This window comes from Maylandia zebra, unplaced genomic scaffold (genome assembly GCF_041146795.1).
Source record: "Maylandia zebra isolate NMK-2024a unplaced genomic scaffold, Mzebra_GT3a scaffold01, whole genome shotgun sequence".
Lineage (NCBI taxonomy): Eukaryota > Metazoa > Chordata > Actinopteri > Cichliformes > Cichlidae > Maylandia > Maylandia zebra.
The window spans coordinates 325,558-469,063 of record NW_027490031.1 but is presented as its reverse complement, the minus strand read 5'-3'; the positions used below and the strand labels follow the sequence as shown (position 1 = coordinate 469,063).

Genomic DNA, 143,506 nt, shown 5'->3' with positions numbered 1-143,506 from the left:
GTTTAATGACCTGTTGGACAAAAGGAGTTGAAAAGAGCAAAAACACTCACAGAGCCGGTGAGTGTGTGTAGGTGTGTGTGTGTATGCATGTGTGTGTTGAATCATGTAGATTTGAAGAACATCTGTTCGACACATGTAATACTTGAAGACAGAGAGATGTTAAAAATCAGTTTAGCTGCTTTCACTGACTCAGCCTAACTCCACCCCTTATCTAAGGGATCCAAAAGAAGGAGGGGCCAAAGTCAAACCACCTACAAATCTGTCGGTGCTAGACTTTTTTGTTTTTGTGAATGGCTTTGGGTCACATTGAGGATGAAATGCGGGCAGCAGGAAACTGTTAGAGTGCAACTGTTTGCTAACGGTCTGTGTTTGCTGAAGCAAAATGCTAGTGCTAGAAGGCAATCTGGAGGGGCTGCGTATGGGGCTCAAACAATCAGCTGCACATTCAGTAGACACGTTAGCCTTCTGCCACAAAGACTGCTAAGTGATCCTAATTTATGGTCATCCATGAACTGAAAGCTTACACAAGGGGAGTTTTATGCTGTCCTGTCATTATCTTGGCTTATCCAAAGTCAGGTCATGGTGGCAGTAAGCTAAGCAGGATATCCTTCTCGATGACATCCTTCCCGGCTACACTTTCCAGTTCCTCCTGGTGGGATCTTGAGGCACTCTTGGGCCAAAGAAGAAATACAGTCTCTCCATCATGTTCTGGGTCTATGCTGGGGTTTCTTCCCAGTTGGGTGTGCTTGGAGCACCTCTAGGGAAGCAGGAACCAGAAGGAACCAAATACCTGAACCGTTTCAACTGAAATGGTCCGTATAAAAGATGTGAAGTGCCATAAAACTGTGTTCTTTATAATGGCCACTGGGGGGCAAAAAGAGTGTGTCTAGATCTATGGATTGGTCTCAGTCACTAGTTTGAAAAGCATAAAACAGAGAGTGATATTTAGAAATTGTGGTCCTATGAGGGTTATTTTGGATGTGCCAACTGGCCAATGAGCAGTGCAGTGATGCTGGCTACATCACTCTTTGTGACGGAGCCAAAGCTTACAGTCAGTGAATGGAGAGCATATTAAACAGAGCCATAAAGTGGTTTGAGGTGAGCAGAGACAAAGTTCTGTAGCACCACCAATATCGGTGAGAGATGCTACAAGACAAAACCCTGCAGCCACACAACGTTCACCCTGCTGCATCTACCAAAGAGACCAACGCATCCAAGAAGAAAAGAACCTCAACAGTCCAAACTGGGACCTTTAAAATGTTATCCGAAGGTTCCCAGGGCGTGTGTGCAGTGTTGTGTGCATAAATAACTGCTAATATACTCAAATCTGTCTTTAGTGCACTGCTGTTTGCTTCATACGTAGAGACTTGTTTACTTTACAATCACAGACTTGTAAATCATGATATTGTCCACTTCTGCCTTTCCTGTATTTGAAACTTTACACTGACTCTGTGGAGTGATAAAGCGCCGAGTATATTTGATGTGAGAGCAGACTTTCTTTCCTGGCTCAGAATGTTAAACATTTACAAACATGCTGCTTATACAGAAATGAAGGATGTGTTTCTTCTTCTAAATCAAACTCTTGTGCAGCCAGCTCTCGGCTCGGTGCTCGTAAACTCTCTATCACAGTGCTGTGAAAAGGTTTGTGGGCTTCATTAAAGAGCATCCACCTCATGTTATCCTGTCCTAAGCCTCAATACTTCTTCACATCTTCCCTCTTAGTTAAATCTGATAACTACATTCACAGTTCAGTGAGAGTCTGCTGTCAGGTTTCCCCTCTGACCCTGGTAGCTCTGGTTTCAGGTTCTGCACATGCTTCAAATGAATACATTCACATAGCCTCCTTCCTGCAGATGACTGTGACCTGTATTAACTGATTTGTGTTTCTGAAACTGTTTGTAATGATTCCTGGTGTTTGTGTTGCTCTGTTGCCTCCTCGTGTTGATCGTCCACCTTTAAGCTTTCTTTGCTCTCAGCTCTTTAACCTTTCAGTGCTCCTTGTTTGGGTTTTGAAGTATCAGCTTATAATTAGGTCATCGAAAAATGAGGTTTGTGAAGTGTCACATAAACAAAGCATTGACTTACTTCCTACTTCCCCGCTGTGCTGGCTGTCAATCAGGCAGACATGTTTTATTTAAACAAATGAACACAATAAATTGTGGCTCTAGAGTTGGGAGTTCGCCTTGTAATCGGAAGGTGTTTTACTTGCATCTATTTGAAAGACTGAGTGTAAACACAAAAAAATATTTTATGTGCTGGAATGTGCAGAAAATAGGTTTAAATGTTAAACTAATTTCTTCCAGTCAGAGAATGTTGCATATAATTACATTTTTGCTTGATGCATAAAGTTAAAAGATTAAAACTAATAAAACAAGTTAAAAAAAGAGACTTTTCCATTTGATTACATTTTGTATGATGGATTATGCAGAAAAAGTAGAATTGGGCTGAAAGATCTATCGCTTTATCACCTCTTCAGGTTGTAAATCGTGTTTTTAAAAAGTAACTAAGTAACTAAGTAATTAATTACTTTTCAAAATAAGTAACGGGATTACTTTTTGGGGGAAGTAATCAGTAATTAGTTACTGATTACTTTTTTCAAGTAACTTGACCAACACTGATAGGGACTAGAAAAGCACTTTACAAATACAGGCCATTTACCATTTAAAGGCAGTTCTGATCTCTTTATACTTTTTATTGACCATGTGTGAGACGGGTTTATCCAAATTTCCCAGCTGCAGTTGTCTTCAATAAGTCAGAAACTGAAGGGCTGAAGGGTTTATAAAGAGATGATCCTGAGTAACCACCATGGTTAGGGTTACCCCTTTGGATGATTTGCTGTTGGTGGACATCAACTGTCACGGCGGGGTACGACGGTGTGTTTTAGGTGCAGACCGAAAAGCAGACAGAGAGGGAGATGAAACTGAGTTGCAAACAAACGAGCCTTTAATGTGGCTGATAACATGAATACAACTCAAACGAAGGCAAACGGGGGCGAGAGCTACAGTGGGGCAAAAAAGTATTTAGTCAGCCACCGATTGTGCAAGTTCCCCCACTTAAAATGATGACAGAGGTCAGTAATTTGCACCAGAGGTACACTTCAACTGTGAGAGACAGAATGTGAAAAAAAAATCCATGAATTCACATGGTAGGATTTGTAAAGAATTTATTCGTAAATCAGGGTGGAAAATAAGTATTTGGTCACCTCAAACAAGGAAAATCTCTGGCTCTCACAGACCTGTAACGTCTTCTGTAAGAAGCTTTTCTGTCCCCCACTCGTTACCTGTATGAATGGCACCTGTTTGAACTCATCATCTGTATAAAAGACACCTGTCCATAGCCTCAAACAGTCAGACTCCAAACTCCGCCATGGCCAAGACCAAAGAGCTTTCGAAGGACACCAGGAAAAGCATTGTAGACCTGCACCAGACTGGGAAGAGTGAATCTACAATAGGCAAGCAGCTTGGTGTGAAAAAATCAACTGTGGGAGCAATCATCAGAAAATGGAAGACATACAAGACCACTGATAATCTCCCACGATCTGGGGCTCCACGCAAGATCTCATCCCGTGGGGTCAAAATGATCATGAGAACGGTGAGCAAAGATCCCAGAACCACACGGGGGGACCTGGTGAATGACCTGCAGAGAGCTGGGACCAAAGTAACAAAGGTCACCATCAGTAACACACTACAACGGCAGGGAATCAAATCCCGCAGTGCCAGACGTGTTCCGCTGCTGAAGCCAGTGCATGTCCAGGCCCGTCTGAAGTTTGCCAGAGAGCACATGGATGATACAGCAGAGGATTGGGAGAATGTCATGTGGTCAGATGAAACCAAAGTAGAACTTTTTGGTATAAACTCAACTCGTCGTGTTTGGAGGACGAAGAATACTGAGTTGCATCCCAAGAACACCATACCTACTGTGAAGCATGGGGGTGGAAACATCATGCTATGGGGCTGTTTTTCTGCCAAGGGGACAGGACGACTGATCCGTGTTAAGGACAGAATGAATGGGGCCATGTATCGTGAGATTTTGAGCCAAAACCTCCTTCCATCAGTGAGAACTTTGAAGATGAAACGAGGCTGGGTCTTCCAACATGACAATGATCCAAAACACACCGCCCGGGCAACAAAGGAGTGGCTCCGTAAGAAGCATTTGAAAGTCCTGGAGTGGCCTAGCCAGTCTCCAGACCTCAACCCCATAGAAAATCTGTGGCGGGAGTTGGAAGTCCATGTTGCTCGGCGACAGCCCCAAAACATCACTGCTCTCGAGAAGATCTGCATGGAGGAATGGGCCAAAATACCAGCTACTGTGTGTGCAAACCTGGTAAAGACCTATAGTAAACGTTTGACCTCTGTTATTGCCAACAAAGGTTATGTTACAAAGTATTGAGTTGTATTTTTGTTATTGACCAAATACTTATTTTCCACCCTAATTTACGAATAAATTCTTTACAAATCCTACCATGTGAATTCATGGATTTTTTTTTCACATTCTGTCTCTCACAGTTGAAGTGTACCTCTGGTGCAAATTACTGACCTCTGTCATCATTTTAGGTGGGGGAACTTGCACAATCGGTGGCTGACTAAATTCTTTTTTGCCCCACTGTAACTGAAAACCTAAACTGGGAAAACTAAAACAACTGAGACAACAAGACTGAAGAACTATGAAATGAATATGACAACTCTGACTATGAATGTGAACATGGAGGGAGGCAACACAGACTATTCGACAAAGACTGAAAGAAAACACACAGACTAGATACACACAGGAGGTGATCAGGGGAAGTGGAGACACATGGGGAAGCAGCTGACCCAAATAAACATAATGGCACCACAGAGGAAATTAGCACTAAGCATGATTATCATAGAAACAAGACTTTCAACATTAAAGATGAAACAGAACAACACGAACTTAACATGACACATGTACAGAGGGTGAAGACACAAAAAATGAGCAACATAAGAGCTAATAACTAAATGAACTTAACATAAACAATGAATTTACAACTCAAATCTAACTGATAATAGCAACAACCAGAGCTTAACATATCTTCAATAATAATATAAGAAGTCACCAAATCAACCAAATGCAGACAGAAGTCTCTGCAGTCTCAGAAAGTCGTGGTGACGTCAGCATAAATGTCATCATAGTCTTCATTGCATCCCTCTTCATTCCCTCTTTCAAGCGTCGCCATATCCATGCAAATGGCCAGTGAGCGTTCTGTCGGTGTAATGGGAACCAGTGAAAATGACAGTAAAGACCCCAGCAGGTCATGTGACTCAGCTGAGACGTTTCAGTAGCACTTTATAATACAGCGTAGGATCCTCTAATTAAATGGAGCAGCAATGTAGTTTATTAGAATCACAATGTAATTATATTCACTTACAGATCCTTAAAGTAGGTACACTGCAAATACTAACATGTCAGGTTTTACAGGAAACAATAATAATAAATAATAAAACTAAAAAAAACTTAAACACTGTGTAAGTGATTTAAATTATGCATAAGAAGTGCTTAAGTAAAAAAGGACAATCTATTATCAGAAAAACCATCATGCGTGTCAACATCATAAATATTAAATAATGATGTAAAAGTTAAGCGACTTAATAATACGACATGGGCCCAAAGTGCAGCATACTTATGATGTAAGATGGAAAACATTGTTTGATTTTTGCATTACCAGAATATGAGGCAGTACTTTAACTTACGCACTAATTAAAGGTAGTTAGAATATAACGATTTCTTTGCTTGCTGTAAAACCTGATTTTAAGTGTTTGTGTGTTTTGGAATTTCGAATGAAATTCATTTAAATTCTATTAATTACAGGACAATTACAGCCCAGGCTGTGCTACACAGCGTCACGGAGATTATACCTGGCAGGACTGCTTTGTAGATCGACACCATCAGGTAGGTGGAGACAAAGTACGGAATGATGACCACTAAGTGGAGGAAAGCCTGTAACGGCAGGAATGGAGGCAGGCAGGCGAGGACTGGAAGAGGTAAGGCACACACACACACACACACACACACACACACACACACACAGACACAGACACACACACACACACGCACACACACACACACAGACACACTCACACACAGACACACACACACACACGCACACACACACACACACACACAGACACACGCACACACACACACACACACACACAGACACACACACACACGCGCGCACACACACACACACACACACACACACACACACACACACACAGACACACACACACACACACAGACACAGACACACAGACACACACACACACACACACACACACACACAGTAAGTGTACTTGTGTTCTTGTAGGAGTCTTACTGATTGTTTTCACTTCCATCAACTCACCTGCAGAAACAGTCGCAGAAACAGTCAGTGCAGACAGCAGCAGCACACACGCACCTGCAACAGGAGGTCAGAGGTCACTGAAGGTCAGAGGTCACTGAAGGAAGTTTGTACAATGTTTTGCATGCATTGTATTGGAAATGACTAAACATCGCCCAGAGCACATCTGAGGCCTGTGCTGTGGGGTCCTGATACGCCCCACTGTACGCAGCCCACGCTAAACAGAGAGGGGTCCACAGTGGGACCCACTGTCGGCCTGCAGCACATCCACAGTGGTGCCACAGGTGTGGGCTGCCCTGCTGAGTGTCCTTCAGATCCCGGGTCCTTGGTGACATAGCTTAAATCTCCTTTACAGTCCTGTCTCTCACAAACTGCACACTCATGTTTGCTGATCAGCAGTTTTCAGCTATTCCAGACTGCTGATTGGCTCGTGCTGCTGGCTGGGCGTTCCGTATCTCTGGAGTCATTTCCCTCTTCCCATCAGTTTGTCTTCCTCACCCACAGTCTTCAAATCCCAGCTGGAAAACTCTTCTCAAAATCTTCTAACTGACGTGCGCTCGCGTTTTCCCAGCACACCTCTCATTATTTTATCTGTATTTCTTTGTCATTGTTACTTTGTTTCTGCTTATATTAACACTGTTTGTGTCTTTTATCTTTATCATTATTAAACTCTTTGTTTTGCTTTGATTCTCTGCTGATAGCTTTGCTTCTGTGCAGCACTTTGGTCAGCATGTGTGAGTGACAGCCTCTCCCGATGTGATAAAGATGAATCCACGGTGAGAAGAAGCCCCGCCCACTATCTCCAGCTCCGAGAGAACTAACCAGTTTCACATGGAGAGTTTGAGGTCAGGTGGAGATTCAGATATTCCAGGAGAGCTCTGCAGAGCTGGACGTCTCTGTATCACCCCATTGCTGTTTGTAGCTTTTATCTGTGATTATTTTTACATTACTTCCTCTTCCTGGTGAGCTCTGCTGCAACTTCGACCTACGCAGAGCAACAGCAACATCTGGATAATTACAAGCATCTGTGTGATTTACTGAAAATCCTTCAGTCTGTGAAGCCAACACCTGACAGACAAACACAAACCAGGTACCACAAAGCCTGTGTAACACACCCTGCACTCACACGTGTGCGCAGAGACAGAGTTGGATGTAAATGACATGCTGAGAGGTTTAATCAGTGTGAATCCAGAGCACAGAAACACTGTTTGACTTCCTGTATAAACTTTGCCATCAGAGCATTGTGAGGTCACACGCTGGTAACACTAAGGACAAAGCTGTACGTGCTGTTTTGATTTGGATAGAAGCTTTAAATAGTTTTTAAAAAAACATAATGGAAGTGTGATTTATTAAGAAAACCTCTGAGTGTTTCCCTTTTAAGGACACACACAAAGTCATTTACAGTCATTTACTGGCAGCGGTGATAAATGTGCACAAATATGCAGCCAGCAGCACATTTATGAAGCTAAAGTCATGTTTTTGGAATTTAAGAGTTGAACAAAGGAGTGTCGGAGCTCTTTGTTTGACTTACCGAGGAGCAGATACACTGATGGACCCTTCATGACATCTGCGTCACGAATGAATGCGAGTTTGAGCAACACAGTGACACCCTCAGTCCGACCACTTCCTTTCTAATAAGGGCTCAGTGTACAGAGCTATAGAGTGTCAAATTATGATGCTGTGTTGTCACAGATAACGAGGGGTGTCCAGGCCTGGAGGGCCGGAGTTCAACCGCTGTGGTGTGTTTCTACAGTGCTGTGGTCAGTGTGTTCGTGTAACAGTAACGAGTCAGACATAATACAGAACCTGAGAAGATATAAATTCAATTCAGTTTCATTTGCACAGCACCAAATCACAACAGCAGTCGCCTCAGGGTGCTTTATCTCGTAGACCCGACAATAATACATGCAGATATAACAGGAACAGAAGAGTCAGGAAAGGCAAACTACACAAAAGCTCATCAGTGAGAACACAAACCAAAGAGGGACGTGGGATCACTGAGCAGTTCAGCCACAGCATGAGGCTCACACCAGCACACAGCCTGTCCACAGCCAGCTGCTGATTAATGCAGACTCAGTGTGGGCCTGCAGCGTACCCACAGTATGGCCACAGTCTAGGTGTGGGCTGTCCTACATGTGCCCCACGGTACATTGCTGTCACCAGCTGGTCTGTGTGGACCAAAGTGTTGCTGAAAACAAAGCTACTTTGCAGACGGGTCACCACGTGACAGCTGTTTGCACCACAGGCCCTTCCTGATGAAACAGGACTGATGATTCTTCTCAAGCTTCAACCAGCAAACCTTTGCTTCATGATCCACCGTGTGAACCACCACGCTCTGCAGCACTGTGATAAAACATGTTTCCTCTCCACATGAGTCACATTGCCCTGTTCGTTGTCTCCTTGTTAAAAACGATGTGCCCGCGTACATGTGCATGCAGGCCCACAGTGGGCAGGTGTGCGTGAACTGTGCAGCTGTGTGAGTGGGTGTGGCCACACAGGGCTGACAGCAGTTTTGCCCTCTGGGGTCTCTGAGTTTCCTCGCTGTGATGTCCATAGAAAACCATGATGGAGGCGCTGTGGGCCCACATGGGCTGACCCACAACGTCCACTCAGGGTTCTCTGTGAGCAACCATTATTCAGTTTTATTTATAAAGTGCCAAATCACAACAACAGGTGCTTAATGTTTTAAGGTAAAGATCTTCCAACAACACAGAGAACCCAACAATCAGATGAAGGAAACACTCGTCTGTAACAGGAAGAAACCTCCAGCAGCACCAGGCTCAGGGAGGGGCGGGGCATCTGAGAGACCGGCTGGGCCGAGGGGAGGAAGACGGGACAAAGACGTGCTGTGGAAGACAGCCAGAGATTAACAATAACAAAGTCCAAAGTGGGCATTCCTGCCACAGGGACCCACAAGGGCATAACTGCTGTGGGGCCCACAAAGGCTAGCCTAACCCACCCCACATGGGGTTCCTGTGAGCGAGCTCACCATGGAGTGCCCACAGAGCCCCCTCTCAGGGGTCCCGAAGGGCAAAACTAGGAATTGTGGGACAGTTGGATTTTATTTCCATGTAAACATGGATCATGGTTCCTTGGAGGGTTTCTCTCAATGTGACCTGAGCTTTGGTAGTTGTGATCTAAGTTTTCAGATGTCTAATCATGGTCAAATATGTAAAATCATTCAAAACCATCGAGTCCAGCTAACTTAATGGAGGTTTTCTTGGCTGGTTGGTGGATTTTATGTAAATCAGCCAGTCTGAGTAGTTGTTAATGTCCAGAGTGAAGCCTGCCTCTCAGCCTGTAGCTGGGACATGCTACAGCCTCCCTGTAACTCTGAACTGGAGAGGCAGATGTGTTACGGTTGTTCAATGTGAGGCTCAAACTCTCCCTGACACTGCAGCAACACAAAGTCACAGCGAGAGAACAGAACTCAGACTGTTTATCCCAAAGTATGAAAACTTTATTACAGCATTCAGAATATTAAAGACGACACAGATCAACGTATTTTACATTAAGCATAACAAATCTAACAGCAAAGCAAATATCAGAATAAGATAAAAACATCCTTGAACTCATTCAACACCTGAGACCTGTGAGGACCTGGTCACATGCAGCAGGAGCAGGTCTATCATGTTTGCAGTCTGAATGCAGCGACGGTGCTCGCTGTAGATCAGAAGTCATGCTCGGTGATGACATCAGCAGCGATGTCATCATAGTCCTCGCCAAATTCCTGAGTTTCTTCATCAAGCCGGACCGTCTCCATGGAGACAACCAGAGGACGTCCTGCGGCGAGTGAACACAGACTAAACACAACCAGTTTAAACAAACTCCCAACTCCAGTTCAAGTCCCAGAGGAGGACCGGCTTTAGGCTTAATGGTGCTTGGCCCGGTGCCGACAGGCATCACCTCTGACTCTGAGCTGTGTTATCCTGGCAGGACGGTACCATAAGGATGTTGTGTAACTTCAAGCATGTGCAGCTCAACCTGCCAACCTGCTTCTTAAATCCTGTATTTTGGGCAAAGCTGATCACACGCATCTTTCATCATATCCTACGAAGTAAATAAATCACACTTCTCTCCGTTTATTCACATGGTCACGTAAATAAAAGAAGAAGACTGTCTCTTCGATCAGCTCTGATGTTACCTTCAGAAAACTGGTCCCCAAACAGAAGCACCTGATCCACAGACTCCTACCTTTGTGTGAGTCCTACCTGCACTCCTGCAGCCTCAGCACCTGCAGCACAAACATATCTGCTGTGAAAGATCAGAGAGACTCGTACCTGCAATCAGTCTGCTCTCAATCGACAGCATCACCACCGTGGAGAGGGCGAACGGGAGGAAGACCACTAAATGTACGACCGGCCACACCGAAGGAGAGGGAGGCACGTAGGCTAGAGCTGAATGACACACACACACACACACACACACACACACAGACACACACACACACACACACACACACAGACACACACACACACACAGACACACACACACACACACACACACACACACAGACACACACAGACACACACACACACACACACACACACACACACACACACACACAGAGTAAGTGTATTTGTGTTCTTGTTGGACTCTCACTGATTGTTTTCACTTCCATCAACTCACCTGCAGAAACAGTGACTGCAAACAGCAGCAGCACACACACACCTGCAACTGCAACAGGACAAAGGTCACTAAAGGTCAGAGGTCATTGAATGCAGCATGATCTAGGTCAGAAACCTGATTAAACTTTTCAAATGTGTGAAATGTGTGTATTTCCTGTCTCTGCTGTGATGTAATTGGATCCTTTTCCGTCACAGTGAGTACTTCAGTGAGACCAGGCTGATCATCTATCGCATCTTATCAGGAAGCCTTTGAGCTGCTCCCTGTTTTCATCTGCCTCCATCTCCTTCTATCCCAGCATCCTCCTCTGTCACACCGACCCTCTGCATGTCCTCCTTCATCCATGAACCTCCTCTGAGCTCTTCCTCTGTTCCTCCTGCCTGGCAGAACATCTGAACACCTTCAGCTCAGCTCCACCGTCTCCAAATATCACAGCAGGTCTCATTTGTTAGAAAGTGTGAGATCACTGCTCATCCACCCAAGAGTCAAATAAAGGACTCAGCATCCTCACAGAGCTAACACAGAGTGCTATACTATAATCTTAATCTTAATAATCCTATACAATAATCTTAATCTTAATAATCCTATACTATAATCTTAATAGTTTTATACTATAATCTTAATCTTAATAATCCTATACTATAATCTTAATCTTAATAATCCTATACTATAATCTTAATCTTAATAGTTTTATACTATAATCTTAATCTTAATAGTTTTATACTATAATCTTAATCTCAATAATCCTATACTATAATCTTAATCTTAATAGTTTTATACTATAATCTTAATCTCAATAATCCTATACTATAATCTTAATCTTAATAATCCTATACTATAATCTTAATCTTAATAGTTTTATACTATAATCTTAATCTCAATAATCCTATACTATAATCTTAATCTTAATAGTTTTATACTATAATCTTAATCTCAATAATCCTATACTATAATCTTAATCTTAATAGTTTTATACTATAATCTTAATCTCAATAATCCTATACTATAATCTTAATCTTAATAGTTTTATACTATAATCTTAATCTCAATAATCCTATACTATAATCTTAATCTTAATAGTTTTATACTATAATCTTAATCTCAATAATCCTATACTATAATCTTAATCTTAATAGTTTTATACTATAATCTTAATCTCAATAATCCTATACTATAATCTTAATCTTAATAGTTTTATACTATAATCTTAATCTCAATAATCCTATACTATAATCTTAATCTTAATAGTTTTATACTATAATCTTAATCTCAATAATCCTATACTATAATCTTAATCTTAATAATCCTATACTATAATCTTAATCTTAATAGTTTTATACTATAATCTTAATCTTAATAGTTTTATACTATAATCTTAATCTTAATAATCCTATACTATAATCTTAATCTTAATAATCCTATACTATTAATAGTTTTATACTATAATCTTAATCTTAATAATCCTATACTATAATCTTAATCTTAATAGTTTTATACTATAATCTTAATCTTAATAGTTTTATACTATAATCTTAATCTTAATAATCCTATACTATAATCTTAATCTTAATAGTTTTATACTATAATCTTAATCTTAATAATCCTATACTATAATCTTGTATAATTATAATCAGTGTAATGATGATGAAGCAGTGCTGATATGTGAGTGTTGACATAGAGAGAGGAAGTGCAGCAGGGCGCTGTTCACACATACTAAGTGTGTGTGTGTGTGTGTATGTGTGTGAGACAAATCACCCCTGACACTCGTCTCCACCCTCCCTGCACCATCCGTCGCTTTGAAGGGTTGACCCACGGTATTTGAACCCTCCACCTTCACTGCCTCCCTTTCCTTCATGTCCACCTGTCTCCCTCTCATTCACACACTTCTCTCCTGTGCATACCTCCACCTGCTCCCTGCTGTCAGCCTGTCCATCATCGTGCAAACAATAAGAGCCGATCCCAGATGTGACTCCACATCAGTCCTAACAAACAGCTAAGCTGCGGTCAGAGCACAGACACCTTGACTATCAGAAACATGAAGCTTTTAGAAATGAGTCATACTCAGTTATAAATAAAGTTTATTTCTGTCTGCTGATGTGAGTTTGATAGTGTCTCTTTTCCTGTTCAACTTCAGAAAAACTGAATTTAGATCTGTGAGAAAGTTCACAAGGGTACGAAGACGAGACACTAACCTTCCTGTTCTTCACTGTTCCTCTTTCTAACAGCACAGCTCAGAGTGCCGTAATAATTCAACCTGGAGCAGGTTTAAAGTGAAGTTCAGGTGTGTGGACGCTGTGGGTGCACAGAGCTGGATAAGTGTGGACTCACCGAGGAGCAGGGACACTGACGGGGTCTTCATGCTGTGTGAACGACGGCTGAGATCTAAACACACAGACTAGTTCAGCTGCATCACTTCCTCTTTACAGCCGTCCCACAGTAAAGAAATACCACATGTTTCTTACCAAGTGTCACTAAAGACAAGTGCCTGCAGTGATGTTTCCATAACAACCACGTTCAGACATTAAGCCGCAATAACAGAATTATAGCTGTATGACTTTAACTGAGCTATAATAATAATATCGTAAAGAAGAAAAGAGGAAGGAAACCGATCACTGAGAAGGCTGAACCTACTGTCACACCTGCACACGCTCACACCGCAGTACTGACCTTGTGACCTCGACACCCATGGACCGACGCAGATCCCGATTCACTCTGATGGAAATAACGTCCGGTGAGAATGTAAGACATTCATGATTTTAATGTGTGAAAAAATGTCCTGAATGTGTCAACAGATCATAATTTGTAATGATGTAATGAGGAGTTTATTCTAATGTCCAGCAGGGGGCGACTCGTCTGGTCTTTGAGGAAACGAGCCTCCTGCTCAGCTGATCTCTGCGCTCCGTGAGCCGTTTTCTGCTGAGACGTGAGCGGTTTGATTTAAAATGTGGGCAGCTTCATCTTTTATTTACAGTCCAGATTCCTGACAGCACCAGGACACTTTACATGTTTGTGGACATGAGATCATGCTGGAAAATTCATGCTGAGGGAGAAAAGGCAATAATATTTATGCCCAGAAACAAACCAGTGGATGAAGGCTGACCTGAGGCTGATGACCATGAGCCATGATGGCAGCCATCAGTGAGCTGAAGATTCAGAGGTCCAGAAACAAGCAGCTGATGTCACAGTGGCCACGTCTTTGTTTTAAAAAGATGTGTGTAAACTGGAATAAACAGCATCACCTGAACAGCTGGCACGAAACCTGCAGTGAAGGCCAGGACACTTTAACCCGGTCCTGCAGGAGCAGCCGACACTCCTCCGTCACACCCTGAATACTTCTGCTGATAACACTTCTGCTTTTCAGCACTTCTGCTGTTTCTGCTCTGCAGCACCAGAGCTGAAGGGAGGACAGGGGAGAGAAACTCAGTGACTCACTGAGCTGCTTCGCATATTTGAGGCTCCACAATTCAAGACTTTGACTTTCTGGTTACAAGCAGCTCGTGAAGGCCGGCGCTCCGAGCCCAGACCGTGACGCTTTTTAAATGTTTCATTAAGGGATCAAACGGAAGGAGGGAGCTGGAGCGGGGCGGCGTCGAGCTTTTGTTCGGAGACGAGAGACGATCAAAGTTCGCACAGTTCGTACATTTAAATCAGCAAAAGAGCAACATGACAGAGACGAGGAGACATCAGATATGTGCTGATGAAATCCTGATGCTTCCAAAGTGTTTATTGAAACCACACACACACAGAGGGCTGCTCTAAATATGAATCATGTATGCAGATGTGTTCCAGATGTGCTGTATGAGCAGAGTCAGAAACAGTAGCACATTCAGCCATTTCCAGGCTAAATGTTGTGTTTCATGCTTAAAGTGGACGTTTCTGCTCATTTCAGGCTCTGAGCTTTCATCCTTTCATCCAAGCTGTGCTTACATAAAGCTGCAGGACTGCCTCACCCGTCATCATCCTCAAATATCCTGTCTCAGAAAAACTAGATCATGCATTTAGTCCATCTAGGCTGGAATACTGTAATTGATTATTATCAGGATGTCCTAAAACTGGGACCAGAAGGAGACAGCAGATTTCTCCTATACTGGCTTCCCTTCATTGACTCCACGATGGTCCCAGTGATGTAAGACGCGAGGGTCTGTGTAGACCTCCGCATACCTGCAGAGAGTTTAACGCACCACCTACACATGCGTGCACACAGTATCAGAGAGGTGTACAGGCCCCATAGCCGCCATGTGGTCGTTCCACATGCTGCGGTGACTTCATCTGCAGTCATTTTGATTTATGTTCGCCGTGAAGGCGCTGCAGTACTCTCCTGAAAGATAGGTGTCGCCACTCAGACTGCAGGACAAACTATCAAAATGGTGCTCATATCCTCAAAGCACCAGGCTGCAGCAAACGACCTGCACGACTCACGTAAAACATGTGACATCAGTGTGATGTTATGCCGTGTAACGGGGTCGGTGAGGTGTGGGTGTGTTTGTCTTCTCTGTAGTAGTCTGATTACTCCTGCTGTACCTGGATCCCACAGGTCAGGTGACAGGAGGACACCAGCAGGTGCTGTGGCAGGTTGATCTTCCTCAGAGCTCCCAGGAAGTGAAATCTGCTGTGACCTCCAGATCAAAGAGGTGCAAGGGTATAAATGTGCTGCAGGGAGGCTTACAGCACCGTGGAGCTCCAGTACTGAGAGACAGGAGGAGCAGCGGTGGTCTGTCCTGTGTCCAAAGGCAGTGCTGTGCTGGAGGCCTGGGTCGGACGTCTCCTGGAACTGAAGGAAGGCATTGAAGGCAGCACTGAGGTTCCACAAAGAGAACCTCTCCTCCTCTCTCTGGATTCACCTTTAAGTTCGGCTTCAGCCTTTTAAGCTTATATGTAGATCAGGTCAAACTCTGGTTTAAATGATTTTATGTTTTAATATTTGTGTTGTCCTGAGAATCCCAGAGAAGATCACTGAACTGCAGAGCAAACGTCTGTGAGCTGTATGAAGTGTTTCTGACAAGCTACCCACAATGCACTGCTCTCACAGACACCTGAAGCACACCTGACAGAGTGCGTGTGTTTCTGTTCTTACATGTATTATATTACAGGCGGGTTCACCGTGTCTGCAGACACACAAAGCAAATATGCAGAGAGCACGCAGACAGTGAATACATCACCTGATATCAGCGATACCTTCAAGGTCTGATGGGACCGCAGGAAAATCTGAGACACTTCAACACACACACACACACACACACACACACACGCACACACACGCACGCACGCACACACACACACACACACATACACACACACACAGCCTGCAGTGTGTGAGTCACCGGTCATTAAGTTTCAGCCTTCAAAAAGACTGAAAACAAGATCCTGTTACTGTGTGTGTGTGTGTGTGTGTGTGTGTGTGTGTGTGTGTGTGTGTGTGTGTGTGTGTGTGTGTGGGTGCGTGTGTGTGTGTGCGTGTGCGTGTGTGTGTGTGTGTGGTTCATGGTGAGGTCGGGGGGTGGGGGGCTGCAGGAAGGAAGGTGTCAGCCTGTCAGCCTATCAGCTGACTGATCACCTGCTGATTGACAGCTATGATCATTAGCATGGCGACAGGCCTCCTGTCTCTTCTTTCACAACACACACATGTCAGCTGAGTGTGTGTTTGTGTCTCCTTGAAACTGTTTCCAGGTGCTCCAGGAGCTTCAAACAGAGACCCTGAGAAATGTTATAGAGGTCATGGAGAAGGTTACAAGGCTGCTCCAGGAGGTGTAGTGTCCATCTTCAGGTTCTTAACAACGTTTTCTGGATCTCAAAGTTCCGGATGCAGTGCTGAGGAAGTTCCCAGAGTCTTTTTACTTCCCTAAAGGAAGTCTTGTCCTTCTTAAAAAGCCACTTGAAGTCCTTGAAACAGCACAAAGTAAGATTAAGGAGATTTGGGGCTTTTGTTGGGAGGTTGAAGGACATGTTGAGAGGCTTGTTGAGGTCATTCAGGATTTTCTGATGGCTACACCAGGTCCTAGACAGTCCTGGAAACAGAGAGGGCGAGGGCTTAGGAGATGCCAGGATACTTCAGGGTGTGGAACAGGTTTCAGTGAAATCTTTGGAAGGTTGAAGTGCTCGTTTATAATTTCTGATGCATCCTCCAGTAGATTCCTCTAATGTAAGCTTTCTGTTCATCTCAAGATGTTTATGCTGTCAGCTCAGACCAACATTGATGTCCTGTGAGCAGCACAGCGAGGAACAGGATGCTTCTCTGGAGGAACCTCAGACACGTGGTCGTGGAGGTCATCTGTCCCCTGTGACTGTGCTGGAGGTGACGGGAAAGAGAAGAGAAACGTTGGAATGTGGAGATAAGTTATAGTTGAAGTCCTTGAAACAGTTGAAGGAGATTCCCGTGTTTATTGGGAGCTTCATGGAGTCCCTGTGTTCTTGATAACGACTTGTGGGTCTATGAAACAGGTCAACAGAACCTTGATGGCAGTGTTGGGATCTTTTATTTCATCTTATGTCTCAAAGGGCTGTTTGGAGCACTTAAGGATGCAATGAGGTTTTCAAGGGCCCTTCATAATATCTGAATATCTGAATGTGTCGTTCAGATATTATCAGACTTGAAAATGATCCTTTCATGAATCCAAGAAAGACTTCCTGAAGCTGGACAGGCTGCTCTATGGAGGCTGCAACATGTTTGACAAACTGTTTCTGCTGGTCAAGAGACTTCCCAGGAGCTCTTTACTCAGGTAGGGATGGCTTTGATTATTTATCATGAAGGGAGAATTAGTGGCTCGAACAGTCTCTGAAACAACTAAGAAACAAGTTCTTGGAGCCTGTGAGGACGTTTCAGTGAGTTTGATGTCTTAAAAATGATCTGGGCAGGTTGAAAAACATGTAGCTGTTTTTCCAGAGGTGCTAATGGTTTGTTAAACAGCTGGAGACTCACCGAAGACGTCCTGTAGACGCTGAGCTGTAAAGATAGATGTTTGAAAAATATGTTGAAATGGAGAAACTGTGATTATTTTCACTGATCACCATGACGATGGAGAAACTGTGAGCATGAAGACAGTGTGTGTGTCCCAGTGTGTCACAGTGTGTGAGTTAGAGTGTGTTGCCTGGAACAGTCCAGGGTCTCATGAAACTGGGACACTGCGCAGCTCCAACATGGCCGCCGGGGAGAGGATAAATAAAAGTGCTGAGAGCTGAACTCAGAGCAGATCAGATAACATCAGAGCGAAAACACACACACAATACATCAGTGTGTGTGTGTTGAAGGGCCCATTAGTCACTGTCACAATATTATTCCAGCGATTAGTGTGAAAGAGCAGCGCACACTCATTCAGACACTTTGCAGTCCTGCTGCTTTTAAGCTGAACTCTGAAAATGTTTGGACTGGGAACTAATTCTCATGATTGCAGCTCTGCATGTCAGCACAGCGGATTTAAACAGAGCACATTCTCAGCTTTAATTCGATGGGCTGAGCAAAAATATTTCAGTAACTGCTGAGGAATTACAGAGTTATATATGCTGCAGCGTGTTCTTGGAGTGCTCTGTATGACTTATTTAGGGAGTCACAAATACTCAGCACAGAGAGCACAAAGTTTTACTGCTGTTCATATTCACATCTTGGATGCTTAGATCAGCTCTAAATTTACAACTTACAAATGTGACTTGAGGGGACTATGAACCCAACCCTTATCCTGGATGAGTCACCAGTGACCTGGCCATTGTTAAGATGTGGCGCGTGATTGGCTGGTTTTTAGAACCAGCATCAAAAAGACTGACTGTGTTCCTTCCCATGAGCCTGCACTGTAATGAAGGACAGATTAAAGACCAGACTCAGGTTTGGCTTGTAAAGTTTAAGGACTGATGTCAACCTCTCAGCCTGTGAGGTCTAAGCCACTGTCAGGCGATAACCCCGACTCTACCCTGGCCCTGCGTTTGTGAGAAAACAGACTTGTTTGGGAAAAGACGTAAACCGTTTCTGATGTGCGTCGGATACAGCGGAGACTTCCTTTGTTCTCTGATGGCTCAGGCTGGGATTAGAGCTAGCTTAGATTTAGGGTCAACAACTATGACTTAGACCTCAGGGATTAAACTCCAGCAGGTCACTGGAAACTCTTCCAGGCTCTGGTTAGACTTCAGACAACATCCACACTTCTTTGTCGACTATTTGCTTGTTGAGACCATCCGAGTCTAACCCTGCCAGAGAAAGGTCAGCGTTAGAGGTTAACATCCCCCAGTAAGGGTTAGGATGAAACAAGTTTCATCACCTATGACACATGATACCTTTCAAATTAATTCTACTGATACAGCTTCTTTTTCTGGAAATTCTTCTCAGATTTGCATTTTTGTTCTCTAAATGAACCCAACTCGACCTCAATTAACCCCAGATAAGTGGCCTGTGACCTGGTCAATGTCAAGAGGCTAACAAAGGCTGACTCAGCAGTTAGAAGTAGGCTTAGTAACACTCAGCCAGCCCCCAGAATAAACCCTGACACAACAAGATGCTGAAGAAACAGTCCTCACAGCTTCTGCTTCTGCTTGAAAAGGGGCTCCAGTTGTTGGACCAACTCGCAGTCTTACTCCTGTGGTTTTGTAAAGAGGTTCTGAGGTTGTCGGTGCAATCGCTCTGTGCTCGTGTATGTTGGTGAGGCTCCAGGACGTGAGGAATATCTGAGCGTGATGCCTGGACCTCAGGGAGCTTCGGCGGTTATTCCGGGGGTTCTGAGAGTCATTGATGCGATTCGAGGAGTTTCATAGGTTGTTAAAGACTCAGGCAGCATGTAGCTCCCAGATGTCTATGAGGAGGTTCTGGTAGACCTACAGAGGGTTCAAGTGGATTATTGGGGAGTTTCCAGGAGTCCTTAAGGAGGTCCCACTGGTTCGCTGTGAGGGAGGATCCAGAGGTGCTTGAAGAGTTTCCAGGGTTTTTGGTATGTTGAAGGTCAGGAGGTTTGTCAGGAAACTGGAAAGTCTTCAACTGGAAAAAATCACATGTATGACTGTTACACACACACACACACACACACACACACACACACACACACACACACATGTATTCAGGCACTTCAGGGCTGTCAGTCCTGATCGCAGTGGAGACAAAGACAGAGAGCAGGAGGGCGGCCAAAACCTCTACGGATAACACACACACACACACACACACACACACACACACACACACACACACACACACACACACACACACACACTCCTCAGCACTCAGAGATGAAACACAAACCTTCTGTTTTTTTCATTTCTCTGCGTCCCTCTGCCAACAATGTGCTCATTAAAGTGAAATAACATGTTGAAATGTTCCTTCCTATACATCACACACACACACACACACACACACACACACACACACACACACACACACACACACACACACACACAGTATCTGTGCTGGTTTAAACCGGGCTTTAAGCCGCCCCGGCAGAGCTTCACATCAGATTGTGCCCTGAGCGAGCAGCTGGTATTTATAAAGACGAGCGCTGCTGACGTCCCGCTTGCTGTTCGCTCGCTGCGCCATGTCTGGAAGTCATTTCTGTCAGATGAGCTCTGGGAGTCGAGGCGCGGTGGCGGCAGACTGCGAGAGGAGTTTCAGGAGCTCGCCGAGAGGCTCGCAGGGTGGAAGGCTCTCGAGGGGAGGGCGTCACATGACCAGAGGGACAGGAGTGAAACCTGAGCTCGTGGTTCTGATCCAGACTTGATTAAAACTCGCTCACAAACACTTTCAGGAGCACCTCAGTAATAAAAGTGTTCCTCTGAGGAACAACGTGAGGCTGGTTCAGGTGTTTGCTGTGCTGTTTTTCAGTTTCAGGGGAACGTCAGAGAGTTTGATCGTCGGGAACACCGGAGAGTTTGCTCGGACGCTCTCTCAGAGGTCTTCCTCTAAGCTCTCACAGCTGTAGTTGAGGTTTCAGAGGTTTCGGTGGTTCTTTGGGAGGATCTACGATTTCTTGGCACCGCTGAAGGAGTTTTGGAAGAACTTCATGCGGTTTCAATAAAAAACGCAAATGTCCTGCGATTAAGTAACATCCATCCTTTTTCCTCCACTGATCTGAAGCTCGGCTACGGTGGCAGCAGTTTGATCAGTGTAATCCAGACGCCCTTTTCCTCAGCGATGTTTAATCTGCCAGGGACAGGGAAATATTTAAATACTCTCCAAAAAGTTATGGCGCTGTCATGGGATCTCCTCCCAGCTGGGCTTGCCCAGAAACCTTCAAAGGGAGGCGTTCAGGTGCTCAAACCACCTCAGCAGCTCTACTGCAGCCGCTGGATGTCTGAGCCTGAATTCAGCCAAGGAGGAAACTAATATGAGCCGCTTGTATCTGGACATGCGTAACAAGTTATATAAAGATTACAGAGTTAGACACCTGGACCTGAGCTAGTCCCGAAGCAGGAAACAGGAAGTATTACAGGGCTTATCCACGCCGCCTGCCTGCACAGACGCTGCTACTTTAAAGTGTCTTTACGTCTGAAAGGCCTGCTAGGAGACAACGTGAAGCTCGTTTCTGAACTGAGCTGTTTCTACGATGTTGCAGCTTGTAGAACAAGATGACATCCAGTTAGTGAGGGTGGTCTCTGCCTGTGCAGCAACTCTTGGAAAAACCCAGAAACCATCCTAATAGTTGTCTAACCACAACTTTATTGATATATACCACGGCACTCGTCATTAAGGGTTCGGAGGAGGTCGTCAAATGTTGTCTTTATGGGGGAAGATTTAAATCACAGTCCCCAGAAAAGCTTGGAGCCTGTTTTTAATAGAAACCCCCAAAGGTAACATATCAGTTATCAAATCCTGAAACTGATTTACTGAAGAGTCCTGCTCATGCTCAGTTTGAGGGCAGCACCGCATTTAAAGCGAGTTTATCCAAAAGCAACTGCAAAACAAACAGCTGGTGGAACATCTGCCAGCTTTTCAGGTTTATTAGTCGCATGATGGCGGGACGCAAGCTGGACCCGGAAACGGGAACGACTGGACTCTCCATCGTCATGGTGATCAGTGAGAATGTGTGAAGTACGCGGAGCCACAAACGACATGAATGAAGGTGAAGGGTCGCAGAAAACGCCCTGCCTTTGCTCTCAGAGCCCGAGACTGTCGAGTGTTTGTTCAGGCTCGAGTTTCGCCGACTGTCAGTCACTCGAACCACATGCTCCTACTCGAGCTGCTCTGACCTCTGACCTCCCACATGTGGCCGTCGCTGCGTGTTTGTTGGCGTTAAAGTGGAACACCTGCCGGCCTGGAGCGGCGTGCTCTTACCTGCCTGGAGGAACGCGGCTCCTTACTTTGGAGTTGCTGAGGTTCAGGGAACTCGGGGAGACGTCACAGAGCGAGCGCTGAGCGGTGAATGGAGATTTCAGAAGCTAATTATGATCAGTGACAGCTGCCGAGTCGCTCGGCTGCAATTTTCACATCTGTTAGCTGAAAGTGGAGCACATGCTGGACTCATCTGAGGGGAACAAGCCCAGGATGCATTTACGCTCTCACATTTCAGGCGCTCAAAGGGAAAGTCTGTAAGCTTATAGTAAACACAGGGCCTTCTGCTCTCTGCAACTATGAGGCTTCGGCTGCAACATTCAGCATTCAAACGTATGTTTCTTGTTTGCGACGCGCCTCTGTTCTCCTGGTTCAGACAGTCTGTTTCGCATTCAGCACATCATCACAGCATCAATCGAGTCACGTCAGGCTCATTCAGACTGCAGGGCTGAAGCTTTTGGAAGCGCTTTTTACGACTGCCTTTAACGTGCACGACAAACTGGAAAAGCAGAAAGACAGGAAGTAGCTTCAAATTCAACCACAGAAAACGGAGGGATCCTGAAATAGTGGTCAGAAGTGGAGAAGACAGACGCCTGCTGTTTGAACCGTTTCCAGTTTCCTGGTACAAACATCAGAAACTTCTCTCAGGCTTAGAGGGAGGCTCCTGTCTCCCTCCCTCACCCGCAACCAGTCACAGCTCCCGATCCTGGCCCCGATGGAGGTTTCGTCCTTCCTACTGTCGCCGAATGCTTGCTCATAAACTGTTGGAGGGTCTTTAAATTACAATAAAAGCGCCTGGAAGGGGAGGGGAGCAGTTGAGGTGGTGCATTATCTGTGGATGCCTCCTCAGGGAGGGTTTTTGGGATGTCAGCTGGTTTTGTGTCTTTGTCTCCCAGAGGAGCAGGAGGAAGCGGCTCTGAGAAGCTCTGCTGCTCCCATAGTTCTTCTGGAGACTTTGATCTGAAGATTCGCTCTAGAAGAAGCTGGTGGGTCTGTGGCAGTGACCTGAGCACGACAGACACAGAAAAACACTTTTTCAGGAGTCTCTTCCCTCCCTGCTCATCTCTGTCAGTAACTGTGAATTAGGCCTGAAGTTAATCTTTAAAACAAACACAAACCTTCTGAGTGAACCCCGACCTCTCGCCTGCCCGACGCTGTTATAAATGAAACGCACCGTCAGCAGACACGACGATGTCTCGGACCTCCATCGGGTCTGCCTTCTGTCTGTCAGCCGCCCATCCCTCCATCATCTCAGCCCTGATAAGAAACACTCAGTGCTGGTGGTCTGTTTGTCTCTTGAGGGTCAAAGGTCACACTGAAGGCAATCTGAAGTTAAATGAAACTCTTCTGTGCTCTGAGCTCAAACCATCACCGTCAGAGGAAACGAGGAGACTGTTTTAAGTTTCCTATGATTTGCACACACGCCACACACAGGCCGTTATCTGCAGCCGTAACACGGACCTGGAGAGAGCTCGGGGTCAAAGGTCGGCGTTTCTGAAGAGTTCACAAATTGCGGCTCAACGACTAAAACCGAGAGCTGTTGTACATCATCAGAAGATGACAGCAGGACAGATGTTGTTCTCGTTCCTCGTAATGAACCTGAGACAGTTTTACACCCGTCACGTTTACACGCTTCGTCTGTTCGAGGTTTAATTACAGCTTGTTTCACAGATAACGCCTTGTTTTCTTTCTCATTGTGTTTTGTTCTGCAGATCAGTCGGGGAAACATGACATCATCAGGCTGTTTGGAAATATTTTCTGATTAAAATCAGATTAATTGAACCTGGTTTCATTAAATATTCACATCACTGTTCTGAGGCGTCGTCATATATTTAATCTAAGTGTCTTTGTTCTTTTTTTAGATCCACATATTATGATATAATGATGTGACAGAGTCAGAAAGCTAAATGTGCACAAAGATCGTAAAAGAAATTCTGCAGGAAATAAAATGTAGTTGAAAGGAAATGAAATCTCGAGTGAAACGGGGAAAGGCTCTCTCATAAACGTTCACCTCGGGCAGATTGTTCCAGAGCCTCGGCCCCTGGTCTTCAGCCGCGCCCCAAAACAGGCTGAAGACATCTGCCCGAGGATTTAAAGGTATGTGCTCTTAGTGAGAGGTCAGAGCTGCAGCTCAGAGTGAGGCCACGAGCGGCCTTAGAAGTGATCGATATCAAAATCGTTAAAACGATCCTGTGTGTGAAACGTTCCTAAGACGACTGCATCAGTTCCTGTTAGATCAGGTAAACCAGATGCTGGGACGTGTGATATGACCCAGCAGGATGAAGCCGATGGCAGAATGTAACCATGAACTGCAAGAGTCTGTTAACCATGAAGTACCAAGGTGGCGTCATTTTGTCTGCAGAGAAGTGAAGCCGAGCTTACTGCGGAGTACCTAAAACTACCCAATCACAGGGTTGGGTTAGGTTCCCTTTATTATTATCTACACTCTACAGAATGATCTCCTTGTTACCTGGTTGCGTGACTTGAAAGAACAACATTCAAAAACCAAAATCCCGTCTTCTAACGGATAAACCCGCTCTAATCCAAACCCAGCCCTCTGACTCAGATGCTCTAAACTCATAATTATAACGATTCATACCTAACCTTAACCTGTAGCTCGTCTTAAAGCTGGCCCACCTTTGGGTTTGATCTGCCAAGCGCCGTGTTCTTACGCTCCCATCGGGGGTTTAACCTGCTGAGCCTGGAGTGGATCTATCCCGTCTCATCTGGAGCTTAAATCAGGCCAAACCACGTTTCCTTCCCGACCTCTGCGAGCTCAAAACAACCCGTCCTCTGATATCTGCGCGCTAACGTATTTGTCACTGACGGTGACTCAGACGTAACACGGCTACAAAGAGGCGCCTGAGTTTGGTTTTACTTCATAAATAACTGGAACCGTTTGGCACAGTAAAAGTCTTCTCCTGGTTTTAACGTAAAGCAGACAGACAGGCAGCAGACGTGTCGTCGGGCATCTTTATTGGAGTTTTCCCTCGCCCAGTGGACATCCTTCTTTATGACAACATTATTAACAATAAAAATATTCTCATACATTAGTGTGGACGTATAAAAGGCAGAGCTGAGTTCACAACATTCAAAATTACGCATTTAAATAAAATTTGTTTCCCAAAACAAAGTGTTTACATTTGTCTGTCCAATGAAAGTGGATCGATGGTGGACTGCCACTGACTCAAACTCCCATCATGCAACACTGTGACTTACAGAAAGGAGGCATGACAAAGAGGAGCTGTTATTGGCCTGTTAGTGCTTTGACTGGCAGGTAATGGACCAATGAACCAGTTTATGCGATTCAGTAAAAATACCATTAGAAGTGGATTACTCAGACTTTTCATGGTGATTCAGTCCTGATGATCAGAACTCGGATGACAGAAGGTTTACTGGATGTTTCAGCCTCCAGATAGAGGCCCACCAAAGTATGTCGGCAGCTCCTTTTGGCAGTTTCATGTTTTCATCCATACAAAAGTCCCACCCTATAACCGAAGGATCTACAGCAGGGGCGGGGAACTCCAGGCCTCCCTGCAGGTTTTAGATGTGTCTGATTTTAATGGCTAAATTAGCTCCTCAGCATGTCCTGAAGTTCTCCAGAGGCCTGGTAACGAACTAATCATGTGATTCAGATGTGTTGACCCAAGGTGAGATCTAAAACCTGCAGGACACCGGCCCTCGAGGCCTGGAGTTGGCCACCCCTGATCTACAGCCAACAATCCCTTCTTTTTGTTCTATATTTCAGTCAGCTCTGATCTCAGAGGCCTTTTCAGTCTCGTCTGTTCCTACCAGGTTACTGCTCTGCAACGACAGGATACGAGACTTATCGTGATGTTCAAAAATGTAACACCTGTTATATTCTATTACCCAACAGCTCCTTTTGCATGCATGCAAACCTCTGCAGAAACACTGCAGTGGACAATCTCCTCCAGGTCACATGATTAGTTTGGTGGTTTTAACTGGCTGATCATCGTCTGCTGGAGTTACACCTGAGACGATGACCACGATGGTGGCTCTGTGAGGAAGGTGATGGCAGCATTCAGGTATTTCCTGTCTGTGAAGCATCGCTAACAAACACTGCTCCTCACATTAATGAGTGTTTGGCCGGAGAACAGAAGAGACTGAAGAGGCAAACTGCCAAATGTTGGCCTGATGGTTAATGTTAGTGTTGTAAAAGTGGAAGAGCTGGTTTGTGGGCCGCCGTTAAACATTTATGTAGCGAGGCAGACGCACAGTCTCGCTCCAGAGGGCAGATGTGATCTTTGGTCCTGAACCTGGATCGTCTCACTCGCCTCCGTGAAAGCTAAGGCAGATTGCTTTTATACGTTTCTCTTCAGAAAGTGAAGACGACGTTTCGCCTGAAATGTAGGTTTACTATAAAAACTCTGATCTCCTGCTTTGTGTAAAAATACGATCAAATATCAGGTACAAAAAAAAAGTGCTACGATACAAAACCATCAATAGTTCACGATTAAACAAAAAGATGTCTGCTGTAGTCCTCAAACGTAGTCCTCGTGTCCAACACTGAAGCTTTGAATGGCTTTTCACTTCCTGTGGAAAATGGTCTTAAAACATTAAACCTGCAGTGGCTTCATCCCAACACGTGAAAGGCTGATAAATGACAGTCACGTACGTTTAGGCCACAGGGAGCTGAGTCTATAAAGGGGAGATCATGTAGATGATGGATGCCTTACAGCTGGAGGACAAAATACACTTGAGTACGTTCACAACACAGAAACCCACTACAGGTGGGCTTCGATCGTTTGTAGGCACCGAACAATTTAAAAAACTTTCAGTCTGATTGAGAAAACTACCGTGTGTACAGTTAAATACTCCCACATGACTTCCCTTAATCCAGAGAATTTCAGCACCCGATGAGTCACATTTGGAGAAGTTCTGGTCTGAGCAGGGAGCGAACATTCCCAAAGACTTCCTTGAAAAGTACACCGGTGTTTTCTGAGGCAACCCAGAATATTCCTCACAGATTACAAACAGTATGATGCTGAAACTTTGCTAGAACATGCTGACAGGTCACATCACGAATCCCTTCAGATGGTCCTGAACGCTGGTGTGGAAATAATCCCACTGAGAGGGAGATTACCGACCGGTGCGTTGGAATTCCCGCATGTCCCACATTCCCAAGATGTCCTTCAGAAAGACGTGTGTTCAGATTCCTGCTTGAAGAAACTCAAACACCGGCCATGTCACCGTAAAACCCGTTCGGCTCATTTTAAAAGGCTCTGAGGTCTGTGCGGTCACAGTGGCAGCATCCTGCAAAGGGTTTGTTTCTTCTACAGGAAGTACAAACCAAAGTATCCTGCTTGTGTTTCCAGCAGAATTTAGTCATTTTCTGCCTGTAATTTTTCTCTCTTGGTGTTTCTTCAGTGGAAAATCCTCCTGCCCTGGAAATCCAGCCATCAAACAGGCTGGGAAAGCTATGCTCCCAGCAAGGGGCGGAGCTTAGTCTTTACAGTGGAGGAACATCCAATCAGAAGAGTCCACATAAGGAATAGTTTCCAAAGTCTTCCAACATCCTTTCTGTGCTGGATGCTGATTGGCTGATTTCTGTGAGCTCTGCTGTTCAGAGTGGATTTAAAAAAACAAGCAACCTCGAGATGTGGTTCAGCGAGACGAGCCAATAGAAATCCTGAGGTTCAACCAGCCCGTCAAAGAATAGTCATCTCATTCCTTCGTTCTGATTGGTTGAAACTGCATCAGTTAGTGTTTCAGGCTGTAAAGCGTTCCCATTGGCTGGATCGGGTACAACGGTGGACAGCGTCAGGGTCATTTTGAGTGTTGTGCTGTGACCAGGCTGCGATTGGTCAGTAGAGCATGGTGGGTGGAGCTTTGTGTATCCTGAGCGTCTGGATGGAGGAGAGTATCTTCTTCTGGTGCCCTGCGAGGGTCACGCCCACTCTGAGGAGGTCTCTATGGAAACAGAAAGAGGGTGATGCAAATAAATAAATACAAATATAGAGCTTGGTTTCCCTGAGTGATGACTGGCAGGTAGCCAATCACAGAAAGAATAAGTGTCTTACTCAGTGTTGAGCTGCGAGACGATGTCCAGGTTGGTGAATCCGGCCTGAAGGAAGCTCTGCTCGTAGCGCTCCATCTTTATGGCTCGGAGCCACTCGGAGACCGAACCGCATGCCGACAGAGGAGGCGGGACTCGCTGGTCCAACAGAGGATGGGACAGGCTGAAAGGACAGGGCAGATGTGAACGATGACATTCCTCAGCGAGTCATTATTAGAGCAGCGTGTTCAGACCTGCAGCCTATAAAATATGTGGCATGAATATGTGAGCGTGAGATTTATTCTCTCTCTGTTATGGTTGAGGTTAAAATAAGCAGAGCGTGCTGGCTTCAAGCCACGAAACCCTTAAAATGACATGTAGGTCTTAAATATAGCTGCTAAGGTTTACATTTTAACCCCTTTTTCAGTCTTAAAATCAAAGACGTGTAATTTGGTGTAAAGAAGAAAGTTTTCCCAGGAGCTGCTGTGATTGGGATCATTATCCCGTTCATGACCCAGCTTTGGCTGTCAGACAGACTCCGCAATAGGAGCTTATGGTCAACTTGGTTTTCCCCGACCATGATGGTGTATTTTACACTTCCAGGCTGGGACGTTGTCTTGTGAGTTTTCTCAGATAGTTTCCAAACCTGCCTATTCTCTCCTGTCAGCTCTTCCAAACAAGCCTCACACTTTCAGTCCTGATCTAACTGCAGAGTCTGAGATTAATTTGCTGTGATGATTATGTTGAATTGTTTGCAAATTGCATCTGAAAGCTTCAGACCAACAAACGGCTGAAACGTCTGCTTTTATAAGGCACCCATACTTAATGATGATGGAGAAGACAGACCGGAGTCATGTGAAAACGTTTGTGTTCATGTGACAGAAATGTTACCATGTTGTATCCAAGCACATGACTTTACTTTGAACATCAGGAAGGATCGTGTCACACAGCAGGATAAAATCATCCCTGCTGGTTTCCACCACACCGTCACACCCAGTCTGATGGTTTTATGGTATTAGATTATTTTCTTTACAGTGTTGCATCACTGCTTCAACTTATTATACAGGAGACTTGTCCTGCTTTTATTTTGAAAGTTCAGTCCTTGCTAACCACCGATCCCAGAGGTTTCCTGTTTTCCGATTTCTCTCGGCAGATTGGCCAGCTGCTGTGGTGGATGGACCACCTCCACCTCTTGGACTCAGGTGGAGGTCCTCGTCCTGCTATGGAGGGTTGCTGTCACGGTGTGTTCAAAACAACCTGAAATCCGTGCCAGGCAACAGTGCCACATACGTGTTCGTGCAAGTGAAAATATGTCCACTTTGGCAAAGAGAGAAAAAATAGTTTTGCGCTGTGTCACAGAAGCCTCGCACTGAGATTCTCGCATCACTTTACTCCTCCTCCGCCCTTTGGCAAATATTTGTGAATTTCCAAAATACCCAGCAACTGAACTCATGCACGTAAGGCGAGCTGAAACTTAACTTCCTGTTTGGTCTGCACAGTTTAACCAGAACCTGAAAGACCCACGGTGAGCTCCCCGAGGCTGCGGAGCAGAACGAGGAGCGGCTGCTCCACCCGTGGTACTGCTTTACTATCTGCTGCTAACAAACTACAGGAACTTTATTCCTCTCAGAAAGCACAAACATGCACGCCGCCTCTGCTCTCGCCGTTAAAACAATCTCATTCTTATCTGACACTGATCTCCATCCTCCTCCTCCTCCTCGTGTCTCTGATGTTCCTTCACTGAAAGAGGAGGTGGACAGTCGGGAGGACACGGCTTCATTTGGAGTTTTAATCCAGGAATGTGCACCTGCTTGTGTAAACAGCTGTCAATCACACAGCTGGCTGCCCCACATTCCTTTGTCTCCCTACCACACTCTGACCTTTGACCCCGAACCCACCAGCTGGTGCCTGAATGACATTCCACGGCTCCGGCCCCCTCCCCCTCTCCTTCATCGAGCCTCACCTCTGTGCCTCTGGGTGCGTCACTTTCAGGGAGGTGGGGTTTCGGATCAGCCTGTCGAGGGACGCCACCACGTCGCAGAACCTCGGCCGGTTGGCTCGCTCCTTCTGCCAGCAGTCCAGCATGAGCGCGTGCAGGGAGGCGGGGCACTCCGGCGGCGGGGGAAGCCTGTAGTCCTGCTCGATGGCGTTTATCACCTGATGAAGCAGAAGCGTGAGAGGCAGTGAGCACTCTGTCATTCTGATGAAACGGCTTTTTTAACCATCAGCTTTGGACACCTTTGCTGGAATAATTTCAGCTTCTTTTATTGTAAATGAGCACTAATGATTCAGTCGTAGTTTCACGTCCATGAACCTCCAAACAATCAAGTTTTAAATGTATAACTTTGTTCCTTACGTCCTGGTTGCTCATGTCCCAGTACGGTCGCTCCCCGTATGACATCACTTCCCACATGACAATCCCGTAACTCCACGTGTCGCTGGCTGAAGTGAACTTCCTGCAATCAGACAGTAAAATCATCAAATGATTATCTACAGAACACTATAATAACAATAAGAAGAGGAAGCCTTTATCCACTACGCCAGCCTGCAGTACTGGCACTCACCTGTACGCGATGGCTTCAGGAGCCGTCCACCGAATGGGAATCTTGCCGCCCTAAAAAACAAGACTGGATCAGTCAGGTAATAACCGAATTTCACAATAAAAGCACCCAGGTAATGCTCAACAACAGAGGACTGAGACCAGAACCCTGAGGATCTCCAGCAGAACCAAAACAGAGCTGAAAGACCAACCAGACAGACGTGATTGATGATGAAGGTCTTAAAGACAACATTCATCATCTACTGATGAATAAAAGACTTCCTGTTAAGAGCTGTCATGACCAGAGACAAAACTCAACTTGTAGCAACAACATGCGAGTTGAGCAGCTTTGCATGATTCACAGTTCAAAGTAAACCTTTATCTGAAACCAGCCCCCCCAGTCCATCCTCTGTCTCAAAGAGCCCGTTTCATCTTCTTTCCTTTAAGCCAACTTTATCCTGATTGGCTGTCCCTTACAGCAGATGGGTGTGGCCTTTGTGTCTGAGATAAGGATATCAGAAATCATAAAGAGACAGACTGTGACAGTTACTCACCAGAGAGCTGGTGTACGTCGGGTCTGACGAGTTTTCAGTCAGAAACCTGCTCAGGCCAAAATCTGACACCTGAAAAACACAAAACCACAACTGTCAGATCTGTTTAGATTAGTCGAGCGGACAGGTGTGCAGGGCCACACCCTCACCTTACAGACCAGGTTGGAGTTCACCAAGATGTTACGAGCCGCCAGGTCTCTATGGACGTAGCTCATTTCAGACAGATACTTCATTCCTGCTGCGATGCCGCGCAGCATCCCCACCAGCTGGATGGTGGTAAACTGGCCATCATTCATCTGAAAACAGACAGGTAGAGGGTCAGACAGGTAGAGGGTCAGACAGGGAAAAGGTCAGACAGGTAGAGGGTCAGCCAGGTAGAGGGTCATACAGGTAGAGGGTCAGACAGGTAGAAGGTCAGACAGGTAGAAGGTCATACTGGTAGAGGGTCAGCCAGGTAGAGGGTCAGACAGGGAAAGGGTCATACAGGTAGAGGGTCAGACAGGTAGGGGGTCAGACAGGTAGGGGGTCATATAGGTAGAGGGTCAGACAGGTAGAAGGTCAGACAGGTAGAGGGTCAGCCAGGTAGAAGGTCATATAGGTAGAGGGTCAGACAGGTAGAAGGTCATACAGGTAGAGGGTCAGACAGGTAGAGGGTCAGACAGGGAAAAGGTCAGACAGGTAGAGGGTCATACAGGTAGAAGGTCATACTGGTAGAGGGTCAGACAGGTAGAAGGTCATATAGGTAGAGGGTCAGACAGGGAAAAGGTCAGACAGGTAGAGGGTCAGCCAGGTAGAGGGTCATATAGGTAGAGGGTCAGACAGGGAAAAGGTCAGACAGGTAGAGGGTCAGCCAGGTAGAGGGTCATACAGGTAGAAGGTCATATAGGTAGAGGGTCAGACAGGTAGAAGGTCATACAGGTAGAGGGTCAGCCAGGTAGAGGGTCAGACAGGGAAAAGGTCAGACAGGTAGAGGGTCAGCCAGGTAGAGGGTCAGACAGGGAAAAGGTCAGACAGGTAGAGGGTCATACAGGTAGAGGGTCAGACAGGTAGAGGGTCAGACAGGGAAAAGGTCAGACAGGGAAAAGGTCAGACAGGTAGAGGGTCAGACAGGTAGAGGGTCAGACAGGGAAAAGGTCAGACAGGTTTGCTGCTCTGTGACTGTCCCCCTCTCACCCTCAGGAAGCTGTCGAGCGCCCCGTTCTCCATGAACTCGGTGAGGATCATGACGGGGCAGGAAGTGGTGATGACTCCCTCCAGGTGGATGATGTTAGGGTGCTGGAACTGTCCCATGATGGACGCCTCCGACAGGAAGTCCCGCCTCTGCTTTTCCGTGTAGCCACCCTTCAGGGTCTTAATGGCCACGTAGTTCTCCTTCCTGCCCGGGATCCTCAGCCGACCACGACACACCTCGCCAAACTCACCTGTACAGGTATACGGCACAGGTTACATTACTTTTACAATAGTTACAATTCAAATGGAAGAACACACCTGTATTTCACTGGGGATAATTTATTCAAATTTAATCCCCAGATTAATGATAAAACTGCCACGTGAAAAGATTTCAGATATACTGAACACAACACTGTCTGTGCACCTGTCCTCACCTGATTCAGGAAATGGGAAGGTAACAACGAGGTGGTGTTATTTTTGTTAAAAAACAATCACATGGGCAGGTGATGAAAGATTACGTAGTAACATTGGCTATGGTTATGACAGCAAATGTAAAAATAAACAGTCATACTCCTGCCCAGGTGTATCCAGCCGAGTCATAACAACAATGTAATGACCTGACGTTCCACAGGTGTATTTTCCCAGGTGTTTGTTTTCCTTCAGGCTTAATGTCATAGAAATATCTAATATGAGAAAAGAAAAGCCACCTTGCCAAATTCACCTCCACCTGTAGGCTAGAAGACAACAGCCTCATATCTCGTTTTATCTAATAGGCAAAGGTAAGAAAAGCTGGAGGAGGTTTGAGGGGATGCTGGCCAATCAGACAGAGCGGGGTCACGGGAAATGAGAGGGTGGAGGTGGAGCTTAAAGTGAGTGTAAAAAGGTTCAGGTGGATGTAAATCTGGAGGTGCAGAGATCGGCTGACAGCAGAGCCCCAGAATCCAAACACAGACCTGCCGCTGAGCGTCGTCTAAGGTGAGAGCAGAGCGAGTCCACGCCAGCCGGAGGCAACGAAGTTTCCCTAAGTGGAGGCAGATCTTTGCGTTCTTTGAAGACGGAAACAGTAGAGGACCCACAGCAGAACCCTGAGGGACTCCACGTGTCAGAGCAACTAATGAGGTCACACGGTCACCTGAAAACAGCCAATCGCAGCAGGGCCGAACCCTCGACGCCGCGCAGCCCCATATCTACTCAATAAAGAGGACTCGTGTTATTGATACTGGAGGGGTGTAATGTTCCTTTAAGGCTCATTAGCGCATACCAGCACGTCAACACCTCCCTCAGCACTCACGCACATGTGGCCTGCGTGTGTGTCTGAGCGCGCTCGCCAGCCGGTGGTGAAAAGTTTGCACCCTTGTTTCCGCAGCAACCGCTATCCAGTTACATCTCACCAATGTCATCACTGAGAGCACTACTGTTACAGTAGCTGCACACACACTCAATCAATCACGCTCTCTCACGCCCTCGCACACACTCGCGCACAAACGCGCACGTGGCGTGTTTACTTTTAATAAAACAGGGTTCATGACGGAGAACAAATGACATCTGATGTTTTCTTTTAGTGCGAACACAGCTTCGCCTCATCATGGGAAAGTTAATGTTCCGCTCTCAAGGGGGTCAAAGGTCACAAACACATCTGGAAGACTTTACAAAATAAAAGTCCTATTAAGACCCATAAGTTTGTTTTGGCTTTTCAGAAACAACAGAAGATATTTGGGCTTTTTGTTGTCGTGCTGCTGCCTCCGTGCAGACTCCCTAACAAAGCTCCAGAGGTGAACAGCATCCACAAATGCTTCCAGATCCCAGAGAAATTCCTCAAGATTCCCAAAATATACGCCACCATATCCACTAATAATGTGTTCCTGAATCTTTAATGATTTACTTATTACAATAATCACGAAACCATTCAAAGGTTTTTGGCATTCCCAAAAAGGCTGACGTCTCTAAAACCTTTAGCTGCACAGATGTTCCTTCAAAAGGTTCCTGGAGTCGTAAAAACACTCTCTGAGCATTCACAGTTTCTTTTAAAACACCCGAAATGGTCTGATTGATGAGAATTTCATCAAAAACTTATGGCTTGGAGGGCGGAGTTTGCCCGTGACAGAAGTTTACACCACGCAGACATACAGGTGTGGGTTACCTGCTCCGATGACCTCTTCGATCTTAACGAAGGAGGCGTCGATCTCTTTGGCGAACTCCCTCACGGCCTCATTTGGGTCCTCGTAGGTAAACGGGTCGATGTAAACCTTCATCGCTACAAAAACAGCACAATCATCATCGTCAGTCGGCCGCGTTCATTTAAAACCGTTTGTATCAGACTGGCTCATTGGCCGAGTTGTAGCTCTGTCTCTGATTGGCTGTCAGACTCACTCTGCCCCATCTGGTAGTGGCCGCTCTTGTCGTGGATGTGCGCGCTCCTCTTCCTCCTGGTGACAGACAGACAGGTACAGACGGCTGTTTAGATTCAGAGCAGCTGCGGGATTCTGGTTTCCTCAGGAGACACACACACATCCTTTGTTCTGTCGCTCTCTCAGGAATGTGATTATCTCGCCGTATCTCGCCATCGCTCTCACAGTGTCGAGTTTCTCCATCTTAATATAGTCGACATGTCCCACCCTGCTCTGTGTGTGTGTGTGAACCTGAGGTCAGTGTGTTCTATTGTTCTGCAGAGGGGAGCAGGGAGGGTGCATCCTGAACACACGCACTCACCGGTAGCAGAACACGCCAACTATGGCCGCCACAGCGAGCACCAGTATCCCCAAAGAGGCCGAGACTCCAGTCACCATCAGCTGGGACACACCTACCCAGGAAACAAACACGCAGGAGTGAATCTCAGTGTTTTCACCTCTCAGACTCTAAAGAAAATGTAATAGCATGCGACCTCGTACCGTCAGGCAGCGTGTTGAAGCCGGTCTCGGCACCGAATGAGCCGTAACCGGCCTGAGAGCGAGCGCGGACCTGCACCCGGTATCTCGTCGCCCGTTGCAGCCCGTTTAGCACCAGAGAAGAAGACCTGCTGAACACGTACTGCCACTCTACTGACTCCTCACCATCCTGATAAGGACACGTTAAGAGTAGGCATTAGAGTAACACAGGAGTCCTAGTGACACGCATTAACAAAGGTCCTCACAGGACTAAACAACGTATCTAATCTGCGCTTATAATCTGTGTGTGTGTGTGTGTGTGTGTGTGTGTGTGTGTGTGTGTGTGTGTGTGTGTGTGTGTGTGTGTGTGAGAGAGTTAACATATGCAGACATACATTCGCTCCAGCACAGAACCAAACCCTGTTCTACAAAGATGATCCTGCTAAAACCAGATGGAATGTTTTACAAAGAAGTACGCTCTTAGAATTTTAGATATATTTTATAAACACACACTAAAAGACAGAACGTAAAAAAGGCTTCGGTTTGAAGTTCACATGGACTCAGGGCCCAGGTTAACTTCAGGGTAGGGCTGCTTGATTATGGCAAAAATGATAATCACGATTATTTTCACTGAAATGGAGATCTCGATTATTTGACGAGATTTCACCCTTTAAGACCTACTATAGAACCAAGTCGGCCGGAGCTTATATTATATTTTTACATGCTGTAGTGCCATTAGTGGGAGCATTTTTGTTGCTATACATCAATACAACTGTTATAGCCCATATTTTAATAATATGTATGCATTAAGTCCATAGTAACTACATTAATTGCGAAAAAGTGCAATAAACTACAAAAAAATTTAAAATTGTTTTTGTTTTTTTACATATTTTTCTACTTGGAGAAATTTAAGAGGTTTATCCCTCAAAACTTTAAATACAAAAAAGTTGCAAAGAATAGTTTACAAGAACAGGAAATTTATTTTGAGTGTCTTCATAGTTTTATTTTGGAGATACATCAATTTTTATATACTGCAGGAAAAACAAAAAACAATCCTATGATGCAAATTTGCAAAGAAAACAGCATGTGCATCAAAATAAACTATTTCCAGCAGTGCAATTCGAGTTCTAAGCATCCCAGAAACTATTCAGAAAAGTCAAACATGACTTATAAAAACACCAGTATAGGCTTTTAAGGCCTACAAGTAAAAAACTACATTTTCCGCGAAAATGACGTCACTTCCTGTTTCAGGCAGGTCATGGCGGACATGCTATAGTTCGTGCTGATGGACGTAGGAAGTGTTACAAACAGCTGATCGGATCGGCAAAGCGTGTTTCTGGAATATTATGTTTTTGTTCCTGCAAGCGCTTTTTATGCAATTTTTGCAAAGCTATATGTGGAAGGAAACCGTGACCGAGGACAAGCTGATGGCATAAAATGTAAGTACAACTCCTCCGGTTTCATATGCAAAACAAATTATTGCGCTAGCTTACGCGGTTCCGGTTCTACAGGGATTTAAAGGGTTAACAATAACAATGTATTGAATAATGACTTTTAAAAATAATATAAAATAGTGTGCAAATACTGATAACACTGCAAATGTTTGCGATATAAGAAATAAATGAAAAATGTAAACATCTGTGTTTAGTGAACTTTGCAGTGTTGCTCTGTGGTGCAGCTACAACACTGTAGCAAAGTTTACACACTATGTCTACTTGATCCACGTCTGACTGAACCCATAATGTTTCCACACCACTGAAGTTTGTTTTTTTTTACCTCTCTTTTCAACCAACGGCAGTCACTCTCCTCTCCAAATAACTTCTGCTTAGCTTTCCGAGCTTCCCTCGGGTCCTCTTAATTGTTGTGACGCGTGTTCGAAATGCAGAGAGGTGCGCTCGATTTGCCACACGGAGCAGCGCAAGAGTAAAGCACGAGGGAGGGGCTAATAATCGGCTCAGTCATTTTTAATGATCGTTGAAAGCCCAGATCGTAATCGTGATTAAAATTCGATTAATTGAGCAGCCCTACTTCAGGGTTAACTTAGCATAGAGGTCCTAGTGATGCACGCATGTGTGTATACCTCAGGGCTGTAGCGCAGCTCGTAGTCCAGGATCTTGTACTGGTTGTGCACAACTGGGACGCTCCACTCTAAAGATAGACTGCTCTCTGAGGCCTCCACCCTCCTCAGACCAGATACTGGAGGAGGAACTACAGAAACACAGACCATCATTCACTGATCATTACGTTTGTGTGCACGAAAGAATTCTGGGTAATGTAGTGTGTATCTGTACCATCTCTACTGGTGGTGATGTTGAGCTTGCTGGAGGCTGGCTCTGAGTGGCTGAGTGCAGACACGCCATTTAGCGACTGGATGGTGAAGATGTACTTTGTTTGTGGGCGGAGCCCCCAGACGACGACACGCCGCTGGGTCAGGCCGTTCTGTGCCGGCCGGTAAAGAACGCTGTCGCCACATGGGAAGCAGGAAGTGACCTGAAGAGGAGAAAGAAGAAAAGGGGCGGGGTCAGATCTGACAGCTCAGACTGGTGCTAATGGTGACAGAGATGGCGGTGGCGTACCTTGGTGGCAGTGGCGGGCCCGCAGGTGGAGCACAGGACTCTGTAGGTCAGGTCATGTCGTCCTCCGCGGTCCAGTGGCTCGCTCCACTCCAAAGTCACCATGGTGTCATTGAGCTGACTCACCGGGGAGCGAGGAGCCGAGGGAGGCTCTGCGGAGGTCAAAGGTCACAGGTCAGTGCCTGCTGAGTATCACCTGTCAGACGCTCAACATCATCTACGTTTTTTTCCCTGAGCAGCAACTCTCAGGCAGGCTGATACCTGAGAGTCAGGCGGCCTGTTTTCATTCCTGCGTAATGAGTTTTTCTTCTTTGTCTGCAGACTGATGGAGGAGCTGAGAGATAAGAACTTCCTGCCTCCACACAAACATCAGAGTAACCTGAGACCTGTGTGTGTGTGTGCAGTCGTTACCTGTAAGACCTCGACATTACACACACACGGACACAAGCACAAAGAGGTAATGAGCCTATTAATTTGCCTAATTGCTGTTGCCTGAGGGGATGTAGTTAAAGGGGTGGGTCGGGGTACTTAAAGAGGCGTGGAGGCTTGTTGGCAAAGAGCCCTGTGTGTGTGTGTGTGTGTGTGTGTGTGTGTGTGTGTGTGTGTGCGTGTGTGTGTGTGTTTGTGGTCCAGAGTTTACACAGAGTTTAAAGTGGTCTCCAGATTATTTAATAACAAATTACATCACGTCAGTCTGTGGAGACTAGAGGCGAGGTCCTAGTGAAAGACACTCTCCAGCTGCATGATGGGAAATGTAGGACAAGAGGTTTCAGTGTTGTCAGAAATTACAATAATAAAGAAAATTAAATGAAAAGCAGAGGGACTTACGTGTGCAGGCACTGTGCGGCGGGTCCGAGTCGGCTCGATAGAAACCAGAGTGACACGGGCAGTAGGCGGAGCCTGGGATTCTTGTGTTGCTATTGGCTGGACAGGAGCTGCAGCCAACAGGTCCTGACTCGGCTTTAAAATGACCGGACGGACAGGCTGGAGACAAAGGCTTAGAATTAGCATTCACCTCTAAAAACACACACACATATGGGATTGTCCACCTTCACCATTAGCCTGAACCCACATGTGCACACACATCAGATCTCCAGAAGCGCTACAAAAACCGCACTTCCTCTATTGTCCACTAGGGGCTCCAGCAGCGTGCCAGTGCTCATAGACTTCCATGTTAAAATTTCAACTCTACAGCATGTTTACAACCTGATATAAAAAATAACAAGATTCAGTTACACACAGAGCGACGTGTTGTGGTTTAATGAGTCAGGCCTATATCAACAATAGACCAGGTATAATCATAGAGTGCAGAGAACAGCAGGGTGTTTAAGTAAAAAGAACATGATTACACGTGTATAATAAGCCTCTGAAGGTATGACCTGAAGCGTTTTACATCCAAACAACTGTTTTCTGAATGCAGTAAAAAGCTCAGATTAATGTGCGTTACAGAAACCAGAGCTGACATCAGAGTGTTTTCTCACAGGTGGTGGGGTTCCACAGGGCTCTGTTATTGGTCCTCTACTTTTTAATTAGGTTTCATTTAATTCTGCTTGTAAATGCACTGGATGTTTATTGCTTCATCTATGGGGGGGTCTACTATTTTTGTACCGCACCTGTTTAAACTGGTTAGGCTTAAAAAAGGATTAAAGTTTAAATTATTAGCGATGTGGGTTCTATGGCAGGCAGCCTGAACTGGACCTCTGGATTGTATTTGTGCCGTTGGAGCCTTTTGGAGCATTTCTAATACAATTATCTGACCAATAATAAACTGCTGTGAGGTTAATTGGACTAAAAGACAGCTGGGCTCCATTTTTGTGTGAAATTCCAGAATTTTATTTGAACGTGACAGCAGCCAAAACGCGAATATTATACGAACATTATTTTGAAGCAATAAAATGTAGTCACACTGCTTTGCAGTTGCATTTATAAAGATCTTTTAGTAATAATTAGTTCTACAAACCGTAAAAACATTGAATGTGACCTGTTGTCTGAACACAACCAGTTTGAGTCAGTCAGAGAAGATTTGAGCTGTTGTATTGAGCTCACACAGGCTGCTGCCTCCTGGCCTCAGGCTCTAAAAAGACGAGGCTTCAGAACAATGGGACTAAAACCAACAATGAAGGTATCGGGCGTGCCAGCGAGTCCCAACTAAAGCAAATGTTCCACTCAAACATGACAGTGAACCTCGAAGCAGTAAAAGCAGCTCAGTGTGTCCAGAAACAGCTCAAACCCGTCAGTGGTCGTCCCCGAAAGAGATCAAACAGTCCCAAAGAAACACACCCGCCTCTCCTGCTCATGCACACTCCAGCAAACAGATGTTTATGAACATCTGGAGCCTTTTATTAGAAATGAAACATGTTTGTGACGTAGAGGTCGATTTCTGTCACTGAGGTTTAAAAATGGTTGGAAACTAAAAATGGTTCATTTATAGGAAATATTAAAGAATGAACACATGATTATGTTAAAAAGAGCAGAGAGTGAAAGCAGAGAGGTTTGGCTCTGTGGGTTTCTGGCCTGGAATGTGAGTAATGCTCAGAGCTGGGATCAGGAACACCGCAGAGGGATGAAGGGATGAAGGGAGGAGTGCAGACTCACAGACAATAAGAGACAGGAAGTGACCTTGGCTTCAACAGGATGTGGAAAGTGCTGCCATGATGTCATCACTGGCCTCCCCTGCCAAGCACGGGAGTAAGCACACACACATGCACACACTCTGCTTAAGCAGCGCTAGTTAACCTCTGACCTCTTCACTCAGCCTGGCTCTTGCCCCTCCCCCTCCCTCAGAAGCAGAGACAAGCAGAGGACGTCGCTGCTTCTGCTGTCGCCGCTGCAGCGCTTCCCGCTCGCAGTCAGCTGACCTTTGACCTCACACAGAATAACAGGAAACTTGGACAACCAAGCCGTCTGCGGCCCGCGTCGACCTCGCTCTGCTTTCATCCCGCGGCGATGGCGGAGAGGAGAGGAAGCGTGGAAACAGGACGGAAACGTGCGGCGAGCGCGGAGGCAGGACGGACTCCGATTACAGCGCGTTTCCTCCAGAGAAACACCGCAGCAGCTGCTCCTGCAGTTTACCCACAACCCCTCTCACTTACTCATTAAAGTAAACAGCTGCACACGACTTCAACGACAGCTCAATAATAACTTTCTCCTTCAGGCCTCCACCATCCCCCACACCGCCAGTCTTATTCTGAAAGGACGCCTGAGCGGCGTGAAGGAGCCGGCACAGCGCGAGACTCCCCGAATACTTTAACAACAATTTATCAAAGTGTAACACAACTATTTTAGAAATCTCCTAAAACTTTCAACTTTAAACCTAAAAGTAACAGAATTTTCAGCTACATTTGAAAAGTAAATAAAGGAACATCTTAATGACAAATAATCACGTGCTTCTCTGTTTTTCAGCTGGTGTGAAGCTTCATGAATAACAGCATGAACCATATTTCGTTTGCACAGACTGTGATTTTAGTCACTGCGCAGCAGTTTGTGACTGTGTGTGAAAAGTGGATTATAAACTCACTGTAAGAAGCTGAACACTTGTTGACACAGCCACTCCTCTACTGTGACCCACACCGCTTCCTGTCATTTACTTAACAATAGTTACTATAGTTACTGTTAACAGTGTCCTAAGTGTGCCTGTTTTTTAACAAACCGTTTTAAACATTGACTTTCAGGATAGAATCAGAGAAATGATCATTTCTTTTCTTTAATCTCGGTCAAAGTTTCCTACATATTTTCAACTCTTTTTCTCTAAAATCTTAGATCTTATTTTCATTATATTCAGTTCAAACGCAACAAATGTTTTTATAACATTAAATTAAATCTACATGTTTCTTAATTAAAGGACTTTAACATTTGACTCGTTATAACTTTAAAACAGAAGTTTCTTTAAATAATACATTTTCATTTTTTGGATGTTTTTCATAAAAATATTACGTTTACACTTTTAAAAACTCACTTTCTACTAATTTTGTTAATAAATACAATTTAGTTTTAGAAATTCAGTTGAATTTCGTATAAAAACACAACAGCTGTTTGTAATCACCTTGATGAACTGAGACATTCATTTATTTGTAACTGTTGACAGTTATTTTTCAACATGTTGCAAGTTTTAATAAAACTGCTGATTTGCTGAAACAATTAATGTACTAATACACAACAGATTTGTCTGTTTTGTTACAATATTAAACAAACTTTATTGTAAACTCCATCAACACCATTTTACTTTTTTCTTCAAAACCTTTTGTAATTTAAGTGATTTAACTTCTGTATTGTGACTATTTTGACTTTAATAAGATTTGTAGGACTAATATTACTACTAATAATAATAATATTGTATCACAGTCAGACAGTCAGGTACAGTTATACCAAAATATAAACAATTAAAGCTGTTTTATTTCAGATTGTTTGTCTATAAATCTTTGACTCTTTTTAATCTTAAGATCAGTTTGCTTCTCATTATAACTTTAATAACAATCATAAATAAAAACATTACAAAATGTAATGTTTGGCAGCAGTGTGATGTCTATTTCAAACAATTGCGGTCTTATTGTGGAAGTGACGGCTTCCTCTGATGCCTGTGCTGATTACAGAAACAGTAATCCTTGTTTACTGATACGTTTCAGGAATCCTCTTACACGCCGTAAGACAACGACTGTAATCTGGTTATAATCTGGTTATATGTAAACAAACGTTGTGATCTGAGCTCATGGTGGGGAAGAGAAACACTTTCTTATGTTTCCATTTCCCTCAGATTTAAAGTGTTTACTGAGTAAAGCTGTAACACTGAGAGTAATCTGATTACTGCTGAGTTTTATCCTGCTTTACTTTGGGGCCCCTGCTCTGCTCGCTCTCACACTGTCAACACGTCGCTCTCTCTCCCTCTAATCGCCTCCAGCTTCTCCTCTCTGTTTACTCGGACTCGCAGTTCTGACCACGAAGAATTTTAAGTGCTGATAATGAAGCGGCGCACAGGAGAAGCTTTTACTTTGTAAAACAAATGATGGTCGGAGCTGTTAGTGAGTTCAAGTCGTGACGGTGAACCCGAGGTCTCGGCTCGGGCCTTCGAATGTGCCGGATTCATTCGTTCCATCTCAGTGATGACGCTTTTACTTTGAAAACTAACAGGAGGTCTTTTGTTTTATGGACTGCACTCTCACCTCTGCAGCGTACGTCGGTCTCTCCTGCTTCGTATCCAGGACGACAGGCGCAGCTGGACGTCGGCTGTCCTACCCACTCCCCGTCTTCACCACAAAGCATGCTGGGAGGTTGTGACTGCTCGCCAGGCGGCGTCACGGCATTCTCCACGCACACACCCTGAGCCTGCAGCAGAATGTCAAAATAAAAGCTCGTAGACACAAAAGCTTCAGTTACAGTGCTTTTATTTTTAAACTCAAAGGTGAGCTTGTTATGTACAAGAACGCTAGACTCCACTGTTGCTATGGTTACCTGTTCCACCAGCGAGTGGGGGACGGTTTCAGGAAAAGAGGCGAAGGCGCGGCGCAGGGGCGGGCACTTCCTGTAGAACACACGCACAGAGAGCAACGCCATGCAGGCGCTCTGGCTTTGGAAGGCCAGGTAAAGCCCCGCCTTACGCAGTCCTTCCAGCCGCAGCACCTTGACATTAGGGCGGCCCCTGGCGTCACGCAGCATCAGGTGGTCGGCGGCGACTGTCGCCACTTTGATGTAAGGGTTCTCCATCCAGGCCGGGCTGGTGAGCGTGGCGTCGTCAGCCTCTGACGGGTAGTAGTACAGGTTGAAGGTCTCTTTACACGGCTGCCTCAGACTGGAACACTCCATCATGGAAAACCTGCGTCGACACGTTCAGAGCTTATATTCGCTTCTCCGCGTTAATCAACATCAAACGACCTGTGATTTCCACCAACCAGATCTCCACGTAGACCGTGGTCGCCGCCTTCAGAGGGATCCAGCGCGTCCTCAGCCAATAGGAAGAAGTGCTAGTGATGGTGCAGATCTCATAGGTCCGCACAGTGTTTTGCTGATCGTCCCTCGAGCTCGCTTCCTCCCACTGAGGACAGAGACGGATCATAGGTGAGCTTTTCATTCAAAGCAATGCAGAGTGTTAGCTATAAGCTAACAGATTAGCTTTGATGTGTACCTGCGAGTCATCAGCAGGGTAGCTCGTCCATCTTAGGTCAGATGTGGCCAGCTTGGTGTTCATCAGCACATCTGAAACACAGACAGCAACAGTCAGCAAGTCCTGGGCAAATAAAACATCCTCTAAAAATCACCCAAAGTTCATCCCACTGCAGGTCTTCAGCAAACCTACTGAGCACTCCTTTAAAACCTCGACGTAGTCCTCTACAGGCAAGTCACCACACTCCCCTCAAATGCTCCAACGACATGCTTGCTTGTGCCCCTTAAAACATTCCTCAAACACCCTCCTTGAGTTTGTCAGCAACGTCCTCAAGCAGCACTGACGTCACTTGGGACCTTTCGAGACTTCTTGGACCGTTTTAAAGATCCCAGCAGCCTCCTAGAAGTGTTTCCAAACCTCTTAAAACAGCTGCAAATGTTATTTAAAACCTCTTAAAAGTTTGCTTAAAACCTTTTAAAAGACCCTCCTAAGGTCCTCAACATACCTTCAAGTCATGAGACTCCCAATGGACCCCCACAACCTTCTAAAGATCTCAAAAAGCCTCTTAACAGTCGCCCAAATGACCACAACAAACTGGTAATGTAAGAACACAACAACCTCCTGATGGTTCTTTGAAGCCTAGATGTGTTAAAGGTCCCTCGATTCCTCTTAAAAATAAAATATAATGTTTTGAAACTGCATTAAAGTTATCTGTAAAACCCCTCGAGGTTATCAACAAGTTCCTCAAACAGCAGTGATGCCACTTGGGAATCTTTTCAGACTCAATGGTCCCAGCAGCCTCCTATAAGTTTTTCAAAACCTCTAAAAAGGCCCCTAAATTCCCTAGAAATTCCTCCAAAGTTCTCCTAAATGCTCTTCAAACCACCTGTAAAACAGCTTCTTCCCACCTTATAAAGCTTAAAACCTCCTAAAAGTCAGCCTGAAGCCTTCAAATCATCAGTCAAGGTGTCTCAAAGCCTCTCAGCCACTCAGATGCCTCCAACACACTTGTATTTAATGCAAAAACTCTTCAATTTTACTAAAATGCCCCTTTGAAAACATCCCACGTGTCCAGAGCTCCTTAAAGTCTTTTTTAAAAATCACGTCTTTTACGACCTCTTTTGAAAACACCTAGGTGTCTCTGAAAGCTTTTGAAAAAGCGTTTGGAAAACCGCGTGAACTTGTGCACTCGCGTCCACAACCACTGGAAGCTCAACAAACCCCTGAAACCATCAGAACCGCTCGGTGACTCCGGCAGACAGAGAAACTCACGGAGGCCTCAGACGGAGCAACAGAACCAGATCAGCTGAAGGCGGCGCTCTGATATGAGCTCTGATTTTTCACTGGAAGTCAGCAGGTTCAGCCAGACGACCCACAGGAGGTCTTTCAGCGGCTTCAATCAGGGAAAGTAAAAACACAGACGGTCATACAACACAAGGGCTTCTTTCTCCCTCTGCGTGTCTCTGTGGAGGAAGGAGGACAGGTGAAGAAGACCAGGCTACACCCCGACAAACACACACATTCGAAGCATGCCTGCACATGTGTAATATCTGCCGTGAGTGATGGTGTGTAATCAGCGTTGGAGGAGAGAGGCTCAGGAGGCTTAACCCTGACACACACGGTGAAAAATGCAGACGTTTCTCACACTTTTCCCCTCTTCCTAAGCCTCTTAGACCTCCACAACCACCATACGTTCATATCAGTCCTCTGCAGAAAGTAGTCCCATACAAATACAACATTAATGCTGCTGTTTTCTGAGGATTTCTGTTTTCAGTCAGAGCTCAGAGCCGCAGAAAGAGAGCGATAAATCTAAGCGTGCTGGTTTCACTGCTGCAGGACTCATTTACACGGGAGGGTGGTGTTCCCCCACCTTTAATATGACAGGCCTCAGCTCAGGCTTTGATGTTACTGCCTACATCCAAACAACGTAAACGTCTTGGTGCTGTAGTTCTGCATAAATCAGCGCGCCGCTCTGCTGCAAGCTTAAATTTAGCGTGTCACGAGCACAGCTGGAAGCACTGATGGGGGCGTTTTCTGAGATGTGATCTCACTTCCTCTTTAGCAGCGCTTGTTTAATACGCACCTTTGTTCATTTCTGCTGACTGTGACATCCAGGTGCTTTCAAAATAATACAAATACATCAATAAAATCATCGTGACGGCTTAGTGAGGCGGGCGGAGGCGCGTGGAAACATTTGAGGCCCGACTGATATTTTTTACATTTTTATGTGGCTCACTTCCTGTTTAGTGTCTGTGTCGCTTGCAGCTATTGGCTGTGATGGATGAATGCTTTCAAAATAACATAAATCCCACACGATGACTTTTGTTAGGCTGGAGTGTTTAGGCTTATAAAATCCAATATTATGGAAACTGGCCTTTGTTATTATTACAGATTTGCTTTTTTAAAAGATTAGTTCTCACAGTTACTTTATTCAAAATACGGAGGACATTTGTCAGTCGTGTAGGAACGTCTCCACGTGAACGGAGACTGTGAAGACACTTCAGGCTGGCTGTGCCGAAAAAAATATAATAACTTTGTTTTGACTTGGCTTCATCCAGACTATAATATTCTTATTTACAAAGGGTATACGGTTAAAAAAAGGTTGCATCTTGTGCAGACCAGGGCTGTCAAACATAAGGCCCAGGGGCCAGAAACGGGCCTTGTAAAGCTCCAATCTGGCCTGCTGGACTGCACGACATTAAAGTTTAGACCTTTAACTGTATTTTCACGTTTCACACTTTGTGTAACTAATAAAGTTCTCCCTGTCTCTGCTAATAACACTACACCAAAGTAACCAAGTAACAGACCAACAAAGAAATTAGGCCTGTGCGATACGACCAAAAGCTCATATCCCGATATAAGACATTTATCGTCCCGGCAACGATATATATCACACATCGTTTACATTTTCTGTAAATTCTGTGAATCTCTGGATTTCACTTTTTTTTTTTGCAGGTCGTGCACCTGGAGTTAGTTGTTTTGACCGATGAATGAAACTATACATTTTTAGACATTTTCTTTGTGAGTATGTATTATTTATTAATTACCCCCGAGCTGCGGGGAAAAGTTCTAAGGTTCGAGTCTAAGGTTTATTTTTTTTGCTTTTCATCTGTAAACACTCTGTGTACTCTTTCACTTGATTCAGTTTATTTTTTTAAATTTCAACAGCCTCTTAGGCCAAAGTGCTCAGCAACAAGCAAATAAAATCCTATAATTTCAGCATTAACCACACTGCAGCCATATCATTGGTCAGATAACTGCATTAGAAATGTTTATAAGCCTCCAAGAGCCCACAAACAGTCCAGGGGTCCAGTTCAGGTACCAGCTAAGATGAAGCCTAGCAGACAAATTTCAACAGGATCTTGAGCTTTATTGTGAAAAGGTTTATGTGGAAAATAAACAAGCAGACGCAGGAGCCACGCGATGGTTTTACCGTCAACGCATAAAAACAGTCGCTTGCCGGCCGCAGTGTGTTTATATTAAATATGAGAGAAAGAGAGAACCTTAAGAAATAAATACAAATAAAAACAAGATGTTGTTTTGTATTTTTTTCATATAAAACGATGAAAAAAATATACAAAAAAATGCACATTTGCGACACCACGAAACAAACGATAGCGTAATGTGAATGTCATCGGATATATCGTTATATCGAACAGCCCTAAAAGAGATCAGAAAGAAATATTTTTATTTTTTTTAATGCAATGGGTCCACAGTAAATTAAGTAAAAGACAAAAAAAGAGATTTTGTGTTAACTAACAAAACCTTTCAGTTTTATAATGACAGTAATGAGCTACAGAACTGCTGACACACTCATTTCTTACACTTTAGGTTTCTGTCATTTACTACAGCAGAATTTCTCTATCATGGGGAAAAACACATATTATACTTGTATTTCCAGGATTAAAGCTGCACTGGACCATTTACGATTAAAGTGGCGTACGAGGTAAAATGAGTGTTAGCTTTAGAGGTGTGGGGGACGGTCCACACTAACTATTAAAACCTCTGATCGCACAGCTTTAAGACAAAGAAAGAAGAAAGAATCGTCCATACAATCTTAAATATTGTTTTTCTAAAGGATCGTCGACCTGCAGACTGAAGGATGAATAAATCATCCAAAGTTCAGGCTTCAAAGTGAAAAACTGTTCTTACAGTCTGTGATCTGAACCTTCAAACGGACACTTGTAGGTCTGATGTCCTTATAAGGTCTAGATCTAACCATGGTCCTCACAAAACAGGCAGACAAAACACACACACACACACAAATACAGCTCTGGAGAGAGTGTGTGTGTTTGTGAGTCTGTGAGTCCACGTCAGTTACACTTCATCAGCTCTCTTTAACCAGATTAATAATCTGTAGTGGTGTGAAAAAACACACTGACCTGCCTGCGTTTCTCTCACACACACACACACACACACACACACACACACACACACACACACACACACACACACACACACACACACACAGTCTCGTCATTCATTTGCTCTAATAGCTTCAGTCACTTCTCGTTTTAATTAACCGACAGGCAGATTTAAACAGTTGGAGCGCCTGACTGTGTGTGTGTGTGTGTGTGTGTGTGTGTGTGTGTGTGTGTGTGTGTGTGTGTGTGTGTGTGTGTGTGTGTGTGATTACAGCGTGGAGAAAGGGAAAGCGGCCCTTCCATCGTTCTGCTTGGCAGCAGCTGAGGAATGAAGCCGTCTGTAATTCTCCCCGGGTGTCTCAGGGCGCCTGTACGAAGCTCACGGACACAGATGAGCAGCGAGCGCCGAGTCGAGAGCTCACTGTGTGATGATTAATCTGCTGCAGCAGACGCTCCAACGCCAAGAGTGGAAAACATGATGAAAATGTGACCTCTGCCAGTGTGATATGCTCAGGAGAAGAAGGTCAGCGTCTCCTCACGCACACACGGGCCTCTTATTTCTTCACGGGGAGCTCCGATAAACTTCTAAACTTAGGAAAGCAGTAGAAACACTTACGGTGCTTCTACTTTTGGGTCTGCTATTGTACTAATAAATCCTAGGAAACCACAAAAAACCAAGACACAGAGTTGAGTCTCAACATTAGTAGTGTGGCTGCCATGTTAGTGCAGTTAGAGCACGAGAGGTTCAAGTGCTATGCTATCAGCTAGCTTGACTGGCTATCGAGCTGCATCCACAGACTTCGTGCTCAGTAACAAGCAACTAAAATCCTACAATCTCACCATTAACCACACAGCAGCCATATCATTGGTCAAAGAACTGCATTAGAAATGCTCTAAAAGACTCCAAGAGCACACAAACAGTCCAGAGGTCCAGCTCAGGTACCAGCTAAGGTGAAGCCTAGCAGACAAGCTAGCAGCTACACCCGCCTGTAAGTCATGGAAGCCCCGACACTTCAAATGCTGCAAAATGTAAGCCTGAGTTATGAGATATAAAACCAAACTGACTTATAAAGTGATAAACATGTAGTGGCTTTAAAAACAAAAGGGATGGATGACAGAGCCCTGTGGAACTCCACCACCTAAGCAAACACTGATCAGAAAACGCTTCAGCTCATATACGCTTCATATACACATGTGCTCATGTTGTATTATTATGTTTAGTCTGTTATAAATATACAAGCCTGACTCTGTTTCTCTGTGTGAGTCTAAAGAGCATCTGCAGTGTTTTTATTTGACGGCATGTCAGATGTTCACAGGCTTTGCCAAAGTCCAAGTACTTTTACTGCAGTTGGACATTTTTAGCCTGGTGGTGTGCAGGGATGTTAGAGGAACAGCAGGTTTTGCCGCTGACATAATTTTAGGGTTCAGGTTGTGTAGCAGTTTTAGTGACACTCCCCTCTGGTATGCTCTCGTCTTTCCTCCCTTCAGGATGTCCACGGGTTCATGTATCTGATCTACTGCAGCACCTGAATGCCTCGCCGCTCCCTCTGACACCGCGGGGCTGTGATGTCATGCTATGTGATCAGGGATACGGCCTCGGATCTTAAGTGCTGGATGCGCAGTCAGGTGATAGCAAACGCCGCAGAAACCTGCGGTGATGTGACACGAGATCGCCGAGCCTGCAGGTTCGTCTCCTTTTTGTTGATTTTCTACAAGCCACCACATTAACTCGTTTTTCTGAAGCTGCCGAAGTTATGAGCTCCAAGTCTCGACCGCAGAGGACGAATAAAGTTTATGCACACGCGTTTCTAATCAGCATCGCAGCCTGAGCCAATTAAAGCCTCAGCATGTGTGTGTTTGGTTTACATCCATATAGACTCTGTAAACTGCACACACACACACACACACACACACACACAGAGTCCTGTGTTTGCGAGGACTGGGGTCTGGATCCTCGGACCAGCAGAAATGTCCCCGCGCTGCTGCACTCTGGTCCTCACAAACATACAAAGGAAGGAACACACACGCTGTAAACAGTGCATCTGCGATAAGAGTGCATGACGAGGACACGGAAATTACCATGACAACGCTGGCGGGATGTTTACACGAGCCGGTCGGGCTGCGTGTGTGTTGGTGTGTGTGGTCTCGTGCTGCGACTTGCTCTCTAATAAACCCGATTATCTCACTCCTCCTCGCTCCTTTCTTCTCTCTCATTCCTCGACTCCTCGTTCCTTCTCCTGCCTTTTACTCTCTCCTTCTTCTGCTTCAGTTGCTGCTTTTCTGCTCGCTGAACTTTGTGCGATTTTTTATCTCAAGATCTAAAAACAACCATCTGACCGGCTGTGCAGGAAGAGCAGAGAAACCTAACGAACGTTTGACTCTGGTGCAGATTAAGATTTGTACTGAATGTCATGTGATGTGACTCCACATCAGGGCTAAAAACCACACATCGTACCAGCCTGCACTAATGAAACACCCCGCGCACTCAGTGCTTTAAGTACTTCCAGAGGGTCACTTCATTTGCTCAGTCTTGTTAAAAGACAACAAACAAGAACAATGGAGCTTTTTCATTCTGCAAACGTCAATGACGTGTTCTCTTTTTGTGGAAACTTTGGTGCAGGATGTGGAGAAAACTGCAGATTTATGGCTGATTTTGGGGCCGTAAAGGATGTTCTAACTTTAGCAGAGACAGCTGCAGATCAAACGGGCCAGAGCTTGGTTACACTGCCTGGAAAAGGTGAGGGGACAAAGTGTGGGTCCGTGGATGCCTCCCTCTGTCATCACACTGCAGCCAGGATCATCATGTGGCTCAGCTCAGTTTGTTAGAGGACAATTTCACATGTATGTCATCAGCAGGAGGCATTAATTCACAGAGGAATGGTATCTTCCCATTAAAATTGATGTCATTAATCAGTTCCTGCTCCAAACGCTCCTTCAGGCACCGCTGAGAGATAAAAAGGTCCAAATTAGCTCAGTTCCAATAAAACGGTCAGTGTGGCTGTTCGCCCACGTGTTCCAATAAAGTCCAGGTGTTCCTGACAAAGGTATGAGGTTCAGCTGAGTTACTAAAGATTTATGCTTCAGCGGGAAAAACTGTGCTGTAACTGCAAGCCTCTTTGAAACCCTACGCTGTAACCTGACGTGCATCTCCCTGGAAATGGAAATACACGTCGCCACAGCTGCAAACGCTGTGATTGGTCCGTTCAGCTCCATAGATTTCTTCTGTCTGCTTTTTCACCACAATGTTCAAATTCATCAGTGAGAGAATAATGATCCTAGCCTCAGTATGATGGAAGAATAATCACAACATCAACATAAGGACTCACATATGTCAGTAAATTCCTGGAAGGAAGCAGCTAGACACCACTATCTGGTGGAGTTAGTGGAGGAGTTAGTGGAGTAAGCATCGTGCCCGGGGATATTTGGTATGAAGACTGGAGCCGCCAGGGTCTGAACCACCAACCTTCTGATTAGAAGATGACCTGCTCTACCTCCTGAGGTCCGCCATCCTCAGTAAGTGTTAGGGGTGGGGGGAAAAATTGATACTGTGTAGTATCGTGATATTTTGTTTGCTAATAATGTATCGATACAGGGACAGCAGAAATCGATATTTTGTTACAAAAAAGGTTTTTGTGCTCTGACTTCAGAGCATGTTGATCCTTTTTCTGAGCAACAATCCTGACACTGTCCAAATGTGTTTAACTTTTTTTTGGCAGCAATAAACATGACAGTTTACTTATTTTAATTTAAGACATGTCTTATTTTAATTACGTTTAAAACTTTTTTATTTAATGTTTACCTTTATGGACAGAATCTGAATATCGCAAAATATTTTAAAAAATTGCAATAATATTGTATCGTGCTGGATCTTATCATTGCACTTCACTGGAATGAGCACAGACGAGGTAAGCCTTTACTGGACACTATGTTGGTTCTACTTGTTTCTGATGTGTATATTTACTGTACGTCTTAAACACACACATTTCATTGCCAGCAGACAGACAGTGTTTGTATAATTTAAGAGAGTTTCATGGAGGAACAGATGTTCAGGTTGTGTTTGTTCCTGCTCGTCTTCATCGCTCTCTGTTTGAGCACCTTATCTTCTCTCTGTCAACACTCCGATCGATGATTCAGGCTGTTTGAACTGCCTCTGACTCATTTCACATGTCAGGAATCTTCCACAACGAGCTGCAGCTCTGTTTGTTCTCCTCAGCAATCAGCACATAAAACATCTGAAAACATAGGAGGACGGTTAAAACTTGCCCTGCTAGTGATATTTACTCAATCCTCAAAGACTCTTTGAACCATCCGGTTGGAAAAATGTTCCACAGCTGCAGAGATTATCCAACAGTCAACTGGAAGAAATCACACTGAGAACATTTCTGCTTCTTACATGTGACAGTTTATAAAATATCGGAGTTTTGGCCCGCGGACAAATCAAACCACCTGAGGACGTCTGTCTGGAGAATGGAAAGTTACTCGTTAGCTGTAGAGGAGGAACTCAGGCTGAGTGCGTTCGCATCCAGATGGTTCAAAGCGTCCTTAAAGGATCAGTCCGCTTTATTTCAGCCTGCTGTAGTTCCCATTAGTGTGTCCGCCGTGTCTCTGTGGGTCATGCTCACCTCTGCTGTAGAGAGTCAAGGAAACAAAGTGCAAGCTCCGAGCAGCTTCCCCCCCAACCCTTCAAAAAATGGAGTTTTACATTAATTTTCTTTTCCTCATTTACTCCAATGCCTACAGTGAAACTATGACTGAATGTATGCCAATACCTGACTGCACTAATGAGGCCGATTTCCACTGCAGGAAACGGGTTATTTCAAGTCAGAGTGCACCTTTGTGACTGTTCCAACCACAGGAACTGCCCCCGCAGGACCTCTTCCAGGGATGTTTTTGCGGAGAAAGAAAAATAGGGCCTACTCCATTATCTCTTTTCCATCGACGTGATGCCAGTGCAGAGCCAGTTCTGCCTCTGTGCCTTTTGACAACCAGCCCACATTTCAACAGGTTTGAAGGCTGAACTTTACAAAGGGAAACCGGGGGTAATTTACACGAGGAAAAACGAAATTCATGGAGGCCGCAGCATCTGTGGGCTCCTTCTACCAATCACTGGTGAATGTCTTTTTTGGCAAAATGTGGGAGATATTTTCAGTCGTAGAAAGTGGTTTAGTTTTTGTTTGGTTAATTTGAAATGCATGAAACTGGCTCTAGATTAGGCACTCACAATGAAAAGAGGAGTAAGGTGCATTCAAAAGGTAATTCACATTAAATATTTAAGACTTTAAAAAGACTGCACATGTGTTTTCTCTGCATTACAATAATACAGTTTTACCCGCAACAAAGTTATTTATTTAATGTGACATGTTTGCCAGACAAAACATAACTTAAACAAGTAAATCAATCAGTGATTGGATGTTATGCATTTAAACAATTTGGGTTTATCAGGCTAGTTATTATAATTAAAAAAATAACCATCCTAGAGCCTTCACATTAAGTTTATTATATTGTTTATCGAAAATGACTCGATTGAAATGGATGGAAAGCTTTTGTGCAATTAAAAACCTCATCTGACATATCTGAATGTAGGCACTTCCAAACATCGCTGAAACACTACTGGGTGGGCTCCGTTACCCACTTAACTCAGAACAAACACAATTTCTTAACCCGATGAAGGAAGATGGAGAACAGCAAACACTGTGAGAATTCACCATAAAAGCAACAAACACAAAAGCAGCCGCCAGCTCTTGGTCAGCTGCGCCTACACTCATAGAACCGTGGTTACGTAACTTTGACGCTCGTTAAACTTAGTGAAAGCAGTCGGGTGAAGGTTCCCAAAACTTTCCACTGTTCATCGTATAGGCTCCAAAAAGATGAAAGAACAGGAAAATTTAGAAACGTCATTAAAATCCTCTTTTCTGGATGAGGTTTGAAGTTAGAAAATGTAATGATTCAAACTTTAGTGTTCTGAATCAGTTTTAATGATGGAGGCGGTGAGCTGAAAAATGGAAACAGGAAGGTTCGATGGGATGATTACAGAGCTGTTCAGCTATCGACTGTTTTGACATTACATTATAGCTTTAGGCTTTCCACCCTGGGGGGTGGAGCCCTCTGGGAGGACATAAAGCCATTGTGGGGGTTGGTGTAGGGGTGTAAACATGAAATCAAAGGCTTTGATGGCGTTTGAGAGAATTACCCTTGGTTATGGACATTTTTCACTGAACCTAATCATTCGGTGACTAAATGTGAGGTGAAGGAACTTTTTTAGCTTCAGAAACAGGTATGTCAGAAAAAGCTTGAGATCATAGCATCAGCGTGCGTCATTCTCAGTTAAGGTAGTTTGACTTCCTGCTGCTCTGGACGCTTTCCCAGAATCCTAAAATTGTCCTCTAAGCAAATCTTCCCTCTGCTCCAACATGAAAGATTTTAATCTGCTTCTACAGTTATGAAAAGCTTGTTTTGACTATGAAACAGAGACACAGCTTTGAGAACAGGTAACACCACTGTTTTACTATTATTACTACTTTTTAATGAATGTGTTCTTTTAACCAGCGGAGTTCCCCAGGGCTCTGTTGTTGGTCCTCAGCCATTCTGGTTTAACCTCTTTCACTGTAATATAAACCATCCACAAATCATGTAAAATTATAGTCTTGGTAAATAACAGAGCTGAAAGCGTTAAATATCTGCCTGTCACAGCACGCCGGACAGGGTGAGGTTACAAACAAAACTTCATCTGATGAAGATTTCTTAAATCCTGACGGTTTTCCACGAAGTATTCCATATAGAGAAAAACTAAGGGTTTTTTTCTACACTTTTTAAAAATGTTTTTTAATGTCCACTGATGGGTGTTGGGGCGCATGTCACAAAGGTTAAAGGGGAACTTCATATTTGTATCAGTAACATTTTAAGCAAATGATCTTATATATTCTCTAAAAATTTTATTTTGTGGGCAAACTGAAGACACTGAGATCATATCTCTTTTAAAACATATTTTTAGCTTTGCTCTCAGCTGTTGTTCTGCCTGTTTATTTACCATCTGTGAATAAATGTGCAGATGCTTTGGTTTACTCCAGGCTCCTCAGAGATAGGTTCTTCTGCATCACAACATGAAATATTTTCCTTCAGCTTTTCAAATTATGCTTTAATAATAATATTAATTCAAATGTAATAATTTTACAATATTATGTATACATTATATCGGTTATGGTAACAGCAAATACTAATGTGAACGCTTTATTGGTGTCTGATTCTTATGAATGTTGGGACTCAGATGGGTGTTCACTGTTAGTGTGTTTACAATCCTAAACTAGGGCTGCTCGATTATGGCAAAAATGATAATCACGATTATTTTCACTGAAATTGAGATCTCGATTATTTGACGATATTTATTTAACCCTTTAAGACCTACCATAGAACCAAGTCCGCCAGAGCTTATATTATTTTTTTACATGTTGTAGTGCCATTTTTGGGAGCATTTCAATTTGCTATGCAACTGTTATAGCCCATATTTTAATAATATGTATGCATTAAGTCCATAGTAACTACATTAATTGCAAAAAAGTGCAATAAACTACAAAAAAAATTGAAAATCGTTTTTGTTTTTTTACATATATTTCTACTTGGAGAAATTTAAGAGGTTCATCCCTCAAAACTTTAAATACAAAAAAGTTGCAAAAAATAGTTTACAACAGGAAATTTATTTTGAGTGTCTTCATAGTTTTATTTTGGAGATACAGCAATTTTTATATACACTGCAGGAAAAAACGAAAAAACAATCCTATGATGCAAATTTGCAAAGAAAACAGAAGGTGCATCAAAATAAACTATTTCCAGCAGTGCAATTTGAGTTCTAAGCATCTCAGAAACTATTCAGAAAAGTCAAACATGACCAGTATAGGCTTTTAAGGCCTACAAGTAAAAAACTACATTTTCCGCGAAAATAACGTCACTTCCGGTTTCGGGCAGGAAATGGCGGATATGTGATAGTTCGCACTGATGTCTGTTTCACTGTGGGAAGTGTTAGGAACAGCTGATCGGATCGGCAAAGCGTGTTTCTGGAATATTATGTTTTTGTTCCTGCAAGCGCTTTTTATGCAATTTTTGCAAAGCTTTATGTGGAAGGAAACCGTGACCGAGGACAAGCTGATGGCATAAGATGTAAGTACAACTCCTCCGGTTTCATATGCAAAAAAAAATATTGCGCTAGCTTACACGGTTCAGGTTCTACAGGGATTTAAAAATAGTTACACAAAACGGAGCGTGCTGCTCTGACCGGCTTTAAAGGGTTAACAATAACAATGTATTGAATAATGACTTTAAAAAATAATATAAAATAGTGTGCAACACCACTGAAGTTTTTTTTTTAACCTCTCTTTTCAACCAACAGCAGTCACTCTCCTCTCCAAATAACTTATGCTTAGCTTTCCGAGCTTCCCTCGGGTCCTCTTAATCAGCGGTCTCCAACCTTTTTTGCGCCACGGACCGGTTTATGCCCGACAATATTTTCACGGACCGGCCTTTAAGGTGTCGCGGATAAATGCAACAAAATAAAACCGGTACCGAAAAAAAGATGATTTATTCATAACACACGTGAAAAGACCGAGGAAAACCGAGTTAACAATCAAAACGATAACAAAATAACGCTGAAAACCGATAAAACCCCTGAAAACCAGACATTTCACACCTGAGCCTCAACTCTCGCGGCCCGGTACCAAACGACTCACGGACCGGTACCGGTCCAAGGCCCGGGGGTTGGGGACCGCCGCTCTTAATTGTTGTGACGCGTGTTCGAAATGCAGAGAGGTGCGCTGGATTTGCCACACAGAGCAGCGCAAGAGTAAAGCACGAGGGAGGGGCTAATAATCGGCTCAGTCATTTTTAATGATCGTTGAAAGCCCCGATCGTAATTGTGATTAAAATTCGATTAATTGAGCAGCCCTATCCTAAACCCTCCTCTACCTGGTCAGGTTATTTTTAACACTGAAAAATGCAAACACTTTTAACTTTGAGAGAACAAAATTCCTATTTTTGTGCTTTTAAATGCATTATTATTATTACTTTCTTTAAAAACGTCACGTGCTTCTCTTTCTGGACATACCATTTGTGCACTCATTTAAATGTTACAGCTGATATTGTTAGAAAGGTCAAACCTAACGTGTGGCTGGCATTTTATTTTGAAAATCCTGGCGACACTCTCACAGGTCTCATATGCCCATCTTTATTGTGAGTGTGAGGGCTAAACCTCCAAAGGGCCAATCAACAGATTAACAAACCGGCACTTAACATGTAAATCCTCAGTCAGAAATTAAATCCAGCGCCTTTAAAGGGATTTATGGACGGAAGGAAGGCGCCGAGAGGGAGAGGTGGAGGCAGGAGAAAGAGGTGGAGAGGGGGAGGTTTGGTGTGTGCGCGGGGTTAAAATAAGAACAACAGAACAAAGACAAGAGGAGAGAAAAGACAGGGAGCAGATGGAGCACAATATGTGGACACACCCACAGTAAAAAAAAGCTTCTGCGGCACCAGAGTCCAGAGGAAAGATGTCTAATTTAACCACTTTAGCTAATTTCACTGTTTTTATGTGAGAAACTCCTGATTTCATGTGACCCTCTATGCTGAGAGGTGGAGCGCGAGAAGCTGGCACAGAGAGCGAAGCTTAACCGGGTGAAGCAAAGCTGGATGATCCTTCAAAGGGTTAAACAGTAAAGTCCCAGAGAGGCTTCAAACAGCCTTCAGAGTCTGAACACACACACACACACACACACACACACACACACACACACACACACACTATTGTTTTCTAACTGGTAATTTTCTGGTTTGGCAGGAAACAATGATCCTGCTTCCAGCACACACACAAACACACTCAGCTGCTGATTAACCTGCCGTTAAAGAGCGAGTGTGTGTGAATCTGTTATTTATTTATCCTCAAGTCTTCCTGAGTGTCTGTTTGTGTAAACTTCAGTCGACTGCACACACGCTCACGAGGCTGCTGAGGTTTAATACGGTCGTGAGTTCCTCCAATGTCCACTCGAGACTAAAGCGCCGACTCCATCCTCGGACTAAAACGTCCATGTTTACAGCACAAATGAATACAATCAGTCTGAGACAAAAACACTGTGAAACAGAAGTGTAGTGGTTTATTGAGGCAGAGATGCAGATTAATGACAGAGGCAGGAGGTGTTAGAGAAATATGAGGACGTGTGTATAAGAACCTCAGAAGCCGTCACTCAAAGCATTTTAGGCCTAGTTCAGAGTTTCTGTGGAGACAGGTGTTGTTTTACAGGTGGTGGAGTTCCACAGGGCTTCATTATCGGTCCTCTACTTTTTATTCACATGTAATTATGCTCGTTTCTAACAGCACAACTGTGAAGGAGGATGAATGCCTTAATAACTCAGCTGTTTAAACTGTAACAAGGCTTAAAGTTTGCATTATTAGGGTTGTAGCTAAGTTTTTGCTGTTGGAGCCTTTTTGAGCATTTTTAATGGCACTACCTGACCAATGACATGGCTGCCAGAAGTCTCGGCTCCGGTTTTAATGAGTGAAATGTTACCGAGCAGGTATCTGTAGATCAATAACCCTGCAGTTAAACCATTTATCAGCTATCAAACAGTTTGTTGTTTCAGCTCTCAGACCCTCGGCCCCTGCGTCTCTACTTCCTGTCCTCTTCCTGTTGGGGAGGGGGGTCACGTGACAGTCAGCTGCTCCTTTGTGTTGACAAACGGCATGATAGATAAGGTATTGGTAACCAGTCACATGCTGATCTGAAGCAGCTGCAGCACTGTTGGTTTCCTGCCTGCTGGTTTTAAACTGGCTCCCCTCAGCGGGTATCAGCACGCATGTTTAACAGTTTTAAAGCTGGTTTAGGTTTTTTGGGGCGTCAACAGGCGCTCTGGAAACAGCAGCTTCTCTGATCACATGACCGCTTTATCAGGAAAACGAAACCGTGTCACATTTAGCCTGGCTGGTCCTAATAAACCGGCGAGCTTCTGCTCTCTGAGCTAACACAGCCTGAAAGTGCTAACGCTGATTTGTTATCTCCAGATGGCCCTGAAGCTAAAAACTGAATTTAAACACGGTGGAGTCGCGTGATGACAGAAGGATGATTGTTTTTACTGCTGCTCAGACACAGCACTGAACGTGTAAGAGGATTCCTGATCAATAACCAATAAATCCTCGAATCAGCTGCAGTAAAAAGCTCCAGAGCTCTGTCTGAGCTGGGCTGGGCTGATCTGTGGCCACATCAGCCCAGGTGGGAGCTCAGCTCAGCCTGGGCTCCTCTCACGTTAGAGCTCAACAACAAAAACCAGAGAAACGCTGGAGCCGACTGAGCGCGCTCAGACAGCGTCCTGCTCGGTCACAGCCGATGATAGGCTCATGGTAAACTGTGAGTGTGCGCTCTCAGAGACTACTGATTTTTTCTGTTTATTTCTCAGTGAACAGGATGCTTCCTCGTTTCTTATCGTTTTATTCTCACGTGTTTATTTATTTCCCCCCGTGTTTGCTGTCCTAATGTCTGATTGGCTCTTTTAGATTTTATCAAGATAAAACACGTTAACAAAATGTTTGACACTTTTATAAAAGCACAAAAGTTTTCAGTTTAAGTTTTACTGTAACGCACAAAATATAAAAGGTTGGATTTTTGAGTGAATCTGATTTCTAATCTGATCAGCACAAACATTTCTACACACTTTATCTTCTAAACAGCAACTTTAAGTCACAGTTGAGATTTTTCTCATGTTTTACGTTTGTGTTGTGTTAAAACTAAAACAGTGAGAACACAAACACGTTCAGCTGTTTCCACCTAAAGCCTCAAACTGTCTGCTGTTCTGTTTTCCTCGACCTTGACCTTTGACCTGCCGTGTGTCCCGCTCACAGCCACAGCTAACATGTCATTACTGTGGAGGCTCCTTAGAATGAGTGAAGAAGTAAACCGCAGAGCCACAACAACACAACAACAGCCCTCATCAGACCCTCAGAGCCACACGGCTCCACGCCGTCGCCCTGCAGAGGCTCACAGAGGCGGGGAGGCTGACCCGCAGCCTCGGTATGAGCAACGGACCCAAGCAGTTAGTCAGCTACTCATGAACATGCAGGTAAAGGTGTGCACAGCTCACTACCTGCACCTGCTTACAGGCACAAGCTCTCCTCACTGTGCAGTGTCTGAGAATCCTATTTATCATAAACCACAGGGTCAAACCCTGAACACAGACCTGCTGATGGGACAGACGGAGCGAAGAAACCCGAGTTTACTGCAGTAAAGACGGATTTCACTGCCACTCAGACTCTGCTGCAGTAAAAGCACGTCAGTCGTACATTTGTGTACTTTTGTGTGAATATTTGTCAAACTTCTCTGAGCTGAATGTAAAAACGTATTAACCACAGAAGAAGAAGAAAGGGGTCCGGTTTCCCCTCCGAGGTGTGTGACTGAACCTCTCTCTGAGGATCGATGGGTCTGTAACATTACGTCATCGTTTCTGGGCCGATGCAGTCTGATCGATCAGCAGCTGTGGTCGATAACGAGTGTATTGATCAGTACTCACCTTCCTCCGCCCTGCAGGAGCCCAGCAGCACCGCCAGCAGCGGGAGGAGCAGCAGCCCGCGGCAGGAGGAGGCCCGGCCGTGGGCCACGGGGCCCCGCTGAGCCCCCATTACTCCCATTACACCTATCGATCACCGATCACTGACGTCAGCTGGGCTCGGTCTCCGCCGGCCGCGCGCGCCTCATTGGAGCCGAAAAGTTCGAGAAAAAGAAAAAAGTCCTCAAAGTGTCCAAGATGAAGGCCGGAGGGAGTCACGGCACCCGACTCCTTCAGCCGCTCCGAGCTCTCAGCCTGCTCTCTGCTCCCACCCGGCTCCCCCTCATTCCTCCATCCCCTCCTCCTCTCTCCTCCAGCGTAGAGCAGCGGGGCGCGGCTGCCTGCGAGGCCGTCTGAGGAGCAGCGAGAGGCGGCTTGGAGAGCGCACAGGGGTCGGTGGGACAGCTGGAGGTGGGGGTCCCGAACCACAGACACACTCACACACGCCAAGCCGCAGTTACAGTCACACGGACACCGCGGACACACACTCTCGGAGCTCACACCAGCGCTCCCAGTGCTTCCAGTCTGCGGCTCCAGCTCACACGCGCACAAAAAGTTGAGAACAAAAGCTGCTCCAACTTTCTGCCTCCACCTCTGGATGAGACCACGCCCACACACCCGCAGCCGCAGTGTGAGTGGCTGAAGGAGCCTGCCATTCCAAAGGGGGCGGGGCTCAGCGAAGACAGTCTGTGAAGGAATGTGGAGAGAACGTGTCTGCGCATGTCTGTTTTTGAAGCCTGGAGACCAAATCGACCAAAAACTTCAAATTCCTTAAAAAAGCAGGGACGGATCTATACGCGCGGCAATGTGCCCGATCTGTGGCGAAGTGTGTAGTTAGTGTGTTGTGTTGTGTAGTTTGTTGTGTAGTCACTGTATTGTTTCGTGTGACAATGGGAGTAATAATGAATGTCACAAAGCAGTGTAAACTGTCTCCAGGTCGAAATCCAGCCTGTTGTCAAGGTGTTCTCCTGTGTCCTGTTTTTACCGGCACACATAATTTGTGGGCATCTTATCGCGACACCTGATTGTTTTGGTTTAGTTTTAGTAGTATTTTAAATGGTTGTACAACAAACGGAAGATGCATTGGCTGCATGTTTAGATAAATAGCTGTTTATAAGCTTATTTTTTACCAAAATGTGTGCAGAAAATAATTTACTAAACATGTGGTTTTTACAAAACATATAACTGATAGTAGGATTTTATGTTTTTGTGTGATTTCACATCAGTTGTGTTACTACAGAATGTCAATAAAAAAAACAACTGAAAATTCAGACACGTGAGTTTGAGCCGGAAAGAATGATCCCAAGCAAGGCAGCGGAGAAAGGATAAAATACAAATGGAAAATCAAAGCGAGTCAAAATGGCCAATTATATTCTGGACCTCAGAGGGTTCATCCAACAAATCCTGACAAATTTGGCTTCAGATTTTGTTCATGACATCTTTTGTTTTCAAAAAAAAAAGGTGAAACTTAAGTGAGACTTGTGTTTGTAATGAACCGCCCCATGGCTACATGTTTATTTATTATACAGGCGACAGTAAATACAATGAAAACTCACATGTTTAATTTAACTGAGCTGTTCATTCATGTGAGCTGAGAAAATAGACTGTATTTATATCAAACGTGTAAACCTACTGCACTTGAATCATTTTAAACACATGTACCTGCACATGTGTGTTTTTTAAAAGCTTTCATTTTGCCACCCTATTTGATTTTCATGCCACCCTAAGAAAATTTCTCTAGTTCAGCTCCTGAAAAATTAAAGAAATTAAATAAAATATGAACAAAATGATCAAACCAGCTTTAATAAAAGTCTAAACAAATCATATTTTCTGTGTTTTAATCTGTCTGTTGTCTTTCTAATCAGGGCTGAATCATCAGTTATAAAAAAAGCTGATGAACACACATGATACTGACACATATCTGCATCACTGTGCTCCGCTTTATTACTTTATTACACATTTATTATACATTTATTACACTTTGTCTTATTTATTCCTGATGGTTCTAATCAGTGGTCAGTACTCTTGACAGTGGGAAAAAGTCACATTTCAGCTTGACGAGAAGTCCTGTGTGTGTGTGTGTGTGTGTGTGTGTGTGTGTGTGTGTCTGTGCGTGTGTGTGTGTGTATGTCTGTGTGTGTGTGTGTGCGTGTGTGTGTGTGTGTGTGTGTGTCTGTGCGTGTGTGTGTGTGTGTGTGTCTGTGCGTGTGTGTGTGTGTATGTCTGTGTGTGTGTGTGTGCGTGTGTGTGTGTGTGTGTGTGTGTGTGTGTGTGTGTGTATGTCTGTGTGTGTGTGTGTGCGTGTGTGTGTGTGTGTGTGTGTGTGTATGTCTGTGTGTGTGTGTGTGTGTGTGTATGTCTGTGTGTGTGTGTGCGTGTGTGTGTGTGTGTGTGTGTGTATGTCTGTGTGTGTGTGTGTGCGTGTGTGTGTGTGTGTATGTCTGTGTGTGTGTGTGTGCGTGTGTGTGTGTGTGTATGTCTGTGTGTGTGTGTGTGCGTGTGTGTGTGTGTGGAGGAGGAAGGGAGGAGGAGGAGGAAGGATGGAGAGGAGAGGAGGCCTGTGGGAAACTGTCACCTGACTGACGAGCGGACACGTCTGACAGACAGGTGAGAGTCCCGCCCCCCAGTGATGTCACAACAGCGGAGGAAGACACGACGATTCAAAATGCAGAAATAAAAATGATCTTCAATTAAATTAAATTGAAAAGGTGAAAAACAAAATAAAATGAATTTAAAATGACAAAAAAATATAGCAAGAGAGTCGAAATTAAAAAGAATTCCTAAAATAAAAAAAAGTCAGATAAATCGGAAAAATCAAGAATTTAAAAGTTTAAAACCTAAAACTTAATATTATCAGAAGTGAAAAGAAATAAAATCAGAACTGCAGAAAAAAATGAAACAGAGAAAATTTTAAAATAACTAAAAACGATTGAAACAAATAAGATAAATAAAAATAAGGGATTAATAAATAACAACGAAAAGACAGAAAAACTATTATGAAAAAGACCAAATATTATTTATATTTTATTTTTAATTAGTGAAAAAAATATTAAAAAGGTTAAAAAATATAAAAATCATAAAAAGTTTTTTATTTAAAAAAAGAAATGAAACAATTAAACTGCACACAAATTAAAAAAACAAACAAAATTTAAATAGAGGTAATATATGTACTTATAAAAAAACAAAATGGGAAACACAAAACGCAGAAATAAAGTAAAAATAAAGAATAAATAAATACTAACTGAGAAAAGGGATTTTTTTAATTAAAAGAACAAAAACAAAAAAAAAATGATTTAAAAAAAATCATAAAAAATAGGAAACGTTTAAAATATAAGATTAAAACCCACCTGGAAATAAAAACAAATAAAGTAAAAAGAAAAGATCTAATAAAACTTTTGCTAAGCAGAAACCATAACGACCTCAACACCGGCAGAGCCTGAGATGGTCTGAGCGTGTGCAGAGGAGGAGGGGGGGGGGGGGGGGGGGGGGGGGGGGGGTGGAGGATGAAGGTGGAGCTGCAAGCAGGGGAAACACAGGAAGAGCTCAGATTCATGGGTGAAGGAGGGTCGCTGTGACGGAGAACATCCACTTTCTTATTCCTTAATAAAGAGTCCAGGTGAAAAAGTGGACTTCACGCCTCCCCTCTCTCACTCAGTAACAGTGAGTGTCGGTCGTCCCATGTGACCTGGCAGTGGAAACGTCCCTCCAGCCTTTGGTCTCCTCTCGCAGCAGATCAGCCACAGACGACACCTCAAAGTAACAACACTGACAGTGGCCTGTCGCTTCATCACGGAAAACGTTTAAGTCAGAAAAGGCCAACTCAGCTGTCGAGCACTTTAAGACAGTGGGTAGCTGCACTTCCTGTTGCACAGCTTGAAGCGTTTCTAAGCGCCTCCATGAAAGGCGACTTTTTTAAACTCCTTTATTTCTGTAGACAGACGGACAGACGCCGGTCTGCGCGGACACATGAGATAAAACCTTCAAAGCAGCGCTCAGAGAGGAGACTCGGGCTGTGCCACACCCCCTGAGGATCTGACCTTTGACCTCAAACTTAAACCCAGAATCGCCCTGACTGTAAGCACTCAGCTCACTGCTGAGTCTGTGTCTCCCTCTGCTGGACACTCGGGGAACTGCACCCACAAAGTGACCCATGGTATTGGTGTGATTGATCTGTGGTTATTTTAGCATCAATGAGACAACGACAGTGAAGAGACAAAATGAAAACTTTATTAACATAACAGACACGTGAGTGGAACGGAGCACGCTCAGTGTGTGGAGAACTTGGGCAGCTGGTTTCCCAGGATGACGCGTCGCTCCACCCCCTCCTCCGAGATGCTGGCCAGCCTGACCACGCCCCCGCTGGAGCCGTCCCGCTCCATGGCCAGAGACAGAGCTGAGGAGAGACAGTGAGTCAGCGAGACGGTTGTGGAGTGCAGCTCCCAGCATGCCTTGCAGCAGCGGCGGTGCGTTACCTGCGGCGGTGATCTCCATGCACTGCTCTTTGTTCATCCCGGGTTTGTAGTTGGCGTCCATGAAGCCGTAGATGTAGGTGCTGCCGCTGCCGCCCACCGACACCGGCTGCCTCACCAACATCCCACCAATGGGGACGCTGTACACCTGAGACAGGTAACACACAGACGATGCTTTACAGTCTGCAGGGTGGAAACAGCACCATCTGCTGGCCACACAAAGGACTACACCAGCACATGTGTCCAGGCGGTGTGCGGTCTCACCTGCCCGCCCTTCCTCTTGTCCCAGCCTGCCACCAGGATCCCAGCTGTCAGCTCCTCCCTGTAACGGTAGCAGCTCGCTCTGAACAGATTGGCTGCCGTCTCCACCAATGGGGGCTCGTCCAGCTCGATGCTGTGGGCGGGGCCAAAGACACAGGTGAGTATTGGCCTCACCTGAGCTGACAGGAAGGCTGTGCAAAGCTGTGTGTGTTACCTGTGGAAGCCCAGCTGGTAGGCGACGACCTCAGCGATGGCCTGAGTATCAGCAGCTGATCCAGACCTGCAGCCAGAACACAAACATGACGTCTGCTGAGGAGCCGCTCATCAGGAGGGCAAGAGTTTCTCAGACAAGTTCTCAAGGTGCTACAGAAACATCAGGCATCTCAAAGGTTCAACAGACCCCCTTCTTCAAATCCGACAAAGTGGTGTCAAATGTTTGTGCCGCTATCATTTTAAAAACATTTTAGAAAGAACATTTCTACAGAAAGTTGAAGCGTATCAGTCGGAGCCCAATTAAAGGCCATTTAGGTTCTGCTGAACGTGCACTCCTGTTCATTTTATACAACTTGCTGGCCCACGTGCTAATGTCAGTTAATATTAGCATTTCAGCTAACTTTGATGTAAAAGCTACAGTTCACTTACTATTAGCTTAATGTTAGTTAACCTGTTAACATGCTAGTGATAACCCACATGCTACCATTAGCAATAATTAGCCTTTACCCTGCTGGTACCACACTAGATGGAGTAACGTTATATATATATATATATATATATATATATATATATATATATATATATATATATATATATATATATATATATATATATATATATATATATATAAATAAACACTTACCTTTTCACCCACACAAGACAATGCAACAGATAGAAAGACCTTCACTAAGGGCCTGCAGGGAAACCTACAATATTTTGAAAATTTCCATCACATTGAGCAAAGACAGACAAACTATCTGTTTTTGTAAGCCGTTTGATGCTCCAACCTGAGGCCTGCTGGACCTGACTGGTCAACAGAAACGGCAATTCGGGCTCGACTGATACGCACCAACTGGCAGGCCCCTTTAAATTTCTTCAGAAAAGTTCTTGTTAATATTATTTAAGATGATAGTGGCACAGAAATTTAATAAGAAGCCCAGAGATCCTAAACTTGGTCCCAGGCTTTAGATCCCTTCATGTCTCTGTGGTTTTCAGGGTTGCTAAAGCGGTTACTTTGTGTTCCTGCAAGGCTACAGAGTCCCTAAAAAAGTCCTGACTGCAGACTGTGGGTTTCTGTGAGGACTGCTGATTCTAACCTAGTTTATTTTGAAAGACTGAGCTTCCTGAGATTAAAAACATAGCTGTTTTATTCTGAAAGGTTTTCTGTGCTCTGATTAGAGTTCCTGTGATGGAGCCCAGTGAGCAGGACTGACCTGCAGCAGTAGATCTTGTCGTGGATGCGAGTCAGTTTGTCTGTGACTCTGTTGGCGATGTACGCTCTGAAACAAACACACACAGACAGGTGAGGTTAAAGGAGTGTTTCCTGCACTCATCATCACGTGTTCAGTGTTTGTTTTCTCACCCTGTAGTGGTGCGAGAGTCGGCCCCGATCACCACTCCTCCGTCATACTCCACGGCCATGATGGTGGTCTGACACACGACAACAAACAAACAGGTAAACGGGCTGATAAACACCCTGCACTCATTATCGGACAGCATCTCTCCTGTTTAAACTCTCAGCTTCATCACCCTCCGTGTTCCTCCTCCTCAGACTGTTAAATGACTCGTTTGTCGGGTGAGCTCATTATCGGACAAGCCATTTAAGCCACATTGAAAACGCTCAAGTGAGAAAAACAAAGAAATGTTAAAGTCTGTCCCATAATGCAACCATAGCGTTAGCCAGCTCTCCACGCGTCCCTGTAGTTATTTAAATATCTTTCATCAACCACCCGATACACGTGTGTCTCCGCGGACTCTACCCCCCAGTTTAGCCCGGTCCGGTCCCGCTGTGCTCCGAATCTCCTCACAAACACAGCTACCGTTAGCCGCTGTTAGCTGCTGCAGAACTGCTGTCTCATTCAGCCGCTACCTGCCGTTTAAAGACGCTCCACCGGGACCGAACCGGGCCTGGTTCGGTCCGGCCCAACACCACAGCTACACGTACTTACCCCGGTGCTGACTTCCTGGCGGGTCCAGTCCGGGACCAGGTCACTTTTGGACGAAATTTGCTGGCCGAAGTACGGCATCATTACCGGTGCTGCCGCCATCTTCTCTCTATGAATAACTGGACTCAGTAGAGGCTGTCCGCGCATAAAGCCTAACAATATTTTATTTACGCTATTAGCGGAATATCCATGTTACAAACCAACTCGCATATGATTAAATTACAAGTTAGATTTAATAACTCAACCTTCTTTCAATTCAGAGAGTCTAACTTAGCTGTATAAATTTCCTCGAAACTGTTTTATTCGGGCACTTAAGTGAACAGCTCTGCAGTTGGGGTCCTGCGAGAAACAGGAAGATAAGGTAAACTGAGCTGGATTAGAAAAACTTCGGCTAAACCTGATTATAACGACTATTTTAAAACATTTAACGTGTTTTTCTCCGTTAAATGGAGTAATTAAACATATTAGAGAAAGCTGGTGTGTTTAAATGAGGTTAACCGATAATTTAGTGGCTGTTGTGTTACGTCTGAGCATCGCGGAGGACCAGACTACAATAAAAAATGTGCAATTTTATCCCTGGTATTTAAAACTTTGCAGTAAAAAGAATACCCACGGGACAGAAAGTAATGTTAACACTTTTTATGTTGTGGTGGAGTTCGTCTTTGATTCAGCATACCCCGAGCCACTGAGTGATCATCGGTGGATGTCTGTTAATTGATTTGTGATCGGCTGTGTTGCAGATGACGGTTCATAACTTGTACATATTTGACCGCAATGGAAACTGTTTGTATTACAACGAGTGGAACCGCAAGAAGCAGGCGGGCATCTCCAAGGAGGAGGTGAGCCTCAAAACCAATCAGCAATCAATAAATCAGACACGGAGAGTGTGTGTGAAGGAAAGGTGTGTTTATGTGTGTCTGCAGGAGTTCAAGCTGATGTACGGGATGCTCTTCTCCATCCGCTCCTTCGTCAGCAAGATGTCTCCTCTGGACATGTATCCTTCACATCACCTGTCAATATGTCCTCCTGATAGTCTGTCTGTCCACCTGTCCTCCTGTCTGTGGTCCTTATCTGTGCTCAGGAAGGAGGGGTTCCTGTCCTTTCAGACCAGTAAGTATCGTCTTCATTACTACGAGACACCGAGCGGCCTGAAGTTCGTCTTGAACACCGACCTGTCAGTGACCAACGCCAGGGACACACTGCAGCACATCTACAGCAATGTGAGACACACACACACACACACACACACCTATGAGTGGGTTCATCTATAGAACCAGCAGGCTGAACTGCAGCTTTTCGTTGAATTATGTGAAATTTAATCTGCTTTCTCAAAGAATCTTTTAAGAGTTGAAGTTGGAAAATGAGAGAGAACAACACGTTGAATCATGGTTATAATATAAACAGAAATCTGCTCGTTCTATAACGGCCATCAGGATTCGGTCCATGAGAGACCAGAGATTATCACACTGAGGCTGAACTAAAATGTTTTTTTTTTACCCAGAATTCATTCACCTGAAGGGTTGAGCTGACAGATTTCATTTGTCACATATTAACGTTTAATTCTTTAGTTCAGATCTTTGTGTGTTACAAACTTTACTCTTCAAATGTTGACGTGTGTTTTTTTTTTAATCTTGTCAGTTTGGTTTTGTTCTGAATCCAAAGGGACGGGCTATAATATTAATAATAATCATCTGTGAGCTGCTGTTTTCTGTCTGTGCTAAACAGGAAGTGTTGCAGGCTTTATTGTGAAAGAGACTTACACTGTGTGTGTGTGTGTGTGTGTGTGTGTGTGTGTGTTTGTCAGCTGTACGTGGAGCTAATCGTGAAGAACCCGGTTTGTACATCCACGCAGACCTTGGAGAGCGAGCTGTTCAGCAGCCGACTGGACGCCTTCATCAGAGCGCTGCCGTACTACAGCCCACGAGCCGCCTGAGCGTCACACACACACACACACGTTCACAGTGAGAGTTTAATGTATTTATTTTGTTCTTTCATGTCCTTGGCAGGAAGTTTTGTCTTTTGAATTAAACGTATATGAAGCCACTCTGACCTTTGACCTTTAATAAAAGCAGCTCTGTGGAACTTCCTGGAAACTGTCGTTACTCTCTGCTGATGCTCACACCCGGAGTTTATGATGATGTCTCTGCAGTGATCCCTGTGTGCACAGTGCTGAGGGTTTAAACTGTGCTGACTGGGTGGTACCACTGGGGGGCGCTGCTGCTGGCTGTGAGCTCACGAAGTGCAGCACTGCAGATAAATTGAGCCTTTGTGAACTCTGCAGAAGTACACTGCCTGAGGGAATTACCCAGAATGCATAGCGCAGACTTGCCCTCTGACCCTCGTTATTGCGTGTAGCGTTATGTCTGTCACGTCACGTGACTCATAGCCTGTGTGAGGGATGTGAGTCTGTGAACATCCTGCTGATAAACCCAGAGTTTGATCCTGTAACAGCTGAAGAAATCAGTGTGAATGATGGTGGAAGCGCTCGTGTGATCGACCCTCAGAAACCAGCTCTGATTGAACACACACAGTTAACATGTGAGTGATGTAACTGGCCTGAGGTCTGTTGACTGATTAACAGCTGGATTCAGTCTGAGCTGACCCCGCCCCCTCCACATGCTGTCCTTCAGCTGTAGGAAGCAGCTCCGATACCGGAGTCTCCATCTACACCTGAACACTTCGCCTGACCTGCTGAACACACGACTGTGGACAAAGAAGGCCTGATCAGTCAATCAATCAGAAACAACCTGCTGAACACACGACTGTGGACAAAGAAGGCCTGATCAGTCAATCAATCAGAAACAACCTGCTGAACCGCCTCACTCATCAGACGAACACACAGCTTCTATCAGATGCTTTTGATCATTTTTCAAGTGCATTGTGGGTAAAGCGCTATATAAATACAGGCCATTTACCATTTACCATTTAATACAAGCAGAGGCAAAAATTAGGCGGAGCCGCAGATGAAGTGATGACATCATCATGATTGGAGTGTGTGTGTGTCCACAGTGTAATCTCTAATCCCACTGAAAAACATACTGCCAACAAACAGCTGGAAACACACACGTTGGTCTTAGCATACATGTGAGGACCATCTTGCAAACAGTCACGAGTACAGACAGACAGACAGTTGCAGACAGATGTGTGGACTAGGAAACATGTTTATGTAGCACTTTTGTATCCATCATAATGTCCTTACATGTAGAAATGTCCTCACTACAGTGACTAAACCCTGTCCTCAAGAAGAAATCTTTCAAGTCCCCACTTCACAGGGATTTCTGACTTTAAGTGGGGACTTAAAAATGTCCTCATAAACAAAAGTCCCTGGTGTATTCAGATACAATGGTCCGTGTTTCTCCAACATCTGTACGGTTCTTAAACACTGATCTTTGTGCTCACAGAGAAATCTGTGCTTTTGTTTCTTTACAGGAAAGTGTCCAAGAATCTAAAAATGTCCTCAACTTATAAAGATTTCCTCTCCTTGTCCTCACTTTGTAAAAATAAACTAAGATTTAAAACACTTTACTTATTCTCAAACTCGGTGGATTCCTGTGCGAGGCAGGAATACAATCTGATACAATCTGGATGTTAAATCTAAAATCAAGCAGGTGTTGTGAGCTGGTAAAGATTTCCTGTGTGTGTGTCAGAGCAGCTACAAACTGCAGAGGCTGGTCAGGATCCATGATTTATCCACACCCATGCAGCACAGCCGCAGTCCTTTGGATGACCTCTGTGTCAGCAGATCGAGGTCAAACAGGTCTGTGTTGTAACTGAGACACCGAGTGTCAGTGGGATCACCTGTGTAAACGAAATATAAATACAGGACTTAAACTGTGCTGATTAAACACAGGATTCAGGTGTGACTGAGTAATATGGACACATGCAGTTCAGTATTAAAGCCACAGAAACATTTATTTACCCTAAAATGTCTGAGTTTACAACACTTTAAATAACGTGTGCAGTTACTGTGACTCAGGTTAACATCCCTGCCCCTGAAAATGGTACGGTCCTTTGCCAGGATTGTAATGTGGAAAAAAACACTGTTAAACGTGCAAAACTTGACCTCACGAAACAAAAAGTATCAGTGTTACCGTCACAGGAATCACGAGCAAGAAAAATCAGTGTGAGCAGGTGAAACAATTTCCCTTCACTCGTCTGAGATATAACAATCTGTATATAAAAATAATAAAGAGATAATAATTTCCATCATGTCCTGCGGCTGGCCTCCTCATACGACCTCAACCAGCTCCTCTCGATGTGGAGGAGAGGAGGGGACATATTAAGGCAGCCGTAAAACCCCACCCTGTGGTCATGGGGGTTTCCCTCAGGTGTCAGTGAACACAGGGCTATTATAACTTCTGTGTGTGTGCCGTCTCTGCCAGATGTTTGCATCTCAGGGTTTAAAATGAAATCTGTGGACAGCAGGTGGAGGCTGCTGCCGCTCGGACAGATGATGTGATGGATTACACACAGATGAAGATAAAAGCACAACAGATGTTTACAGATGTTTCCTCCACCGTGTGTGTACTGTTGTATCAGACACACGTCACTCGAGCTGCTGCTGTGAAGGAAGCCTCGGCTTTATGAACGTTTAGAGGACGCAGGAACACAAATAGGTTAATCCACTGCTGCGTGGTGCATTCAGGGCCTTCCCTGAACCAGGACAGGTTGTCTATCTCACTCTACCACTGTCCTCTCTCTATTTAAAAAGACTTAAGTGTGTGTGTGAGTGTGTGTGTGTGAGATTAGAGCTAGATACATGAGGTTGATGGGCAGGACGCCATGTTTAACATCTGTACTCAGACTTTTGGTTTTTTGAATCAGACAGACATGATATCTGCTCTCTGATTGGTGGGATCAGGCCAACGGGATTAATATGAGAGCAGCAGCAGGGACACAGACAGACAGATGAAGGTGGACGGACGCTGCGGGCGACAGGAACCAGACAAACAGGTACGACATGCACATGCTGTAAAACTAGCTTTTTATCATTAAAGGTGAAGTTTGTGTGTAGAGCACAAATCAGGATTAAACTGACTGTTAAAAGTAGACGAGGATCAACAAAACTGTTTGACAAAGCAGAAAGTGTATCTAGCTGTAAGGGTCAGGTCAGCTACAGTTTGAGGCAGACATGAGTATAAAAATAAGTTCTGTAAGCAGGTATATGCACTACAGCTAATGTGGAGTCTATTACAGATTGATATAATTCCAGCATCTGAAGTGACGCTGTAATCCTGAGGCAGCTGCTGCTGGCATCATCTACACAGCTCTGATAAATGATTGTGTGTTTGCTGATGAAGGAGAAACATGTAGAAATGAAACTGTAGAGGACCAAGAATGGAGCCCTGTGGGACTCCAGACCCTAAACTGAATACAAGAACCACAGCAGCACCATCTGTTGGCTTGTGGTAACCTCATGACAGCGACCTGTCATTTATGGAGTAGCCACAGCCTAGAGCAGAAGACAAAAACATTCTGCTGGTATTAAAACAACAGCCAGGAATAGCAGGGAAAACCGTGAAAGTCTAAACTGCTACATTGGAGCTCAGATGTGTAAATTGTGTTACAGCAAAGCAGGACATCATCCATACAGGTGTAATTTTATTATTTTTCAAACTAGAAAGCTGCTGTACTTATCCTTTGTTACAAATGTGTGACCCATCTGCATCGTTATGTGTCAAGAAGGTACATGCACGATCATTTTAAGTTTGCTGAAAAAGCTTCTGTATGACAGGATGTTCTTGTGCCAGAGTACAGAAATCAGAGAAGTTTCTGTACCCTGATTGTCACAGTGTCTTGGATAGACCGCATTTGCAGGAAGGCTGGTAAGACTGTGGGATCAGTCACTGTAGCTACACACAGGCAGCATTTTGCAAACTTGTAAATTATACATCTAAAGCCTGGAACAATAAACGAAACAATACCACACAGCTAATGGGTTCCTGGGTTAAATTGCTGACTTAAGGCCTGTTTTATCATTTCAGTGTCAGCCATGTTTGCGGGTCGGGCGTCAGCCGCAGGAGCCGCTGGACCCTCAGCAGCCGTAGCAGGAAAAGCTGGAAAGTTGTCAGTGGAGGAGCTCTATGGTTTCAGCAAGAAGCCCAAAGTAAACAGGGGGATTTCTGGGAAACCAGAGAAAACGGAAGTGAAGAAGGATGTGAAGGAGAAAGATGAGTCGGTGTTGGCATCTCAGATCCTGGAGGCCGCCCGGAGGCTGATGGAGAGGCGACGCCTTGAGATCTACCTGAAGGAGTGTGACATCACCATGGAGCAGAGGGACATGCAATACAGGTGACATAAAAGACAGGTGCAGTAACACGGAGTAACCACCAGAGGGCACAGGCACACTGAAACACATAATTTGAACCACATGGCAGTTTGAACTGGTTTTACTGGGCTACAGTGATGAGCTGGTTTTAATGTGAAGATAGCTGAACTGGTTAACCTGGAGAGCAGCTGTTACTGGTCAGACCGGTGTGTGGTGTCCTCCTCGGCTCACTCTGATTGGCTCCTGGAGCTGCTGAGTCACATTTCTGTTATTAAAGACTTTCTGCTCCAGTCGTTTATCAGCTCGGTGTGTGTGTGTGTGTTCAGAGTGAGCACTGCATCATCCCTGACTTCAGCTAATGTTATCATATATAAAACTGAAACAGTGTAAATATGTGAGCAGCTGGCAGCAGCACGCGAGCCGATACCTGATCAATATGTCGATGAACAGACCAGTTTGTTCTGCAGACCGAGGTCACGCTACATTACCAAACACAGTCCTGCCTGTGTCTGACAACCTTCTGTAAAATCATTGGGTTTCAGTACAGAGTGATCCTCAGTGAGAGAACAGGTGACAGACGTCCATGTAAACCTCATTAAAAAAACAAAATAAGCTCAGTGTTTCATCAGATTTCCATTGGGACGTCTCCACTGGAGAGTTAGTGCCACTGGCTAAATACTACACCCAACACAGATGTTTACATAATAATAAAACAGTAGAGGCCAGAAATCAAATCACTCAGAACTACACTCTTCTTTAATGGCAGCTCTGAATGGGTTTGATTTTTCCATCAATGTATTTTTATTAATAACTGAAAGTCATCAGACCACTTAGCATTAAGCTGATAGATTTCCAATGAAACCTCTAACAGAAGAAAAAGAAGTCAGTTTTTCCAGTTTTGAATTGTATTTTCTATGGATGCTCACTGTAATAAAAAAGAAAAAATATGTCTAAACGTGTCTTAAACCTGTAATAATCTAAAAAATATATAATATGGGAACAGAGATGTGTTATTTTCGAAAAGATTCAATAAAATTAAAATAATGTTTTACAAAAATAGCGTGAAAAATAATAATGATAATAATAAAAAATAATAATAATCATTACACCTGACTTAAGCACTTAAATTGGACAGATTTGAAATAGGACTTCTGAATGAAGAATTAGTTAAAATTATTTATCAGCTTTAAAAAATATATTAATGTGCTATTTTCAAATAAACACTGAGAAAAAACACGGCTTTTCAAAATAAACACTGAGGAAAAAACACGGCTTTTCAAAATAAACACTGAGAAAAAACAGGGCTTTTCAAAATAAACACAGAGAAAAAACACGGCTTTTCAAAATAAACACCGAGAAAAACCACGGCTTTTCAAATAAACACTGAAATTTATTTACTAATAATAATAATTATACTAATAATTCTAATTCTGCATAGGAGTGATGATGGCAGAACAAAAGCTACTTTTCTTACTATTAAAACACAAACAGACGAACAGACAGAATGCAGGCAGAAACCTTCGTTAGTAAACGTTAGCGTGTATGTGACGGGCTGTCTCTGCTGAGAGGAGCCTGCAGACAAAGATGAAGGTTTGATGATGATACTTCCTGATCGCTCGGAGGTTCGTGGAGCCACTTTTCTGTGGTGAAGTGTTTGTGATGGAGCAGGAAGAGATGGAGGCAGCGCCTAAGTGTGCAGCTACTCTTGTAATCCACATTAGTGACACCAAACCTTTGGCCTCGGGCGTCCTGCCGAGTCTGCACTCACATCTAATGCACTGCTGCAGCGCATTTATGAGCGCACACGAGTGTGTCCGATGGAGGAAGAGGAGTGGGGGAGGGTCTTCATCATCTTGTCATGTGCAGGAAACATCCTGAGAAATTAAACCAATGCCAAAAATCAACTTTCATCAGGGATACGAGAAGGGTTCATGTGTCTTCTTCTTCTCTCAGTTTATTTGAGTCCTCCAAGCTTCAGGAGCTTGTCTTGTAGTTCCTCCTGCGGCCACAGGTGGCGCTGTTTTGTTATCAGTGACAGCAAAAACAAGCAGCCATGATGTTTGTAGTTTTTTTTATGGACTTGTAATTTCACTGAAAATCTGAAACGTTTCTTATTTGTCCATGTTTTCTCTTTTGTAGTAGCTTTCCCCCCGTTTTTGCTTCTCTCGGGTTGTGTTGTGCTAGCTTTGTGACCCTTTGAGGGCATGTGTAGTTGGAAAAGTCCCCTCCATGTAACTGTATGTGCCTTTGAGGCATTTAAATCATTTTTGTTTTTTTTATCATTTTTAGACTTAATTGGCTTTTTAGGACCCTTTATGAGTTTTTACATTTTTTGCTGTTGTTTTTCCTAGAGGTTGTTTTTGTTGGGGGGTCATGTTGTTGTTGTTGTTTTTCTTCATTTCTTGCATCAATTTGATTCCCTTTTCATGTTTTTCTCCTTCTTGTTTCTGTTTTTGTTGGGTTTTTTTGTCAAATTTGTTCCATTATTGTTTGTTTTTTCTGTCATTTTTTATTTTTTCACAGTTGTCTTTTTGCTTTTTCCTGCTTGCGTCTATCTGCTGTTCAGCAATCGCTCTCCGGGGTTTAATAGCTGATGTATGAGGGGACATTTTTAATTCTTTTTCTTTGCAGGTCGCGATTGCCTCTTGCAGGCATTAATCTGCATGTTTCTCATTAAATGCGATGCAGATGAAGGAGGCTCAGGTGTGCTGGGGCTGTAGGTGAGATCCTTCAGCTGCTTCCAGCTCGCTAACATTAACAGCATGTTTCCCATGATGCTGTCTGACAGTAGCAATTATCACAGTGCTCTCTGCACAGTGACAGCCCTCGCGCTCCCTCTCTCTCTTTCTTTGTTGAATGCTCGCTCGGCCAGTGTGCAGCCAACCAGCTCTGAATAATGACAGGCGGGGGAGGGGCTCCCTCTCTCCCCCTCTCCTGCTCAGCGGCACAGTCCAGAGGACGGACGGACGCCCAGTTCTTCTTCCTGCGTTCATCTCTGCATCGCGTTCCCTCGTCTCTGTTTCTTCTTCTTTGTTGGGACGCTCTTCATCATCTCCTCCTCCTCCTTGTGCTCCCGGGGCTCCTGCTGTGGGACGGTGGTGTCCGACAGACGGACACACTGAAGGAAAGTTGTTTGCATCTCTTTGATTGGCTGATTGGCTCAAACGCAGCGGGTGGACTCAAACTTGACATCCCACTCATGAATTCTTTCCATCGTAACCATAGCGACTGGCATCCTTGGCGGCAGCGGCGGTCTCCTCATCATGCTTTGAGACTTTAGAACTCTTTGTATAATCATAAGGTTCGTTACCGCGGCAATCAGGATGCAGGTGTCCATAGCATGTAACATGGGAGGAGGTGGGGGCGGTGGAGGGGCCAGCGAGCACCAGCTGAAGGAGCGGAGGGCGGCGGCAAACACCAGCAGCGCCCCCATCTGCCAGGTAAAGGTCAGGGCCGAGCCTTCGGAGCGGAACACCCTGCTAGGCCACGCCCACATGAAGGAGGCCCTCGGGCGTTATAGCAACATGAAGTACAGGTGAGGCAGTGAGAGTGACACAAAGAGGTGGTCATGTGACCCGACAGGTGCAGAGCGTGACTCAGGTTCATGTTTCATACACGTGTGTGTGTGCGTTTGTGTACCCGGGGTCGTTCTGCCAGGACCAGCAACAACGAGCTAGTACAGCAAACCGATCAGAGATATTGATCCGCCCCCTCCCTGGCATTGATTCTATATTGCTGATTGATGCGTTTGGTAGAGCCGATCAGGTGACATGTATGTAGTCTGAATACTGATTAGTCGGGTTAAATATTAATGGTCTGAAGCCAGATATTGATACGAGTGTGCGTCTCAGGGTGACTCGTCTCTCAGATATTGATGACTCAAAGCGAGGCTCAGAATTGATCCTGATTGAATATTGATGAATTCATCGTGGACTGTGACCTGGACTCAGGCGTTAACATCAGTCACCATAAACATGAAGCACATGCCGTGAGCTGACACCAACCTGGGCACAGACTCACGAGTACCTCGGACGTCTGCTTGACTCACTTTCAGATTATGACTCACATATGAAGATCAGAGCTTGTACCAGACCAAGAATAAAGTGGACGTGGACATAAATCTAACACCAGGACTTCATCACTGACATAAAAGGGTCCCATCTAATGATTTTGTCAGGATTTGCATTTGGACATGAAACTTTGGATGTTTATTTGACATGACTATTGCTGACTATGATTCTCATGTTAGCATTGAAAGCTTGGTCTCAGGTACTAAAACCGATGACTTAGAATCTCCGTGTCTTTCTACCTGTTGATCCTGACTTCACGTACATCAATGACTTGATTTTGACTGAAGCACAAGTGACTCGGACTCTACTGACACTAACCTGGGCCTTAATGTCTCAGACGTGTGCATGAACGTCTATGATTTGGACTCAATCAAACATATAATATCAATCACATTTGACTTGCCAGTTTTCTTAAACGTGATTATTGAGGACCTGGACTGTCACAGCCAGAGCAAGACTGACGAACTCAGACCGGAGCTCACACGTAGGCACAGAAATGGTTTACAAGACTTACAATGAAGCACGTTATTGACATCTGGCTATGAAGGAGTATTGATGATAGTGTTGCTTGGTTTCATGTCTTGGGCTAAGACTACATTTTAAAACCAGTGGCTTGGATCTGGTATGAATCCTGTTGTCTCAAGATGAAAAATGACTTTATTTGAGAAACAAGCTTGAATTATGCGTCTGCGGGAAATCAACGACAAAACTCAGGGCATAACTGGAAACTCTTTTTAGCCCCATATTCTTCCACGTCACCTGACGTGAGCCTCCCGAGAATGCGGCTAAACGCAGACTCGATGCAATGACTGGATGATTTGTGAGGTTAGAGCACTGGGTTAAAAGAGGTTTCCACTTACATCACAAGTTACAGTATAGATTTCCTGCAGAAGTCTAAATCACGCTTTGGTTGTGGACTTGGACTACATGCATGATTCACTTGACTGTAATTGATTTTAGACTTGACCCAGACTTGGAAATAATGCCTTTGAACTGCATGATAAACTCTTACTGTGTGCTGACTTGTTTGAAGACGGTGGAACGAACTTGGACTCTAATATGTATATATATCAATTATTATCTATTTAACCTGACTTGTACTTTAATGTAATCTATCTGATGTGCACATTGTAAACAGCTTCTGTCCAGTAATTTGGTCTCAGACTGCGTTTTTTAAACTGCTGACTTTAATCAGGACTTGGGTTGTAATTATTGTTGCTTGGATGTGTCCTTAACTTTAGGCTTTACTCCTGTAAAATAACTCAATGAAATACTTGAAGTGCAGTTTTTAAAAACTGCTGGATTGACCTTGAATTTTAATGTGAATTTGGATGTTTTCAGCTCAGACGTGTTCCTAGACTTAACTTTAACTTGGACACTAACATGAATATGTTTTCAGCTTGGACTCATATTTGAGTCATCATTGATGATTTCAGACTCGACTTTGAATTCGATTGTTGAAACCTCAATGAGCTGGTGTAAGACTTGGTAACTTGCATGTGAATCTTGTTTTCTTGCCTCAGACTTAGAGGTAAATGTCATGGATTTATACTTATTCCACTTCGATGTGAGCCTTTGTTTGATCTCGAACACAAGCGCCTCGGTCTTGGATGTGAATGAGTGTTGCAGACTTGAATTACTCGAGTCAGTTTACGTGTCAGACTTTAATTGAGTCTCTTTCTGTTCGATCACTGAAGCGTGTCGCTGGTTTTCAGACTGGAGGTCATTTCATCAGAGCCAGACTTGAACAGAGGGGAGGTGGAGGTGTTTCTAAAGCGGCCGGCTGATGTTTGGATGTTTGTGTCTGGCTGTGTTTGATGTGTGAAAACTGTAAACGTCAGTAAAAACACAGCTGATTGGTCAGCTGCTGCTGCTGTTGGGGGTATTTTTAGCAGCGCCGTCTGAAGCTGCTGTTTGTGGTATTTTTTATCCTGACATGAAACATGCGCTCCCTCCCTCATGTATGTTCTGTACCATCTGCACAGCGTTAATCAGCCTCAGCTCTGTGACCTCTGACCTCACACTCATGTTGATGAATGTACAGCGAGTTTGCTTAAATTAAAGGCACTGCTGTAATCACACTGTGCGATAAGTTGATTGGTTTCGACATAAAGCTTTAAATCATCCTGACTGATGACCACAGCTCCCATAATGCACTGCTGCTGACGCCAACAGTGACTTTAAATCTTCCTGCTGTTGCTCCCTAAATGCAGTGGCAGCAGTCCTCGTTAGCCTGGCTGCAGACCTCAGTCTGGCCCTGAATGACCTCAGTGTGCTTTATTGCCACTGAGCACATTAACAAGGTGATGACCAATGAAATCACGTGGAGGCTGTTGATGCTGCGTGTGGTTTATATGTCAGGCTGATACAGTGGTCATCACTGTATCAGCCTGACAAGAGCAACAAATCAATTAGACGCTAACGCGATCAAATCATCGATAAAGCTACAACGCTGACCGTCTGCATACAAAGCTAATGTTGGTATTTAATGCAAGTGAAAGATCTCACAATCCCTTTTGGGGTTGGATTCAGCATAAAGCTGCCTAATCAAACATGCGGAGCTACCTGCTGCCGTACCTGCTGTTCCCGACTGTTCCTGACTGTTCCTGACTTTTCCTGACTGTTCCCGACTGTTCCCGACTGCTCCCGACTGTTCCTGACTGTTCCCGACTGTTCCCGACTGCTCCCGACTGTTCCCGACTGTTCCTGACTGTTCCCGACTGTTCCCGACTGTTCCTGACTGTTCCCGACTGCTCTCGACTGTTCCCGACTGCTCCCAACTGTTCCCAGCTGAAACTAGCATCTTTCTCTGTCCAGGACAATGATGCAGTCCATTTACCCCTTTAATGATCATACAGACTGAGTGGACTTAAATACATGGGAGCACGGATGTTTGAACTTGGGAATGATGTCAAACCCGAGTTAGTGTGTTCAAGATAAAGCGAGGAAACACGTGACTTTTTAGGTATCACCAGCAATACATGATAATACTTATTTGTTTTGCACTTAAAAAAACATCAGTGCAGAACATTCATAGAGTCCGATCAGTGCACTGCTTACTTACTGAGTCACAGGTATGTAACGGTAGAAGTACACCTTAAAGTTTTGGTACTGTTGACCTTTAGTGCCGCCATCTTGAATTGTTAACTTGGAGCTGTTCTGGCTTAGTTGGAAATGTGAGTTGATGGGACTTTCCAGACTCCATTTCTGACTGGGAGCTCAACTTATTCTAGCCCAAAGTGGTTATGAGGAGTTACAGTAAAGTGAAGCGCACACAGTAAACTGCAGGCAGAGCTGATTCTTCTGCCTGTACTCAGACGACAGTACCTTCAGAAGGCTTCATGCTCTTCATCAGCGGTCCCCAACCCCCGGGCCTCGGTCCGGTACCGGGCCGCGAGAGTTGAGGCTCAGGTGTGCAATGTATAGTTTTCAGGGTTTTCATTGGTTTTCATCGTTATTTTGTTATCGTTTTTATCATTTACTCAGTTTTCCTGGGTCTTTTCACGTGTGTTATGAATAAATTTTCTTTTTTTCGGTACCGGTACTATTTTGTTGTATTTATCCGCGACACCTTAAAGGCCGGTCCGTGAAAATATTGTCGGGCATTAAACTGGTCCATGGCGCAAAAAAGGTTGGAGACCGCTGCTCTACATCAAATATACCCGTAAAGCTTGTCTTTTCTTCTTTCTGAAACCATTTAAATCTCTCTGGCACAAATGCTAACTGAGTTACGGTCATTTAAAGAGTGCTTGTAAAATGGGCTGATTTTAAAAAAAAAAGAAAGAATACTGAGGAGTCTCCATGAACTTATTTTGAACATTAATAAGCAATCACCAGCCATCTCACGTTTCCCAGCCAGCAGGCCCATGAGGTCACTGCTGTGGTGCTCCTCAGAGACTCACCCTGTGGCCATCCCAGCTCCGCTATCTTACCGGTGATGATAGAAGTCTTTGTTCCTGCTAAGGTGGATTTCTGGTTCAAGTGTCTCTGTGCTGAGCTCTTTGAGGCTGCAGAGCAGAACAAGAACCGCTGCAACAAACTGAAGACCAAGAAAGTGGAATTTGAGTCCACAGGATGTGAAACTCAATGAAGAACAACAGCAGCAGCAATAAGAACAAATCGATTGTTAAACCATTAAAAATAAGCACTAAACTTGATCGAAACATCAGTCAAACTGGAACCATGAACACTGATCAGTGCAGTGAAGTATAAAAGAAATTAAACCTTTTTAAGTTCTAAATGTTTATGTATCAGGACATAAATTAAACACTCTGACCTAAACACAGCCTCAGATGAACACATGACATATTACACCGTGTCATCATTTATTTAGCAAAAACTGAACCATGACTGTGTAATATGAATCTGGAGACACAAACTACAATGATGCGGATGTGTGCGGAAAACAGATCCATGTAGTTCAAAAACAAATCTATAAAACAGCATTTACAGTCTGCGAACGGTGTTCTAATTGTGCCTTTAAATGATGCATAAATAAATGAATTTATTTGTTAATGTAACAGGAGGGTTAGTCTGGTGTAATGATCCATCAGTGGACCTGCTGATTTGGTTGTTTTGCAGGAATCTTGGGAAATCTGGGCTGAGAGTGTCCTGCTTAGGACTGGGTGAGAGCTGCAGCAGACACACACTGTAAGCACATTTCCATATATCCAGCACACACAGTCAGTGTTACTTTTTTCTGTCTTCACAGGAACATGGGTGACATTTGGTTCTCAGATCTCTGACGAGGTACGAAGTGTTGGTGTGTTTGTTTACCTACACAAATGTGGACCTGGCTACTGCCACTCACCAACGGAGGACCTGCAAACCAAAAGGGTTCAGTTAAAATCAAGCTACAGGATGTCTAGTGAATTTATTTGAAGTCAGTATATACTTTTAACGTGGCTCTTCTAGGTTTGACCCTTTTGCTGCCATTTAAAGTTCAGCTGTACTCTTCATATATCTATTATTGTCAGAGGTGTATTATATGCAACAATTAATTTATTCAATGATGAAGCGTCTGTGATTATTTTGGGAATATTTGAGTCACGTCAGCATGTTTAAATGTTAAAAATAATATAGTTAAAGCAGCTGTACTTTTATAAGAACGTCTTTAACAACTGCTTCACATCCTTTCATGTCCATTTTTGGCTCCACTGAAGGCGACCGAGGCTCCGGAGACAGGAAATCAAAGTTCCTGCTTGGAAAGTTTTGAAGGAAAAATCAAAAAGCTGTTTGTCAGGTTTCATTTTAGTTTGAAATTACATTAAAAAATAGATTTAAGTTATATTTCCAAAGAAACGAGGTCCTCACTTGGTCAGTGCAGACAGACGGTCCACTGCTAGTAATGCAGGAATGTGTGTGTGTGTGCTAAATGCATGAACACATATTACATAACCACTTCTGCAGATCTGTGCTTGTATTAATGTGTGTGTGTGTAGATGGCAGAGAGCGTGATGACGGTGGCGTACGACAGCGGAGTGAATTTGTTCGACACAGCGGAGGTTTACGCCTCGGGGAGGTACAGTACCGACTGTCTGTCTGCTCGTCTGATCTCAGCTGGTTCCCGTCCACCTCGCTGCACCGCAGCCTTAATTAGTCCATAAGAAAGGATGTATAGACCGCTGCAGGGCGGCTGCATGGACACAGTGGAGGTCGCCGGGGGGCGTCGCAGAGTGCACGTTAAAAAACAAAAACCCCCTCTGCCTCTGCTCTCAGAGACATGAAACATACATGTAAACTCTGAACAGCAGATTCTATTTATAATAAACCCTCCAAGTTCTTCTCTCATAAGAGTTTCTTTGATTCAGCTTATACACAAAAGATGAATTATCTTAAAGAATTTTTAAGGTTAAATGTCTTACATTTATAAGATTGTCTGAAATCTGGATGTAAATCTTTGATTGTGTGAGTTTGTGTTTCAGGGCGGAGACGACTCTGGGAAACATCCTGAAGAAGAAAGGATGGAGGTAAACCAGCTGGTCACTGTTAGCCTGTGTTACGTTCTTAGTCTAGGCGAGTATTGAACGCAACAAGAAGTTGGCCCACTCACACACCACCCAAGCAAGAACACAAACAACAATATCTTTTAAAGTGCTAAGCAGCCATTTATTTTCTTCAGCAGTGAGCAGTGCCAAAAATAACAAACAAAACTCCCTAGTGGTCCCTACGCTTTCCTACACAAAATGAAAACCAAACAAAAGACAATTCACTTACCCAACTTTCTAAATGAAAAACAGGAGAAAACTTAATCAACAAAAATGGCTTCTCACGCCTACTAGGCTGCTGCAGTGAAGGATATATACAAGGTGAACAAAATACACGATTGCTACTTGACAAATCTATCTACAGCTATTTACAAAATTGAAGTACTAACGCCAGACACACACAAGGTTATGCTTGCAAATCACTTTGTCAAAGAAACTCTACACAGCAACGAATCAAAACAAAGGTTCTTTGTTGGATGGTGGAGGTTAGGAGAGAGGGAGCCAGGTGGCTGTGATCTGGTAGTTAAGTACTGGAGGTGATTAGCCAATTATCCAATCCAAGGACTGGAAGAGACTCCACCCAACTACTCAGCAGGCACGCCCAGGTGTCCACCTCCTAGGAGAGAGGGAAAAAAACCCATAGCCATCCTCTGGTGGGAGGAGTCACACAAAATAAACACTGCCAACATTAGATCATAACACCTGTGAGAAACCAAGAAAAACAGGATGTAAACTGGAAATATGACCAGTTTCTGAAATCATTTCATTTATATCAACAATGTTTGGGATTGAGAGATTCTGGCTTTAAAACTGGTGAAATAATATTTTACCTGTTTTTACATTTTTTTTAGTGTCTCTTAAATATTTTACTTTGATTTGATTTATTTCATTGTGTATTCACTTCATCATTTTTCTGGGATATAAATTTTGTATTTAAATTTATTACAATTTGTTAGATTTTTTTAGATTTTTTTAGGTTTGGAAATAATCTGTAATTAATGGAAATTATGTTATTTTATCTCATTATTCAAACGTATTTATTTCTTCATTATTTTAAAAAATACGATTAACATATTTTTTTACAATAAGAATTATTAACAAAGTTAATTTAATAATATTTACTTTGAATTGTAATTTTATCAATATATGTTTGGGATATTTTTCGTTTCTGTGATTTCTTACATTTTTAAAAATAACTGTATTGATTTAAAAGAAGATATTAAGTCTATACTAATTTCAGGGATCTTTTGATTCATTTTTTAGCTTGTGCTTAATTTTAATCTTTATCCTATTTAAAATTTTGAATTCGTATTGAATTTGTAGTGAGTGATTTTTCTAACACTAAATCTTTAACAGCAAAAATGAGAGAACTGACTATATTATGATGTCATATCGTATATAAACATGTTTTTAAAGTAAACTGAGAGCAGTTTAGTGCTGGAACATAAATAAGTGAAACATATGATATTTTATAACGTTGGGTTAATGATTTAAACATTGTGTCTGACACAGTGAAGCACAGAGCAGCTGCTACAGCAACCTTATTACATGTTAGCATAAAAACCAGCGTCCAGCTAATGTAAACACAAAAGTTCAGCATGACTCACATTAACACACGCACGCACACATGCACGCACACACACACACACACACACACACACACACACGCACACACGCACCCACACGCACGCACACACACACACACACACACACACACACACACACACACACGCACGCACCCACACACACACACACACACACACACACACACACGCACACACACACACACGCACGCACATACACACACACACACACACACACACACACACACACGCACACACACGCACGCACACACACACACACACACACACACACACACACACGCACGCACGCACCCACACGCACGCACACACACACACACACACACACACACACACACACACACACGCACGCACATACACACACACACGCACACACACACTGCTGTGTTTGCGAGGTCGCTCGCTGTGCTGGACCAAACTCCCAGAATAATAACGTGTGTTTTGTCTTGAAGACGTGTTGATGTGTGACTCAGCAGATTTTCCCTCCATCCGTCTCCTCCACCTCATTTTAATCTCCATCGTTTCCTCCCCTCCCTCCAACCGCGCTCCATCTCTCACACTGACTGATGGCGGTGCAACAGCAATACCACTGAAATAACTTGTGTGTGTGTGTCTCCACCAGGAGGTCCAGTTATGTGGTGACCACTAAGCTCTACTGGGGCGGACAGTGAGTGATGCTTTCATATTACTATAATCACGAGTGCCTGCACTGTTCTCAGATCAGCTCTGACTGCAGATACATCAGACTGAAGCTGTGTGAATGTGTGTGTCACAGGTGCTTCTGCACCATAGGTCAGTGAGATATAATGACTAGCAGAAAGACTCGGTCGGAAACACTGAAAACTGGAACAGCTGAAGCTACAACGACACAGGAAACAAAGATTTTTCTTACTGTTCATGACCACTGACAACAGACTGTATATGAAAGATGGACTTCATGCTATATGATTGGTTTAGGTCAAGGCGGGGGCAGGATTATATCAGGAATCAGCTCTGAACTCTTTTCTCTAGGGGTGGAGGACAGACTGATGGATGAGGTCTGTCAGGAGTCTCTGTGGGCAACACTGAGACCTGTGGTGAGAGTAGGGAGCAGGTGGAGGAGAGCCTGGAGAGGTGGAGGTATTCACACAAGGAATACGTGTGTGTGAATGAGAGGGAGACGGGTGGAGGAAGGTGCAGGAACAGGGGGAGTGAAGGTGGGGGAGTCTACCAGGGGTCAGGGCAAGAAGAAGGTGAAGAAGAGAGACACAACAGGGTGGAGTAGGCGGAGACAAGTGTCGGAGCGCCTCTCCATGCACTGGAGTGTGACAGAAGGAAGCAGCAAGAGTGAAAGAATTAACGATTTAAAGATGGAGGTGAGACCTGCTGCAGCCGAGGGGAGCTTTGTGGAGGACATGCAGACGGTCGGTGTAACAGAGGACCCTGAGGTCGGAGGAGGTGTAGGCAGGCGGGCTGGTGTAGCTCCCCCTAAAGGAGCAGCTGAAGAGAGAAGAAGAGATTAGTGACAGTAACAGTGTCCTCTCTGCACTGTGCACAGAACCTGTCGACTGCATGAGATTACTCAGTGTTAAAGTCACGTGACTGTGGCGCGTTTAACGTTTCAGTTCTTCTGTGAGGTCATCACCGTGACATCACCGTGACGTCACTGTTCGTTTGTTTACAGGGCAGAGACGGAGCGAGGGTTGTCGCGGAAACACATCATTGAAGGTAAACCCCCTTCAAACACATTGTAAATACCCTCCACACCATTTGCACACTTCTCCTACATTACCCAGCATCCTCTGCACATAGTTCATACACAGCTCTGAATGGTGTGGAGGAGCAACAAACACAGCACGCTGAAAAACTCGAGTACATTTACTCGGATACTCTGCAGCTCAGAGTCGCATGTGAGGAGGCGGAGCGAGGCGGAGCGGTGAAAAGTCAGAGACTAATTACTGTCAGCGGTCAGTCAGTGTCCTCTGTCAGCTGCTGGAGGTCGTCGAGGCTTTAAGAGGCTCAGTCACACCGAGACAGGATTAGGAGTTACACACATTCACACACACACATTCACACACACACACACTGAGCAGCATCAATCATCCGTCCCACTGAAAGCTGCTAACAGCTCAGTTCACTTAAATCACTCTCTGAAATGCTAAGTGCTAAATTTACCCCTGAGAGCGTGGCAGGAAGTCGCCGTGATGCTGACAAACTCTCATCTTTGATGAACGTCTCTGCAGCAGCTGCTCACAGACACTCGCGGCCTCGTGGAAACCTCCAGTTATTTATTCATCTGCTGGAGCAGCAGGACAGTAAACGCACCGCTCGTGTCGCTGATGTAAAGCCTGGTCCAGGCGTCAGACTAATCTAGCAGCAGCTCTGCTTTTATGATTCGTCCTGTAAAAGCAGGAAGTCCTAACGTTCTCTGGAGGTTTTCTAAAGGACACAAACATCCTCAACCTTCACACAACAGTTGGTACATTTGTGGGCGGAGCTACAGTGGCTGCAGAAAGGAGGTGGAGCTTTCTCCAGGGGCCCATCTGTTAAAATGTTACACCTGTAAAACAGCTGGTATACACGACAGAAGTGAAAGAAGTATTCAGAGGCTTCGTGTCTTCATGGTTTAAACATTCACCTCACAATCAGAGGATTGCAGGTTTGATCCCGGTCACACGTGTGCACGACTGTCTGTAAGGGAGCAGCTGAACACAGCAGCTTCATCCTGTTTGAGCAGAAAGTGCAGCTCGTCTGTTTTCTGCAGCACTTTGAGGATTTGTGAGCGCACAAACATTCTGAGTGTTACAGCTTAGCTGGCACGTTGGTGATGATGTAACACCACAGCTGATTGATAGGGTCAGACCACAAAGACAAACTGCTGGACCTTCACAGGGTCCGGTTCTTTATGTTGGACTACACTGGCTGTGTTTGAATCGCTCCTCACAGATGTGCCAGCAGCAGAATCTTCCTGTGCTGATCTTTTAAGTCTGGATAAAGTAGCAGTAATCCAGGACGTCGAGCCTTCGCTGCGCTGCTGCTGAGCGTCATTCAAACCCCCCGAGTCCTCCGAGCGTCCTTCACGAGGTCGTCTGAGATAATTCCTGCCGTCAGCTCACACCAAAAACAGTCATCAAAACAACAGCAGAAACAACAGAAAGAGCAGACGCAGGTTTCCGTGGAGCTGTCAGAGATGCACACGCTCACAGCGTCCCTGCTGACGGTGCAGGTGGAGGAGGCGCCCACCACGTTTCCCACGCACCTCCAGCTTTTACACCAGCAGAGCATCCGATCACTTTCATGTGCAGCGCTGATCAGAAACACAAAATTCAGTGTCTGCAGGAGAGAAAATGATTCAGTGTGAGCCATACGGAGGCCCGCGAGGGCCAAACGCACAGATGCTGCAGGGCTGAGTGACAGCTGCACTTTGTGTCCTTCAGGCTGGAAATAAAACTGATTTCATTATTTGATTGAATCATGGCGGCATGCTGAGAATGGCCATCTGCGTGTGTGTTGCAGGTCTGCGTGGCTCGCTCTCCAGGTTACAGCTGGACTATGTGGACATCGTTTTCGCCAACAGAACGGACGTGAACGCGCCGATGGAGGGTCAGCGTGCACAAGCACACGTGCACAAGCACACGTGCACAAACACGTGAACAAAGTAGCTCCACATGGAGACAAAATACAACAGTATTTAAAGTTTTCAGTAACTGAAAGCTACAGCTCATCACGTTTAGTGAATGAAACTTTCTCTGCAGCAGACAAATGTAAAAGTTTAAAATGGAACGTTATCTGTCTCAGTGCGTTCTGTCTAACCACGATGAAAACATCATTTTTCCTGTTCTGGATGAAGCAGAGCAGAGAGCCTCAGTCTGTGTGCAGCTGGGACTCACTGGTTTCTCTTTTTGCAGAGATCGTTCGAGCCATGACCTTCGTCATCGAGCAGGGCATGGCCATGTACTGGGGGACGTCCCGCTGGAACGTGGTGGAGATCATGGTAACACAACTCACAGCTGTGGGACCTGCACAGCTTTACTCTGAGCTTTGACATTTATGTTCCTGATACTGTATATTAAAATAAATAGATATAGACAGAGATGAGCTTCTATCTCACGACAGATTCATTAACGAAACACCCGAGTGTGTCTCACCTGTGTGTCCACCAGGAGGCGTACTCCATTGCGCGGCAGTTTAACCTGATCCCTCCGGTGTGCGAGCAGGCCGAGTATCACTACTTTCAGAGAGACAAAGTGGAGCTGCACCTGCCCGAACTCTACCACAAGATCGGTACACACACACACACACACACACACACACACACACACACACACACACACACACACACACACACGGTTTCTCAGTTATCTCATCAGTGTCTGAGGTTTCTTATAGAAAGCCGAACACAGAACTGTGATGATCGCACAGTTACAGGACATGTCTGCTCGGCCTTATGAACCACGTCCTGCATCATCAATGTAAACCAGGAGCAGTCTGAGCTGCAGCAGACTGGAGGAGCTGGACTCAAACCATCAACCCTTTGAGTAGCAGACAGCTGCAGTGTGCAGGTCTGAAACACGAGTCAGTGCTAGAGTGCATTAAATATGCATTCCTCTTTATGACCAGCAGGGGGCTCTGTAAACTTGTCCCTGATGTGTTTCTGGTCAAGTTCTAGGCCTTACTAAATAAAAAAAATCATGTTCAGTTTGGAAATTTGGTCTCATTAGAATCAGGAAGGAGGGTTTCGGAGCTCATGAGCTGACAAGTGAATGATGACGGTGGTTTTACTGCCAATTTCAAAACATCACCCTGGTGAAAGCTGTCAGCTCGAGGCTCGTCTGGCTGCTTTTACCTCGTCCAGCTTCCACTAACTTCCAGCTGTGGTTACATTTATGTGACAGGACGTTTCTCAGAGGGGCCAGAACCACCCCTGGCCAACTCTTTAGCTGTGGCCCTGGTCACACACTGACCATGAACCGGCTTTAATCTCATCTCTTTGATCTCATCGGCCAGGTAGAAGGCTGACCTGCGTTAAACACTGTAGTGGGAGCTGTGGGAGCTGTGGGTTGTGTGGGAATGTTTACTGTTGCTCTCAGGTCACTTTGACAGAGTACAGCTATGTGATCAGCGGTTGTGTGTCTGTTGTTCTGTCAGTGGCTGTCAGTGATGAGCTCTCAGGCTGGTGCGATGATGAAATGTTGCTCTGTGTCTTTAACTGGACGCTGAGACCCAGCCGAGGTCTGTGGGGACAGCAGCTGTTCAGGTCCGCCTCTAAATTTAGACCCGTTTAACAAAAGTGCTCCAACATGAGGTCTGTGTGTCTGTCAGGTGTCGGAGCCATGACCTGGTCCCCGTTAGCTTGCGGCCTGCTGACGGGCAAATACAACGAGGGCGTCCCTGAGAGCTCCAGAGCCGCCATGAAGGTACAAGCAGCACAAACACCATCAATCAGAGCTCGGAGCAGCACAATGAGGCCATCTGTTACCCTGCTGATCAATACGTGTGTGTGTGTGTGTGTGTGTGTGTGTGTGTGTGCAGGGCTATGCTTGGCTGAAGGAGCGCCTCTGCAGCGATGAGGGGAAGAAGCAGCTCAGCAAAATCAAAGAGCTCCACCTGCTGGCTGACAGGCTGAACTGCACGGCTGCTCAGCTGGCCATTGGTAATCTTACAGCACCACAAGTGTGTGTGTGTGTGTGTGTGTGTGTGTGTGTGTGATATTAACTGATGTCTCTGTGTGTTTGCCAGCCTGGTGTCTCCGCAGTGAAGGCGTCAGCTCGGTGCTGCTCGGCGTCTCCAACACAGAACAGCTGCTGGAGAACCTCGGCTCTGTCAGGGTAACAACGTGGCACTGAACCTTCACCTTTGACCTTTAACCCCGAGTACACATTACAGCTTCTGGGACGTTTCTGAGATCTTCAAGATCTCCAAACAGCGAGGGAACATCTGAGGGAACTAATGCAGATTTAGCCTCAGTCTGGAATAAACAAATATATATTTGTTTATTATGACAAGATGGCTGACTGAAGTTTACAGTTTCTGAATAAACGCAGAATAATAAACAACAGCTAAAACTACAGCAAAGACAGAAATATGACAGGAAGTTCACATTTTAAATAAAAAATCAGCTGTTAAAGACAAAAAATGCGACAATAACAGGAAACAACCAGTCAGAGGTCCAGTCTGAGGCCTGTGATTGGTAGCCACTAACCACTTCCTGTTCTGTCCCTCAGGTGCTGTCTCAGCTGACTCCGCCCCTCATCGCCGAGATGGACGCGTTGCTGGGCAACAAGCCAAGAAATGTGAAGAAGGAGGCGAGAAGATGAAGATGAGGAAGAGTTCAGACTGTAGATAATCAGAAATATTTATTCTTGTATTAATCTTCACATCTTCATTAATACAGTAAAATATTCAGATGGATAAACTGTGACACGAAAACAGTTAAAAACAGAGAAAAATAACGAGAAGGTTTGAAGCTGGTATCAAAGGAAACTTTTATGGTAAAACCATTAAAATGTAAATATGTTTGTTTCCTAGTTAATCATGTAGGGATTTATGGAAGTTCCTTAATTAAACAATGTTTGTGAGGAGCTGCAGAAATAAAAATCTAGATTTTATGAAACTGTGAAACACATAAATATGTATAACAATAAAACGTGTATCCGTACAAACAGAAGCACAAACTTTTTTCTAGTTAGGAAATAATAACTTGGTTTTATTTTGTAAACAATCACAAATATCACATGAACGTAGAGTTTTATTTTTATATATTACTATAATTTTTATCATCACATATTAAGCCCCGCTGTGAATTACATCCTTGTGTTTTATGATTTTTGGAAATTTATGAAATGAAGGCACAAGTAAACTAAATTTAAAATTAGTGTAAAAAACACAATCATGCTTCAAACTTCTCACTCCAGGTAAATATATATAATAAAAGTATTTTTATTTAATCCAGAGTTCTTCTTTTAGGCTTTGTTTTTTGGCATTCAAAGGCTTCCGTATCTCAATAAGCGCTATTTGTATTTCAAAATAAAAGCCTGCTCCTTAGTACTCTGTACTGAAAATAATTTTATGAGTATATTTACTGTGAAATTGGAAATGTGTATTTTATGAATGTAGCTGCTGCTCCCTCCTGTGTGTGTTTAGATAGAGAAGACATTTAACTCAGTGGTGCTCAACCTGAGGAGACGGGACCTCTCAGGAGTCAGGACCTCCTCACATCTGGAACATCTTGAAGGAAAGGAGTGTACTTTCCATCCTAATTAAAGCAAACGCAGTAAGATTAATGTGACTCAGTGGAGGTTACAACATGAACAAAACACCAACAAGTGAACTTTAACCAGGTACCTGACAGGTGTTTGGACTCAGTTCTCCTGATAGGTGGATGTGAAGCTGTGTTAATCAGGGTGTAAAAATCAGAAACACCACCTGTGCACCGGCTTCAGTGTGGCTGATGTTTGACTGGAAGTCCCTTCATGTTCCTCAGTGTCCTGTGAAGCTGCTGGAACTTGGTTTTCATTCATGTGGCGTTGATAAAGATGGAGGTAAATCTGCTGAATCTGGAGGGTGGAGACTGTTTCCTGTGTCATTGAAGGTTCTCCGTCTGATGCTGGGAGTAGAGCTCATGTTGCAGATCCACCAGTGCGTGCTGGCAGGAGGACAGATCAGCTCCATCAGCTGACACAACAAATTCAAGTCAGTTTGAAGCAGACGTTGATGTTTGCTGTCAGTCTGAGGTCAGAGGTCAGACTGGGTTCTAGACAGATCTGAGCATATCAGCTGGGGTAAAAATGATCCAGAGGTGCACGAGAAGAAGATCGAGAAGATTTAACCAGGTGTTTATTCCTATGAATCAGACCTGCTTCACATGGGCTCTGTGTGACTTACATATTTATGTAAACCTGCTGATCAGTCTCAGAGTCAAAGTCAGTAACAGAGACAAACTGCTGTAAATATGTAAAAATAAAACCAATAGTAAAGCTCATCCTTGGTGTTTATTACCCACAGTTTATAATCAGAGTTGGTCTTTTAAACACTGAAATAATCAGTATTAATTTTCACTGCATAATTCAAACATTCATAATCAAACCAGTCGAGTTTCCTGATGTTTCCACTCTGCTGGAGCTTTTTGACCCAAGCTCAGTTTATTATTTCAGTTTCACTCTGATCAGAAAAATCCAAATTATGCTGTTCTTTAATGAGAATAAAAAATAATAACAAAAATGACCCTTTGAAATAAATACTGTGAGTACCTACACAACATTTATGTTAAAAATATGAAATAATGTGTAAAATAAACACTGTGATTCATTATTGAAGCGTTTTTCTTTGTTAGATCATCACCTGTTTAACATTATTATCCCATAAATCCTTTCAATTTGACTCCACTAATCACCTGACTGAAACTGTGTGACCGTTACCATGACGACCAGCTGGATCACAAAGTCTTCCTGTTTAACCCCTCCTACCGCTCTCTGTGAAGGAATACCAATAAAGTTATTTAAATCTGGATGAGAGTGTCTGCCTCTGACCACCAGGTGGAGCTAAAGTCACACAGGAGCTGCAAACAAAGAGAGAGTGAGACTGTAGGTGAGCTGTGATCATGTGAAGCTCCCTCAGGCTCATCTCACTCACTCTGCCCACACTTCTCACTCCTTCTCTGCATGACTACACAAAATATCTCAAATATAATCTTATGATCTTTATCATGAGCAGGTGTGATCTCAGAATCACCCACAGCTGAGTTCTGTGGAAGCATTTTCAGAGACACCGGGCAAACAGAAGCTGCAGGGTCAGTTTTATTGACTCTGAAGTCACCGGGACCAGGATACAGATATCAGTGTTAGCATGTGTGCTTTCTGTCACAGCCAAAAAAGACTGAAGTCCATTCTGAGCCGTAAAAACGTCTCTGTCGTTAACACGGATTTTGATACTGTAGAAGTTAACCATTGATTTTACCCTCTGCCAGGATCAGAGCTCAGCTTTACTCCACCTGTCTGACTTCTTCATGTGTCTGTGTCACATTCACTGACTGCGTCTTCTTCTTTGTTTCTTCTTTGAGAAGCTTTGCGTGTAAAACGAGGCATCGATTCTTCAGTAAAGCCTTTATTTAGATCCTGTGTGGAGCTGCACGGTCAACATGTGACTTTCAGCTTTGATTCAAAGTGTTTCATTAACAGCATCACATTCGACCCACAACAACAATCTCATCATCAAGTTTGCTGATGACACCACGGTAGTCGCACTCATCTCGAAGGGAGACGAGGCAGAGTACAGAGAGGAAGTCCTGAAGCTGGCAGCATGGTGTTCAGAAAACAACCTGGCACTGAACACTAAGAAAACCAAAGAGCTCATTGTTGACTTCAGGAGACACAGCCACAGCACTGACTTGGCCCCCTTCACATCAACGGGGAGTGTGTGGAGAAGGTCCACAGCTTCCGGTTCCTTGGTGTCCTCATTACTGCTGACATCTCCTGGACAGACAACATCCTGAGAGTCCTCAGGAAGTACAAGCTGAACTCCAACCTGCTGCTGACCTTCTACTGCTCGTCCATTGAGAGCCTGCTAACCTACTGCATCACGGTATGGTACGGCAGCTGCACCAAGGCAGATAGAGTGAGGCTTTAGAGTATGGTCAAGACAGCACAAAAGATCATCGGCTGTCCTCTCCCCTCCCTGATGGACATTTTTTCGATACAAAAAAAAAATGTTCATGCCTTTTTAATTTGTCATTTATTAAATTTTCACGGCACATTCCGCACCACATCTCTGTGCGTTCATCATTTGTTTGAAGCCAGCTCACCTCCTGCAACTACTTTTCCGAGAATACGTGCTTCTTTTGTGGTTCGGACTCCTTCTGACATTTCTTTGGAGATGGAGGAACATCACAGTAATTGCTTAAAGGAGCTTGCTTCTTCGACATCTTTAAGAGTTCTAAACAAATGTCTGTCCTCCTGAAAATCTTATGTAAGCAAACATGCATTGCAACTTCTTATCTTGTGCCCGTTTTTTATTTTGACAGCGAATGCGCACCTGCGGACCACTTATGTGCAGCCCTGGTTATTTAGCTCGTCATATTGCAGCCACAGAAATTATTTTGTCCATGAAACCATAAAGCTGCACTTTCTTTTTGCCTTATAGTCTGATTTGTCATAACTTCTCCGTTTTGTGGTAAGCTTTTCTTTGGCTGTCACTTCTTCACCCTGACCTGTCTTATTTGGCTCAGCAGAACTAAAATATTGTGGCGAGCTCAGACAAGGAGGAGACGGAGGTGTCGTTTGGTCTTGCTTCCCGTGAGCTAGCCAGGGAGCACAGCCGTTTATTAACATCTGCAGAAGAACACTGCCGCTAGCTAACTGCTCAGCGCGGCAACAGCACAGCAACAACAACAACAACAACACACAGGGCGCCCTCTGACCCCGGAAGGACACACCGTCGCAGCGAGAGGGCGTCACCCGTCACTATGGCAACATAAACAAAACATAACTGTACAAACAGAACCCCGAACAGCCCTTACCCGCTACAATATATATCCTGCTGCTTTTACACACGCACTCACATAACGCTCAGCGATTCTCTGCGCGATCAACCTCTCACATGTTTAAGCTTGCTGCGGGAGATTTCACTTGTCATGTTTGCATAGTAAGCTAACGATTAATAAGACGATGTCAGAGGAATTGGTGCACAAATTATCACCACTCACCAATCAGTACTGTCGCTCTCTATACACAGTTCGCACGATTGCAAAGTGAAACAAGTGAAAGCAAAAAACAAGCGCAAATTCAAACGCGATTTCAATATGTCACATATTGACAGTGGCTCACCGATGCCAATGACATAATTACCCAGCTACATTTCCGAAAGAATGCAAAAGCATTGACATATATTTTTCCTTCCTGCGATAGGCTGACGGGCAGGGCAGAGATAGATTTTGGTAGCCCGACTGGAAAAATCGCTAGCCCCGGGATGTCGGGCAGGCGATTTTGCGAGCCCTGTATCTGATTGAGGAATCACTCATCTTTGGAAAAGAGAGTTTATTACAGAGAAATGTCTCTTTCCAAAATAAAAGCTATACTATACGCTTCTTCTGGGCTATATTCTCAGCAGCATATTAAACATATCAGGTCCCCATAAGGTGCCCACTTCGGGTCGGGGATGAGTTCCTGCCCCAAGTGGAGGAGTTCAAGTATCTCGGGGTCTTGTTCGCGAGTGATGGGAGAAGGGAGCCGGAGATCGACAGACGGATTGGGGCTGCAGCTGCAGTAATGCAGACGCTGCACCGGTCCGTCGTGGTGAAGAGGGAGCTGAGTGTAAAAGCGAAGCTCTCAATTTACCGGTCGATCTACGTCCCTACCCTCACCTATGGCCACGAGCTGTGGGTAGTGACCAAAAGAAGGAGATCGTGGATACAAGCGGCAGAAATGAGCTTCCTCCGAAGGGTGGCTGGCCTCTCCCTTAGAGATAGGGTGAGAAGTTCGGCCATCTGGGAGGGGCTCAGAGTAGAGCAGCTGCTGCTCCACATCGAGAGGAGCCAGCTGAGGTGGTTCGGGCATCTGACAAGGATGCCCCCTGGGCGCCTCCTGGGTGAGGTGTTCCAGGCATGTCCCACCGGGAGGAGGCCCCGGGGCAGACCCAGGACACGCTGGAGAGATTATATCTCTCGGCTGGCCTGGGAACGCCTTGGTATTCCCCCGGATAGGCTGGAGGAGGTGGCTGGGGAGAGGGAGGTCTGGGCCTCTTTGCTTAGGCTGCTGCCCCCGCGACCCGGCCTCGGATAAAGCGGATGAAGATGGACAGTGTTGGGAAGGTTACTTTTAAAACGTATTCCATTACAGAATACAGAATACATGCCCCAAAATGTATTCTGTAACGTATTCCGTTACGTTACTCAATGACAGTAACGTATTCTGAATACTTTGGATTACTTAATATATTATCATGCTTTTTACAACAACGTGAATGTACTATTGCTGTGTGATTTATTACTATTACTGAAGGTCCGCGACTCCGAACTGTAGTAAAGGGACCTCTGACTAACACGGCGGGGTCCCTGTCGGCTTGTAGCCGAAAAATAGCTTTACTTTGTTGTGTGGGTCAACTTTTCTTGCGAGAGACAGAGAGAGGTGTTGAAAGGCTGCTCCAACGGAACTTATTGTTTTCAGAGGAAAACACGAACACGGTGTACAGTCGAGTCTTAATAGCTTACTTACAACTGGGCTCGTCAGGCTCTCTTCTTGGCTGCAGTGGTTATTATTATATTTACATGCTTCCAGCTCCCGTTTTTCCTCGATGACAGCTTGTACCTTTCCACTCCCCTTTTTCTCCCTCCTCGCGCTCACAGACACATAACGTGTATGGCAGTCCATTCTCCCTGCAACACGGACTACACTGCCCATGATGCTACATTCTTTAGAGCTATGCTTGTAGCATTCTGCCTGTTAGCTTAGCACAACAACAACAACAACGAAAAGGCGCTCTCTCACCCAGGAAACACACAGTCGCAGAGAGAGAGAGAGAGCGTCGCCCTGTAACCATGGCAACCGTAACGCTGCCGCCTGGAACAACAGAACGTAGCTGTCAAACAAAACCCAAACAGTCCTGACCTGCGACAAAATGAAACAGGAAATTACCGCCGTGTAATCCATTTATTTCAACAAAGTAACTGTATTCTGAATACCACCTTTTTAAACGGTAACTGTAACGGAATACAGTTACTCATATTTTGTATTTTGAATACGTAATGGCGGTACATGTATTCCGTTACTCCCCAACACTGACGATGGATGGATGGTCCCCATAAGGAGAATCATGTGCTAACGGCTGTCTAAATGACTCGGGTAAAGTTTGTAGCATGCGTGCTTGTTGTTTTTGTCTGCTTCCACTTGTCTTTGCACTAGGATGATGTCGGAGTAAATGTGCAGTCATATTTGTTGTGTTCCCACTAGTGCTGTCAACGTAAATCTCGTTGAAATGACGTTAACGCCACAACACGGCAAATCTCCGTTAACGAGCTACCGCGGATCGCTCCGTGCATGGGGCTGGACGGCCAACACGTTAACGAGCTAACTGCGCTAACACACTAGTTCCCACCCATGTAATTGAGCATTGCATGGCACATCCAACATACTGTTTTACTTTAGTCCATGACGCGCTTACCTTCAGGGTCATACGTCACATGAAAACCAAAATAGTTCCAAACGCCAGATCTGAATGAGGGTGGGGGAGGTTCAATTTGCCATGTTGCAAGGAGAGCTTAACTTCTGTCTCGCTAGCTTGCCCTGCGCTCAGTGAATCTGCGTTCGACTACTCCGCCTAGGCTGCACTGTCCAGCGCAGATCCACTGAGCGCTCAACACAGACAGCATCGTCAGAAGGAAAGTTGATAAAATAAATTAAAAATTTATTTTGTATTGTTCGATACATATGCGTACCGAACCGAAAGCACTGTATCGAACGGTTCAATATTGATACCAGTATCGTTGGTGGAGTGCAGTATATATATATATATATATATATATATATATATATATATATCTTTTTCCCTATGTTAATACTGTCCATATGTATATAGCACTGCAGAGCTGTAACTCCCCCCCCACCACAGCATGTTTACACTGAATAGGAGATGCTCTGTATCTCATTGTACAACTGTACAGTGACAACAAAGGCATTCTATTCTATTCTATTATCTGGAATTAAGGACATGTTTACACAGGGTGAGGCTGTTCACTTATTTAATTACACTAAATGAATGAAAAACATAAAACCTGGAGCTGGTTTAAAGTTTTTTATTGGCTTTGACTGTAATTTTAAATAAATGTGCTGAAAAGCTGAAGTTAAACCATCAGAGAGTAAAAACTAAGATCTTACAGGAAGTCCTGACCTGCTCGGCTGCAGGTTCAATTTATCAGAGTTTGAGTTTCTGTGTGAAGGTCAAAGTTATTCTCTACATACAGACTGTAACACCGACCTGAAACTGTAAACTCGTGATTCAAGAACCAAAATTAAACATTAACAAGTTTATTTTGTTTCTTAGCAAAGTTTACATTTTATTGCTGCTTTGCTGAAGTTCGGTCGAGTCAGGCTGTAAATGATCTGTGACACACCTTAATGACCCGTCTGCTCACACTTTTCCTCACAGGCTTTGATTTAACTCTGTGGATCAACAGTGACATGGTCACAGTGGGTACTGTAGCAGTCAGCCTCATGTCCCGTCTGAAGCAGTGTGAGAGTGTCAGTAGATGATCAGCAGAGGAAAGTGAAGCTGCTGTGAGCTGATGTCCTGAAGGGCTTTTAAAGAGTCTCTGAGTTTGACAGGAACATGAAGATGTTTGTGGTGTTTGTGATCCTCCTGCACGGTAAGTACACCTTCCTCTCTCTGCTCTCATCATCAGCTTTTCTTTCATCTCTCTCTCTTTAATGTGTTGAAGTGCAGCAGGAGGAGATTTCCATCAAACACTGGATTCTGATTCAGATCAAACTAACAATCCAAAGCAGCAACTTTCAAATCTCTGGATTCTTCTTGGTGGCTTTCAGATGAGCTCGTGTTACAATCAGCTGCTGTGTGTGTTGTTGTGTAGCTGAAGCTCGGACTCACATTTCATATGTGACCAAAGGAAACTTGGTGCTGTGTGACACACTTTAGATTCTCTGCTGCTGCTTTGAACTCTTCAAACTAAAGAGCCAAACGGATGATTGACTGTGCAACATTTCATTTCATTTCATTGTTATGCTGATTGTAGCATCCAGTCAAACTGAGAAGGCCAGAACTGATGGTTGTTGAATGATTTTTATTACTCCTTGCCATGTATCAGACAACGAACCAATGTAAGAGGTAGACAAAGAAATAAAACACAAATAATTTCTAAACATTTAACTTAACAATAATTATATCTTTGTATATGCAACAACTAATATTTCATTGCATTTTAACTTCTTAGTGTTTTTGACCCATTCCTAACCAAACAAGCAAGAAAAGAAAACAAAGGTCACGCAGGTGGAGTATGGGAATGACAAATAAGAACAGAAAGGTCAAAATAACCATTTCAGAGAAAAACCTTAGTAAAAAGGGTGAGGGTTCACATAAGATGTCTACTGTAGAACGCCCAGTTCATGTTAATTCTACTGTTAGAAAGTTGTGGAAAGCAAGATGCATTCATACAACAGTATGTGAGAGGCGGAGAGTGTTCGACTCTTTCTGTGGGGAGATCTTTCATTTTTTGTCCTTCCACAGCTCTCCTTAGTCTCAGACATAACACACACTGACGGATGTAGTCTGATACTGTTTGACTTAGCTTGGGAATCCAATAACCGCTGGACTGTATTTCGCTCATTGTGAAGCTCTTTCCTTGATGATTTATCATTTCGTGACAGTGAGCGATTATGAGTTTTGTAATATGATGCTCTCTTGGAATGACAGTTGGATGTTTGAATGTGTTTGGAAGCAATGAGTGTTGTAGCCTTCCTCCCACGTTGAGCGCATTGTCTTTGTCCAAGAAAGGATCCAAGTTGTACATTTTGTTGCTCTCAGGTTATGGTCTTCCTTTGCTTAATGTCTTTATCTCATCTTGATGCATTCTCAATCATCCAGGAAAGTAAATCTCCAAAAGTTGATTCTGTTCATCTGGACGTAGCGTTTTGTGGGAGAAACGTTTCATCACTCATCCAAGTGACTTCTTCAGTCTCATCTGACTGCAGGTTTCCCCAAATCTGCAGTCAGCTGAGACTGTGATGTTGGATGCCCCCAGCATCCAACATCAGCATGGAGGAGAGGAAGGCACTCACATCACTTAGTGATGACCAGTGTTGGTCAAGTTACTTGAAAAAAGTAATCAGTAACTAATTACTGATTACTTCCCCCAAAAAGTAATCCAGTTACTTTACTGATTACTTATTTTCAAAAGTAATTAATTACTTAGTTACTTTTTAAAAACACGATTTACAACCTGAATAGGTGATAAAGCGATAGATCTTTCAGCCCAATTCTACTTTTTCTACATAATCCATCATACAAAATGTAATCAAATGGAAAATTATCTCTTTTTAAAACTTGTTTTATCAGTTTTAATCTTTTAACTTTATGCATCAAGCAAAAATTTAATTATATGCAACATTCACTGACTGGAATAAATTAGTTTAACATTTAAACCTATTTTCTGCACATTCCAGCACATAAAACAAAATATTTTTTGTGTTTACACTCACTCTTTCAAATAGATGCAAGTAAAACACAGCAGAAAATAAGTCAAAGACTCAGCGGTCCTGTTGCTCTATTTTCACCTGTAAAGCAGGACTACGGTAGGCGGAGGTTTACCCTGGTGCAGGTGTGCCGCGGTCAGTTGAAGAATCCGCGAGTTTCTCTGTGAGTTTCCCATCACGTCGTAGCTACTCGGTGCTTGCTCGGAAGTTTAGGGGTTTTTTTCGCTGTAAAAAGAAGTTTTCTTCCCACGCACAACGGACACTAATGTGTTTGTCACTTTTTATGGAATCAAACTCAAAGTAAGGTCAGTACTTCCACGCTTTAAACGCTGCACGCTCATACTCTCTCCCACAATCGATATATGATCCATTGTTGATCTGTACACAGCTGTTGTCACTAACGGCGCCCTCGCTTACGTCACTGTCATGAGACATTCTCGCAAAAAAATCACGGTTTTAGTAACGCAGTAACGCAGCGTTCCTACAGGAAAGTAACGGTAATCTAATTACCGATTTTGCAATAGTAATCCCTTACTTTACTCGTTACTTGAAAAAAGTAATCTGATTACAGTAACGCGTTACGCGTTACTGCCCATCTCTGGTGATGACAACAACATTATCATCCTTCCGGCAGACAAGGGTCGGTGCACAGTATTGCTAAACCAGAAAGACTATCATGAGAAGATTTCGTCACTACTCGGTGATGAAAATACTTATGAGCTCCTGAAACGAGACCCAGGAAGTGGCTACAGGAAGAGGCTGATAGACTGTCTGAAGCAGTTAGAACAAGACAAGGCTATTGACCGGACCTCATACCACAGGCTGTACCCAGGGGAGTCTACACTGAGCCTGTATGGTTTACCAAAGATAAACAAACAAGGTGCACCTTTAAGACCGATTGTCTGCATGATCAACTCTGTCAACTATAACATCTCCAAGTTTCTGGCTTCGATCTTCAACCCACTGGTGGGCAGCTCTTAACACCACATCCAGAACACCCTGGATTTTGTTGAGAAGGAGAGAGGTGTCATTATGGAGGCAGATGAAACCATGGTCTCATACGACGTTACATCTCTCGTCACTTGCATCCCAGTCACGGAAGCGTTGGAGATAGTCCGTAAGAGATTACAGGATGACCCCAACCTCAGCAACAGGACCGCTCTCAGCATCGACCAAGTGTGTTTGAACTGTGTCTTCATTCCACCTACTTCATATACAAGGGTCAGTTCTACAGGCAGAAACATGGGTGTGCCATGGGCTCCCAGTTTCACCCATTGTGGCCAATTTGTACATGGAAGAAGTGGAAAAGAGGGCTTTGCTATCCTACCCTGGAACAGCACCAAGCCATTGGTTCAGATATGTGGATGACACCTGGGTGAAAATCAAATCTCAGGACGTACCACACATCACGGATCACATTAACTCGGTGGACCGACACATCAAATTCACAAGGGATGATATGAAAAGTGGCAGGTTAGCCTTCTTAGACTGTGAGATTTCCATCAGTAATGGGGGACATCTAAAACTGATGTGGCCAGTAAACCTACACATACGGATCAGTATCTAAGGTTTGACTCTCATCATCCACTGGAGCACAAACTGGGTGTCATCAGGACACTATGACACAGAGCGAACACCATCCCCACTGACACAGCAGCCAGGGAGGCAGAAGAACATCACATCAAGAAGGCCCTGAGTAAATGTGGTTATCCCAGCTGGACTTTTGTCAAAGCTGGGAAGGCGCCTAAAGAAAGCTCCAGCCGATCCAGGAGAGAAGGACAACCGCTGCCCAAGCAAAAACCTGTAGTGATCCCGTACGTGTCAGGAGTATCGGCGCAGTTGAGATGCATTTTTTCTAAACACCGGGTGTCTGTGGCTTTTAAACCCCAAAACACGCTGCGCCAAAAATTGGTCCACTCCAAGGATCAGGTCCCCCGACACAAACAGAGTAACATAGTGTACGCTGTTAAGTGCAGGAGGATTGCCAGGATTTATACATTGGGGAAACCATACAACCTCTGGCGAAGCGGATGGCACAACACAGAAGAGCCACCTCGTCAGGCCAGGACTCTGCAGTCTATTTACACCTACAGGCCAGTGGACACTCTTTCAATGATGGGGATGTAACATCCTGGACAGGGAGGAACACTGGTTTGAGTGCAGAGTCAAGGAGGCCATTTACGTGAAAAAGGAAAGACCATCTCTGAATAGAGGAGGGGGCCTAAGGGTACATCTTTCACCATCTTACAATGCTGTGATTGTAGCCATTCCCCAACTCTCTGTGAATGGTACTCATGGCCATTGATCAGTGGTCTTTGATCAGTGGTCTTTGATCAGTGGTCGTTGATCAATGGTCATGAGAATTTGCATAATTAAGATTAAGGAACTGACCTCCCAGCCCATTGTTCCTTCAGTGGGCTGGTTTCTGTCATTATGCAAATGTACTGTTTATAAGATTGAAACCTGCAGTCAGCTGAGGCTGAAGAAGTCACTTGGATGAGTGACGAAACGTTTCTCCCACAAAACGCTACGTCCAGATGAACAGAATCAACTTTTGGCGGTCTTTATCTCATCTGAAAATGTTAGTCTTTGTAAGTTTTTGATAATCACCAATTGCTCTATTAGAATATTATGGCCAACAGTATCGAATGCTGCACTGTGGTCTAGCAATCTGCCCCATGGTCAAAGGTGAGGAAGTACTGATTGGTATTTTTTTGATGGATCTTTGTCAGTCAAAACATGGGATCAGGGAATTGGTGCACTGCTACTAGTGATGCAGATGCTGTAGATTTACAGATTTATTGTAAATTTTAAAACCTATCCAAAAATTTTGCAAATAACAAAGTTAAATGCAGCTAAGGCATTTTTAAAAAATAACCTGCAGGCCTGCCAACAGCAGGTGTATCACTCCTCCTGTTTTCCACCTGGAAAACTGGTGATTTTTTGTTTTTATGGGCCGATGGAGTTTTGTTTTTGAAAGGTGGTGGATTGGCCAGATGCTGGCCAGTGTGTAAAAATAACTCAGTTCGTTGGTGGTGGCTATGGCGGAGCTTCCACAGAGGCCAGCAGGTGGATGAGGGAAACGGGAGGCAGGAAGAGGAGGAGGGGCCTAAGGCGACAAGTCCGAGTGTCAGGTGAACTGAACTTCAGGTAAGAAGCAGTCTATCTGGGTCAGATATAAATCAAGTTTAGGTGGAGTTTATTTTCATTGTGCTGAATTTTTACGGTCAGTTACAATAACTCGTACTGCGTACTAGCTAGTATGATGGAGTTTATATACAGCTGGGTGGGTGCTATGATGTTAGTGATAGTGAACTTTATTTTATTCATAAGGTTAGTTAGTAGAGTTGCCAACCGTCCCGTAAAAAGACGGAATTGTCTCGTATTCAGAGAAAATATCACGCGTTTCGTATTGAGGTGAAAAGGAACACAGTTTGTCCCGGACTTCAGCCAGAATGAAAAAAAGACACAAAGCTGGATTTATTCTGTCGTTACGCTGCACAGCTGCCTCTTCTCTTATCCCACCCCCCCCCCCCCCCCCTCTCCTGTTGCTACTTCAATCCTGTTGCTACTTCAATCATGAAACTGATCAATGATCAGCTGATCGGCTTTTCTCTCTTGTTTTTCCATCCATCCATCTTCATCCGCTTTATTCGAGGCCGGGTCGCGGGGGCAGCAGCCTAAGCAAAGAGGCCCAGACCTCCCTCTCCCCAGCCACCTCCTCCAGCTTATCCGGGGGAACACCAAGGCGTTCCCAGGCCAGCCGAGAGATATAATCTCTCCAGCGTGTCCTGGGTCTGCCCCGGGGCCTCCTCCCGGTGGGACATGCCTGGAACACCTCACCCAGGAGGCGCCCAGGGGGCATCCTTGTCAGATGCCCGGACCCCAGGGCACGCTTCAGGCTGTGGCCTGAAGTGTGCCCTGGGGTCCTGCCCTCCTCCTTTTCAGTCTGTTTGTGACCATAGGGCTTTGGAGCGTGATGTCACGGGGGTGGGCGTGGAAAGGATTTTGGCCCGATCCGCCATTTTGGAGGTCTAAGTGAAAAAGGAGCGAAAGCATAGCCATGGTTCGTTCTTGCTGTGTGGTCGGCTGCAATGTTCGCTCGCACGACCGGCACGGGAATAAGCTTGAAAAGGGTTTATCTTTTAATTCTTTCCCAACCTGGAAGCAACATGAGGCAGCTCGTGTATCGATGTTACCAAACGAAGGCGTCCAGCCTTGATAGCAGCTGTGAGACGAGCTGACGTGCAGTTCTCTTCCATCTCCAGATATCTGTTGGTGCTCCAGACATTTTCATTCCGGTAAGTTCTAAATATGTTCATATCACTCTTTATAGCCTATTAGTTTTGTTTTTGATGCACTCTGAGGTCATAGCAAATTAGAACAAACATCCTACTGAGTGCAGAACTACCTTCTATTTATGGAGTTGCTAATTATTTGGCATTATTGCAGCAAACCAGCCGATGAAATGGATGAAACATCGTGACTGGTTTCCAGCGCTACACGAGGGACCTGCTTCAAACATACCACCATGCCAATCAGATTACTTCTTCCATGTGAGGGTGAAGAGGTGACCCTTCTGGATAAGATGGTGAAGTGTACCTGATGTGATGTTCTATTAAGTGGTTTTAATAAAAAAAAAAGAGGCAAAAATTAGTTTGTTTCTTTATTCAACTTTTGAACAGTGGGACTCAGTCAGTACATATTCAGTAAATGCAAATTATTTACACAGCAGTGCACTACAGGCATAAATCTAGACCCCTAGATAACACATTATGGCATTATAGCAGTGACGACTCCTCCACAGTAGCAGGTGGGGTTTTTCTGTTTTGGGGACAGCTCCTTTTACCTTTCAATACAGATGGTCTGTTTATGTTTTGATCAAGAGCCTTTTTTTGGGCAGCTGAAGAGGAGAAGTCTATCTTATGGCCAACCTCTGGCTGTATCTTGGTCATATTACCAGGCAAAACCCAGTATGCAGGTTCATCTGTAACAGTCCTTGTGCCACGGATCAACACTGTTCCGTCTACTTTAGACAGAAGAGCAGCGACGTGGGTGCAGGTCTCTGCGACTCCGGCCATACAGGTGCAGCGGGCGGCTTCAACCTTCCCTGTGATGCTCACAGTGACCCATGGCTGCAATGCTGGTTCATTCAGTCTTTGACAGTGCAGGACCTGAAACACACACAAAGTTCATTTAAAGTGTCTAGAAAGTTAGCACACACATGTAATTTTTCATTTCTTTATGTGTCCATCTATAGAACGCTGCATGTTATATTCTAAATCTGTCTGCTCTCTGTCAGAAACCTGCCTGCAGAAAATGAACCTAAAGCATGTAATGCGAGGATGTCATCACTTTAGCGATGGAGAAAGCATAAAGTGACAATTATGAATCACTTAATATGATAAGGAGATTCTGCAGGTCATTAATCAAAGTATAAAACTAAAATAAAACGTATTTTTAGTGACACAGGATACAAATATGGAAGCAAGATGTATAATTAGAATTATTTATAATAAACATTAATAAATCATTGCAATTTCTTTAACCATAGAGAATAACTAAATCCTTCAGGACAGTGTCTCATCAATGCACTGAACTCACTATGTTATCCCTCTAACAGCCTCCACATGTTCTCACTGTAATTTCCCCTCATGAATGAATTTATGCTGCAGTAATCTGAATGTTTGCAGGGAAATCAAACGCATTTCACACGCTGTACTTGAGCTGACTTACCTTTGTTTGAATGACCACTTGTACGCGCTGATTCCACAGATAAGGTATGAAATATATCAGGCTACGTCAATAGCGGTTGGTCTTCAGGGTTTCTACTCCACGGCCGTATTTCATACGGGTCCACATTTCCAATGCACGCTATTTTCTGAGAGTACCGTCGCTTCGCCTCTGGACGCAATCGGTCTCTATACAGTCCGTTCTCTATTGAGCTGCTTTTAAGCATCTTGTAATCGTTGTTCCAACAAAGTGTGTTTCTTTTGATTTGTAGACCCCGAAAATGGTGCCACGCTCCCACAATGCATTGCGGCGTGACGTCAACTCCAAAGCCCTATTGCTGCTGCTCAAAGTTCTGTCCATCCTGGTTCTGACCACAATTGGGGCAGTCCTTTCTCCAGTGTCCATGCTCACCGCAGGTGAAACCTGCATCTTCTTCTGTGTTTTGATCGTTCTGAGGTGGCTTTTGACCTCAGTAGCTCCTTCTGGGGTCAGCAGGGGAGCTGGCCCCAGAGAGGGGTCACTTGCCCCTCCCTTCCTTCCCTCCCCAGCTCCAGCTGCCTCCCTCTTCCCGCTCCACCCCAATCACCCACACTATTGCTCTTTATTCTATTGCTCTCTTTTTCTTCTGCTTGTTTTCTTTTTTCTTTCTCAACAGGTGATCCAGGTGATTGATATATGTATTTTTTGTCTGCTTATTTTGTTGGTTTTTGTTTTTTGCCCTTTATCCCCGTCCCTCTTCTCCCCCCTTTTTACTTTCCCTCTTTCTTTCTCCCCGTTCTTTTCCTCAGTCAAGTCTGTCCCGTATTTAGCAAGGGAAAATAAAATAAAATAAACAATAAAAGGTGAATCAAATAGACCATTACAGAATCAGAATCAGAATCAGAATCAGAATGGGTTTATTGCCAGATGTTGAGGTTTACAACATTAGGAATTTGCTGCGGTGCTTCAGTGCAAACAATAAGAATTAAAGTGCTATGTAGAAAGAAAGATATGTGCATGAGATATACATGAGATATATACATGAGAATAAGAATTAAGAGTGCTACAATAATCCACAATAATCTCCACTGTCTTCTGGGCATTCAGCACCAGGTTGTTGTGGCTGCACCAGGACACCAGACGTTCAGCCTCCCTCCTGTAGGCAGACTCGTCCCCGTCCGAGATGAGTCCAGTAACGGTGGTGTCATCTGCAAACTTGATTAGCTTGACAGACTGGTGGGTGGAGGTGCAGCAGTTGGTGTACAGGGAGAAGAGCAGAGGAGAAAGAACACAGCCCTGAGGGGAGCCGGTGCTGATGGTCCGGGAGTCCGAGATATTCTTTCCCAGCCTCACATGCTGCTTCCTGTCCGTCAGGAAGTCAGTGATCCACCGGCAGATGGGATCAGGCACATTCATCTGGGAAAGCTTGCCTCGGAGATGGTCTGGAAGGATGGTGTTGAAGGCAGAGCTGAAGTCCACAAACAGGATCCTGGCGTAGGTTCCTGGGGAGTCCAGATGCTGCAGGATGAAGTGTAGGGCCATGTTGATGGCGTCGTCTACAGACCTGTTGGCTCTATATGCAAACTGCAGGGGGTCCAGGAGGGGGGCCGTGAGGGTCTTGAGATGGGAGAGAACTAGGCGCTCAAATGACTTCATGACCACAGATGTCAGAGCCACGGGTCTGTAGTCATTTAGTCCAGTGATCCTAGGTTTCTTGGGGACAGGGATTATGGTAGAGGACTTGAAGCAGGCAGGCACATGACATGCCTGCAGTGAGGAGTTGAAAATGCCAGAAAACACTGGGGCCAGCTCGTTTTACAGTGTCTGAGGGTGGCAGGAGACACACCGTCTGGGCCGGGAGCTTTCCGAGCATTCAGATTCTTAAACTGCTTCCTCACATCTGCTTCATGAATATGAAGAGTTGTGGTCGGAGGAGGTGGTGTGAAATCCTCTTTTGTGTGGGGTGAGGGGGCGGGTGTTGCAGGTGAACAGTTTGAAGGTGGTGATGGCTCTATGGAGGGGGGAGAGGTGGGGGAATGAGTGACCAAAGTGCCTCTATTGTTGGGGTCGTTGGAGGTGTGAAGGCTGCCTGATGGCTCGTCAAAACGACAGTAGAAGTCGTTGAGGGTGTTGGCCAAGAGCAAGTCGTCAGTGGAGTGGGGGGTTTTAGGCTTGTAGTTAAACCTTTAAACCTAAAACCTTTCCACACAGAGGCCGAGTCATTCTCTGAGATCTGCTGCTGCATCTTCTCAGAGTGCTGATGTTTAGCAACGTCCACTTCTTTAGTGAACCTGTACTTGGCCTCTCTGTAGCAGTCCCTGTCTCCGCTTCTGAACGCCTTTCTCTTTTCCAGCCACAGCTTTTTGAGTTTAGGAGTAAATCAGGGTTTGTCATTGTTATAACTCACCCTGGTGCGTGATGGCACAATGCTGTCCTCACAGAAGTGGATATAGGAGGTGACAGTGTCCGTAAACTCGTCCAAGCTGTTAGAAGCAGCCTTCAATGTGTCCCAGTCTGTGGTCTCCAAACACGTGCAAAGCTCCTCCACAGCCTCGTTGCTCCACAGTTTTTTGGTCCTCACGACAGGTTTGGAGAGCTTCAGCCTCTGTCTGTACGCGGGGATTAGGTGGATCATGACGTGATCAGAAAGTCCGAGTGAAGCGCGCGGCACCGCGCGATAGGCCCCGCTGATCGTGCTGTAGCAGTGGTCCAATGTCCTCTCCTCTCTGGTCGGGCATTTAATATACTGCTTGTATTTCGGAAGCTCATGGCTCAGATTGGCTTTGTTAAAGTCCCCAAGAGCAATGATGAGAGAGTCCGGGAATGTCCGCTCCGTGTGGAGAATCTGCTCTGCGAGTGCGCACTGAGCTGCTTGCGCATCCGCGTCTGGCGGGATGTAAACAGCGGCCAGGATGAATGAAGCAAACTCCCGCGGAGAATAAAACGGTTTGCAGTGAATAAAAAGATATTCCAGAGAGGGAGAGCAGTGCTGAGCAATCACTGTTACATCTGTGCACCAGCCACTATTGATGTAGAAGCAGACACCTCCACCTTTGGTTTTACCGGAGAGAGCGGCCTGCCGGTCCGCGCGCAGCAGATGAAAGCCCTCCAGCTTGAGCGCGCAGTCCGGGATGTCCTCACTGAGCCACGACTCCGTAAAACATAAGACACAGGAGGAGGCAAAGTCTCTGTTCATGCTTCTCATCAGGGCCAGTTCGTCTATTACAGCAAGGCTGGGATGGTCCATTTGGTAAAGTAATCCGTTGGGCATCTTTCTTTGCCTTTAGTTTTAATTTAATTCTGATGGCAAAAGAACCAAACGGGACAGGCAAAAAAATAATAAAAATGCAGAGTTATCAAGGTCAGCATTATGTTGCTCGGCCTCACTTTTCATCCGGGCTTAATGGGCGTCTCGTCACAGCTCTGTCAGCTGAAGCTGTCTGGAAATCTCCCCCGTGTAGTGAAACGGGCCTTAGGTTCAGCACTCTCCGTCTCCGCTGCATGAGATCCTTTTCCTGCAGCACTGTTGACATTTTCAGATTGTTGTTGTGGGTCCAGCTCCTGCAGCGTTTGGTCAGGGTCACGTCAAAGATGGTAGAGGGGAGAGCAGGAGTCCAGGTCAGCCTCAGCTTCCAGCAGCCTGTAATGGGGCATAAAAAGAAAAAAGAAAAACAAAAAACAGACCGGAATGGACGAACAGGAAAATGATGTTGTGTTGGCTGTGTTATTAAGAGAGGGGAGAAACACCGGGCCAGGCCCTGTGTCAGCCTTCTCTCCCCCTTTTTTTTGTTTTTTCTCACGATATAATCACTCATAACCCACCAAGTTGACAGGACAACACCGGTACATACATTTAAATTAAACTGCCTTAGCTTTTTTTTTCTTTTTTCAAACAAGGCGTTTCCTTAAAAATTTCTCTACTTGTGTGTGTGTTTTTGTTTCACCTTTTGTTGCGATGCTCCGGACGCCTTCCCAAACTCCACAAGTCTGTTGGCCCCAAATGTCAACCCAATTTTATGTGTTACAGCTTCTCTTAATTTCTCCTCTACTTCTCTTCTCGCTGCTGTCGGTTCCACAGCTGCTGATTCTTGGTGTGGTTCCCATTACTATAATTTTGCTCTGGCCGCTGTGCTTGTTAGGATGCCTGGGTCGTTGACCCATGGTTTTTGAGTTTATTATATTATTTATAATTTCTAGTCTTTGGTTTCTTTGAGTTCTGTCTTATGGTTTATGTCTCTGTCTTCTTTAGTTGCTCTGTCTCCCCTGTCAACTGTATTCCCTTGTCTAGTTCACGTCTCTGTGTATCCTTAGTTGCTATATCCCCGTGTCCAGTCAGTATCCGTGTCTGCCCTGGTCCCACATCTCTGTTCCCTCTGTTGCAGTGCGTGCGAGTCTGTGTCTTTGTTCAGTCTGTGTCATGTTTCCTGTTTTACTTTGAAAGTCCATGTCTGATGTTAATGTGTCTGGTTTCGCTTCCCCTTGTCTCGTTAGGCCTGATTTGCCCCAGCTGTGTTTCCCTCCTGTTACCCATCCCCTGATTGCTCCCTCTGTGTATTTAAGCCCCGTGTTTCTCTGCGTCTGGGTTGCGATCTACCGTTTATTTTGCTGTGTGTTTTGTCAGTCTGCCGGTGTTAGTTTATTTTGATTTTTCCCAGTTATGTTATGTTTGAGTTCAGCATTAAAGCTGTTTTGGTTTAAGTTTGTCTCTGGAGTCTGCACCTTGGGTCCTATTCCTGTCTGCACATAGCCGTCACTTAACAGTGCTTGTGGTGGGCGGTTGGTCCAGGTCCGTAGCCACCTGTATTAACACGCTAAGAGATTTATTTAATATCATTTTCATCACTGTTAAATAGACAAGCAGGCAACAAGCCCACCTTTACAGTGCAAACTGCACGCCAGTCTCACAACACATTCCTCTCGCTGCTTCTAAATAATTCTCCACTCTCCCTTTATTTCTCCATTTCTCCACATCAGATTTAAAACCCAACATCTTTCACACCACTACTTACCTCTCAATTTTTTTTTTTTTTTTTTTTTTTACACCAGAGTATTGCACCCAATTACGCCTGCTTATCTTTATGTGGCTCCAAATTACCCTCTTTTCTCTCTTTTCTTTCTTATTTTAATTTTACACACTCGTCAGGGGACAGGCACAAAGCAATCAACAATTTCTACCACTGAAGCAAGTGATTCAATCTTTTTACCTATGATAGAACTCAACCTTAGATGTCAAAATATCCTCTTGTTCTATTCCAGAATAAATGTAAACCCGTGATTACACGGCAGTTTCAGTGTTATTCTGTAGCTAATGCGGGAGTCCTCAGTTCCCAAGTCGCCACCTCAGCTAACCAAACGCTGTTGGACCGGCCTCTGCGTCCAGGGACAGGGGGGTTGCCACACCATGAACAAGCTTTTTAGGGGTTCCACTCCCAAGGTTGCTACCCTAGTTACCTCCGGGCCGCGTCCGATCTACCGGTTGGGAAACCACTCCTGGAACTAATCCACAAGGTCCACTAGGTGTCAACCTTTGATCATGAAATATTGTCCTCCAATTAACACATCAACCGCCACTGTCACCATATTCATATTTAACGCACTGAAACACAGAGAGTGCGTCTCACACGCAGAAACACACACAGAAACCTCTGAGCTCAAGTTTCACAGTTTCTTGCCACAAAAGCCAGTCATAGACAAAGTTAAATGTGGAATGTAATGTGGGCTACAACTCTAGTCTCAACATAGAATGTTTTTAGTTTCTTGCTAGAGCCAGTACCTATGACACACCGGAATTCAGCCTCAATTTATGATGTTAGTATCTCGCGCCGAAAACCAGACAGCGACAAAATTGAATGTGAAAATACGAACAGATTAACTTGACAAACAGTCAGAGCTCTGTTGAGCCAACAATCCCTTTAAACGTTAACTAGTAATGACTTCATGAACTTCTTCACAAATAAAATTTCAATCATTAGAGAAAAAATTACCAGTAATCATCCCACAGATATAATATTATCCACAGCTACTCTTAGTACCATTGATGTTAAGTTAGACTCTTTTTCTCCAATTGATCTTTCTGAGTTAACTTCAATAATTACTTCCTCCAAACCATCAACGTGTCTTTTAGACCCCATTCCTACAAAACTGCTCAAAGAAGTCCTGCCATTAATTAATTCTTCGATCTTAAATATGATCAACCTATCTCTAATAATCGGCTATGTACCACAGGCCTTCAAGCTGGCTGTAGTTAAACCTTTACTCAAAAAGCATCTCTAGACCCAGCAGTCTTAGCTAATTATAGGCCAATCTCCAACCTTCCTTTCATATCAAAAATCCTTGAAAGAGTAGTTGTCAAACAGCTAACAGCTCATCTGCAGAGGTTTATTTGAAGAGTTTCAGTCAGGTTTCAGAGCTCAGCACAGCACAGAAACAGCTTTAGTGAAGTCAAAGGAGCTTGGAAAGAAAAGCGTCTGGACTTCTTTAAGTTGCTTGAAGACGTTTCACCTCTCATCCGAGAAGCTTCTTCAGTTTAAGGTCAAATGGTGGAGAGTCCCAGATATAAACCTAGTGGGAGTGACCCCCCACAGAGGGACAAAAGGACCCCTGATGATCCTCTAATCGCCTGAGCCAAGGTGTGAAACTGGGTGTGGGTCCCAATCAGCCAGAGTTTCGGGTGTGTTCATTGTGAAACCTGGCCCCACCTTATCATGCGAATTCCTGAGGTCAGATGGCCCAGGATGTGAGTGGGCGTTAAGGCGTCTGGGAAGGGATCTCAAAACTGGATTATAGATGGCAGAGAGTTGGTGTCGTAAACCCCCGCCTCTGTTCAAGGATGGTTGCTCACAGTGGACATAGATGGCTTCTTTCTCTCCTCTTTCAAACCATCTGTCCTCTCTGTCCAAAATGTGAACATTGGCATCCTCGAAAGAGTGTCCTTTATCCTTAAGATGCAGATGGACAGCTGAGTCTTGTCCTGTGGAGGTGGCTCTTCTGTGTTGTGCCATGCGCTTGTGAAGTGGCTGTTTGGTCTCTCCAATGTAGAGGTCTGGGCATTCCTCGCTGCACTGTACAGCATATACCACATTGTTAAGTCTGTGTTTTGGCATTTTGTCTTTCGGGTGAACCAGTTTTTGTCTGAGCGTGTTGCTGGGTCTGAAATACACTGGGATGTCGTGCTTGGAGAAAACTCTCCTGAGTTTTTCTGATACACCGGCTACATAGGGGATGACAATGTTGTTGCGTCTGTCCTTCTTATCCTCCCTCGCTGGTGCCTGGTCTTCTTTTCTGTGCCTCTTTGCTGACTTTAAGAACGCCCATTTAGGATAGCCGCACGTTTTGAGTGCTTCCTTTACATGTGTGTGTTCCTTCTTTTTTCCTTCAGGCTTAGAGGGAACATGTTCTGCCCGGTGGTGTAGGGTCCTAATTACTCCAAGTTTGTGTTCCAAAGGGTGATGGGAGTCAAAGAGGAGGTACTGGTCCGTGTGTGTGGGCTTCTGGTAAACTTCGATGTTGAGGTTGCCGTTCTCTTCAATGTGCACAGCGCAGTCCAGGAAAGGCAAACAGTTGTCCTTTGTGTCTTCCCTGGTGAACTTGATGTTTTTATCCACAGCGTTAATGTGCGCAGTGAAGGATTCCACTTCTTGTGTCTTGATTTTGACCCAGGTGTCGTCCACATATCTGTACCAGTGGCTGGGTACTCTTCCTTTGAAAGAGCCAAGAGCCTTCCTTTCCACTTCCTCCATGTAAAGGTTGGCTACAGTAGGTGTTTTTGTCTGTAAAAGCCTTCGTTGTATTTGAAATATGTAGTGGTGAGGCAGAGGTCTAACAGTGTGCAAATCTGATCGGGTGTGAAGTTGATCCTGTCCTCCAAGGAGCTGTCTTCTTGTAGTCGTTTTCTGACAGTCTCCACGGCCTCCGTGGTGGGTATGCAAGTGAAGAGAGAGACTACATCAAAGGACACCATGGTTTCATCTGGATCCAGGGTAAGTTTCTGGACCTTGTCGGTGAAGTCGGTGGAGTTCTTGATGTGGTGTGGGGTGTTCCCCACAAGAGGAGCAAGGATGGTAGCAAGGTCTCTCCACCATTTGACCTTAGGCTTAAAACTTTCCTTTTTGCTAAAGCATATAGTTAGGGCTGGACCAGGTGACCCTGAATCCTCCCTTAGTTATGCTGCAATAGACATAGGCTGCCGGGGGATTCCCATGATGCATTGAGTGTTTCCTTTCCAGTCACCTTTCTCACTCACTATGTATTAACAGACCTCTCTGCATTGAATCATATCTGTTATTAACCTCTGTCTCTCTTCCACAGCATGTCTTTTATCCTGTTTTCCTTCTTTCCTTTCTTTCCTGCTCTTGACGAAGGCGGTCGCACTTTTCTCCTCCTCTCCCTTAGCTTCCCTGCTTAGCCTCTTGTGTCCTTGTCTAGTCTCGTGTTTTTTGTATTACTTTTCCCTGGAACATTCTCTCACAGTCTGTTCTCTAAAACCTAAAAGAGGAATTATTGATGTGATCAACTGGTCCCTGAATGCTATTGACACCCTTTTCTCAACGAGACGTCTGGGCTTGGGTGAGCCTGAGTGCATGAAGATATCTACCTATTCGGAACCATTATAACAGGGTTCTTGCTGATCGGAGCTGGCTTGGCCCTGACTTATCGAAGAATTGAGGAAGCGGAACCGGCTGTTCAAACCCCTACAAGGCTGCCCGCTGGGATTGAAATGATGGGACGAGGCGTGAGTTTCTCAAAATGGGCTCATTGAGTGCAGCATGGATACGTTCTTGGAGAAGCTTACGGCTGCCGTGAATACTCGGAATAACACCTCTGAGCGCAAACTGGATGACATCTTGGAGAAGCTCACTGCGGTCGTGAGTTCTCAGAATTGGCTCTTTGAGCACAAGAATGACAACATCACGGAGCGTAACTTTGATAACATCATGGAGAAGCTCACGGCTCTCCAACGGGAGATTGAGAGACCAGTGTTGGACTGTTAGAACAGCTTTGAAATTCATATGAGCTGTTCGCACTAAAGTAAAAACCCCCCCTCACCCCTCCAAACGCCTTCGATGCTTATTCCCCTCCGATGCTGACGGTGGATCGTGGAGACCAGCGCATATGCTGCAGGCCCGGATGTACTGTCTACACTGGCTGTCTCTCACCCTTTACCCACCCCCGTTGCTTGTCATGTGATTCTTTGGTGTATTAAGAGTTTTTAAAAGAGAGTTTTTCTTTCCCACTGTCGCCAAAGTGCTTGCTCATAGGGGGTCATATGATTGTTGGGTTTTTCTCTGTATCTGTTATTGTACGATCTACTGTACAATATAAAGCGCCTTGAGGCGACTACTGTTGTGATGCAATTTAAATGCCAATATAACTTACTCAAATTCAGTTTCTGATGGCACAAAATTCTGCTCAAATGACTGTGATTTGGTTTGTGAGACAATCCCACAGCATGCAGTGAATTTTTATTTCTGTGTCCTCAGTTTCCCAGCATGCCCTGGCTGTGGTAGTGGAGGTAAATGAAGGGGAACAATCTGTCCTGCTGCCCTGTCAGTTCTCAGGTATTATACCTGAGTACCCTGCAGTGATTTGGACTCGGAGTGATCTTCATCCCAAATCTGTCCACCTACAGCGAGAAGGAAGAGATGATTTTGGAGGGCAAAACCAGCGTTACAGCGGGCGCACATCAATGAGGCCTGATGCTCTGGACACTGGAGACTTCAGCCTCACTCTGAGGAAACCAACAAAGACTGACAGTGGCAACCACATCTGCTCCCTCAGTGATGGGAGAGAAGAGCTGAGAGTGACAGATATACAGCTGCAGGTCAAAGGTCAACAACAAACCCAGAATGCATACACAGTAAAACCTGACATTCAATAGGCTTAACAGAAGAATTTGAATGGTGATTTGAAATTGTAGGTACTGGTGTGAAAATAGTGTTTTTAGTGCTAGAAATAGTTGAGTCATTTAAAAGTTTCATCCAGTTAATAGATGTGAAAAAGAGTCTCAGGTTGGGATCCATCGCCTTTGGATATGTCCATGTAAGTATCAAAGAGCAATGGAGATGACAGTGGAGGTGGGAATTAATGAAGCTCAAAGACTTTATTACCGTACTTAAGTAGAACTTTTTGATATCTTTACTTTGAGTATTTACTTTCTGATAATTTTTTAATTTAGTTTAGGTATCTTGGGGTCTTGTTCAGTAGTCAGGGGAGGGAGAGATCGACAGACGGATTACTGCTGTGGTTGCAGCAATTTGGATGCTGTGCCTGTCCAACATGATGAAGAGAGAGCTGAGCACAAAAACTGGTCGATTGTCATCGCTACCCTCACCTATGGTCATGAGCTGTGGGTAGTGACCGAAAGAACAAGATTGCAGATACAAGTGGCAGAAATGGGATTCCTCTGAAGGATGAGGAGTTCGTCCAGCCAGGAGAGGCTCAGAGTAGAGCTATTTGGGTTATTCTCTGGACAGAGAAAGAGGACAAGGAGACTGAGTGGTGGAATAGGATAGTTATAGGGATGAGGAAAGTAGACAGGCATGCTGGGAGGGTATGGGTAGAACCAAGAGAGGACTTTTAGTGAGTTTACTGTCAGGCTGAACACAATTGAAGGAGAAAAGTACTTTATCGACTGGCTAGGCAGAGAGCTCAAATGATATACAGTCTGTTTGGGTAATTAAGGACATAGATGGGAATGTACTGATGGGTTGAAAAGATGGAAGCAGTACTTGCTCCATCATGTTCCAGTTACCACCACTATTATACTGCACTGTTTTTTGTAGTTGATAATGTGTTTCTTGTCCTCATAGACGACCAAGAGGAGGTGACAACATGGAAAATGTCAGACTTCATCATTCTACCCTGCAAAACAAATCTTGTGCTGCCTGAGGACACCACAGTGGAGTGGACTCATGCTGACCTAGTGGTTTATGTCTATTCAAAGAGAAGTGACCACCTTAAGAAACAGGATGGCCTTTACAGAGACCGAACGGAGATGAACGAAGACCTGCTGAGAACTGGAGACCTCAGTCTGACCCTGAAACAGCCCACAGATGGAGACAGTGGAGGATACATCTGCACCATCTACAGGGACAAAGACATCCTGAGACAGAAAGTAGTGCTGCAGGTCAAAGGTCAGAGATGTAGATAAAGGTCAGATGTTAATGTTGTAGATTTAGGCAGGGCTGGACTGGGACAAAAAATCGGCCCGGGCATTTTGGCTAGAGACCGGCCCACCAAAAATGTGACGTCATTCAGGGGTAAAACCGCAAAGGATTCTGGGAACTTGTGGCAAGAGGTACTAGCACATGCAGGCTTTCAATTGAACTCAGTTACACAGCGATAAAAAGAAACACAAAGAAGGGCAAGAAGCTGTTGTATTATTAACTGCAATAGCCGGTGTTGTGCCAAAAACTGATTGCTCATATTTAAATTGCTATAAGTAACTTGTTGGGCTATAATATGTGAAACATTTGTCAAATGCATCCCTCATGGATGAGAAACTAACCTTAAGCATAAAATAAAATTTACTATCAGTAACTTCATCGCACCCGCCCAGCAGTATATAAACTCCGTCATGCTAGCTAGTACGCAGTGCCAGTTATTCTAAGCGACTGTAAAAAGTCAGCACAACGAAAACAAACTACAACTAAACTTTGTTTATATCTGACACAGATAGACAGCAGGTCATAACTTCTTACCTGAAGTTCAGTTGCTCTGCCACTATGAGCGGTGTTGTGCCAAAAAGTGATTTCCGGTATTTGCCAAAAACTTTATATAACCTTTATTTATGCAGTTAAAAAAATCTCATTAACATTAAAAATGTCATTTGTAAGAGTAAGTTGGCCAAGAGCACAGCAGAAATGGCAGCAAATATTACAATAGTTCTGTAAAAATATTTTAAGTGAGGATAAAGGACCGGGTTGGTTATAATGTAAGTACAATAACACAGACCTGTAAAGATAGTTGAAAAAACAGATAATTTTTTAATTCTATATATAATCCCTTTGTAAACGCTGTTCACCGAAGTCTATTTACCAACATTCATAAAGATATTACACATAAAAAAAATACACAGAAACATTGGAAATCAGTTTTTGGCAGGCAATCACTTTTTGGCACAACACCGGCGGCCGCCTCAGTCTCTCCTCCTCTTGCCTCCCCTTTCCCTTATCCACCTGCTGGCCTCCACCACTTGCTGATGTTGCTAAATCTGTGCCATAGCTACCGCCAAACAATTCAGTTATTTTTACACATTTGGCAGCGTCTGCCTGAAGGGCTTGTTTCTTTTTGGCCCTAATTTTTTCTGCACCTCCTTTCCTTTTTTTGTTCTCCATTTTCTTAAGTTCGTCTATAAGATTGATAAATAAGGGGGAGGGTGCATCCGACCTCATCGGCTGTAATTGGTCCAGCCCAGAGTTGATCATGACCAATTGGCCACCTTTCATTATTTATACCCTTCCAAAAAAAAAAAAATCGATCGGCCCATAAAAACAAAAAATCACCAGCGGCCCACCGGGCAAATGCCCGGTATGCCCGATGGCCAGTCCAGCTATGGATTTAGGTCAGAGTTCAGCGTTTATGTTGTTATATTTTATATTTTTCCACAGAACCATTTCCATCCTGGGCCACAGTTCTCCTGGTTCTCTTGGGCCTCCTGGTTCTTCTTGTGGTTTCTGGAGGTCTCACATATTATTTCCGACACTGTTTCATGTCAGGTGAGTGTCTCCTACTACACTACCCATAATGCCGATGGTCAGCAGGTGTCCTCTGGTGGCTCCTTGACTGTGGCTCACACAAACTTGTTCCAGAAGCTGAAAGAGTTGAGAGTTACAAACAGCTGATACAGAGAGCTGAAGAGAAACTTCCAGGTATTTTCCAGAAGTCAGAAAACCTCCTTCAGACTCAGTCATTGATCAGTGAAACAGCTCCACAACATGACTTTACTAAACAGTGTGTGTGCTTCACTGCATTGATCTGACACAGAGGCTGCATGTGGACAAGCTGTTCTTCTTCTGTGGTGGTAAACAGCAGCTGACATGGAAACATGTGCTGACAGTAAATGTTGCAGCAGCTTCAGTAAATGTTCCTCCTTGAGTTGTGCTCAGTCATGTGGTGGAGAGCTTCAGATGTTCAGACACATGAGATCTTCATGGTTTCTGTGCTGATGTGTGTGAGACATGGCCGACTGTGGAGGCTCAGTCTGTCTGTGCTTCTTCATCCAACATGTCTGCAGCACTTTACAGGATGCTGCAGACTAGTTACCAAAGAACGAGTCAGGAACACATCAGGAACAAACTGAGACACAATCTGACTGAGACTAGAAGACAAGGAGGGACAGGGAGGTCATGTGACCATCACAGCTGCTGCTGACGTCATCATGTTGTCCTTTGTTGTCCTCAAAGGTTACAAGGTCGAGGTGGATTCAGGGGTGGAGTCTGTCATGCTGCCCTGTAAAACCACAGTTCACCTGCCTGCAGATGGTAAAGTGGAGTGGACAGATAAAAATGGAAAGGTCCACGTGTATGAGAACGGCTCTGACAAACCTGAATACCAGCACCCAGATTTTAAAGCCAGAACCAAGATGAGGAAAAATCTGCTGATGCTTGGAGACTTCAGTCTGACCCTTAAATACCCGACAATCACAAACACCTACATCTGCACCATCTACAGCAGGGAGGGAAACATCCTGATGAAGAAACACGTGAAGCTGACTGTCAAAGGTTAGTGCTGTAGATACACGTCAAAGATCAGAAGTCAGTAAATGGTAAACAGACTGGTCCTTATAAAGTCCTTTTCAAAATAACTAGAAGATGATTTCTAGCAGAAGTATGAAAATCTCCACATCCTTTCTCCATGTTATCATCCAAAGCTGTGTGAAGTTTCAGAGCTCTGCAGCTAACAGAGACTTTCAGTTTGTAACATCGTCTTCAGAAGAAAAAGATTAAGAAAAAAACAAAACGCATAAAACCGAACATTTCCAATAAAGGAAACAAAAAGGTGGAATAAACTGATGTCTTAGTCAGTTCGTTAAATCTTTTGGATTTTCAGACAACAACATTCTTGTAGGTTATTTACCATATTTGATCAGTACCTCTCCAAAGTGGTGAAGAGAGAGTTGAGTGAAGCTCTCAAATTATGAAACAAGTTGTTCCCAGGCTGGAGGAGGTGGCCAGGGTGAGGGTGGTCTGGGCTTCTCTGCTTAGGCTGCTGCCCCCATGACCTCACCCCAAATAAGCTGAAGAAGATGAATGGATGAAAAGATGTGATCATTCTGTATATTTCAGATAAAACAAAGTTAAATGGTAAATATTATTTCATTTCACATTTTCATGTAAGACACGGTATGCCTCAGCTGTTTCAGGTAGATCCAATGATGTGTCTAACTTTCTGATAACTTTCACTTTCCATCCTGATGATGAAGGCTGACAGAGAATGACGTCCCTCTGGAAACAAGTTCAGAGTTTCCTGCAGTGAACATCCTGACTTTCTTTTTTAAAGACACCAAATAGTGATGTTACCTCGAGGCTTTGAACTACACTTTATTTATTGTTGTGAAACTGTGGGCGGAGTTTGCTTCAGTTGAAATCACTGATTATGTTTGAAAAGCTTCAGTGCTTCAGGTGGAGCTTTGAAACGTTGGCGTAAAACTCGATGTATTAAAGGTGACTGAAATATAGTTTATCATTTTGAACCATGTGTGTAGTGATTCAGTTTTTGAGCCAGTGCCTCATTTTGTCACTAATATCAAATAAAGGTTTGACTCTGGACACATCAGCTCTGCAGCTCTGCTGCTGATTGGGCAGATAAACACAACACAGTAGAGTAATGGGACATATTTCAAACTCCAAACAAACATCACAAAAAAATATTTCACTTCATCCGGTCAAAGAAAATGTACACACTGCTGCTGCTGATGTCTGTACAGCTCATGTTGTGCTTTGTTGTCCACTCAGTCCCCCAGGAGGAGGTGGATTCAGGGGAGGAGTTTGTCCAGCTGCCTTTCAAAACCTCTTCAAAAGTTCCCCTACTTGACATAGCAACCATTGAGTGGACAAACACATACAACATGAAGGTCCACGTGTATCACGTGTATGAGAACGGCTCTCACAAACAGCACAAGATTTACAGAGACCGAACGAAGATGAATGAAGACCCGCTGAAAACTGGAGACCTCAGTCTGACCCTGAAATACCCCACAGATGGAGACACGGGTATCTACACCAGTGTCGTCTACGGCAGCGAGAGAAACATCCTGCTGAAGAAAAAGGTGGAGCTGAGAGTCAAAGGTCAGTTCTGTAGACAAAGGTCAGAGTTCAGAAAATGATTAAAAAACGAAAATAAATAAAAACAAAAGTGAGCTGACAGATGCCAGCCAACTAATCAAAACTCAAAAGAAAAGAAACCACAGTGGTTTCTACAAGTCAAACTAGCTAAATAAATGAACACGCTGGTGACCATACACAGAATGCTAATCATGCTAAACATGGTGCAATGTGTTCAGCAACAAAACAAGAGAGAAGCCTTCAAGTGAAAGTGTTGTGTACTATTTTTTTTTTTAAATTGGACAATCTTACGCCTCAACTTACTTTTGGAATTTGCTGGGATCTCATAAGCACAACATGAAAAAACACAGCATCCAAAATGCTAGCTGGTACTGCTTATATCATTCATCATATAAAGCAGGGTGTCATGAACATTATGTGCAGGCTGGAATTGGACCAAAACGCAAACTCACCGAAGGGAAGCTTAAACTCAAAATGCAGCTTTATTTTCTGAACGGAGGAAAATGCGATACAAAACAAAACTAGACTGGGAAATTCTAATGAAACTGACTCGCAAAGAAACACGGAGGGGTACACGGCCATGAGGGAGGACGCGACACGGAAGGAGACGCTGACTAGTGATGCGCGAATCATGAACGAATCGTTCAATACTCGAGAATCACTTTACTGACTCATGAATCGTGATTCACAAGCCCAACTGACTCACTGACTCATCCCTGTTGCTGTTAGCAGCAATGTATCTAGCTTATAATTAAAATTGTGGAGAAAAACACAACATCCAGTATCGTAACAAAAACATTTCTGCTCTGAACTGGAAGAAAAAGCCCTGAGTAGAAGCTCACATCAAGAAAATAGCTCCTCGGTTCACAGTAGCATCGCTCTGCTAACATGCTAAGAGCACATTTGAGCTACTCACCCCCTCCCTCCTGTGCTGAATCATTTTTTTCTTTTTTTTCTCTTTTTTTTCTGTCCCATTTGGCTCTTTTGCCATCAGAATTATTGTCTAAAGGCAAAGAAAGATGCCCAACAGATTTACTTTACCAAATTGACCATCCCAGCCTTGCCGTAATGGTCTATTTGATTCACCTTTTATTGTTTATTTTATTTTCACCTGCTGAATACGGGACAGACTTAACTGGGGGAAAGAAGGGGAGAAAGAAAGAGGGAAAGAGAAACAGCTGAGAAGAGGGACGGGGGAGAAGGGCAAAAAACAAAAACCAACAGAATGAGCAGGAAAAAACAAAATGCATCTATCGATCACCTGGATCACCTGCTGAGAAAGAAAAAAGAAAACAAGCAGAAGAGAACAAGAGTAATAGAATAAACAACATCACAATGATATATGGGAATATGACAGTAAATACTAAATATTAAACATTATTGTGCAGCACATAAGATCAACAGAACACAGTGTGCTTTGAGGTAGGAGCCAAAAAGGGTGTAGTTTGTGGGTGTGATCACCCGTGTGTACACCTGTGAGCATGGACGTGCTTGTTTTTAAAAGGTTCCTTCATGTAATGATCTGCTAGAGGGTGTGGGGGGGCCACAGCCCCGTCCTCCAGGGCATGAAGCAGGTATGGAGGAGATCAAAACTCCAGACATCCAGAGGCCCCCAGAACACAAGAGACCAAGGAAGACCAACAGAGGGGCAGCCGCGCCACTGTCCCAGAAAGAGCTGAGGAGAGTCCCAGATGAGGGCTCACTCAGCAGCCGCGGAGCAGAAGCCAGGGGGAGTTGCAGTGACGCGCCCGTGAGCTCCGCCGGCAGCCAGCCGTGCCTGAGTGACCGAGCCCCAGGCCGAGAGGCCGGGGGCACCCCACCTCCGAAGTGGCCCGAGCGAGCCCCAGGCTCCAGGCCCCGACAAGCGGCCGCCAAGGAGTGAGCCGGTGTGTACCTGGACGCCCACCCCCAGACACAAAGAACCACCAACGCACCGATGTCTGAGGGAGTCCGCCACTGGCAGGGGAAGTGGTGGTGGGTGGAGAAAGGCCTCCAAACCTTGGAGGGCCTGAGATGTCCCCAGAGAGGTGGCGCCTGACACCCAACCTGACATATAGACACAGACATACAGGCACACACAGATACAAACATCCATTCCCACCCTCATGCTCTCATATGCACTTACTCCACACTCAACCAACGTGGAGACAGACATAAAGAGACGTTGTACACACGATCACACTCCCCAAGCGTACAAACCGGGTCTAGGTACCCTTGCCCCTGGAGGGGGAAACTGCACCCAGACCCAGGTGGTGTTACCCTTTTCCCTGCGGTGGGGAGAGGCAGACCGCCCCGACTCCTCAGCAGCAGGGAGGCCCCACCCTCCAGACCGCAGTCGGACGGCCAACTCCTCCTCCTAGCCCCCCCGCTCCAGCAGGCCGCAGAGAACGGGGGTGAGAGAAGACTCCAAACCTCCAAACTAAGTAATTAATTACTTAGTTACTTTTTAAAAACACGATTTACAACCTGAATAGGTGATAAAGCGATTGCTCTTTCAGCCCAATTCTACTTTTTCTGCATAATTCATCATACAAAATGTAATCAAATGGAAAAGTCTCTTTTTAAAACTTGTTTTATTAATCTTCTAACTTCATGCATCAAGCAAAAGTTTAATTGTATGCAACATTCACTGACTGGAATAAATTAGTTTAACATTTAAACTTATTTTCTACACATTCCAGCACATAAAATAAAATTTTTTTTGTGTTTACACTCAGTCTTTCAAATAGATGCAAGTAAAACACAGCAGAAAATAAATAAAGTCAAAGACTAGCGGTCCTGTTGCTCTGGTTTCACCTGTGTGACGGAGCAAAGGTTATTTTATTTCCACAGTGTTTTTAAAGGAGGGAAACCTTCCTCCAAACGGACAGAGCAGTGGAGCTGCCAAGGGAAAGCACATGAATTAAAAGCTGTAAGGCTAACATATAATTTATTATCTTTAAACAGTTATAAATGTAAAATTGAATTGAATTGAATACTTTATTGGCCAAACAGGTTGCCCCGCAGAGGAATAGGACCCCCCCCCCCCCCCCCCGACTTACACACAAAACAAAGACATCACATGGGAATACAGTCGGAGATCGGCAGCGTTACACAGAAAACACTGAAAAATTACACAACAATGGGAAAAGTACAAGAGGAAAAAAAAGAGACCTCTTCTCACGCTGGGCACCTATGGGAGGACAGCATGAGAACAGGAAACAAAAAAACTCCTCTGCACAGAGAGCACATTAATGTCCACATCACAACATTAGAGCACGTGACAAGCCACAGGGGTTGGATAGGGGGGTGGGGGGTAATCCGAAGGAACACAGCAGTCGTCCTGCACAGCGCTACCATTCCAGCGCGGCACGCAGACCCGCCGTCCTCCCCCGCAGGAAACAAGCATCGAAGGCGTTTGGAAAGGGAGGGGGGTGAGTGCGTGCTTATCAGTGTAAGTGTATGTGTGTGCATGTCCAGAGTCCAGCTGAGACAGTGTCCTTCGGCCTATCAGGCTAAGTAAACAGTCTACCAGCCAACCCAGGTGGCCTCGGGACGGGAAGAACAGTCATCACACAGTCGTTATCAGGGAGTTGTTTTGGTCGGCTCCAGCCTGAGCAGCTGGCGCCGTGGTGTCCAAATGTTGAATATTGTTGATTTCTCCTTTATGCGAGCAGCTCCGAATTTAGCACTCTGACGCTGGTCTCTCGATCTCACGTTGGAGCGCTGCGAGCCTCCTCATGATGGTATCAAACTTCTGGTCCGTGGTGTTGTCATTCTTGTGATTCTGAGACCTCACAACTGCAGTGAGCCGTTCTGCGATGTGATCCAACTTTCGCTCAAGGGTGTCATTGTGAGCAGGCCCCTCTCTGATGTATCCCATCATACGCTCAGTGGTGTTAGTTTGAGTCTTCACGGCAGCTGTAAGCGTCTCCAAGGTGTTAACCATGCTGCATTCGTTGTGAGAGGTCGCGCCTCGTCCCATCGCTTCAATTCCAGCGGTCAGCCTTGGGGGGGTTGGAACAGCCGGTTCCGCTCTCTTATTTCTTCGATAAGTCAGGGCCAAGCCAACTCCGATCAGCAAGAACCCTGTTATCATGGTTCCGAATAGGTAGATATCTTCAGCGTCCTCGATCCACCGTCCCGCCAGGCACACGATCCTCTGCCACCCGTCCATCGTGTATCCAGCAGGGAGAGTCCCTCCAGGGCACTTGGGCTCTCCCGAGCCCCGACTTCTCGTTGAGAAAAGGGTGACAATAGCATTCAGAGACCAGTTGATCAAATCCATAATTCTCTTTTAGGTTTTAGAGAACGACGGTGAGAGACTGTTCGAGGGAAAAGTATTAAAACAACCCTGGCCAGGGGACAACACAATAAAAATCAATAAAACACAACATTAAAAGTCCAGTGGCGTCCGCCACGGTATAAAAGTCACTAAGAATTAAAAATCCAGTGAAGCGGTGCAGAAGGGAAACCTGTCAGCGTCCTCGCCTTCCTCTCCGTGTTCTGCGCCACGGTGCGCTAAAGAAAGGGAGGCAGCGGCAGTCACTACTCTTTTAAGGAGCTATAATTCATTAAAGGGGACAAGTCAAAAGACTTACACACAGAGGTCAGTGGGCAGAGCTCTCATCTCTGCCCACCGTTTCTTTGTAACCGCCAATCGGCACCGCCACCTCTAATTTCCCGCAGACGCGTAATCTGGCCTCCTGTTGCTGCAGCAGTCGAACCGCTCGCTCCGCGTCCCTGGTTGCTGGCACTGTATCTTCCTCCCTCCTCAATGCCAAGCTCCACCAGTGTTATGTGTCACTGAGCACTCTCTGTAAATTACCACTCCCTCCTTTCCTCTCAGGTGTGTCCAATTAGTAAAACGGGAAAAGGGCGGAGTCTCTCCAGAACAGATTGACGGTATAACCAAAACATGCAATATAAAAAATAAATAAGCACACTTCACATTAAAACACAGCAAAGCAAAACAACATCCGTCCTTCCCTGGATGACACCTGTAAAGCAGGAGTGGGGTAGGTGGAGGTTTGCCCTGGTTTAGGGTTGTTTTTTTTTCGCTGTAAAAAGAAGTTTTCCTCCCGCGCACGACAGACGCTAATGTTTTTGTCACTTTTTATGGAATCAAACTCAAAGTAAGGTCAGTACTTCCACGCTTTAAACGCTGCACGCTCATACTCTCTCCCACAATCGATATGTGATCCATTGTTGATCTGCACACAGCTGTTGTCACGAACGTCGCACTCGCTTACGTCACTGTCATGAGACATTCTCGCAAAAATATCACGGTTTTAGTAACGCAGTAACACAGCGTTGCTACGGGAAAGTAACAGTAGTCTAATTACTGCTTTTGCAATAGTAATCCCTTACTTTACTCGTTACTTGAAAAAAGTAATCAGATTACAAGTTACAAGTAACGCGTTACTGCCCATCTCTGGTCTCCACAAGCTTAAAGAGCTGCTTTCATTTGCTAGATCTCTGTCCTGTTTCCTCCTGTTCTGATCTGCTTCTGTCCTTCAGCCTTATCTGCTGCTTCTGTCTATAAAGGTAATGTTGTTTGTTGTCCTCTCAGACTGTCTGGTGGAGGTGAAGGAGGGGGCGGAGTCTGTCGAGCTGCCCTTCAAAACCACAGGAAACCTGCCTGAAGATGCCACAGTAGAGTGGGAATACTGTGAACCTGAATACAGAATGCTCCATGTGTATGAGAAAAGATCTGACCAGCCTGGCAAACAGGATGAGGTTTACAGAGGCCGAACGTCAATGAATGAAGACCCTCTAAAAACTGGAGACCTCAGTCTGACACTGAAAGACCCCACAGAGAGAGACAGTGGGAGATACAGATGTGAAGTCAAGTCTGGCTGTAAACTTCTCAGAAGGAAAATGCTGTTTCTAAAAGGTTAGTGTGTGTGTGTGTGTGTGTGTGTGTGTGTGTGTGTGTGTGTGTGTGTGTGTGTGTGTGTGTGTGTGCGTGTGTGTGTGTGTGTGCGTGTGTGCGTGTGTGTGTGTGTGTGTGTGCGTGTGTGTGTGTGTGTGTGCGTGTGTGTGTGTGTGTCTCTGACTGTGTTGTGTCTCCTCTGCAGGGAGAGTTCAGGTCCAGGATCAAACAGGGGACATCAGGAACAAAAGCAGCTCCATTGATCTGACTCCTCTGATGGCTGATCAATCAGTTTGATCTGTGCGTTTGGTTAAGTTATAGTGGAGAGTGTTGATCAATCATCATCTGGATGATGAAGAAGAGTATCAAGTTTACAGCTGATCTGCATGCTGGAAGTATTTGGAAGAAAAACCTGGCTGACTGTTTATCAATTTAAAAAAATAGATTTATTTCACTGTTTCATTGATTATTTATTGGTTTATTATAATAATAATTATATATATATATATATATATATATATATACATATATATATACTAGGGGTGCAACGATACACAAAATTCACGGTTCGGTTCGATACTTTGGTGTCACGGTTCGATATTTTTTCGATACAAAAAAAATGTTCATGCCTTTTTAATTTGTCATTTATTAAAATTATAAATATATATTTTAACTCAAAAGTACAGTTTTTAAATTTAACCCTAACCCTTGTGCGCGTTTTTTATTTTGACAGCGAATGCGCACCTGCGGACCACTTATGTGCAGCCCTGGTTATTTAGCTCATCATATTGCAGCCACAGAAATTCTTTTGTCCATGAAACCATTAAGCTGCACTTTCTTTTTGCCTTATAGTCTGATTTGTCATAACTTCTCCGTTTTGTGGTAAGCTTTTCTTTGGCTGTCACTTCTTCACCCTGACCTGTCTTATTTGGCTCAGCAGAACTAAAATATACATCCTGCTGCTTTTACACACTCACTCACATAAGCTCAACGATTCTCTGCGCGATCAACCTCTCACATGTTTAAGCTTGCTGCGGGAGATTTCACTTGTCATGTTTGCATAGTAAGCTAACGATTAATAAGACGATGTCAGAGGAATTGGTGCACAAATTATCATCACTCACAGATCAGTGCTGTCGCTCTCTATACACAGTTCGCACGATTGCAAAGTGAAAGCAAAAAAACAAGCGCAAATTCAAACGCGACTTCAATATGTCACATATTGACAGTGGCTCACCGATGCCAATGACATAATTACCCAGCTACATTTCTGAAAGAATGCAAAAGCATTGACATATATTTTTCCTTCCTACGATAGCCAGACGGGCAGGGAAGAGATAGATTTTGGTAGCCCGACTGAAAAAATCGCTAGCTCCAGGACGTCAGGCTAGCGATATTGCGAGCCCTGTATCTGATTGAGGAATCACTCATCTTTGGAAAAGAGAGTTTATTACAGAGAAATGTCTCTTTCCAAAATAAAAGCTATACTATCCGCTTCTTCCGGGCTATATTCTCAGCAGCATAAGGAGAATCATGTGCTAACAGCTGTCTAAATGACTCGGCTAAAGTTAGTAGCATGCTTGTTGTTTTTGTCTTTGCACTAGGACGATGTCGGCGTAAATGTGCAGTCATATTCGTTGTGTTCCCACTAGTGCTTTCAGGTTAATCTCGTTGAAATGACCTTAACGCCACAACACGGCAAATCTCCGTTAACGAGCTACCGCCGATTGCTCCGTGCATGGGGCTAGACGGCCAACACGTTAACGAGCTAACTGCGCTAACACACTAGTTCCCACCCATGTAATTGAGCATTGCATGGCACATCCAACATACTGTTTTACTTTAGTCCATGACTCGCTTACCTTCAGGGTCATACGTCACATGAAAACCAAAATAATTCCAAACGCCAGATCTGAATGAGGGTGGGGGAGGTGCCCTGCGCACTTCCTTCTGACAATGCTGTCTGTGTTGAGCGCTCAGTGGATCTGCGCTCGACAGTGCAGCCTAGGCGGAGTAGTCGAACGCAGATTCACTGAGCGCTCAACACAGACAGCATCGTCAGAAGGAAAGTTGATAAAATAAATTACATTTTTTTTTAAAATTACAAATGTTGTATTGTTCGATACATATGCTTACCAAACCGAAAGCACTGTATCAAACGGTTCAATATCGATACGAATATTGTTGCACCCCTAATATATATATATATATATATATATATCGTCTCTTGCCCACCGATGCCTTCTTGTTCCAGTAGCCCACTTTTTGTCAGGGTGCCCTGGTTCCTCAACACCTGACGCGGACCTTGTTGATCCGGGCGACGTCCGAGCCGGCATGCCTTCATATTTATCTGTCTCGCTCATGTCTGCAGTAGGCTTGCTTAGCATAGGGGGTCTAGCCTTAGGACCCTTACTGGATACAGACGCCCCAGGCAGGAATCGAATTTGCGAACCTCTGTTCCAAAGGCGTGTAGTCTAACCACTACGCTATCCAGCTGCAGTGAGATCATTAACAACACTGGCTACGGATACCGACTACGGAACGGAGCAGTTGTCAGCCACCTCCTGTACATGGATGACATCAAGCTGTATGCCAAGAGTGAACGAGACATCGATTCACTGATCCACACTACCAGGCTATACAGCAATGACATTGGAATGTCGTTCGGACTGGAGAAGTGTAGTCGGATGGTAACAAAGAGAGGGAAGGTAGTCAGAACTGAGGGGATTGAACTACCAGAAGGCAACATTGCAGACATAGAGGACAGTTACAAGTACCTGGGGATCCCGCAGGCGAATGGGAACCATGAAGAGGCCGCTAGAAAAGCTGCAACCACCAAGTACCTGCAGAGGGTCAGGCAAGTCCTGAGGAGTCAGCTGAATGGTAAGAACAAGATCCGGGCCATCAACACGTACGCCCTGCCCGTGATCAGGTACCCAGCTGGGGTAATAGGCTGGCCAAAGGAGGAGATAGAAGCCACTGACATAAAGACAAGAAAGCTCCTTACCATGCATGGAGGGTTTCACCCCAAGTCCAGCACCCTGAGGCTGTACGCTAAGCGGAAGGAAGGGGGCCGGGGACTGGTGAGTGTCAGCACCACAGTCCAGGATGAGACAACGAACATCCAAGAATACATTGATGGCCCCAACTGACCGAGTGCTCAGTGAATACCTCAGGCAGCAGAAACCCAAGAAAGAGGAGGGAGACGAGGAACCATCATGGAAGGACAGGCCCCTGCACGGTATGTACCACCGGCAGATAGAGGAGGTGGCTGATATCCAGAAATCCTACCAGTGGCTGGACAAAGATGGACTGAAAGACAGCACAGAGGCACTAATCATGGCAGCACAAGAACAAGCTCTGAGAATTCCCAAGCTAGGCGAGTGGCTCCAGCAGATCCCGGGAACAACATCGGAGATCTCTGTCCAGAAGAGCGCAGTCCTGGGAACAGCTAAGATACTGCGCAGGACCCTCAAGCCCCCAGGCCTCTGGTAGAGGACCCGAGCTTGAAGGATAAACCGCCCGCAGGGGCGTGCTGGGTGTTTATATATATATATATATATATATATATATATATATATATAGTGATTACACAACAACTTTACATTTTCAGAGGTCTTTATTTTTCATCACACAGAAAACTGTCCCACTGGTATTTCTCCAAAAATAGTCTAGTCTAATATTATGTTTACATTAACTAGATAATTATTTAATGTTGTACATATTTTTTTTAATTTAGGTATTTTTGGTATACAATATAACTGGAGAAAACTTTTTGGGAACTTTTGGGGCGTAAAAATAAATATAGGGAATGAATTCACTGCACAGGCATATTACATATATCCTAACCTATTAGGCCTTTCTGTAATATGCCTGGCAGTATCCAGCCTTCCTCCTTTCTGTCTGTCAGTCAGGAGGAGGAAGAGGATGATGATGATGATGATGATGATGACGAAGAGCTACTTGAATTCCCCCTTTGATTCGTGACCTCAGTTTACTTTTAAATACAGGCCTCATCTAACAAACTCCTAATCACATAAATACAGTTTACATAATGTCTCCAATCTCAAAGTAAACCCATTATAGACCACGTCTTACTTTACAGTTAACACTCTGTTTTCTATTATTTATTACATCTAAAAATGTTCTAGTCCTGTTCAGCTGTAGACGTCAGCACAGGTAAACTGTAACTCAGAATGATTTTTATCAAAAAAATGTTTAAAGGAAGGATTTTTGATTGGATGAACAGGATAACTGGTGGAAAAAGAAGAAAGGGGTGGGATTAAATTAGCTCAATTATTTATTAGGATTAGGATATTAGATTTAAATTTTTCTGTTATTATTATTAATATTATTCTATTATTATTCTGTTCTCCTTATGCTGCTTTGGTTTATGTGTGTGTGTTTTTTAGTTGTTATTATTTTAACATGTTCAAAATAAAAGCACACAAACAAACATTAGCAAGCTAGAAGTTTTAGGATATGTTTGATTACTAATATGTTTCTGGGTTTGTTTGAGTCTAAGAACAAAGGCTTCTCCTAAACCTGCACACCTTTGAGCTGACTCATCTCTCTGCTGTGTAAAGAATAAACATGTCTTTGTGTACTGTATGACATCCACATATGAAACACTCGTCCATATTCTGATCCTCAGAAACATTTAGCCTTCATAAACCCACAGCTGATGTGAGACGTGGCTGCAGCAAAGGAAGATGACTGATTCTGAACTATCTCCAAGTTTAAGAACAAATGTGCTGATAACAAGTGCTGTAAATGTTTTGGTTACGATGGTTTTAGTGTAAATGATCACAGAGACGGCCTCCATTTATAAAATCAATAAATCAGTCTGGACTCTGTCTCTTGTTTTGCTTTTAGACAAGCTTCAGTAAATTTAACAGAAAATAGATTAATTCTGCAATCCTTCAGTTAGTGAGAGAGCCGGTGTTAGTGAGATTTCTTGCTAGCTACAGACACATTACATCAGCGTGTCCTCAGGCTTGTTTTCTTTGTGAGTATGATTTAGCTTTCGAAGAGGTCAAACAACAGTACAGACATCATGGCAGCAGCCTGCAAGCATTTAACTGAGATGGACTGTAACCCTGGTACACTTACAGATGAGCTCTGTGCTATAGTCACAACTAGTGTTCTGAGTTTGCTGTGTAATAAAATATCACCTGCTGACTGATTACAAGGAGATAAAATATCAACATATGGAGCGTTTCCTTCACAAGGATCAGCTAGATTATTACACACAGAGGCCTCTGAGGGTCCCTCGTCTTTTTTCTTGGATCCTCCCTGTCTTACCCACACAGGCCACTTGAGGCACCATATCACAGCCCAGGATACATCACACACATGCGTCCTTACGCTTAGTTAACAACAATAAAAGGGCCTGTGTTTCAAACTGAGACAGAAAAGGAGAAGAAGTTTGAAGATGGGAAGCAAGAACAGGAACTGAGTGAAGATGTAAGTTCATAGAGCCTTATTGAATTTTTTACTTTGATCATTTTCAGAAACAATGAAATGTGTTTATATTTGTAGTAAAGAGACATAAGTCCACTTCATCACTAACTTAAAGTGAAGCCAGTGAGTTTGTGTGTAAAGAAAACACTGCTTTAAAGAAAACTTTGAAGTTTAATCTGATGTTTGAATTGGACAAACAGGTATCATCTAATGTTACACTGTAAAAAATGTGAACACCTTTTACTGTCTAACTGTGAAATCGGTGAGATGTTGTTTCCAGTGTCAGAAGTACCCTCATGTCCTATTGTTCCTGAGTTGTGGTTCACACATGGATACTTGTTCTGGAAGTGAAAGTAAACTTTTCTTTGTGCGTCAGCAGTTTCTGTTCTGGCTGACAGTGAGTTTAGGTTGTGTTTCATTGTGTTTGCTGAAGATTTAACAGAAACACCAGGCGGAAGATGTTTCTGCTATTTCTGCTCCTCATGAACGGTAATGTTATTATCACAGGTGTTATATTTGAATCATTTACTGTATTTATTCATGTGAAATGCTGTTACTGTCAATGATGCAGTGATTGTCATCATTATTTATAATCTAGTCACAGCTGTGGTCAGAACAGGCATGGGTATGGTGGTAACTTGGAGGGTTTGATGATTTATTTGACCTGTTTGTTTTTAAGGTGGATTGATTGTACAGCATCCACCTTTACTGAGTTTAAAATTCGGTGCACAAGCTTTAATATATTTTGGATGTTCTTTAATCTACACAGGGCCAAACATGTACATACATTACATGTAAATTCAATGACGTAACTTAACAGTTACAAAATTTGTATCCATGTGAGAATTTTGCACCATTTCTAAACTAAATACAGAACAAGGAGGAATAAGGAAAGAGCACCACGGGCTGTTAATAATGACGGTCTTCGATGCTGTAGATTGTACTATGAACCCCAGTACAGGAAAGTCTGGAACGGCTCTCTGCTTATAGGTCGAAGTCTCTGATCCCACGAGTATTACTGCCAGTAGGGAAACAGAGCTCGGGTGGAGCAGGGCAGGAGACTCACCCAGTTCTGATTGCTGTCCGAATGTGGATCCTGCTTTCACTAAAGCTGTGCTTGCCAGGGTGGCCTTGCAGCCAAGCACCTTCAGTCACATCCATCATCAGCTGCTCTAAATCTGTGAATTTGATAACTGACCAGGTTATAGTTTAGTCACCTGTAAAATAGGCCCCAAGGATCTGTTAGGTTTTAAGGCCAGAGGTTTTACCAGTCTGTCAAATCACCTAAATTATTCTTATCTAATGAACCTACTAATGGTGATTTCTAATGCTGACCTGGAGAGGAGAGAGGATGAGGAGCACATTGAAGTCTGGAGATGTACTAATCTCTGATCTGTGTGGATATAATCCCACAGGAAGGGAACCAAATCCTTGGAGGTTAAAATCCAACACGGTAAAAATGAGCAGAGAAAAGCCAAAATGATAAATCCAACATGTAAAATCCACAGTGTTCAGCTGTGGCTGATCCTCTAGTGAACTTTCAGGGTCGGATCTCCTGACGATGTCCTCCACTCATCACAGGGAACTAGAAGAAGAAACCTGAATGTTCCCAGGAGCCATCATCAGGAGCCAACATATGTTATACTTTATTATTACTAAGACGACTAAACCATCTATGATAAGTGCCTTGTTGTTGATTTGAGGATGGTTGAACCCACAGCATGCAGTTAATTTGTGCTCTTTTGTTTTGTGTCCTCAGTTTCCCAGCATGCTCTGGCTGTGGAGGTAGAAGGAAATACAGAGGCAGAGTCTGTCCAGCTGCCCTGTCAGCACTCAGGTTTCATACCTGACGACAATCCCACAGTGACTTGGACCCGCAATGATCTCGATCCCACAACCGTCCACGTACGACGAAAAGAAGGAGATGATCTTAAAGGACAAAACCGGAGTTACAGCAGGCGCACGTCGATGAGGCCTGATGCTCTGGACTCTTTAGACTTCAGCCTCACTCTGAGAAAACCACAACTGACCGACAGCGGCAAATATAGCTGCACCCTCAGTGATGGGAGGAAAGAACGGACACTGACAGATGTACAGCTGCAGGTCAAAGGTCAGCCACAAACCTCAACACCTATGATACCAGGTCAAAGGTCAATACTCTTCAGAGGTCTATGTCTGTTTATCCTCTTATACTACAGTACCCATGATGCAGTTCATGAGTCGTTCTGTGTCACTCACCCAAACTTTAGCAAACTGGAAGAGCTGAACACAAACCTCCCACCAAAACATGGAAATCTGAATCCCGCCTTTGATCACATTCACTGGTCAGACCAATGGTTCAAATGTAAGAATAACTGCATTAGAAGCTACATTTATTTCATCTGCAAGGAGATTATCTTCTGTTTTCTTTCATTCCTGCAGTCTTGTTGGTTCTTTTTCAGGGAAATTCAAAATGTGCTGCATGCTGAGAAGCAATTGTGAATGATACCAGAGTGTGAGATCAAGTAATTCTGACTAAGTGTCTAATTCACATGCCAGAAAACACAGAGTGAAGCACACGTGGAGGTGGTGCCCTCAAAGCTCAGTGAAGTCTCTAGAGTCCCCTCTGATGAAGTCAATAATCATCAAAGGCATACACAGAAGCAAACTACTGCTTTTTGAACTAGACCACAGCTCAGCCACTGGCCATCGCAAAACTATATACATTCATTTTTACTGTGCAGGAACTGAATATCACACAGTCCATCAGCGATCTTCAGTTCTTTGATTTCAATTTAAATCCTGCATCACAGTTCATCAGAAAGGACACCTGGTTGATCTGCAGTAAAGATGAACTTCAGGATTTTCTTCTGTCTGTACAGCTCATGATATGCTTTGTTGTTCTCTCAGCTGACAGAGAGGAGGTGGATTCAGGGGTGGCGTCTGTCCAGCTGCCCTGCAAAACCACACATCATCTGGCTGAAGATGCTAAAGTGGAGTGGATGGACAGTGGTAATCATAGGGTCCATGTATTTCAAGATGGCCTGGACCAGCCAGATGAACAGAGTAAGGATTACAGAGGCCGAACAGAGATGTATGCAAACCTGGTGAAAACTGGAGACCTCAGTCTGACCCTGAAACACCCCACAGATGGAGACACACAAGTCTACACCTGCACCGTCTACAGCAGGGAGGGAAACATCCTGCTGATGAAACAAGTGAAGCTCTATGTCAGAGGTCAGTGCTGTAGATACATACTGATATCTGAATCAAGTGTTATGAGTGAACTAAAAATGAAGAAATAAATAAAAGAAATGCCACCATCAGAGCATGACAGAAGGTAACACTTGTAACCTAACAACCAGTCACAGCGGGGCAACCCTCCAGGTGATCCAATCTAGCAGTCAGTACTAAAGATCCAGCTCAGAGTTCAGGGCACATTGGTGGGACATTTCTTCAGATGTGCTGGGTTTTGATTTTTTGCTTCTGTCTTTTCTTATTGACAGAATACAAATCCAACAACATAATAATAATCACACTGGGATGCGTCATTGTTGCGATCATCATTGCTATTTATGTGGGCTTTCGCTTGGGTGTTAGCAAATATCGATGGTAGAAGACGGCTAAAAAGAAGGTATGTGATTCTGTATGTCTGTGTGTCTTTAGCAAAAAGCAAACCGCCTTATAGATCAAGCAGTTGAGCTCTAAGTCAGAGAAACACTGGACGCAGGGGTGAGGAGCTGCTGGTTACACAGCAGAGGAGATGATGGAGGGTCACACTCACATGTGTCTGTCCTTATGCTCTGCTCTGTGTCCTTTCTGTTCTTTAGGCAGTGAAAGTGGAGAGGTCGGTCTTCAGGAGGCCACAGTGGAGTGAAGGCAGTCACTACAAATATGTGATGGTCCACGTGTGTCAGTGAAGCCTAAAGTAGACTGATAAACCAGCCTGTTAGACTGAGATCAAAGCAGTTTGTCTTTAATACTGGATCTCATGCTGTCCACTGGCTGCTTTATGCTTCCTACAGTCCAAAGACATGTTTCTTGTCCTGTAGCAGCTGAGATAAGTTCCTGAAGTTAGCATGTTTACGCTGCACTCATGTCACAGTTTAGATAATCTCACTGTTTAACATTTCTATATGATGCTTATTATAAGGTTAGCTGCTGAACTGTGACCAGATGAGAGCATGTTTTTGGGAATATACATATTGGTTTGGTCGTGAGGCCCCTTTGTTGGTGGTACTTACTGGTTTAAACAGCTAACCAATGAAATCAGGTCCACAGCAGGAGCACATGTGGGCCACATTAAAGAAACACTTTATCCTGTATTCGGGAGTGATGATGATAATAATATTAAAGGTGCTGTTTTTATTTTTATCTAATTGGTTTTGTTTGAAAAGGGACCGTGTACGATATTAACACTCTATAACAGAGTTAGCTTAATGCTAATTAGCATCTACATCAGCATCCTTGCCAGGTTACGTGCACTTCTAGCATGTAAAATTTAACAAAGTAGAATTTCCCTGCTCCCAGTGTTTGTGCTCTCCTGCTCCTACATTCCCACCTCCTCTGTCAGCTATTCACATGGTCACGTTAAACTAGCTAACTCTGGCTGTTTCTCAGTATGTGTACTTGTGTTCTTGCCTTGGTCTTTGAATATATGGTAGGAATCCAAAGATTAAGCAGCTCAAAAGATGTTAGTCAAGCTTCACTCTGTGGTTTCATATGTTCAGTGAAGTAATGTGAAAACACAACGGCTGAACTACACACAACGTGCCTGATGATTTAAGAATAGAATAGAATAGAATAATCCTTTAATTGTCCCACAAGGGGAAATTTGGTTGTAACAGCAGCCAGAAAGACACATATACAAACAAACAGTACACAGGGCACAGAACAGAAACATACACAATTTTTCTTACATATTTACATTAAGGACAATGGTTACTATATACAGAGAGTACTGTACTCATTTAACCAATGAGACTTGACAATAAAGTAACTATAACTAAAGTCTGGAGTCTTACTTATGAAAAACTGTGAGCAAAATTAAACTAACATTTCAATAGGAATAAACTTGGAGCAAAAGCCAAAACTATGATCTCTTTGAACTACAACAATACTATGATTAACCTAGAGCAGAGCTATGATAGATGCTGTGTGCTGTGAATTCACTCTAAAGTAAGAGTCCATGGATTGAGCCTGAAGGCTGGAGAGTTCGAGGGCTGGGAACCCGATACGGGGTAACAGCCCATGCAGGAACCCAGAGGTGTGGGGGTAAGTGAAGGGTTAGAAGGGTAACGGAGCCGGGGAGCTCAGAGTCACGGCAATGAAGGGAAACAGATGTCAAAGACAACTCCAGACGCCAACCCAGATTGTGCTGGTCTTTAAAGCCGGCAGCCAAATTACGTCCAGGTACTGTCTGTCTGTGATGACCCGGCGACTCCGCCCAAAGGTGGAATTACTGGTGCTGTGGAAAAAGCCGGCACTCACCCGGACCATGACAAGGGGGAGTAGAGTTTCTATTACAATGTAACTCTGAGATCAGCAGCGTTCCTGTAAACCTATCAAATTTCCACAAACAGATCCTTTGATTATGGAAAATGATATTTACACAACACTCCTCTCCCCACATGTCCTCCCTTTGGAACAATAGTATCGCTGAAATTGGTTTGAGGGTGATGCATTGCTTGTGACTGATTCACTGAACTCCGTGTTTTTTAATCAAATATAAGTTGTACACAAAAGGATTACAGGCAGGCGACTTATGCCATCCCACTGGCACTAAGGCAGTTAACCCTTTATTGACCGGCCCTTCAAATTTACCTGTAAAATGGGCCCGCTGGTGGGCCCATAGTCAATAAAGGGTTAATCTGTAACAGCACATTACATTCAGATGTCAAACTATTAATGCCAAACTTAGCACTTGGAGCTGTAATTTAAATGATGGTTATTTAGGCAGCATGTAAAAAAAACCCCTCTTGATTGCATCCCAATCACTAATACCGAGGATTTCTCTTCCTGACATTCTGTTAGTTACATCAGCAATATTGCACAGTGAAAAAGGTTTCACAATATGCATCATTCTTACAGTGTCAGGAAAATAATTTTACTCATCACAATCATCCTCGCTCTCGCTATCATCAATGTAATCTTCAGCCTGCAACAGCAAACAGCTGTTTGCAAACAGCTTGCAGTGGCTGGCATGGATCCAAGTAGCTTGTTCTTTAACCTTCACCGCCGTTTGTGTGGTCAGCAGGACTTGGAATGGGCCCAGCCACCGCTTTGCCTTCCAATGTTTTCTCCTGAAATCCTTCACCAGTATCCAGTCGCCTGTTCTAAATGGGTGCAGGGGTCCTTCTGCTGGTCTGGGCAGAGCTGCTTTCACTGCTCGATGTACCTGTGAGAGAGTCCTAGAGAGACTTTGACAGTACATAATCATTTCACTGTTGCACAACTCTGTGGACATGCCTGCCCATTTCGGGGGTTCTGCCCCCACTCTGGCAGGTCGTCCATACAACACCTCATACGGGCTGAGGTGTGCTGGGGGTCTGGTCCGTGTCCGCACATACATCAGCACGCGGGGAAGTGCTTTTGGCCACGTGAGGCCAGTTTCTTCACAGCACTTCACCAGCTTGGACTTTAAGGAGCCGTTCATTCTCTCCACAGCACCTCCAGATTGTGGGTGATATGCACAGTGTGTTTGCAATTTGAAACCTAGTCGCTCGCTGATTTCCTTCAATGCCTGGGATCCTATGCCAGTCATCTATCGTTTACTGTCAGAAACCTTGGAGTAGTGCTGGATAGTTCCCTCAAATTAGACAAGCAAGTGGCTGCAGTGGTGAAAACCAGCTTCTACCAACTGTACAAAGCCCTCCCCCGCGCCCCATTCGGCCAATCAGATCACTGCTCCATCCTGCTCCTGCCCGCCTACAGGCAGAAGCTGAAACAGGAAGCTCCAACCCGGAGGGCGGTGCACTGTTGGACGGACCAATCGGAGTCTGCGCTGCGGGACTGTTTTGATCACGCGGACTGGGAAATGTTTCACGTGGCCGCCAGAGACATTGATGAATACACAGACTCAGTCTGTGGATTTATCAGGAAATGCGTGGAAGATGTCGTCCCATCCAGAACAGTCAAATCCTTCCCAAATCAAAAACCCTGGATTAACGGAGATGTTCGCGCGGCACTGGCGGCACGGAACACCGCCTTTGCCTCCGCGAACACATCGGACTACAAACACGCACATTACCAACTCCGGAAGACGATCAAAGCAGCCAAACGTGAGTACAGGGACAGGGTGGAGCAACAGTTTGACAACCCTCGGAGTATGTGGCAGGGACTAAACACGATCGCAGACTTTAGAGGGAAAACCAGCACACCGCAGACCACGGCCTCTCTGTGTGAGGATCTAAACGTATTCTACGCTAGATTCGACACAGCGAACACCATGAGACCGGACAGTGTGCGCACCGCGGATGACGTCAGTGCGCACACTGTGTCTGAGGAGGATGTGCGGAAGTGCTTCAGGAAGGTGAACGCACGCAAAGCTACTGGTCCGGACGGGATTCCCGGCCGCGTCCTCAGGTCATGCGCGGCTCAGCTGGCTGGAGTGTTCACGCACATCTTCAACCTTTCCCTCTCTCTGTCTGTAGTCCCAGCCTGCTTCAAAATGGCCACCATCGTCCCTGTACCCAAATCCTCCACCATCTCCTCATTGAACGACTGGCGACCTGTAGCCCTGACCCCCATCGTAAGCAAATGCGTCGAGAAGCTGGTCAGGGACTTAATCCGCTCTGCACTACCCGACTCACTGGACCCTCTACAGTTTGCATACCGCCACAACAGGTCCACTGATGATGCCATAGCCCTGACACTACACACTGCCCTGTCACACCTGGAGAAGAGAGACACGTATGTGAGGATGCTGTTTGTAGATTACAGCTCAGCATTCAATACCATCGTTCCCTCGAAGCTGGACAGGAAACTGCAGGATCTAGGACTGAGCAGCTCCCTCTGCAGCTGGATCCTTAGCTTCCTGTCTGACAGACGCCAGGTGGTCAGACTGGGCAGCATCACCTCATCCCCCATCACACTGAACACTGGTGCTCCACAGGGGTGTGTACTGAGCCCTCTCCTGTACTCACTCTACACCTACGACTGCACAGCCACTAACAGCTCCAACATCATTGTGAATTTTGCGGACGACACTACAGTGGTGGGTCTTATCACCAACGGTGATGAGACGGCTTACAGGGAGGAGGTCAGCGCCCTGACCCACTGGTGTCAAGACAACCATCTCACCCTCAACGTCGCAAAGACAAAGGAGTTGATAGTGGACTTCCGGAGGTGCAGAGAAGTACACACCCCCATCACCATCAACGGCGCTGCTGTGGAGAGAGTGAGCAGCTTCCGGTTCCTTGGTGTACATCTGGCTGAGGATCTTACGTGGTCAGTACACACAAACAAAACAGTGAAGAAGGCGCAGCAGCGCCTCTTCTTTCTCAGGAGACTGAAAAGATTCGGCATGAGCCCCCGCATCTTCAGGACCTTCTATCACTGTGCCATTGAGAGCATCCTCACTGGATGCATCACCACCTGGTATGGCAACAGCACCGCCTACAACCGCAAAGCTCTCCAGCGAGTAGTGCGGTGCTCTGAACGGATAATTGGAGGTGAGCTTCCCTCCCTCCAAGACATCTACAGGAAGCGCTGCCTGAGGAAAGCGGGGAGGATCATCAAGGACTCCAGTCACCCCAGCCATCAACTGTTCAGACTGCTTCCATCAGGAAGGAGGTTCTGCAGCATCCGGTCCCGTACCAGCAGACTGAGAGACAGCTTTTTCCATCAGGCCATCAGACTGCTGAACACGTCATAGACACCTCAGCTTCACTACTGGAACTTCAACATTATGCACTCCACACTGTATATAAATGCCACTTGTTTTGCACATATTCAACTCTGTATATTTTATATATTTTATTATTATTATTATTATTTTTATTTTTTATTTTTTTTACTATTTAATTTGTAAAAATGTGTATACACACACACACACACACACACACACACACGTAGGAAAATATTTAGTATACACATCCAGAAATGCATACACTATTATATATTGTACATATATTTATTAGTTTCAGGTTGGCCATTCTTGTATTTTGCTCGTTTGTGTTGTTGTGTTTGCACATCTCTGTTGCTTGTGGGGCTTGCACACAAGAATTTCACTCGCATGTGCTGTGCCAGTGTGCCTGCACATGTGATGT

General features: G+C 44.5%; 5 protein-coding genes across 9 annotated transcripts; 3 read left to right on the top strand and 2 right to left on the bottom strand.

Moving 5' to 3' along the window:
- Positions 1 to 25,176: 25,176 nt before the first annotated feature.
- ephb4b (eph receptor B4b) lies at positions 25,177 to 61,543 on the bottom strand. Its single transcript, XM_024799802.2, has 21 exons — positions 60,923 to 61,543; positions 44,046 to 44,116; positions 43,813 to 43,955; positions 43,376 to 43,736; positions 43,087 to 43,249; positions 38,759 to 38,914; positions 37,934 to 38,082; positions 37,649 to 37,847; positions 37,438 to 37,565; positions 35,382 to 35,547; positions 35,203 to 35,293; positions 34,864 to 34,919; positions 34,634 to 34,747; positions 32,497 to 32,744; positions 31,473 to 31,619; positions 31,327 to 31,395; positions 30,798 to 30,847; positions 30,590 to 30,689; positions 30,197 to 30,390; positions 28,259 to 28,417; positions 25,177 to 28,148 (listed from the first exon to the last, which is right to left on the bottom strand). Exons 1-21 carry the CDS (start codon positions 61,038 to 61,040, stop codon positions 28,043 to 28,045), a joined length of 2,988 nt encoding a protein of 995 aa, XP_024655570.1. The 5' UTR covers positions 61,041 to 61,543; the 3' UTR covers positions 25,177 to 28,042.
- Positions 61,544 to 65,163: 3,620 nt separating this feature from the next.
- On the bottom strand, positions 65,164 to 68,048 carry psmb6 (proteasome 20S subunit beta 6). Its single transcript, XM_024799805.2, has 7 exons — positions 67,851 to 68,048; positions 67,265 to 67,332; positions 67,116 to 67,181; positions 65,903 to 65,968; positions 65,692 to 65,821; positions 65,431 to 65,575; positions 65,164 to 65,351 (listed from the first exon to the last, which is right to left on the bottom strand). The coding sequence occupies exons 1-7, from the start codon at positions 67,992 to 67,994 to the stop codon at positions 65,224 to 65,226; spliced, it is 747 nt and encodes a 248-aa protein (XP_024655573.2). The 5' UTR covers positions 67,995 to 68,048; the 3' UTR covers positions 65,164 to 65,223.
- Positions 67,218 to 69,929, top strand: trappc1 (trafficking protein particle complex subunit 1). 2 transcript variants are annotated; one of them, XM_024799807.2, is made up of 5 exons: positions 67,218 to 67,357; positions 68,588 to 68,686; positions 68,771 to 68,841; positions 68,929 to 69,067; positions 69,652 to 69,929. In XM_024799807.2, the coding sequence occupies exons 2-5, from the start codon at positions 68,588 to 68,590 to the stop codon at positions 69,778 to 69,780; spliced, it is 438 nt and encodes a 145-aa protein (XP_024655575.1). In that variant the 5' UTR covers positions 67,218 to 67,357; the 3' UTR covers positions 69,781 to 69,929. The 2 variants fall into 2 exon arrangements, with proteins under 2 accessions (XP_024655575.1, XP_014269550.1); XM_014414064.3 differs by lacking the exon at positions 67,218 to 67,357 and adding an exon at positions 68,093 to 68,208.
- A 2,758-nt stretch (positions 69,930 to 72,687) lies between these two features.
- On the top strand, positions 72,688 to 94,189 carry LOC101470220 (voltage-gated potassium channel subunit beta-3). 3 transcript variants are annotated; one of them, XM_024799803.2, is made up of 15 exons: positions 72,688 to 72,800; positions 73,832 to 74,138; positions 82,767 to 82,810; positions 82,897 to 82,934; positions 83,627 to 83,706; positions 84,110 to 84,154; positions 86,396 to 86,440; positions 87,437 to 87,480; positions 89,269 to 89,355; positions 89,661 to 89,746; positions 89,916 to 90,036; positions 91,075 to 91,169; positions 91,285 to 91,405; positions 91,492 to 91,580; positions 91,977 to 94,189. In XM_024799803.2, the coding sequence occupies exons 2-15, from the start codon at positions 73,840 to 73,842 to the stop codon at positions 92,067 to 92,069; spliced, it is 1,287 nt and encodes a 428-aa protein (XP_024655571.2). In that variant the 5' UTR covers positions 72,688 to 72,800; positions 73,832 to 73,839; the 3' UTR covers positions 92,070 to 94,189. The 3 variants fall into 3 exon arrangements, with proteins under 3 accessions (XP_024655571.2, XP_024655572.2, XP_076737023.1); XM_024799804.2 differs by lacking the exons at positions 72,688 to 72,800; positions 73,832 to 74,138 and adding an exon at positions 74,172 to 77,650; XM_076880908.1 differs by lacking the exons at positions 72,688 to 72,800; positions 73,832 to 74,138 and having other exon boundaries at positions 82,779 to 82,810; positions 83,595 to 83,706.
- Positions 94,190 to 99,916: 5,727 nt separating this feature from the next.
- Positions 99,917 to 138,331, top strand: LOC112431379 (butyrophilin-like protein 2). Of its 2 annotated transcripts, none has more exons than XM_076880906.1 (5): positions 99,917 to 100,105; positions 136,018 to 136,368; positions 137,148 to 137,474; positions 137,744 to 137,871; positions 138,068 to 138,331. In XM_076880906.1, the coding sequence occupies exons 1-4, from the start codon at positions 100,069 to 100,071 to the stop codon at positions 137,851 to 137,853; spliced, it is 825 nt and encodes a 274-aa protein (XP_076737021.1). In that variant the 5' UTR covers positions 99,917 to 100,068; the 3' UTR covers positions 137,854 to 137,871; positions 138,068 to 138,331. The 2 variants fall into 2 exon arrangements, with proteins under 2 accessions (XP_076737021.1, XP_076737022.1); XM_076880907.1 differs by lacking the exon at positions 99,917 to 100,105 and adding an exon at positions 134,704 to 134,747.
- Positions 138,332 to 143,506: the final 5,175 nt, after the last annotated feature.

What these genes read in the sequence shown, in the direction of transcription:
- ephb4b (XM_024799802.2), bottom strand. Translation starts at nt 61,040, where the DNA reads ATGGGAGTAATGGGGGCTCAGCGGGGCCCCGTGGCCCACGGCCGGGCC. An exon ending in CGACGTACACCAGCTCTCTG is followed by an intron (nt 30,848 to 31,326) that starts GTGAGTAACTGT and finishes CTTGTTTTTTAG; the next exon opens with GGCGGCAAGATTCCCATTCG. An exon ending in ACGCACCCAGAGGCACAGAG is followed by an intron (nt 28,418 to 30,196) that starts GTGAGGCTCGAT and finishes CTGTCCTTTCAG; the next exon opens with CCTGTCCCATCCTCTGTTGG.
- psmb6 (XM_024799805.2), bottom strand. Translation starts at nt 67,994, where the DNA reads ATGCGCGGACAGCCTCTACTGAGTCCAGTTATTCATAGAGAGAAGATG. An exon ending in GACAAGATCTACTGCTGCAG is followed by an intron (nt 65,969 to 67,115) that starts GTCAGTCCTGCT and finishes TTCTGGCTGCAG; the next exon opens with GTCTGGATCAGCTGCTGATA. An exon ending in ACAAGAGGAAGGGCGGGCAG is followed by an intron (nt 65,576 to 65,691) that starts GTGAGACCGCAC and finishes TACCTGTCTCAG; the next exon opens with GTGTACAGCGTCCCCATTGG.
- trappc1 (XM_024799807.2), top strand. Translation starts at nt 68,588, where the DNA reads ATGACGGTTCATAACTTGTACATATTTGACCGCAATGGAAACTGTTTG. An exon ending in CGGGCATCTCCAAGGAGGAG is followed by an intron (nt 68,687 to 68,770) that starts GTGAGCCTCAAA and finishes GTGTGTCTGCAG; the next exon opens with GAGTTCAAGCTGATGTACGG. An exon ending in AAGATGTCTCCTCTGGACAT is followed by an intron (nt 68,842 to 68,928) that starts GTATCCTTCACA and finishes ATCTGTGCTCAG; the next exon opens with GAAGGAGGGGTTCCTGTCCT.
- LOC101470220 (XM_024799803.2), top strand. Translation starts at nt 73,840, where the DNA reads ATGTTTGCGGGTCGGGCGTCAGCCGCAGGAGCCGCTGGACCCTCAGCA. An exon ending in CGTGAACGCGCCGATGGAGG is followed by an intron (nt 89,356 to 89,660) that starts GTCAGCGTGCAC and finishes CTCTTTTTGCAG; the next exon opens with AGATCGTTCGAGCCATGACC. An exon ending in AGAACCTCGGCTCTGTCAGG is followed by an intron (nt 91,581 to 91,976) that starts GTAACAACGTGG and finishes TCTGTCCCTCAG; the next exon opens with GTGCTGTCTCAGCTGACTCC.
- LOC112431379 (XM_076880906.1), top strand. Translation starts at nt 100,069, where the DNA reads ATGAAGATGTTTGTGGTGTTTGTGATCCTCCTGCACG. An exon ending in GTTTGTGATCCTCCTGCACG is followed by an intron (nt 100,106 to 136,017) that starts GTAAGTACACCT and finishes TTGTGTCCTCAG; the next exon opens with TTTCCCAGCATGCTCTGGCT. An exon ending in AGTGAAGCTCTATGTCAGAG is followed by an intron (nt 137,475 to 137,743) that starts GTCAGTGCTGTA and finishes TCTTATTGACAG; the next exon opens with AATACAAATCCAACAACATA.